The 112,202-nt window shown below is 39.3% G+C and overlaps 3 protein-coding genes, 1 long non-coding RNA gene and 1 other non-coding gene across 8 annotated transcripts; 3 read left to right on the top strand and 2 right to left on the bottom strand.

The window, feature by feature from the left end:
• Positions 1 to 1,205: 1,205 nt before the first annotated feature.
• On the bottom strand, positions 1,206 to 26,000 carry LOC119739698 (tetraspanin-33-like). Of its 2 annotated transcripts, XM_038214719.1 has the most exons (8): positions 25,895 to 26,000; positions 10,929 to 10,979; positions 8,130 to 8,369; positions 7,458 to 7,532; positions 6,418 to 6,513; positions 5,471 to 5,656; positions 3,890 to 4,015; positions 1,206 to 3,147 (listed from the first exon to the last, which is right to left on the bottom strand). In XM_038214719.1, exons 1-8 carry the CDS (start codon positions 25,925 to 25,927, stop codon positions 3,046 to 3,048), a joined length of 909 nt encoding a protein of 302 aa, XP_038070647.1. In that variant the 5' UTR covers positions 25,928 to 26,000; the 3' UTR covers positions 1,206 to 3,045. The 2 variants fall into 2 exon arrangements, with proteins under 2 accessions (XP_038070647.1, XP_038070648.1); XM_038214720.1 differs by lacking the exons at positions 1,206 to 3,147; positions 3,890 to 4,015; positions 5,471 to 5,656; ... (2 more) ...; positions 8,130 to 8,369; positions 10,929 to 10,979 and adding exons at positions 16,348 to 17,472; positions 18,287 to 18,406; positions 19,849 to 20,034; ... (1 more) ...; positions 22,832 to 22,906; positions 23,814 to 24,008 and having other exon boundaries at positions 25,844 to 25,994.
• LOC119739699 lies at positions 6,116 to 8,169 on the top strand. Its single transcript, XR_005272615.1, has 3 exons — positions 6,116 to 6,232; positions 6,384 to 6,507; positions 8,041 to 8,169. It is a non-coding gene; the product is annotated as an uncharacterized LOC119739699 (long non-coding RNA).
• A 3,850-nt stretch (positions 26,001 to 29,850) lies between the features above and the next one.
• On the bottom strand, positions 29,851 to 82,428 carry LOC119739623 (nicotinamide/nicotinic acid mononucleotide adenylyltransferase 3-like). The gene is made up of 10 exons (XM_038214613.1): positions 82,314 to 82,428; positions 73,056 to 73,213; positions 60,965 to 61,053; positions 56,060 to 56,176; positions 50,411 to 50,564; positions 39,540 to 39,605; positions 34,252 to 34,388; positions 33,144 to 33,245; positions 31,916 to 31,974; positions 29,851 to 30,920 (listed from the first exon to the last, which is right to left on the bottom strand). Exons 2-10 carry the CDS (start codon positions 73,162 to 73,164, stop codon positions 30,806 to 30,808), a joined length of 948 nt encoding a protein of 315 aa, XP_038070541.1. The 5' UTR covers positions 73,165 to 73,213; positions 82,314 to 82,428; the 3' UTR covers positions 29,851 to 30,805.
• On the top strand, positions 34,679 to 34,751 carry Trnat-ggu. The gene has a single exon. It is a non-coding gene; the product is annotated as a tRNA-Thr (tRNA).
• Positions 73,213 to 109,587, top strand: LOC119739622 (nitric oxide-associated protein 1-like). 3 transcript variants are annotated; one of them, XM_038214611.1, is made up of 10 exons: positions 73,213 to 75,276; positions 76,447 to 76,659; positions 77,744 to 77,876; positions 78,493 to 78,644; positions 79,410 to 79,645; positions 80,691 to 80,822; positions 81,705 to 81,821; positions 82,310 to 82,427; positions 83,662 to 83,850; positions 109,032 to 109,587. In XM_038214611.1, the coding sequence occupies exons 1-9, from the start codon at positions 73,554 to 73,556 to the stop codon at positions 83,847 to 83,849; spliced, it is 3,012 nt and encodes a 1,003-aa protein (XP_038070539.1). In that variant the 5' UTR covers positions 73,213 to 73,553; the 3' UTR covers position 83,850; positions 109,032 to 109,587. The 3 variants fall into 3 exon arrangements, with proteins under 3 accessions (XP_038070539.1, XP_038070538.1, XP_038070540.1); XM_038214610.1 differs by lacking the exon at positions 109,032 to 109,587 and adding an exon at positions 86,489 to 86,844; XM_038214612.1 differs by lacking the exon at positions 109,032 to 109,587 and adding an exon at positions 85,159 to 85,312.
• The last annotated feature ends 2,615 nt before the right edge of the window (positions 109,588 to 112,202 follow it).

A 112,202-nucleotide genomic window follows, 5' to 3' on the forward strand; every position in this document is an offset into this window, starting at 1 on the left:
TGATCATAATTGACCAAAAAAACAATGCCTTTACATTTTTAACCAAATTTGGCCAAAAATTGACTTTTCTCAAAACAACGCAGAAATACCTCTGGAGACGAGTGGAACATGAATCAATATTCAAACATCCACATTTTGGCAGATCTAGGCATAAATCATCCATTTTGGGGGGAGGAAATACATGTAAATGAAATCGAATTTTGACTGATTTTACCCCAAATTTTCGGCCAAATTTTCTTTTCAAAGGCACATCTGTTCCCAAATCGAATCGGAACGTGATCAGGGTTACTTTGACATCTTTCCTGCAAGTTTCAAGGAATTTCATTTTTTGGCCAAAATTGACAAAAAAAAAGGGGGTTAGCCTTACATTTTTAACCAAATTTGGCCAAAAATTGACTTTTCTCAAAACAACGCAGAAATACCTCTGGAGACGAGTGGAACATGAATCAATATTCAAACATCCACATTTTGGCAGATCTAGGTAAAAATCATCCATTTTGGGGGGAGGAAATACATGTAAATAAAACCGAATTTTGACTGTTTTTACCCAAAACTTTCGGCCAAATTTTCTTTCCAAAGGCACATCTGTTCCCAAATCGAATTGGAATGTGTTCAGGGCTACCTAAAGCATCTTTCCTGCAAGTTCAAGGAATTTCATTTTTTGATCATAATTGACCAAAAAACAAGGGGTTAGCCTTACATTTTTAACCAAATTTGGCCAAAAATTGACGTTTCTCAAAACAACGCAGAAATACCTCTGGAGACGAGTGGAACATGAATCAATATTCAAACATCCACATTTTGGCAGATCTAGGCAAAAATCATCCATTTTTGGGGAGGATTAAATATATGTAAATAAAACCAATTTGACTGTTTTTACCTCAATTTTTCGGCCAAATTTTCTTTTCAAAGGCAGATCTGTTCCCAAATCGAATTGGAATGTGTTCAGGGCTAAATTTTATCAAATTTTCTGTTAAACTTATATTTTAACAAAATATCTGTCAAAGTTAGCCGAAAATCGGCTAAAACGGTCACCATCGATGATAAGCACAGATTAATCGCAGTGATTTTCTGTTCACTGGGTGAAAGTGGGTGAACCGATTCTTGTATTGGGGGAGAGCGCGGGTTGAACCACTTTCCATAGAACACAATATGGCATAAGGACGTCAAACAAGTCGGAATATAAAAAACTCGACCCAGTAAAATGAAATTACGGGTAGATATAAGACAAAAGTTGCCATATATGTTTAATATGCCTCAGCAATGAACTCATACATGTATGCTCATTCACTTATTGTGGGGACCACACTCCTGTTGACATTAGTTATGAAGACCAAAGATGCCTTGGGGACACTCAAAAGCCACCAAAGTTTGGCCACAATTCTCGTAACAATAGAAAAGTTCCCCACAAAATGGTTCTGCTAACACGTACGTATGTACAATGTATATATCAAGATGAGCACAGCTACATGTGTATAAAATGCATTCTTAATTCCCGATATTACACCATATAAAACTCCAGGTTGGTGTTTCAGAGTCACGCCAAACCAAATTGTTCAAGTTTTAAATTAAATGCGACGTTTGAAAGTTGCAAGTGACTGCACAAGGAAGATATGGAAAATTGATAACCATCTCGCTGTCTGAAACTAAAATTCTATACGATTGCCTTTGGTGTCTCTAAATACATTTTGGATGGACGTGACTCCCGAACATCAGAGTGAGACATACCTTTAAAAATCTCAAAACTCTTACATTTTATATAAAATAGAAATTGCAAACTATTATAAAAACATACCAGATATATACACATAAGACCCTGCGCTTTAAACTGTAATTCTTCTGCATGTAGGTCAAAATCATCCATTTTGGGGGGAGGAAATACATAACTGACAGATGAAAAATACACATATATAGTGGTGTTGCGTTAATACAAACTCGTTCGGACCTAGCCAAATTGTTTGTTATATCAGAATTTTGTATTCAGAGAAACATCAGTCCCATTCATTGTGCACATACATGCACAGTCAGGACTAAGGCTTCATGTTTGTTATAACCAGAATTTTGTATTAACAGAGTTTGTACTAACGAGATTCAACTGTATATACATCTAATATCTGAACCCAAATTTTAAAAACCAACATTATCGTAACGGATAATATAAACATACTGAAAGCCCCAGTGTAAATGTAAAATGAACAAGCTAAAAAAAAAACTGCGTAAAACTAGTGAATTTCGTTTAACATTTCCGAATATAAACTTTGATACATGTAAGTACACAAATTGAGATAAGATAATAGAAATAAATCGTGTAAATTATTAGATTACAGAGGTTGAAAGACCAAAGGTAGCTTTAAGTACTGCAATACATTATCGTTAAGTACACAATACAGGAATTTGATAAGGCGATAAAATATTTTAAAAAAGTCAACGCTGGAATACTTACTCAGCCAGACTTAGCCAAAAGGTTTGTAATATCGGAATTTGGTATTAAGGAACATCAGTCCCATTCATTGTAGACATAAATGCACATTTGATCTACCAAAGTCACTTAAGGCCGATTCGTGCTCACACGGAAATGCGAATGCTTGTTTGTGACGTAATCACAACTATTTGCCCTAGTTCCAAATTATCAAAATTTGAATACATTTCGACTCTGCCAATTTTGGAGCCATTATTTTGTAAAATGAATACTGTCTTTCAATCTTGGAGTGCGATGACCTTTTAATATGTGACCAGTAAGAAAGAACATGTTGAAGAACGTTTGGGTTGCCATAGTTACCGGCAACTGAATACCTCGGCTACCGGAGGAGCTTTTTTACGCAAAATTGTTGACGCCGCGTTTGTGGTACTTACAAATTATCAAAATTTGAATACATCTCGACTCTGCCAATTTTTGGAGCCATTATTTTGTAAAATGAATACTGTCTTTCAATCTTGGAGTGTGATGACCTTTTAATATGTGACCAGTAAGAAAGAACATGTTGAAGAACGTTTGGGTTGCCATAGTTACGGCAACTGAATACCTCGGCTACCGGAGGAGCTTTTTTACGCAAAATTGTTGATGCCGCGTTTCTTGCACTTATGGTAGCGACTGCACTCTAGCTTAATCTGCTGGTGCAGACGTAAAGCTAACAGCATGACAAGCAACTGTAAAAAGAGAAGGGAAAACAATGGTAAGTTGAGTTAGCTTTTAAAAAAGGTTCTGAAAATGGGATGCGAGGTCTGAGATATGCACCTTTTTCTCTCAGATTAAAAAACAAGGTCCGACTCTGAAAAATCGCATGCCAGTGTCAACAGAGGGCGCCCTTTCAAAACCCCTTTGGAGTTTGAATAGAATAATGAACTAGCAACTTTGGGTTTTTTTGGAAGAAGTGAACTAAGGCCAAAAAAAATTAAGTCTCCGGTTTTTGGTATGCGCGCGCGTCGCCGTAGCCATGCGCGTCGGCAAAATGAAAAAGTTTTTTTTTTCAATAAAAGATGTCGGAAAACTGCCAAACTCACTGGTTTGACTGGAATCCTGCTGCTGCACAATTTTAACGTGTTTTAGATGGGGTTATGATAAAGAAAAAGCTTTATGTGGCCTCTCTGGACTCCCATATATTTGCACTAAGTTTAGTCGGGCACCAATTGCAGTCATCAGCTGACATTTGAAGCAAAAAAAAAAGCCGCGTCGCCGCACCACTTTTTGGGCAAGCTCCATACCAGAAACCGGAGACTTTTTTTTTTTGGCCTAAAGTGTGGGTTTGTACAGGTGTGGGGGTGTCTGGCAAGGAGCCAGGCCAGGGTTGGGTCAGTGGCCAGGGTCTGGGGATGGATGTGGGGGGGGGGGGGGTGGTGGGGAGGTGATGGGGAGGGAGCAGTTGATGGGGAGGGGGGGGGAGGGTCTTACCTGGACTGCAGCCACACTCAAGGCAGTCGGCCCAACAATGTAACTCTTCTGGCTGAGATAGACCAGGAACTTATCCACGCACCCTGCAGTGTGGATCTCGTTTGACACTTTGGCAGGCACCAGGTACTATTACAACAAATGTGTTACAACAAATGTGTTACAACAAATGTGTTACAAGTTCAGTTGTCAGGTGGTTAAGACATCTGCACTTGGGAAAGGAGGTTGTGGGTTCTAATCTCAACCAGGTAGCTTTTGATTTTGTTTTTAATCATAGGCTCTTAGGAAGCATGCGATTATCAGGGATGTATTAAGTGAACTTTGATATATTTACAGGGAAAATTGAGGTCTATAAGAAAAGTACACACATGTATGACACAAATACATTATCTGCCATTTTAAAGGGAATGTACATCATTGGCTTTTGCTGTAATTTTCAGAAATGAACTATTTTGAGGGGTTAGTATAACAGATCAAATATTGTCACACTGACTTGCCGTGTTTGAAGTTTTGTGCTCAAAAAAACTGGAAAAAACCAAGAAAAACAAAAATGTTCAAGTAGTCTGGTTCCCTGACTTCACTAAAGATGAAATGGACCAATTTATAGATGCTGGAAAATTGTAAGGTAATGGAACCAGTCTAACTGGCCTGCACCCGTTCATGAACATGTAACCAATAGCAAACAAAATTTGGACTGAAAAAAAAAATGGTAAATTTGGAGCAGTAGTTGAAAAATAGTTAGGTTTTTCCAACGGTGGTCGGCCGACCACCGTTGGAAATTTATACAAAATACCACTTTTCTTGAAAATGACTTCACACGTGGTGCCATAATTTTACAGGATGATTTAGACTGTAATTTACCAACATCCTAGTAAGGTATTTCGTAAAAAATTGGTAGTTTTGTTTTTCGATGTTTGCAAATGTTGTATATTCTCTTTAATTGGCGATATTCTTTTTGTATGGATTGAGCAAAAACACCCTGTAACACTCAATGCAGGGGCACCAAATACTAAATAGACACTTGAGGCAAGTCTAGTGAAAGTGGTCCCAGAGAGCAGGCGAATTGACTCACAATTGCTATTCACTGGACGTCTTTTCATGCACGTCAAGTAACCAGAGTTTTTTGTTTGCCCGTTAAAAAATAGAAATGTCTTCTTGCTTATAAATCCACAGATCGTCTGTGGAAAAAGGTAGACAGGATTTTGCCTGGCCATCCGCCCTCCACAAAGTTGAAAGGGGGGGGAGGGTTCCACCATCTTCAGACAGGCCCGGGGACATCGTTAGAAGCAGACAATAATGAACACTATCGAACAATAGGTGGTGCCCTTTGTCCCTGCCGACCAATTAAAACACAATGTTTTTTTTCGACAGGCAAATTTCGCCACCCTGATTTTGCTTCCTAATCTCTAGCCCATCGCAATCTGACACTCTGTACCCCCCTGGTACAGAGCATATACACTATAGCCCATACTGCCCTGCCCTCAGTAAACAAGTGATGGGGAGTCAGTCAGTCAGCAAACAGGACACTTTGCTTGCCCTTCCGGACCTGCAGAAAGACAAATTACCAAAAGCGATTCAAATCACCTGTTCCCTAGTGAAGAGCCCACACTGTGTATTGATGATATTTGGATCCCCGTTAGCATCCTCCGTTTTCATACAGCATGAGTACGGTACTCCACATTTCTCTCGGCTGGGGTTTTCTTCTGTGCAGTCGAAGTAGCGATTCAGAGACCAGTCTTTGTACCCTCCATCGCCACCACAACACTCCAACTGCAAGATTCACACAAACCAGACAAAATAAAAGCCTGTATTTTTTTTGTATTTTTTTTTTAAATACAACCTTCGAAGTTTACCTTTGTTTCCATTGATTTTATTTACATGTACAAGTTTGGAATTGCTATGTTAAGGGCCTTTTTGGGTTTTTAGGCTAATAAAATTGTCCATATTCCTGACCCAAACTGTGATGTCATCCTAGCAAGCCCGCGGGAACGGGGGGTGCTGTGGTGCTGCAGCACCCCAACTTTTTGGATTGGGGTGCTGGAATATATGCTTCAGCACCCCCTACTTCCGGGTAAAAGGTGTTCCAGCCAGCAGACTGTTCAACGACGATGAAATTGCACCACTACGCTATACATTATGCTTGCTCTACAAATATCTCCTTCGTTTTGTTCGTTTCTAGTTTTGCCGCGGCTAAGTGCGGCGCTTCTAACGTCTAGCACAAAAATATCTGTAAAATATCCAGAAGAGGTATTTTCTAAATCTTCAGGCAGTGCAGAATCTACTGTATCTAAAATCATGACGTCTATAATACTTCAGCAATGATGGAAGTCGAAAAATCAAACACATGTATGTTTTTTTTTCTTGTTTAAAAAAAAAAATAAATAAATAAATAAAAAAAAAAAAAAACCTGCTTTGGCCAGTATGGAATGGCTTACAAGCCCAACCATTTTGACCCAAAGCCTGACCAAAAAACTTTCTGTACATTTCTCTATTCTAGAAAAATCCACAATGTCCGTCTACAGTGGTCTTACCGTTCTTTGTGCAAAGTCGATGAAATTGGTCAAATCCAAGTCCGTCCTGTACTGAGCAATGGAGCGCTCCACGATCTCATCCACAGTTAGGTAAAACTGAAAATGGTGAAACATTAACATAAGGAGAATATGAAGAAATTTCCAACAAATGCAAAAAAACGCCATTTTGTTACTGTTTAGAATCGTTCTCTCTCCTGGTTGCCTGGTTTTATAAGGTTCAACACAATCTAATAAGCAGATAATAAAGTGAAAAATAACAGCATTGCTGTTGAAACCCCTCAGCCAGAGTCAAGTTATCATCCAGAAATCATTCACCTCTAACTCAGCATGGTGACCTTGACCTTTGACCTTTTGACCCCAAAACCAATCCCAACTTGCCTACTCCCAAGGGCAACCCCCTACCAAAGTTAGACACCAAAATCTCATTTCTATCTCAAGTTATCATCTGGGCACCATTTACCTTTAACTCACCATGGTGACCTTGACCTTTCACCTTTTGACCTCAAAACCAATCCCAACTTGCCTACTCCTAAGGGAAACCCCCTTCCGAAGTTACAATCCCAAACAACATTTCTAACTCAAGTTATCATCCGGAAACTAAGCTGCCCGGACAGACGGACGGACGGATGCCGTAGGCGATGACAATATACCCCTCGAGCCTCTCGGCTGAGGGGTAAAAATGAATGTTAGAAACAGCTGTTATATTGTTTTTATTCTTTAAACTATGATAAACATGCATTTTTTTTCTCACTTTTTTCCAATGGATTTACACTGTATTTCTTTTTTCTTTTTGGTGGGGGGGGGGTGCCTAACCATCCCTCCACCTGCAAAAAAAGGAAACTTATACAGGGTGAGTAAAGAAAAGCAGAACCAAATTCCCAAAAACTATATTTAAAAAAATATGTAGCACCAAAAATAATAATGACTGGAAAGCCAATTTCATAAGGTATATGAAATATATTTTCTGGGGTTTGGGTTCCGCTTTTTTTTACTCACCCTGTACAGTCAAGCATTAATGTGGAAAAGTAATGACAACTCACTGCGCGACTGTAGTCAAATGCCAGGGTTCCTGCCGATCCTTCCAGTATGATGATAAGGAACATGAACAAAAGGAACTACAAAATTATAACGAAAAACAAATACACAAATCATTAAAAAGCAGTATGAACAATTCAATGATGCCTTGTTAACCTTTTTACACTCTGATATCAATTTGTTTAAGTGGTGATGATGAAAATGATAAGCAGTAAATGGTATGATTTTCATGGATTTCAGGAAACTTTGCAGTCTAATACTAACTAAACATCATGTGCGACGGAGAAAATTATAACTGGTCAATTCTCCATCACATGGCAGGCAATATTTTGGGGCCGCTAGCACAAGGGAATGCACACACTCCAATTTTTTTGCACATTAACATTTGCTTAACTGGACAACCGTATTTCTACAAAGAAATGTAAAAATAAGAGGGGCGCCATGCAAATGGTCTTTTTAAGAACATAGGGCCTTTGAAAGTAGAGAAGTTGTTTGCTAAACTGATATAATAATACAATATATAATTTTGGCAACTTTTTTGTGCTTGATGTTCGTGAAAATACTGATTTTATGTCTTCACTATGCTAGGGGACTGGTACGACCGTCCAAAGTCGAAATGCGAATAAAAGCGGGAAGTGTAGTGCCCCAGTTGCTGGGTCTACTGTTACCCAACTTACAAACAACAGTAGACAGCAGTTCTCTCTGAGAGCTCCCAGGAAGCCAGTGAAACCCAGGATGAAGCTGACACTACCCGTGACGATGAGAACGATTGAAGACCCGGTGAAGATGTCCTGCTGGTTAGACTTGATGTGCGTGGAGTTCTGGCTCTCAATCACGGCCCAGATTTGGATGTGATTGGTGTTCTGTCTCTCAATCAAGGCCCAGACGCCGATGATAATGAGACCGATAGAAAACACCTGAAATGGGGGAGTAGATATGACATTCGGGCGATTCACAATGCAGTGCGCCACCAAGAGTTTGCCAATTGGAGAGTCAATTTTTCAAGTTTACGGTCGACAAAACATGGCCCCTTTGAATTAGTGTCTGCAGACAATTTGAGAATTTTTTATAGATTGGGGCATAGCATTCTGCCGCCTTACAAAAAACACCATTATTGATAAAGAGAAAAGAAAAGGGCAAACAGATACTCGAATCAAAACCTTACGAAACTACTGACTGGAAAAACTAACAATTTTAAATGTCCCGCGCTGCAAATTTGTCGACCATCTCCCACAATGCACTGGGAAACTGTTCAAAAATTACCAAAAAAGTGTCATTTTGTTGAGAGAAGTCTCCTTTAGGTTGACAGTGTCATTTTTTAGGAATAATACAAATTCTTGATTTTAATTTGATCGAATCAAAACAGGGGCCCTACACTACCTAGCCCCACATGTAAGGCCTCCGTATTGCTGCGCTATACGAAATACGGAGGCCACACAAGTGGGGCTATACACTACCAAAAAGTACCATGACTAGGCCTGATGAGTGCAATTTGAGTCCCCCGCGCAAGTTTAAACCTGCGCGCACGCAAGTTTAAACTTGCGCGTGCATTAATTTCCTTGCTACAAATTGCGCACGCAAGTTTAAACTTGCGCGCTACATAGTTTTTCCCCATGCACGCAAAGCCGCTAAACTAATTTTTTTTCCTGGTAAACTCAGGCAGATATGTAACATTATTTTTAAAGCAGATTTTTCTCCGATTAATAGCCCCACTGTGCTTCGTGAGACAATGCCTTTTTTGAAACATTTTATTAACAGTATTATGCTAATGAGGTTGACTGTGTAGAGGATCAGAGATAAGGGGTGGTAATACGATCAATTTATGTACTTAATTTGCATCACGAAGTGTATTATTGTTTATGGCTCATTAGGATTTTTGTTTAATAAACAACATATTTATTCATTAATTCAAATTAATTGATTAAATTAATAATTTAAATTAATTAATTAAATCTTTAATAAATTTATTTACTTTTTTATAATTACCATTTTGCATAGCGTTTTTAAGTTAAAGCATGTAAATATTAAGATAAATGATTGAGCCTGCAAATGAAATAATTGTTAAAGTAATAAATTACATTAATTAATTAAATTCGTAATGAGTTCATTAATTTTTTTTTCAAATTATGCATTTTTTAAGACTTACACAGCACTCGGAATCTTATGCAAAGTATTTTTAAAAACAAAATGAATTATTGTACCATCCAATTTATTAATTGCTAAATTAATTAAATTAGTATTTTTTTTAAAGAATAAGGCCGAATAAAAAAAATTGTTTCTCGTCAAGGGTTTTTGAAAAAAGGGAGGAAGCAGGGCTTTTTAGTTTTTATTTTTTTCAAGATGGCCGCCATTTAAAAATTTCCTGCAACCATTGGTGTTCCACTGTTCAAAGACACTTTTAAAAATGAAAGACAAGTTTGTCAGGAGAACTGAACATATTTACAGTGTCATTTAGAGTTGTATTGGTATTGGTATTTATTTTCCGATGAATTTGTGGACTTTTTCGGTGTTTTTTTACTACATTTTTCAAAAATAAATGGAATGATCTTATCCAAAGAACATCGCAATGATTCGTTGGACATTAGTGCATAAAGCAGTTGGGAACGGAAGAATTACTTCTTTCTTTAGAATTTTTTTTTATGCATCTAAATTTATTAAATTTATATAGGCCTATACACATACATATTTTCTTTATAACAAAAAAACCCTTATTTTATGCGTCTAAATTTATTAATTTTATATACATATACACGTTTGCGTATGAAATTTGATCCATGGCTTCTTTTTGAGTATTGTTTTAATTTTAAAATAAATCAACCCCTTTCTTTACTTCATTCATTCATTTTTATTTTGCCAATATACATGAAACGCACGTCGTACTCGCGTACGTTGGAGTTATTAAACAGCGAACAACCGAACGTTGTTAATCGTCCAATCACAACATGGCAACAAGGCTACGGCTATTGCGCAGTAATTTGCGTGCTTCGGGAGTCCCTCGCGCAAGTTTAAACTTGCGTGCACAGGTTTAAACTTGAGTGGGGGACTCAAATTGCGCTCGATAGGCCTAGGGCTAGGCCTACACGATCACCGAAAAAAAGGCCTGGCAATTAGTGGCATGTTGAAAAACAACACGAAAACATGCTTGAGCCTTGAGGAACATGCCAAATTTAGTTTAAAAAAAAGTTCAGTGACCTCCCACAACCACAGATTTTAATCATAACAATTTATAGCAATGTCCATCATGTTCATGTTCTTTTTTCCAAATTGTGACTAGGCCTACTCACGTTCACGGGTCTAACTCAATTCTACCTCAGTACTAGTACTATAACTATACTACTAAAGTACTAGTACTAGTACTAGAGATTGGCTGTCCGGAAAGTGGGCCACGGCACGGTTGGTAGAATATCAACTTTCACCGACTGTGGGCGATAAATTATATTCAATTCAATTAAGTGTTTCCAAAAAAAAATACTTACCCATAATAAGAAGTTGAGGACGAAAAGTGTATACTTAATACACGGATTGATGTGACTTTTGGCCAAACTTGCCATTTTGGAGCCGGAATCTAAAGATCTTGTCGACAGAAAAATGATACGCTATGGTTCCCGTTTTACTTAATAGCAACAGCTATAGCATGCACAAATTAATAAGCGGCGCTATTATATAGGATCTTTGATATTAACATTAAGGCATACCTAACATTAATCGCAGCGAACCCGGAACCGGACCCACGTCACCGGGTGAAAGTGGGTCAACCGATTCTTTCAATGGGGGAAAGCGTGGGTTGAACCACATTCCACATAACACAATGGCATAAGGACGTCAAATAAGTCGGATTAAAAACTCGACCCAGTAAAATTAAAAAACGGGTAAAAATAAGACAAAAGTTGCCATATATGTTTAACATGCCTCAGCAATACAGACATTTATTTGCTGGTTCCAGTGGCGGTTCTATGGGGGGCTAGGGAGGGTTTTAGCCCTCCCAAAGTTCTGTCTACCCCCCCCCCCCCAATTCCATTACAAAAAATGCACTAGCAAAATGTAAGAATTTGACGTACATTGGAACGGTCTCCCCCTAAAATGAGAAGGGTGCATTTTTTACACTTTTTGTTAATATAGCGTGCCTGATTGTAGGATTTTATCAGCGCTCCCCATTGAAAATATGGCACGAGCCCCCCCCCCCCTCCCCCTCCCCGTCCCTCCTCCTCCCCCACTAGAGGCCCTAAGTGTCCGGAGAAAATAAGCTGTCTACATTTCAGCACGCCTCCCTGAAAAAAAAATTCTGGATCCACCTTGCTTGCCCCCACCCCCCCCCCCCAAAAAAAAAATTGGCTCTAGAACCGCGCCTGGCTGTTTCATCATTGAACAATTTGTAATGGGTCGTTATTCATTTATTCAACTATATTGTGAAGTTTCCAGTATGTACGCAATGCATTAATTTCTATCAACAACGGTTGATGTGTAGCACCAAGCTATATTCCCCAAACATTTTGGAGGATTGATAAATTTTACTTTCAAATTTTCAATGACACATGACCAAAAAGCTACATTTGTATTAAAACTAAGCTTCAGATGTATATAGTGTAATGTAGATACGTTTGTACGATATTGTGTAGGGAATGATCATACCCGTATATATTTGTTAACGTTTGTTACAGTGCAACCGAGAAACCTATTTTAACGCGTTCCGTGTGTTTATTGTGCCGTGCGAGTTGCATGTTTTTTTTATGAGATACTGAAGGTATACGTTACCCCGCATCGAATGGATCCGTCTTAAAGTTTTTAACCAATAACGTATTCCCGCGTAGACTTTCCGCAGCCACTTACAACATTAAAACTAGGCGTAGTCGAGTCGCAAAAACCCCATCCCATACGTTTTGTACATAGGCCATGGTAATTGTTATATAAATCTTAATCGTTGAACAACAGATCGTATTGTATTGAACCAAATGCAGCGTTTAGGACTTTTTCCATGTTGTGAAGTGAGTGAATTTTGTTGAGAGAGGGAGAAGACATTTTAGACCTGATCGAGAGACGATCTAGAGTGAAGATGGGAGAGAGAGTGATCGTGTTTGCCAGACCGGTTTCAGCTTGCCTTGCACCTGAAATCTGATTACAGCAGATTTAGATTTTGGATCAGTTTGATCCTGCGGGAAAACGGAAAGTTCAGTTCCGTTTCCCCGAATTTGGCAAATCCAGGCCAAATTCTAGCGTCATAGTGTCCCGGTCATCTTGACATCACATAGCAACCGTTCACCTCCCCAGGTATTCGCACAGCTAAATTACCGTAAGTGTTGATCTATTGAGTTTTGTATAAATCTTTATTAACGGAGTGATCTTTAAGATTGATGAAGTTGATTTTGAAATGAAGATTGGATTGATCTTTAAAAGTTATTATTTACTAGCATGATTTTGAAACGACCAAAAGAAGTCAAAGATCGTAAAAATGTAGAATTTGGATCAGTAACAACAAATCTTGAATTTGACGTTAAGAATTAGTTTGAACATGAGAATTAGGATTGAAGAGTTTGATAACGGAAAAGTCAGCTATTATGATTGAGAATTTCGAAGTAAGGATTTTAGGAATCGGGATTTTAGTATACCTACATGAGATATTTCTTGAGGATTTGGAAAGCAAACCAGATCATGTCGAGATGGTAGGGATGTATGAATTTATGTATTACGAGAAAACTCGAAAGGTTTTGGATCTTATATTTATTTTAGATGGCCATATTGAGTGATCCGTCGGCAGTAACACCGACTGGAGAGGAGTCTACCATTGACTAGCAGCAGCCGTAGACATTGAAGCAAGATACTGATGTAGCGTGTATGCAGACCAGTCCTGGGCAACTTGTGGCTCAGCATCAGTTTGGAGAGTATCAAAAATAAGTTTTATTAAATCTGTGAATCACACGAAATAAGTACAACCGGTGCAGTTTGGAAAACTTAGCGTAACACAGAAAAACAAGTTCTTAATATAATTGAAATTAGTTTGTGAACGAATAAGAATACACCGGAGAGAAACCAAGCATTTAACCATTTGATAATTGTTGGAAATAATAATTTTGAGTTGAAGTGAACTGACGTGAAGATAAGAGTTTTATCGACTTCAATTGAAATTAGAGGAATTGAATTGTAAGATCTATTTGCTGTGTATATGTAAAGAAGTTGTGAAGTTTTTTTTTTTTTAAGTATAATTGAAGAAAGTAAGAAGTTGTTTTATTCCCGTCTTTCATTGTCTGTTGGTGTGTCCATAGGATCCGGGGTTACCATTCCTCTTATACATACAAAAGATATAATTTAGCCAAATTCTGGAGTGGTGACAACGTTAAAAGTCATTCTGCATTGTGATTTTCTTTTACATTATTTATTTAATACTTCATTTCTTCATTTATTTAAATAGTGTAGAAGATGCTGGATAAACTTATTAAAGAAAGAGACCGACACAAGTTGTCGTCTTGCAAAGTTCTTTATTTGCTACTCTGTCTACTGATTTCAGAAGTGCACTACATACATGTATACGCATTTTCTACTAGTGCACAGCCACAATCACGCATACATAAAAAAAAAACAATTTTGTGGACACATATGGAACCAGACCTTATTGATGATTTGAAAATTTAGTAATTACAAAACTGTTGAAATAAAGGACAACCGATCTGAAACAGACTTGCCGCATGACACCAATTTTTAATATTTGTCAAAGCAGTCAAATAAATTTTGTTCAGAATTTGAGGGTGTTAACGACTGACATTGTGTTTTGATAAAGAAAAAAAAAACTAAATCAACGTTTGAAATATCACCTTTCGGACTGATGCAATTAAGCCAAGACGATACATGATTGAGGGTGTGCAAATATAAAGCAGCATGAAAAAGTCCATGAATTAATATTCCCCCTTTATTATAAATGTAAGCAGTGCTTCTTGAGGCAAAGTATCACCATGTACATGTACACATGTATACTCATTCCTTCATTGTGGGGACCACACACCTGTTGAATGATAGTTACCGGTATGAGGACCAAAAATGCCTTGTGGACAGTTAAAAGTTCCCAAAACTCTGGCCACAATTTTCCTAACAATAGAAAAGTTCCCCACACAACGGTTCTGCTAACACGTACATGTACAATGTATATATCAAGCGAGCAAGGTACAGCAGAACTACATGTGTATAAAAATGCATTCTTAATTCCCGATATTACACCATATAAAACTCCAGGTTGGTGTTGCAGAGTCACGTCAAACCAAACTGTTCAAAGTTTTGAATTAAATTTGATGTTTGAAAGTTGCAAGTGACTGCACAAGAAAGATATGGAAAATTGATAACGTCTACGGATCAATTTGGGTGTCTCTAAATACATTTTGGATGGACATGACTACGGAACGTTAGAGTGAACATACCTTAAAAATATCACTACTCTTACATTTTATATAAAATAGAAATTGGAAACTATTATAAAAACATACCAGATATATACACATAAAACCCTGCACTTTAAACTTTAATTCTTAAAAGAGTACAAATCTACATGTAGATACATTGGCTGAACATAACTGAAAGATGAAAAATACATCCAAAATCTGAACCCAAATTAATAAAACCCCATTATTGTAATGAATAATATAAACATACTGAAAGCCCCAGTGGAAATGTAAAATGAACAAGCTAAAAAAAGAACTGCTTGAAACTAGTAAATTTCGTTTAACATTTCCGAATATAAACTTTGATACATGTAAGTACACAAATTGAGATAAGATAATAAAAATAAACCGTGTAAATTATTAGATTACAGAGGTTGAAAGACCAAAGGTAACTTTAAGTACTGCAATACATTATCATTAAGTACACAATATGGGAAATTGATAAGGCGATAAAATATGAAAAAGTCAATGCTGGAATACTAACTGCTGAAAGACATTACGGTAAAATACACGTACAGTCGACTCTTGTTAATACAAACTCAGCAAGACTTAGTCAAAATGTTTGTTATATCCAAATTTTGTACTAAGAGAAGCGTAAGTCCCATTCAGTGTGCACATAAATGCACAGTCGGGACCAAGGCTTCATGTTTGCTTTAACCAGAATTTGTATTAAAAGTGTTTGTATTAATGAGAGTCAACTGTGTTGCGATACACTGCGTATGATTTTGTAAAAGTACGACAAATGTCCAAGCTTGAATGTCCAAGCTTGAACCCACTACATGTACCTCCTGCTTTCAAGTTCGAATGTCTTAACCTTGAACAACTGAGCAAGCCAGTACTGGCCATCTGGTTTCAAAACCATAACTAATAGGTACATGTAGTTCAGATTAAAGCTATAGTCAATCATTTGTAATTAGTGCATTTTGTTCGTTTGAAGCAACAAAAGTGTTCAAAATCTAATGAAGGATACTGAACAACTTACTTGATGAAGTTTCAGCTCAGCTTCAGCTTCATATTCCGAGAAAAACAGTATTCTAGGATCTCAATTTAAAATCAAAAGTTGCTAAATCATGTTTCGAATTGTTTTGAATTGCAGCTTTACGCGATGTCGCGCACTGATCCGACGAATTATAGCAACCGCGCGCGCCTGTGCGTCGTTCCAATGCTTGTGCGCGCTGCGCCGAATAACAAAACGAACAACTAATTTAAATTTTCCTACGGTCCGTTGGAAATGCCTTCTTTCGTTGATTTCTTCAAAATGAGCGCTTGCCAGAAAGGACAATTTCACAGGGAGTTTAGTCCCCTTACTATCTTTCAACCAGTATGTTTTTCAACAATAATTACGCCATTTACTTTTTTTGATAGCTGCAAATGATGGACTCGGGCTTTAAGAAACATGTAAAGGTAAGCTAGAGGTCGCGACCTAGTCCAAGTCCGGACCTTGGGAGCTTGTTACAGTATTTTTTTTTTTTCTCTTCACAAGTAAAGAGATGTCAGTAACTGGAAAAAACTGATATAAATTTACATCACTTGATCCAAAACAGTTCACAGAGGTACTTGTAGCAACAAAATATTGAAAGACGGGAGGTTTAGAACTATGATACATAATGCATGCAGCCGATGAACGGCAAATGTTGAAAGACAGAAGATAATATAAATGTAAATATAAATGTAATAAATGTTGAAAGGCAGTTGGTGTACATACAAAATCAATTTGATATTTTAAAAAGTGAAAAAGTCTGGCATCATGAGGTATTAGAAGACCGAAGAACCCAACAAAGGAAGTATTTACTGAACGTCCACAAATACAGAAAACGACTTCAAACTCGCTGACAGATTTAGGCCAACTGTTGTGACTTTAAAGTAAGTTTGATCCCGAAATAATATCTCAATAAAATCCTAAACCTTCTAGGGTATTTTGGCCTGAAATAAGATCTTCCAAACAAGACACAATAGGTCAACTCACCCCCCCCCCCCCAGCAGCCTCCAAGGCTGCCCACCACAGAGTTGCCAGTTTATGCAATGGCATTGACTGTCCAACACAACAAGGTCCCACAGAATGTTATACCTGTTGCAGTGCAGGGTATGGCGGTCCAGAAATCTTTTCACAAAATAGTTTCTTTTGCGAAAAAAATGGAGATACACAAGAATTTATCTCTACATTGAATTGAAGTTATTTAGCATTTTTTTCAACATTTTAGGGGAGAGCACTTTTCAATATCTGATCTACCCAAGTCACTTAAGGCCGATTCGCGCTCATACGGAAATACGAATGCTTGTTTGTGACGTAATCACAACTATTTGCCCTAGTACCAAACTATCAAAATTTGAATACATCTCGACTCTGCCAATATTTGGAGCCATTATTTTGTAACATGAAAACTGTCTTTCAATCTTGCAATGCGACCAATAAGAATAAACATGTGCTGAAGAACGTTTGGGTTGCTATACATGTAGTTACCGGCAACTGAATACCTCGGCTACCAGAGGAGCATTTTTACGCAAAATTGTTGATGCCGCGTTTCTTGCACTCATGGTAGCGGCTGCACTCTTGCTCAATCTGCCTGCACAGAAGGAAAGCTAACAGCATGACAAGCAACTGTAAAAAAGAGAAGGAAAAACAATGGTTAGTTGAGTTAGCTTTTTAAAAAAGGTTCTGAAAAATGGGGTGAGAGGTCTGAGATATGCACCTTTTTCTCTCAGATTAAAAAACAAGGTCCGACTCTGAAAAATCTCATGCCAGTGTCAACAGATGGCGCTCTTTCAAAACCTCACTGGAGTTTAAATAGAAAAAATCTCCAAGTCCTGTAGATGGAGTTGGATAATGCTAGTCAAATGAACAGGAACAAACAAATCTGACATGTCACTCTTTTACCACAGAAACTGATCATCCCGGAATTCAGCAATTTCTTTGTAAATATAGAGAGCATGCATAATTTTCGCGGTCCTAAGAATGCCAAAAAATCCTGGGGCCAATGTTATGAAGCTGTAAGCACAGACAGTATTTGCTCAATCGAATCAGGGCAGGTTACCAGCTAAAAACTTATTAAATGTTTATGGCTTGTAAGTGGTTCTCCGCTACATTTTGCTTAGCACACAAGTTTGACGGGCAGTATTTTCTGCTTACTAAACCACGAAACTGGGCACTGGTCAAGTAGGTTTAAGCGAAAGTTCCATGCGTATTTTTTCCTCCAGCGATACAAGTCTTTTGGTTTTTTTTTTTTGAGAAATGAACTAAAGTGTGGGTTTTTGCTGGTGTGGGGGTGTCTGGCAAGGAGCCAGGCCAGGGTTGGGCCGGTGGCCAGGGTCTGGGGATGGATGTGGGGGGGGGGGGGGGGGGGGGGGGGGGAGGGTGGTGGGGAGGTTGATTGGGGAGGGAGCAGTGGATGGGGGGGGGGGGGGAAGGGTCTTACCTGGAATGCAGCCACACCGAAGACAGTCAGCCCAACAATGTAACTCTTCTGGTTGACATAGACCAGGAACTTATCCACGCACCCTGCAGTGTAGATCTGGCCTGACACATCGGCAGGCACCTGAAAAATTTTTACAACAAATGTGTTAAAACTGTGCTTCACTACATGTACGTCTCTTTTTTTTTTATCTGCAAGACACAGTTCAGTTGTCAGGTGGTTATCTGCACTTGGGAAAGGAGGTCGTGGGTTCTAATCTCACCCAAGTAGCTTTCAATTTTTTTTTATCATAGACTCCTAGGAAGCATGTGATTATAAGGGAGGCAAGTGAACTTTGATATATTTACAGGGAAAATTGAGGTCTACAAGAAAAGTACGCACATGTATGGCACAAATATATTATCTCCCATTGGGAAAGCCTGAAATCCTGTAACTGCAGGACTAATACCACTTTGTTATTAACCCTAACTCTCTAGGCCTTTTTGCTAGGATGTAGCCTCAATCCGGCAAAATACTCCAATTGGCCTCATGGAAAAATGGCATATAGCCTCAATCCTGCAAATTCCTTCATTATTTCTTGAATATGGTCCGTGGAGGGGTGACCACTGCCCGAATCCTGCAAAATCCTGTGGCAGTGACTGTCAATAGGCTGAGGCACAGGCAGTGACATCCTGGGGCAGTGCGGAGGATGTCAAGTATAATCAAGGACTAAATTTATGCACGGCTGAGCATAAACAACACAAGGTCCGGCCCAAGACCTTGACACAGTGCGTACTCCGAAATCAGCAACGCTTTTTGGCCATGTAACCTCAATCCTGCAAATTCCTCCAATTTTCAAAAAGGATTTTGGAGGATTCAGGGCGGTTAGGGTTAAAGTTTTGAGTTTTGAATACATAAAAATGAAAGATGCCAATTGTTTTTCCTTAACCCCCCCCCCAAAAAAAACACTTTTATTCCACAATTTGTATACTTTAAAAAAAAAAAATGTTTAGTAGACATAACAAAGATTGCAAATTTCAATAAATCTGAAAATCTGAAAATCACGTCCATTTGGGTTTTTGCCATAGAGCTATATTAAATTACTAGAGCGCTAACTTCGTGTACAAAGTAATGCCTGCTGGGCACATCCATGTTTGTGCACAAACCTATGGAGACCTAGAAATTTTGTACAGCTTTTGTAAGGCTATTTGCATATCTGCGTTTGTATTCCATACCGGTGCGTTATCGAAGCTGATAGGCCCAAAACCAAAACGCACGATCAGCAAATGAGCGTGTCATTTTGCTCTACGTAAACAGCGCAACGTGTGCGCGTATTCACTGCAGAATGCGGTTCAATGACGTTCAATGACGCGCTTAAGTTGTTTTCCGTATGTTCTACTTGCGCGTTGCATGTAGAGTACACTTTTAAAATTCAATCCATCCGAATTCATTATGTTCTACAAACACGCATATAAATTCAAAATGTCTGCGCCAAGAGCAGCTTCAAAGCGTCTCCGCGTGCAGAATGACAAGTTAGCGCTCTAGTAATTCAATATAGCTCTATGGTTTTTGCATTTTAACTCTACCATGTTCTGAGTGCCGAACCCGCACTGTGTGTTGATGATTTCTGAACCCCCGTTAGCATCCTTCGTTTCGACACAGCATGAGTACGGTACTCCACATCGCTCTGGGCTGGGGTTGGTCTCGTTGCAGTTGAAGTAGCGATTCAGAGACCAGTCATTGTACCCTTTGTCGCCACCGCAACACTCCAACTGCAAGATTCACACAAACCAGACAAAATAAAAGCCTGTATTATTATTATTTTTTTTTTTTTAATACAACCTTTCAAGTGTACCTTTGTTTCAATTGATTTTATTTACATGTACAATTTTTTTGAATTGCCATGTTAAGGGCCTTTTTGGTTTTTAATAAAAAATTTAAAAAATTTTGGCTAATAAAATTGTCCATATTCCTGAACCAAACTGTGGTGTCATCCTAGGCAGAGACTCCAGCGAACAGTTGCTTCAGCATCAAACCTTGCAAGAATTTGGGGGTTGTTTGCGTGGTAAAATTTCTGTTTTTAGGTATTTCAGTTCAGTTCAGTTTATTTTTTTTCCACTTATTCACTTCATTGGAAATAACAGTCCATGTACATGTCATTATGAAACTTTGATTAAAGGGAATATACAACATTTGCAAACATCGAAAAATAAAACTACCAAGTTTTTGCGAAATACCTTAATAGGATGTTGGTAAATGACAGTCTAAAGCATCCTGTAAAATTATGGCACCTGGTATACTGTCATTTTCAAGAAAAGTGGTATTTTTGTATCAATTTCCAATGCTGATCGGCCGATCAGCGTTGGAAACAACTGGCTTTTTTTCAAATACTGGCCCCAATTGACCATCGCACTTGTTTGCAATCGATTACAAACCTATGAACGGGTACGAGCCAGCTAGACTGGTTCCCTGACCTTACAATTCCCCAATGTATGTAAACTGCTCTGTTTCTTCTTATATGGAGTCAGGGAACCAGACTACAGGAAAATGATCGTTTTTCTTGGTTTTTATAGCATTTTCGAACCCAAAACCTCCAAAAAGTCAGTGTAACTATATTTGCTTTATATTTCCAACCCCCCAATCCCATCCATTTCTGAAAATTACAGCAAAAGCAAATGATGTATATTCCCTTTAAGCAACAAGTGGAGGAGGTTTCGAAGAAAGCAAAGCTTGTAACCGAAGATCCCCTTAAATTGTGTACTGACATACATTGAAAATGGCATATGAATTGTAATGAGCATACTGACCGGAACGTCGAGTTTATACCTCTGGTTCTTTTCAGAACCATTCTCTTAGTTGAGAAATTATTCGCACATGGTGTTTCCGCAAACCTTTCTTTTTTTAGTATATCCACCATGCAAAGCCTCAAATCTTACTCACATATACAAGAACAAATATACAAAGACAAGGGCAAATTTGTGGAGAAGACGGAATAGCAAACTAAATGTTGAAAATATTTTAAGTTGAAAATTTCCTCTTTTTTTTTAAAAAAATCTTGTTTAAACAAAAAAAAACAACTCAAAACCTGCTTGGGCCAGTAAGGAATGGTTTACAAGCCCAAGAGGCAAGTACAGAAAACCTTGCACCCTAAAGTCTGACCCAAAACTTTGTGTACATTTCTCTATTCTAGAAAAATCCACAATGTCTGTCTACAGTGGTCTTACCGTTCTTTGAGCAAAGTCGATGAAATTGGTCAAATCCAAGTCCGTCCTGTACTGAGCGATGGAGCGCTCCACGATCTCATCCACAGTTGTATAAAACTGAAAAAGGTAAAACATTAACATAAGGAGAATATGAAGCAATTTCCAACAAACGCGAAAAACGCCATTTTGTTACCGCTTAGAATTCTGCTGTCTCCTGGCTGCCTGGTTTGATAAAGTTCAACACAATTTAATAAGCAGATAACAAAGTGAAAAATGAATGTTAGACAGCTGCTATATTGTTTTTATTCTTTAAACTTTGATAAACGTGCAATTTTTTTCTCACTTTTTTCCCAATGGATATACACTGTATTTCTTTTTTTCTTTTCTTTTTTTGGTGGGGGGGGGGGGGGGTTTGGGGATGCCTAACCATCCATCCACCTGCAAAAAAGGAAACTAATACATGTACAGGATGAGTCAAAAATAGCGGAACCCAAACCCCAAAATTATGTTTCATATTTAAAAAAATATGTAGCACCAAAAATAATGACTGGAAAGCCATTTCATAAGGTACTTTTAGATGAAAAAAATGACTGAAATTAGTCAATCCGTTCCGAAAAAAAAAGCACTATTTAAACACAATGACCCAAAAACTTGTCTCGTCCAAAGAAATGCGATATTTCAAGAATCGTCGTCGCAATTGTCTCCAAACATCACCAGGGATAAAATCTCAGTTTAAACGTTAAAAATATTCAACAGAATCCCTTTGAAAGCCTGTCCTTTAAAGAGTAGATTTTATAAATCATATTGTTTGCCTAACCAGGGTTGTTAATAAAGATATTGTGTACTACAGTTGGTGACAGTTGTTGAAACAAATATTCTGTGTCATTTCCTTCATTGTTCCAAAACAGTAAAAACACACAATAAATTGTTTTTTTTGGATGAGACAGGTTTAGGGTCATTGTGTTTAAATGGTGATATTCTTTGAACGGTTTGTTCAATTTCAGTAATTTTTTTTGCATCAAAAAGTAGCTTATGAAAATAGCTTTCCATTCAATTATTATTTTTGGTGCTACACATTTTTTAACCCTAACTCCCTAGGCCTTTTTGCTAGGATGTAGCCTCAATCCTGCAAAATCCTCCAATTGGCCTCATGGAAAAATAGCATATAGTCTCAATCCTGCAAATTCCTCCATTATTTCTTGAATATGGTCCATGGAGGGGTGACCACTGCCTGAATCCTGCAAAATCCTCCGGCTATGACTGTCAATAGGCTGAGGCAGAGGCAGTGACATCCTAGAGCAGTGCGGAGGATTTTTACTCACCCGGTACAGTCAAGCATTAATGTGGAAAAGTAATGAAAACTCACACTGCCACTGTAGACAAATGCCAGGATTCCTGCCACTACTTCAAGTATGAAGATAAGGAACATGAACAAATAGAACTGCAAAATTAAACGAAAAATAAATATACAAATCATTAAAAAAGCAGTATGAACAATTCAATGATGATTTGAAACTCGGTATGCATAGAGCAACTCATCATGAACATACCCAAGAAATTTCATGACTATAGGTCAAAGGGTTATGGAATTATGGCTAATTAATTATTCATATGTACGAATGGTAATTCTGCTCTGTATACACAACGAATATGGGAACATTCAGCTTTCACGGCGCATAGCGCCGGAAAATCTTTCGCTGCGCGGCAACCCTCGGTCCGATTTTTATATTTTTGGTATCAAAAGATGCGCAAGGCTCGAGGCTAAATAGTCATAACAGCTCCGGTCGCAAATTTTTTTTTGTTTTTTGTACGGCTATCACGGGAAAAGTCGAGGGGCGCCCCCCCCCCCCTCGGCCCTTTTAGGGTTAAGTTGTGATGATGAAAATGATAAGCAGTAAATGGTATGATTTTCACGGATTTCAGGAAGCTTTGCAGTCTTATACTAAACATCACGTGTGGCAGAACATGTTATAACTGGACAACCGTATTTTTACAAACAAACGTAAAAATAATAGGGGCGCCATGCAAATGGTGTTTTTGAGAATAGGGCCTTTGAAAGTAAAGACGGTTGTTTGCTCAACTGATATAATAGCATCAATTCAGTGAGAATGATTAAAATCTTGACATGTTGAGAAGCCAGTATAGTAAGCGCTTTAAGGTATTTTTGTCAAGTCTTTGCCGTGATTTTGGCAACTTTTTTTAGCTTGATGTTTGTGAAAATACAGACAACCTACAGTGTATTTTATGTCTTCACTTCGCTGGGGCGCTTGTACGACCGACCAAAGTCAAAATTCGAATAAAAGGGGAGTTCTAGCGCCCCAGTTGCTGGGTCTAAAAACCCAACTTACAAACATCAGCAGACAGCAGTTTTCTCTGAGCGCTCCCAGGAAGCCAGTGAAACCCAGGATGAAGCAGACACTACCCACGACGATGAGAACGATTGAAGATTCGGTGAAGACGTCCAGGTAAGACTGGATGTGCACGGTGTTCTGTCTCTCAATCAAGGCCCAGATGCCGATGATGATGAGAACGATAGAAAACACCTGAAATGGGGGAGTAGATACATGTATGAAATTGAAAATGATTGGAAATAATAAAAGGACCGACTGAGCTTTCTTAAGTTAGGAGAGCCAGATTGTTGCCAAATTTCACCTTTTTATGAATACTAAAAAAAGATTTACTTAGTTGAAAGGCATTATACTAGGATCATGGTTTGCTTTTCCTTCATTTTGTTCATTTCCAATAATAACACCACTCAAAATCCAAAGAAGAATGGTAAAAACCTAACCTGTTGAAGCTTCAACTCAGTGGATATTGCCTTTTTTCGAAAAAACAGTGAAAAACTATGCACAACCTTTTGATCATGAAGCACATTTTTGTTATATTTCCAATGGTCTGTCAACTGACTGATCGTTGGAAATCACCCACACTTCTTGATTTCGTCTAAAGCCAGACGGAACAATTTCACAGGATGTTTAGTACCGGTACCAACAGTACGATCTCTAATCCAAATCAGTGTTTTGAAATTAATAATTGGCTAGGTTACTTTAGGGATAAATGCAAGTGCCTTTTAATAGTTTAATAAAAGTTTGGAAAAAATGTTGCAACCTGACGCCACTTTTTTCTTCATATATCATCTCAATGAAGGTCATTCATTGCAAAAATAAAAGACATGAATCTGGGACTGAGAAATATTTCCAATTTGGTTAGGAAATACTTAGAAAATTTTCCTGACTCTCCATAGACTTAATTTCTCCATTGTTTGTACACAACTGCTGAAGTGGCGTCAGGTTGCAACATTTTTTCCAAAAGGTTTCATCTTCAGACACAGCATTGCAATAAAAAACTAACATAACAATGACATTTTGTACAGGTGCTGTCAAGGATATATAAAAGTATGGCAGTGGATATTTTGCCGGAGACGGCAAACCTTTAGTAAACGTTAGTTTGCCGGATATGCACTGAACATGCGCAGTTACTGTTTTTTGGTACTTAAACATTTTCCGGTGACAAATTTTAGTCTGGCTCCATGCCAATATTATCGTTGTAACCTCGTATTCACAAGATGGGATTCAGACCATTTTATAATTTCGGACTTTATTTCCCCTTTTAAAAAAAATCCTCCAGAGCCACAAATCTGAAAAAGAAAATGTAATACTCTGCAATAAAATGTTTGAGACATGTTAAAATAATAAAAGAAGAATATTCTTATTTATTTGGGGATGGGAAAAAAAACTTTAAATGTGGCGGGGATCGGGATCGAACCCGAGTCATCCCGCTCACTAGAGCCTTTGCTTAACCATTACACCAAACATGCTACACAACTTTTGGTGGGAATTTAATACATCTTATAATTCAGCCCTATCTTAAAGAGTACAGCCCGTTAGTTTGCCGTCATTACCTCCGGCAAAATATCCACTATCTAAAAGTATACTGTTCATCCAGACCCATGTGTAATAATGTAGAGTTAAAATTACACGAGTTTCAGTTAAATAATGGACGTGCCAACTAGCTGGGGGAAAAAGGCCTGGCATGTTGAAAAATAAAACGAAAATATGCTAGAGGAACATTCCTAATTTAGTTTTAAAAAGTAGGTTCATGACCTCCCATAACCACAGATTTTAATAACAATTAGCAATGTTCATCATGTTCATGTTCTTTTTTTCCAAATTGTGACTACAGATTGGCTGTCCGGAAAGTGGGCCACAATTGGTACAATATTAGACCCGTGAACGTGGCGTAGTTTACAAGCCACATTCACGGTAGTAGGCCTACAGTCATCAGTGCAGTACATGTACAATATCATTATCAACTTTCACCGACTGTGGGCGATAAATTATATTCATTCAATTAAGTGTTTCTAAAAAAAAATACTTACCCATAATAAAAAGTTGAGGACGAAAAGTGTATACTTAATACACGGATTGATGTGAGTTTTGGCCAAGTCTCTGCCTTCGTTCATTTTGGAGCCGGAATCTAAGATCTTGTCGACAGAAAAAGGATACGCTACATGTACTCGTCGCTAGTTTTTTTTCCCGTTTTCTATTTTGACTCCACCCAACCTCGTCCCCAGTGCTTATTTTATTTCCAACCGCGTTTCCAATAGTAAGTATTGGTGGGCGCGTACTGCTCGACACCCTGAGGACGAGGTTGGACTCCACCTATGATGAATCACAGTGATTTTCTATAACTATTTCATGTATTTTCAGATTTCGATATGCAACAGTCGTCGGTTGGCATTCACCCGGTGAAAGTGGGTGAACCGATTCTTTCAATGGGGGAGAGCGTAGGTTGAACCACATTCCACAGAACACAATGGCATAAAAATGTCAAACAAGTCGGATTTAAAAACTCGACCCAGTAAATTGAAATTACGGGTAAAAAATAAGACAAACGTTGCCACGTTTAAATATGCCTCAGCAGTACAGACATTTATTTGCTGTTTCATCATATATTGAACAATTTGTTATGGGTCGTTATTCTTTTATTTTTACTGAGAACTTAAGTTGAAAACTAACATTCAAATAATTATGTTTAACAAGTTGATAAAATACATATTAAAAAGTCTTTGAAGAGAGAATCACTATAAAACTATAACTAATAAACAATACCAAAATAATAAACAAAACATACAGCATGAATGCAAGTAAACTTTATTTAACTTTTTATTTTGTAATTAGTATCTTTTTTGAAAAGTATGTCGGAAAAATAGTCTATTTTGATCAGAAAACATAAAGACAGCATGATCTTATTAATAATGATTGTGAATTTTAAGCCAATACTGACCGATGCAAACAAATTTTAAAGTCTGGATTCATTATTTTAAAAACACAACTTGACAATCCAATGTATAAAAATAAAAGTTCTCACTTTGACACATCTGCAAAGACATATCTTGCACATATCCGACTAATAAATCAAAATAATCACATTTTTTTTTAATTTCAAAATAATGCGTGAACTTTCTCCCATAAAGATTATTATACAGATTCATAATTTCATATTTTCAGAAACGAACGGGTATATTTTTTGTTTTGCGTGTAAACAAGAGAAGAAAAAAAAGTTGGACAAAATGTTATCTGGCTATCTTATTTTTTATCAAGTTTATCCAGAAACCTTATTGATGTTCATTTTACCGGCCCTTTTGTATTTCCTGCCACAGAATTCACAAATTTTAATTTGAAACCTCATTGAAATTACTTATTTAGTTGCTCTACACCTGAAAGCACAAACATATAATCGTCCATGTGACGAAATATAAGTATAAAACCAACCAGTTATTTCTGTCAAAATCGGAAGGGGGAAATAGTATACAAATATTGAGTGGCTCAGAGTGGAATGAGAGGAATATTATTATCTTAAGGTAAAATCTGGACTTTTCTATATCACAAGGCGAAAAATGGAAAAGTCCAGATTTTACAGAGCGATAATATTCCTCCCATTTCACAATATAAAGCCACTCAATTTTTGTTTTATATCCTTGTCATTGGATTTACAATTAAAATGAACTTCTATTTCAATACAAAATTGGTTGGAAATGTATTTCTCTCTTCCAAACCACCCCTTCACGAAAAGTTTGAACACAACTCTGTAGCTACTGGCTCTTGGGAACCAGCATACATTTGCACACAAATACCGCGCCATGGAGCAAGGATGATCCTAACTGTTGAATAGTAAATCCCACTCACCATGGGCGAATGGGACTTTTTGAGCCCCGGTGTGAATGGGAGCAATAATGAATGTCACATGATGTGAGTTCCACCAATCAAATGACAAGAATATGTATGTCAGTTATATAATACCTGATCACTTACACTGTCTGAAGTTATTCACTGTAGTTTGGAATCAAACGCTGAGTTCCCCTTTCTCCTTAAAAAAAAAATTGCATATTACTTTTTGACCTCACATTCGGTATAAGTTCAGTAACCATACACTTTTTTCTTTCATACTTACATATGTCATTCAATATTTAAAATTCTCTATTTACCAGTTTTCATTATTTCAGCTAAATACATGTAGACATATATATACTGTGTATTCCTCTTCCAAACAAACAGTGCGCAAATTAAATACTAACAATCACGTAAACTGCAGCAATAATCTTCAAACAAAACTACACATCAGGGGTAGGGGGTTACAGTTAGGATATGGCCCCAACCTCGTCCCCAATGCTTACTTTATTTCCAACCACGTTTCCAATAGTAAACCCTGGATAGGAAACTTTCTACCTGTATCCTGATTGGATACCGCAATTGGTTAGTAATGGATTTTTATCGTGTACTTGGTGCTATTATTCACAACGTGCAGTACGTGTTTTTGCGATCATTCGTCCACGCCTTCTCAAAAATACTAATTTCCTTTCCAATTTGCTCATATTAATATGAAATATGATACTGCATGTTGTCTCGATAAGATCGTAACAGTTTGATTTCAAAAATCGTGTTTTTGTAACTCACGCCGTGCTCGCGCTGCTACGAATTGACTGTTTTTACCCCAGACACCGCATACAAAAACAAACGCTAATGTGTTACGCATATCCAGGCACCAGACTGTTCCTCATTTGCATATGTGTTCAAAAATCTTGCACATGCAAATGATCCAATACCAGGGTGAGAGAGCAGGTAGTGGTGGGCGCGCACTGCTCGACACCCTGGGGACGAGGTTGGATATGGCCCCTATCCCCTCCCAGTTTCTACCCATCATCAAATGAAACATTCCAAACAGTTCAAACAAACTATCAAATAACCCATTACATAGGTTGCTAATGAGATAAGTATACATTAAAAGTAAATACAAAGGGATCGCTGAATAAATGTATACTCCAAAAACAATTACTGATCTTTGAAGAACTAATATTTTTAGTTTAACAGACTATGAGTATGTCTTCTTCAGTAGGCCAACAAAGCTGAGAAAATTGATGGTTATGTATCTAATGTCATGACCGGACTATAATTCTACAAATTAAATAGGTGTGCAGAGTGCACACAAAAGCTTTAAGAAGATCGATTACTTGTGCAGTATTAATGAAACCGATATTATTAATGAAATTGGAATACTCCTGGCAGGCTTCTGTTTTGAAGACATTGGGGTCGTCAGACCCATGGTGATCAGTTTCGTTTCCGTCATAGCTTGAATCTCCAGATTAAGATTAATGATAAATGTATATGCTTGCTTTAAATCCCACTTTTTCCTCTATATAAGTCATTAAATCTTGCAAATGCATATTAAAATTGTGAGGGGAAAAAAGATCTATTTCTCAAATATAAATTTAAATACCTAGAAAGATACATTCTTCAAATACTGCAAAATACGCCAACAGAAAGACTGTTAAAAAAAAAATCATTCTTCAAACTTTTTAAAGTAATACACATGTACATTGCATTGGTTCGCCTCTGATTGACGTTCTAAGCACTGTTAACACTGATGTTCTTTGGTACAGAGATCCTATGGTATTGTAGTCACATCAAATGAAAGATGCACAATCCGAACTATTTGTCAAAAATCGTTATATCATTTATCCCAAAACATTTCAAAACTTGTACAACGTTTCTCCTCAATTAAAGTTCATCTCTCAACATCTTCCCCCCAAAAAGTTAAGAACTAAACATACAGGGTGGTGCAAAATAAAGGAAATCCACTTTTTTGACAGCAATTTTCACCTACTTAGTTAACTTATTTCAATTGTTTCTTCACATAGTAGTAAAGTATAGCCCTTTAACCATGCATGGTGAAAAAAAAACTCAATAAAAGTCACAAGAATTGTGAATATTAGGCAACATGCAATTTGAATACAAGTCACCAAAATCAGTCTTGTCCACATACTAGTCTAAGTAAATTGGACATTTCTGTAGTTCACAAAAATTAGAAATCTTGCCAACAAAATTGTTTTGACCTGGGAACTTTTGTTGAGGCTGTCCGATTATTCATGCCAGTGTTAAGATCATCTACCCAAGGAGCTGTAGGCTTAAGTTCATTGTTGCATTACATTACATAACAATCAAACGTCACGGTTGTTACTAAGTAGAACTAACAATCCTTGTTTGAAGTGTGCTAATATTTTGTCTTAAAATCAAGCTCCGATAGCCGAGCTCATTCAAGTGGATGGAAAGTATACCTCCGTGGACAAACATGTTTCGCACATGAAATGTTCAAACTACAATAGCTCAGAGACAAAACATGCAATTGCAATGATTTTTTTGTCACCTATGCCTAAAGGCCAGTACTTTAATAGGTACTTATCAAAATTTAAAATAATTTTTAAAAATAGGTGAAAATTGTTCTCAAAAGTGAATTTTCTTTATTTTGAACCACCCTGTATAATATACATTACACAGGAACAAAAGTTGGAAGAGCTTTGCCAGTTGCCTATTTAACAATTCAAAAAAAATCGTAGGGGAAAAACAGAAAATGTATCTTATGAATAGTTAATTACTTGGAATGGGGTAAGGCTTGTATACTAAGACAACAGTACAGCTACATGTACCGGTACAAGGGTAGGAAGTGAAAGTTTTCACAGGGGATAAACTACAGTATGGACACACATTTTTTTTTTATGGAGTACATTTTTGTTAACATTTTCAGTTTACAGCTCTGCAATAACTGCTGATGAATGCAATATTTTGTGCACACAAAATATTGTATTACATTGTATTACATTGTATTACATTGTAATAATTCCCTGATGTATCCATAACACCATACAGTGCTGCGGCTGTTTCTGGCGATTTTGGGAGTAACAGACATGGCAGTTTGGGACATTTTTTTTAGATCAAGTAACATTTGCATCTTGTTAACATTTTTCTTAAATACTTTTTTGTTTGTATAGCTGATTTCTTTTTGGTTAGTTCTTCTCCGTGGTGGTTTCCTCCATCTCGTATAGCTTGTTGTCTCCGATGTACTTGATGACTGGGTCAGGAACGATGTATTTGATGCTCTCCTTCCGCCGCAGAGCTCGCCTGCACCAGAGATAATCAAAACCATAAAATTTGTCTCGTCAAATTTACCGACACAATCAATAGAATAAATAGCACTCTGCACTAATGACGTCACTTTTGCTCTGCGCCGTACACGCACATACCCCGGATGTCAGACAAACTTTCGAACAATCACGCGCGCACATGCATGCACATCTGGCCGCATACATTCGCATAGAAACGGTGTTGCAAGGGTGCGCGTAATCTTCAAACGAGAAGTTTGTACAGCATGCTTGTCCGAGATCCAGGTACTTGCTTCTATTTTTAACATTAGTGCAGAGTGCTATTAAAGAAATGTTGTAAGGCCATATCACTAGTAACTGATTAGTGGAAATGCCTCCGGGGCAAGGCCAACGGCCTGCCGTATTTAGGAACCTCCCTTGAAAAGTGTACTTCATTTTAAACAAAAGCCAGGAAAAAGGTTATTCTTAAGATGGAATTTGTGTCGGGGTGATGTTAATCGATATAAGGTTTTGCCCTTCACCGATGTATGAATGCTGTATACTCAGTGTGTAACCTCCCGAGTGAAAAGTTTGATTAAAAAAACCACTCGGGTGGGACTCGAACCCAGGACCTCCTACTTTATAGTGCAGACGTCTTACCACTCGACCACCGAGCTTGCGGGATCGGTTGGCTGGTTCGAATCTGATGTATAGTAGCAGCGGGTACTGCAATTTAACTATTCATAAGAAGGAATTTGCGTCGGGGTGATGCTAATCAATATAAGGTTTTGCCCTTCACCGATGTATAAGCAGAAAATGATTCCTGCAATCTGACCCCAAAATATGAGACTTATTTTCTAGTACTCATTTACTCATTTCCACTCCATGCGATACTTTCGAGTAGCACAAAGAATCCCACAAGCCTTGGGCCAAGGGCCTGACACAACCTTACTTTGGCCCTCAATGTCTCACAGTCATTAGAAAGGGTCATTTACAAAGGGCAGGTCTCTTGAGTATGTCAGAGAAAAGTTTTACCTGATTTTAGTCGAGCTAATGTCATTGAAAATCCACTCTGTCACAATGTCGATGTTGCTCTGCAAAAATAACGAGACAAAGAGAAACAATCGGTTTGAGAACTTTGTGAAAGCAAGGTAAGGTGTAATTGTGAGATTGAAGTGATCACAAGTGGACCTTGTGCATGAATGAGGTTGCCGGAAGCAGATGGTCAAATGAGCTGTCCACTTGTGCCCCTGATTGCTTTATGACGGAAGGTCAAATTAAGAAATAAAACTCTAACCTTCACTTATCTTCGATCAATACCAGGCTAAAATAAAACGGAGATAAAATCAGTCGTCTGTGGCTGGATTTTTGTGGCACATGGAACTTTACACGCATGAAGACTGGTTTGCTCTTTGCTGGGTAAGCTCGCATTCATTTGGGAATTTCCATCCATTTTCCCATTCTTTTTGGAGTCACCATCGGTACCCTGTCGTTCTTTGTCATTATCACCACTTTAGCCATCTGGCTCAGGGACAGCGAGCTGCGAATCCCTGACATTTTTGCCCAATTTCAAACTCTTTGACCAGGTTTTCAATAGTTCTCCTGATCTGCTCAAAAGCAATTGCAATCTGGTCTGCGCATGCGCCGTCGTCTCCCATTGAATTCCGTTATCACGACTCCAGGGGGCGCCATTTTACTGCCCTAATAAGTTGTAGTCCCAGCGAAAGCTTGGCAAGACTACTGGATTGAGCTTTTAGATAAGAGCTTTATTTCAACATTTTAAGATGCCAGCTATCCAGCCTCCATAAAAGAGCAATTTAGGTGTGCGATCTTCTGTTCAACTGTTTGAAAAAAAACAAGCTCAAAATGATCTTGGAAGATGATCTTGGAAGCTGCGGGCCAATGAGTTTGTGTTCGTACATGTGTACCTTCTGCCCAGTCTGTATGAAATAGATGGCGCTCTTACATGTACATGTCTCTGGCATTGAAATAAAGAATTTCCCATTCGTTGAACGTCACAAGGCAAACTTGACCTCGATAATGCAAGTCTGTCTGCCCTCCCCTGAGGGCCATAAAACTGACACAGTGCCTCAAGCAAGAGCTGGCTAAGGTGAGTTATAGTGCGCAGGTGCGCATTCCAATGTTTGTTACTAACTAACTAACCTACGAACTAACGGAGAGATGTGAGTACTTGTAGAGCTGCTATCTGCAGCTAGCGAGTCTGGCTCAGATATATATCTCATCTACTCATGATTTTGCTTACTTGGTGCTTGAATAGTAGATCCGATTCATAGATAAACTTGTGTGGGTTGGAGTCTGACCGGCTGATGACCACCAGGCCGTATTTCTTCACTATATCCAGCATCTTTGGGAAAAGGACAAGGAAAAAAAAGTTTGTTAAGTTTAAAATGTCAATAAAAAGGAAGATGTTTGCATGTCAAATATGTATCAGTTATAACTTACTCTTAATCTGCTCAGATGATGCTTAGCGTCCGTCAGAAAAACTGTGTAAACCTTGTAAAACCAGTTTTGGAAAATGTTGGCGATTCATTCAAATTCATTCAAATTGTGTTACATACACCAAATTAAATAAAATGAAGTAAAGGATTGTAAATGTGGAATAAAACAAATTTTCAAAATTTTATATCTGTGGTTTAAAAAAAGTTGTGATAGTTTGGGAAGAGTTTTGCTTCATTTTAACAAATTGTGAAAAAAGGGCAACAATTATTTTGTCAAAAAAACAAATTTGGTGTTCCTGCATGGCATTACGCCTGAGGACAGACAACAAAAGGAGCACAAAGGGGCCATTGATCCTCGAAGGAAGGTGCCTATTGTCCTCGAACGCAGGTTTGTGTGCTTAGTCTATGGGAGAGTGTTATATTACAGGGACAAAGGAAAACACAAAGCCAATCCTCGGAAGCATAGCAAAAAACGACTGGGTGTGTGTGTGTGTGGGTTTTTTTTAAACCCAATGTAGAACTGTACAAGCATTACGTTCACTATGTGGACTTCCTAACAAACGAGGTCCACATAAACAAGGTAGCAGTGACATTGTGTGGACTTGCCCACGTCCACACAGTGTTTCCCCCTCTCTGGAAAACAGGTTTAGAGGCATTTTTTTGGTTAGGTTTTTCCGTGGCAAAATGAAGAGAAACACTAAAGGGAATCAGAGGGAAAAAAAGGGTTGAAAAAGTTTTCACAGTGTGAGTAAAATGAGTTTTTTTCACAGGTTTTTCTTAACTACACGAAAACAAAGGAATGTCCACACTACCGGTACGTATGCAACGTAAACATGTCTGTGCACACCCAGGCCTAATCTGATCAATTAGGATCCCCAATTCCTAATATCATCTGTCAAAACCCTATCTCACATCTTCTTCTTTCCAAAGTCCTGGTACAGCGAAGGACTCAAGTAGGTCCGCACCACACAGCAGTTTGACCTGGATGGGCTGTAGGTTCATGTTGTTGCTGCAGTTGCAGTTAGTGTAGCGCAGCTCCTCATACTCATCTACACCAACACACAACCAAAATATTTTCAGTCAACTTACAAAACATATATAACAATTGAAAAGTTGAACAAAGAAATTGACTGGAGAAATTGAACCTGCGGCCTCCGGATAACCGTTCCGGTGCTTGTAATAAAAAGCCATATCCTCTCCGAGTGATCCCCGTTTGCTATTTTCCAGGTCTGTATCGTGACTTTGGGCGTGATCCCCGGCTGTATGTCAAACTGGTTTATGGCTTCTGACTAGCGCCCCTTGAACAAAGTTTTGACTAATTGGGGAACTGCCAACATAGGGCTGGATGGCTCAGTTGGTAGAGCACCGGAACGGTTATCCGGAGGTCGCAGGTTCAAGCCCTGCTCCAGTCAATTTCTTTGTTCAACTTTTCAATTTAAAAAAATGTTGAGACAAACATCAGGATGTATTTACTTATTGAGCATTTCTATGAATCTCCAAAGATGCTCAATTGGACTCCGCGCACACCTTCCCTCTCAACTGTCGACTCACACCCGCGAAGATGCCGCGGGTTTGTCGACGTTCAGAATAAAATTAAGTTACTGAGCATACTTCATGCCATAAACAGGGTGTTTCTCTCACACTGGGGCTTTTGAAATGATCACAAAAAGCATCATTTACTGTTTGTATCCAAAAGAGATGAAAATATGCATTATTCACGAGCAGGGATGGTGCAATGTTTTTGTTAAATATGATTTGGAAATGTATCAAGTCACATTCACATTCAACTAAGAAATATTATGCTTTGCTCAGTCATATCTTACTTGTTTCTGCCTGTTCACAGACTTCACCATATGGTTATACACTATATGTTTGTACATTTTAGACACAACTAATACACATGCAGAGATTGTTTTTCAAATAATGAGGTTGACAAGAATGACCAATGCAACTGATAGCAAGAACACAGTCCACAAAATTTCCTGTGAAACAAAAAGGTTTGAAAGAAAAAAACAAACAAACAAACGTCATGTTTGAAGGAGGATGTAAGACTAAATACATATGGGTTACTCCATGAAGTTGGAATAATAGCTGATAATGCCGAAATTACTCTCTTTGTTATCAATTTGTAAAAAATTTAATCTTTCAAATCCTTCAAAGTAACATTTTCCTCAAAGGATATGATGTTACTTTTAAAAATAAAATCAAACTAGGACTGTATCTGCCCCCAAATAATTTTTATTGGGCAAAATGTGTGCAAAAACCACTAAAAATGTCAGTAAAAAGTGTGACATTTAAATTAACAGAAACATGTGTTTTTATTGTTGTTGTTTTGTTGCAAAAATGCCCACTGATCAATCCTCTTAAGTAATTTACTATTAGATTACAGTCATATTCACCCATATCTATGCATAAAATTGTACAAAAGCTGCTCGTGTTGATATTACATGCATGTGAAAATTCTGTTACCTATGCTACATTTGGTGTCCGCACTTTTTGTGTCCTGTAGCATAGGTACTAAGGCATGCTATCTCCATACAGTACACTGTATCTGAAAGATTTTGATTTTATTATGTTCAACTCACTCCAAGTTGAGTTTTTAAAAAGTTGAATTCTCCAAACTTGCTGCTGTTTATAAGATGCAAGAAGAAAAAGTATCATTTTTTGAAATGGTGTCCATGTAGCATCGGTATTTTCAAACTAAAGAAACCCCTCAAGCTGAAATACCTCCACACATACTGACACATCTTAACCTTTGGTAAAAATAGTAATTGGATGGATATTCAAAATAAAACATGCTTTGCAAAATTGTTCTTCAGCAATGAAGATTTATGTTTCAAAATGTAGCGTGGTGTCCAGATGTAGCATAGGTAGAAAATGTAGCATAGGTAAGAGAGTATTCCTTTAGTTGTGAAGCTATGATTGTAGACAAATTATTTTTTTAATGTTAGAACCAAGAGAGTGGTTAATTACAATAAATTAATAACAATCAGATACAGATGAACTCTATTTTACATAAGGGTTTGCTCCTCTAAAGTGAAAATTGATAAATAGGACACGGTGTCCATGTAGCATAGGTATTGTTCCACACTCTATAATTCATACATACATCCAAATTATGTATCCAAAATTCAGCTTCTGTATTCGGTTTGCATGTCCACTGCCATAAAACATGATTTAGCCATTTTTTGCTTAATTTTCAGTTAATTACTGGATAAATTGTGCTGTTTTCTACCTATGCTACAGGACAAGGTGTCCATGTAGCATAGCTAAAATTGACACATTGTCAGCCATATTTCTCAGCACGACGAGCAAAGGCATACATTTTGAACATCATTTTAGAAAGGTGGTTCACTGACTGTGTCATTTAAGTCAAACTTTTACTCATAAATGCTATTTTAGATCTCTTCTAGCTGATTTGGTTACTTTTTCCAAACAAGCACAATTTTGTCAAAATTACACAAAAAGCCTCAATTTACAATGGGTTGTATCAACTTTTTTTGAGCATCTGCTGAACCATTTGTTTTTTCCTTTAATTATACCCTAAAAGTTAATCTTAAACAACAAGAAATCTGACAAATAACCTAACCCATTAAAAAATGTTCAGAGCAATTGTTTAGATTTGGTGTCCATGTAGCATAGGTGTTTTGAATTTCCCATCATGAATGTAAAGATCAACCACAAATTCAGTTTTATGTTTTGGGGAAAAAGCATACTATTTCCTAAAAATATAGTAGTTGAGCTATCAAAAACAATATTCAGATCAACATTTGGGAACTTTGACCCAATGTCACACTTTTTGCCCGAACTTCATGGAGTTACCCATATACTTTAACAACATTCAGGCAGCATACACATTAGCACATTTGTTTATGGTGTACATGTAAATCGAGGATTTCCTTTTGTTCTTCTTCCCTTTCCTTTGTTTGCACTCTAACTTTTTTGCAACAGCTCTCATTGGTTTGTACGAGTTTTCTAATCGAGGTCGTCCTCGATTTGGTTCCTGTCCTCAATTCATTGATGATGTTGCATGTGTGTGTCCTCAATTTACACCATTCACACGCACACAATACACAGATTGGCTAAAGGAACAGTGCATTCAATTTGGGCAATTCACAATGCAGTACGCCACCAAGAGTTTGCCACGGAGATTTCATTTTTCCCAGTGCGCTGTGGGAGATGGTAGACAAATTCGCAGAAATTGTTAGTTATTTTCGGTCAGTAGTTTCGTAAGCGTATGATTCGTGTATGTTTGCTCTTTTCTTTTCTTTTTTATTAATGGTGTTTTTTGTAAGGCGGCAGAACGCTTTGACCCTATTAGCTCAAGTTGTCTACTAACACTCATTCAAATGGGCCATGTTTTGTCGACCGTAGACTTGAAAAAGGGACTCTCCATGGTAAACTCTTGGTGGCGCACTGCATTGTAAATCGCCCGAATTCAACAACATTTCTCCATATTCTTTATTTTTAATATCTAAATATGTAAAGTGTGGATCTCATTCAGCCTTGACATTAATTTTCAATGTGAGTTACTTTGTGGGAAGGACAGAATAAGGTTTCTTGAGCTCTCCGATATTTCTTTTTTCCTACTCCCTAAAAGGCAGCTGGAAATGTAGAGCAGCAACTGACCCTCTGTGCTAATTTCCCCGTCTTTTATTCGTCTTGTAATGAACACTCAATGGTACACATCTAATCAACCTTCCCAGCCCAAGCCTGTTTCTTGAGAGCAAGCCACGGGTACTATTACAGATATATTCTGCATATAGGCTTGGTAAGTATGATCGATTTCTAACGTCGGCTCCGGAGTTCTTGGTGCCACATCAGCTATGGCATGTATAGAGTGAACATGGTTCACAATTATAAACTGTCTTTAGCTGGACAAGTACAGCTGCTCCACATAGCACCGAATATCCAGAATACAAGGATGTGTCTTGCAATTTGTTGTAATATTTTTGTAAATTTTGTGTACTTTCTAGAATTCTTTTTCTTTTGGAGTTCAGGGCACAGAGCACAGGAGAGCCCATATTTCACACAGATAGGTAAAAACAATTGAATTTGATTACTGATTATTGAGTTCAAAACTCATGAGGCATTTTTGTGACAGGAACTATTATTAATCTCTCATATGCATGTACCACATCGTGCAGGCGATGGCGCATATTGTTGTTCTTGGAACATCAAGATTTGAGGAAAGTGATGATTTCTACTATCCGATTCAATCCTTTAAAATCATCGGGAAAAGGTGTTGAATTTAGGAGCATTTGGGAGATTAGGGCTCCAAAATGCTTTTAAGGAACCAATGGATGCTTTAACCCTAACTCCCACATGTCTTTTACTAAGTGCTGGACCGAGTCCGCCAAAACCCATCACCGACCCTGCTTCACATAATGCTTTAGGATCAAATCCGCTGATTTCCACGACAAAACCACCTCTACTATAGGTGGATTTTGATGGATTTGGTACTCACGGCTTACCTACCAAATTCCCCAAAATGGGGAACTTTGATTTTGAAAGAGTTGGGATGGTTTAGGTTAAAAATAAAAACAAAAAAAATACTGTGGAAAAACAGAGGGGTCAGACAAATAAATATGCATTCATATTGAACTTCATGCAGATAAAAGTACACTGGTTACTACTAAAGTCACGTTTGCAAGCTGCAACAACCACATTAATCACACTGTGATAACAAGAAGTACCTGTGGTAAAATCTACCACCAAAAAACATGTAAAACAATTAAACTAGTCATAAATGCAGACTGATCAAGTTGGGCTAGATTGAGTACAAAAAAATGGATAACTGGGACAGAAAGTGTACAAAAGGAATGGCGTATCTAAAAAAGAATATATCTGGCATGAAATTAACAACTTTTCAAAACACAAGTAATTAATGTGAACAGATGAAATAAAAACAATCATCTAGGACAGACGTTCAATGAATGAGCTAAGATTACTACCACTGTAATCACACAGCATAATATTTATTATATCTATTTGCATTTCACATACATGTACAACATTTATTTTGCTTTGCTATTCCAGTCACAGACTTTTTATAAATCAAATAATTTTTAAATCAATTAATCTGGTAATGCAATGTCACAATTAATAAAATAATTTCAGCAAAAAGCAAAAATCTATCCTGACAAGGACAACATTTAAGCATTCACAACATGCTACGACCAGCTACAACATGCCCGTACCATTGTTACTAAGAGTGCCTCCAAAGCAGGACAGTGACGACACAGTTCGCAGAGTCACAAAGAAGTCTTTTTGAAAATGTAAGAAAACAATAATGTAATGTTAATGAAAAAAAATGTTATTCAATATTTCAAAAGCAGATACAAAAACCTCCAACTCTTTCAACGGGACTTTTGTCGGCAACTACAAAAAATGATGTGATGCTGATTCGTTAAAACTGAGATGTACTTGAACATACCTAAATTGTAACCAAAAATATTTACATATTGTGCGATTCATAACATCAAAAATGCATTTGAAATTTATCCAACTAGACCCTGCAACAAAATGAAATATTAGGTTCTACAACAATGACAGCATGTGTTTGAAGCAACGCTTCCGAAAATACAAATGTGTGACTGGAATCAAGTCAAGCACACACCAACGTCTCGTTGTTTGAGGACCAAAACAATTTGCAGCCCGAAATTCACGCAAACTGAAAACTTCTCAGGTGTAGTTGTGTGCACTTTGGTACTTTTTAATGATCTTTCGAACTACATGTATCACCAAATTCGCAATACCCTTCCCACTTTAAACCCCCCTGCTGTTTAAAAGGTCACAACCATGTCAAAGTTTCCTTCCACTTCCCCTGGTATACTTTTAACACACCAATGGTCACTTGACCAATTTGGACCTAAGTAACAGCATGGCTCAGAATGCATGTTTGCATTGGAGGGTTAATAAATGTCTTGAATTTCTTTAACGCCTTTCTAGTTTCTATGCCGCCTAGGCTCAGTTGAGAAAATACTGAAATGCCCGCAGCGCTCCAAGACATTCACCAGGAAGCATGTCATGGAGAAGCATTTCAGGGGAGCTCATCGAGGGTCTCTGGACATACTAGCTGGGTACTTGAAAACCTGAAAAAAGAACCCGAAGAGCTTGATCCTATGGATCCAGTAACTGTCAATCCCAAACGTAAGAGGCAAGCTGTCCATGGAACTGACCGTGGAAGAAATGCTGCACCCGAAAATCCAAATGCTTTCGATCCACACTCCCCTGCACTGCACTAACTGTCCAGTAACTGTCAATCCCAAACGTAAGAGGGTATCGTTTGTAAGAGGGTATCGTTTGCAGACAGTGTCCAACACCAACCATCTGAGTCTGACCAAGAGGGTTAATTCATCCATCGTGACGTCAGATGCGCTACCTGAGTTGTCAAGAGGTGGGAACTTCTGGGAGTGGGACTTGTGAGACTGAGGTTGTTGGGCAGCGCATCATTGAGTGTACCATCAAGGAACACCTTGATGAAGATGGTAATGTGGCTACACAGGCTTCCTTGTGGACTAGCACGTCAGTATTCATCAGTATGGAATTTCAACTCGACAAAGTGTATAGAATGTTAAGGCCAAAAAAAAATAGATAGTTCTGCTTCCGATTACATGGCATTTGAAAATAGGGTAGGTAGGTAGGGATTTTTTTTTTTTATTTTTGCAAATTGTTTGTGTGTATAATCATTAAGAGGCTTCTGCGTGTAGTCAAGGGTAAAAGGTAGAAATTGATGGTTTTTGGGTGTTATTTTCTCATTTTTCCAATAAAAAAAATAGGGTAGGGGCTGTCAGAATAGAGTAGGTAGGGAAACCGGAAGCAAATTTTTTTTTTCTCCTAATCTTAAAGGTTATTACATTGTACTATATGTGGCATGTCATAAAAAAAATGAGCATTATATTTTTCAGAACCAAGATTTTTTACTTCAGGACTCTGCTGGGCAAAAGCTTCTAAAATGGTATGTTACACAGATTTGGACAGGTATTTGGAGGCCTGAGGGTGACGAACGGAAGCACACCTTGAGGCTTTGGCTTATTTTGGTGGGGGGAATTGTAGTGGTCATGAGACAGGCAACGTATGAAATAGGTTAAAGAATACGGTTATTGTTTGACCAAACTTAAATGTGGGGAAAGGTAGAGGAGGATTAATTTGAAAAGACTACCTTCGACTTTTGGATTGGTCCCACTGTTCCACAAATGGCAGTTTGTGACTTTCGTGCTGATAGGTCGCTCATGGACTTCAGTAAGTCTGTATAAAAGCCCTTACTTGAAAACAAGTTTTTGTAGTGTGCCCAAACTTTGGTTTCTTCACCTCAATAGTCTAATACTATTAAGGCATGCAACTGGGAAATCACAAAAAAAGAGGAAATTCACATTTTTCCCAGACTTTGTACAGTGTTTTTCTATTTTCAATGGCACACATGGGAAGTAAAAAAAGAGGAAATCAGCTGATCCGAGGAAAAGTTGCATGCCTGACTATTATACCCTTATATGCATCAATACTGCAGCACACATTGTATATTTAATGAGATGCCAAGCATCATTGCCACTTGCATTAGTCACAATATTTTAATAATGAAGTGATTCTGATCGCCCATTTACGATCGCGTTTCCCTCCGTGATTAAGAAAATGCTTTTAGCCAAGGTAAAGTGATTGCAATATAATTTCCGCTCCTCCACAAGATAGCCTAATTGTTGCTTTCAGGAGAAGGTCATTCCATCAGGGGTCCATCAAGTCCAATCACGGAAATTATGGAACCAAAAACATAATTAAAGAGGCACTTAAGACTTCTTAGAAGCACATGATGTTCACTACAGGGTGAGTAAAAAAAAAAACGAAACCCAAATGTCGGGACCATTGTTTTAGTGAAGTTCTGCATGTAGCACTTTCAAAAACTAGGATATGAAAGCCGAATTCATAAGCTTTCTTTTTAGTACACGAATCATTCAAATCACTCAAGTACTCTTCAAGTTATGGAGTTTTAAACACAACAACCGTTTTAAAGTTCTGTCCACGGATCACAAAAAAGGTGTGCCTTCCTTCAGCAAAACGAAAACAATTCACACACATTCGTTTTTGCTGAAAGAACACTGCCTGCCATCATCCCTGTGTGGAACAATCTGCCAGAAGAAATAGTCGGCCATCCTCACCACAGTGGAAACAAGGAAGTTCTGTCAGAAAGCTCACCGCCACCTGACCCATCAGACTATGTAATTTACTTTGTAATTTATCTATTGAAGTTATACTATACATGTCCCTGTAGCACTACTTTAAGTATTTGGTATTATGTTAATTTTGCACTTTCTTTTTTCTCATTGTTGTATTTTCTGTGTCATGCTATTTATTACTCCTGTTCATGTGCGTAGGATGTGGCTCTGTGTGTCCAAAGTGGACATCGCTAATTTTGTGATGTTTATCCATTAAAAAAAAAAAAAAAAAAAAAGGGTCATAATGTGCGTAAATAGTTTATTCAGTAAAATAAGGGTTGCAGCAGTACCTTTGACCTGATAGGTTGTTGATGCCAATTTGCAGTATATTATTCGGTTTAAGATATTCAAATTGTTACCACTTTATTGCCAAAATGTTAACAGTTGACACTTGTTACTTAGCTAACTCTCGCATCTAACAAAGACAAATGAAGCATGTGAGTGTCGCTGCACCACACCTGTGTCCCATAATCCGACAGTTTCTGGTCGACAGGCCTGCTCCGGTTGTGATCAAGACACCATGGGGGTCAGTATCTCATTAGAATTAATCAAATCCTGTGAGGAACAACTCCTCTCACGGTGGGCCTCAGGTGGACGGGTAAATGGATGAATAAATAATTAATTTACCTGTGCCATAATTATGTCTGGTGCACAAGCTATGTGTATAGGAATTCCATATGAATCGTGTATGGTAAAAAGTGCAGAAAGATAAGCACTGACATGTGATGCGATCAAGCTAAATGAGTCGTTTCTCGGCCCCGGTCAAAATTTGGTTTATTACAGATTTGAAAAGAGCAAAATCTCAACATTACTGCTGTGAAAAATGCATCCTGATACCATCTTTAGTTAAAAAATTATGGAAGTCGGAACACCAAGAAATGTGATGAAGTGATGTGATGAAGTGGCCCTATTTTAGCCTGTATCTCCAAATGAAAATTCCCGACAAGCAACTCATGTAGCTTGATCACATCACATATTTCTTTAAAGTGCTTGAAAGTCTTGATTTCTTACGATCATTTATAGCAGATAAAAAATATTATTATTATTATGTTATTTCAGGTTATGAAAAGAAGGCTTCCTCAAAAGTGCCCTAGGCACTGTAGCTTGCAAATCTGAAGAAACCTGTAGTGAGACAGAAATGAGAAGAAATTACCGGGAAAAAAAGTGTTGCAACCTGACGCCACTTCAGCGGTTGTGTACAAAGTCTATGGAGAGTCAAGAAATGTTTGAAGTATTTCCTAACAAAATTGGAAATGTTTCTCAGTCCCAGATTCATGTTTTATCATCATTTTTGCAATGACTGACCTCCATTAAGATGATATGTATGAAGAAAAAAGTGGCGTCAGGTTGCAACATTTTCCCCAGAAGGATATTCTGGGGTAAACCCACGGTGTGAGGTAAATGTAGGGACTGAAAACCCAATCCACATCTGGACCAGGGCAGGAATCGAACTCGGGCTATGGAGGTGCAAGGCGAGGAAAGTGACCATGTACTGTGCCAACCTGACTCCCATGTGTCCATTACAACTGGATCATTCTTGAATACAGGACACCCAGCATGAGCGTACTGCAAGAGTTCACGTATTTTTTAATTCAGTAGCATGTGGACACCTAAACCAATGCGTGTGAAAACCCTGTGCGCACTTAACGCTACTGTTGTAGCCCAGTCCGTCACAAGGTCAACACAGGTCATCACAAGAACATGTACCATGGGATCAACAACAACAAAGGAATGCTCTTATCGTACATGTTGACCATTTGAATCGCTGGTTTCTCAACTTGAGACTGACGGACTTGTGATAATGTACTTGTGAAGACTTGTGAGGACATCTGACGGACTCGACTACAAAACTGCTCAATGGGTCCTTCACTGGCCAATCAGCAGCATCTACAGTTTCTTCACAGACTCTAGTAATCTAGCCGGCCTTGCTTGCCAAACCGTGAAGATCTTCCCACTTGTTTAGTAATCAACAGCTTGTCTTCGTATCAACGGCCTCTCATCCCATTGGGTGTAATCAAGCCTGCCGTCAGCCTGTCTGCGCTGGGTGTCTTAAGATGCTCGGTCTCACATGCACTTTCCATAATGTGGATCACTGTGTGGTATTCCTCATCTCATTAAAGGCATATAGGATAATTTGCATTTATCCCAAAAGTAACGTACCAAATTATTATCAAAAAGCTTACTTGGATTAAAGATCGTTCTGGTACTAAACACCCCGTTTGAAAATTATTCCATCTGGCTTGCCGTCGTGTAAAAGAAATCAAGAAATGTAGATGATTTCCAATGATCAGTCAGTTGACAAATTGTTGGAAATAGAGAGTGCTATGGACAAAATCGTGTTTCGTGATCAAAAGGTTCTGCATGTTTTTTTTCACTGGTTTCTCAAAAAGTATACCCACTGAGCTGAAATTTCAACAGCAGGATAGGTTTTGAATATTCTTCTTTGGATTTTGAGTGGTGTTATTATTGGAAATGAACAAAATGCATGAAAAGCAAATGATCCTACATTGTGTGCCTTTAAATGTTAGTAGTTGCTGTGAATCTTAGTGAGTTAAAGATCTTTTAACAGCAATGCCAACTTGCGTGCATAAATTAAATTGGGATTACAGGAGAAGTCAATGTTTGTGGCAAAATAATATTTTTGACATCAAATCTAGAAAGTCAAATTTGTGTTGCACTCAAAGGCCAGACACTGCACCAGCAAACTAATATCAGTCTTGAAACCTGGGTGTTACTTATTAATTTGGAGGAAGATTCACCACAACATTTGAAGGAAGAAGACGTTTGCACAGATACATGTTTTTCAGTTTTCAGAGTCTCCCATGATGGATTGAGAGATAGAGAATGATTTATAACATTTAATGACAATGACCAACAATATCGCACTTCCATTTTTGATAGATGGGGACAAGTGGGTTTATGATTTTCCTTGACTGCAAAATACTCCACGTCGACGTCACTTCACGAGAAACCGTCCCGGCCAAATAGGTCTTGTGCGCCCACTTCTAATCAGATTAATAGAATGCCTACCGGGGAACTACTGGTCTATAAAAGATGGGATGTACATGTCGGCACACTGGGGAATTATTAATGATGGTGGGCGCTGGGGATCAAAATGTCATCCCTCACCGCAGGGCAACGCTGCCTGGTCAACAACCATTCACTGCTTTTTCCGCTTGGGCATTTCTCTCGCTCTCTGTGTCGCTCGCCCGGTTTTATGCCTCGCAGCATTCTGACAAGTTCACACAATCCGTAGACCAGAGAATGTATGATCGTCACAGGCACAGAGCTTTTAAAGTGTACATGTCACGTAGGTCTTACGGGTAAAATCAAAGGTGCAAGTGGACACTATTCACGATCCCAATTCTGAACAGAATTTTTTAGAGACCCTTTGACTTGTAGGAATCAATTGGAGAGTTGCACATATGAAAAGCCAGAACGGTAAAAACGAACACATGTATGGTACATGTGTTATGTGTATTAGGAGCAAAAAACTTGGGTAACGGGGAAGTCACCAAGGGAAAGCTGTTTTGCTGTTTTTGTTTTCTTAAATACTGTAAGTACCATGTAAGAAGACCGAATACAAAGAAAACTCACATTCATTCACTGTTTAAGCACACAACACATTACAACACTGCACATGTGCAGCCGTCCTCTTTTGACTTAAAGCACGTTTGGTCGGCAAACAAAAATATTTTCAATCATTGCAATCAGTTGAAAGCTTTTTACATTTCAATAGTAATACTTGCAACATGGTCTCTGCTAAAAAAAAAGCTTTTAATGCCTTTCCCTTCTGCTGCAACTTGTTTGCACAGAATCACCAATGAGGCACGAATGTAAATGTACCAATGTTCAAAACAGCTGCTGAAGCGTTTTCCTCAAAAATAATCATCAAGATTTCACAATTTTCGCCTCGAGATAAATATTTCACCGTGTGTATGAAAAAGATGGGGGTATTTAAAAATTGAAAAGGTCTTCTCCACCTTGCTTTACTTTTGATTAACCCTAACTCCCTAGCATAATTTTCTAGGAACCATAACCATCCTGGCAAATTCCAACACCCACATATGGGAAATACATACACACACACTGTTGGACTTAGTTTCTGGAGGTATGCCAAACCCAATGTAAACGACCATCAGTTTAGGGGTACTGTACCCTACCTATCCCAACAGATTTCAACAAAACCTGCTGTTGGGCTTTGATGGGTTGAGTTCGGTTAGGGTTAAGATCTAACATATATGTGCCCACTGTATTTCCATGGTCTTCTTGAATACATGAAAAATTTCACATTTTTGATTTGGTTATTACTGTAATATGTGTAAACACACAGTTTAAATTCAGATCTGGAATATTTCTTTAAATAAATGTCGCATTGTCTTTTAGCCACTGGATACATTTGAGTTCTGAGTTTTACACAAACTGAACATCCTGTTCCTTTAACCGCTTCGAGCTGACGGAACTTCCCGGCCAATTCAGAATGAAATAAAACAACCGCGCTCCGTGGACTAGCTTGAGCGACAACACAAACACTTGGGACGTTTCTCTGGGGCTGCTGCATTAACAGCAGAAGGCACTTTGGGGTACGGGACAAGAAGGTGGAAATGCTGGTCTGCTCTTGACGAGTTCCGGGTGGTTCATGCATGTGATTCGAGAATGTCAAACGGGTGAAGCAAAGAATCACGACCGTTGAGGAAAGTTATTTAAAGACTTTGAAAAAGCATGGACACGTGTGTAAATGTACCGGTACCAAATGTCAATGAACATTTACATGTACCGTACATGTTGTATGTTTGCCTGCTCCTTATAAGTTATAGTAAGCAACGGCCGTACCGGCTGAATAGAATTCACCCCATGCACATGAACTATATGGGCAAGTACATGTACATTTATGTTAACCCTCCTAAGCCAACGTACATTCTGTGCCAAGTTGTCCTTTTAATCAAAATCAATCAAGTGACTGTTTTCAACAGTTTTAAAGAGCTCCCAGCCTACATAAAGCAGGATTGACTGGCTGTGACTGTTTATGTACCGGTAACTTGATACAGCTATGCTTTGACTCTAAGTGATTGATAAGCCAGCTGTGCCTAATTCTTGCCTGCTTTTGTCTGTTGACTGAATGTGACTAGTCACAGTGCTTGCTTGAAATGTGATCTGATTTTTGGTGACTAGCCTACAGTGTAAAAGGCATGACAGGGGAAGAGGATTGATTTCTGACTGTCTGTGACAGTTAAGATAGCAGGAGGGTTCATTTTATATACCGGTATATGCTGCTTGGAATGTGTGTGTGCCATGATTTTAAATCTGATGTTAAGCATCGTCAGTAGTGTCGTTAAATTTCCATCCTTTAAAAATAGCCTGCCTGCAAACAGTTCTTTCAAGTCACGAACAAATCTCAAGTTTCGTCTCAAGTGTATCAGAAGTCTGAGTCGCTTCGCAAGTCACAAAAATACTGCCACTCTAAAGCGTCTCGCGTCCCAGTCACTGACGTCATTGCCCAACTCTGGTTTTCAACAGAAATCTGTCAGAGGTGCATGTACTCTTCGAAAAGATTTATCACGGTATTAAACTTGAGCAAGCGTGCTTGACGCTGACCGCACACATGTACCCATGGTATCCATTGAGTAGCTACCGAGAAAGTAAAATCTACACCTCTTGTGGTGCTACAAAGAATGCCTCCAGGGAAACAAAAATTGGCTGGCTAAAAAAATCATACAATTTACTGTACATGTACACAGACCGGAGTCTGAGTACAAGATGGTGAGTGATGTTTAAAAAGAAAAAGAAACCCGCTGGTAACTTAACACCATTCCAATCAGCCCCACAGGATTTGTAATGGCACTTCAATCTGGTATAACAACACGCCATTGGTAATCTGGAAGCCATGTTTTGCCCACACAGGGATTTGGTGGCAATTGGTCATCTCCGGAAAGGCCTTAACCTGACAATCTGTACAATGACATGTTTTGAAACTTGTATACTGTGTGTCGCATGATTATTCTGAAGGAAGCTTGACACTTGCCCTTCAAATGAACAGAAAATGGCAAGAACCAGGGCCCAATCTCATAACGCTGCTAAGCACACAATTTTCTGCAGAAACAGAGCCTCTGTGTATTTCATGGAGACCGTAGCGGTAAGCACAGCAAAAGGCACGCTTACCTCAGAGGACAAATTTGCTTAACTGAGGCTCCCGCTCAGGTAGTACGCTTGCACTTCTGGCTTCTTAGACCAATAGGGTTAGCAAACTGTGATTGAAGAACGTGTGCCGCATGCCCGTGGATGTGGGTCCACCTCAAAAAAAGGCCTCTACTTTTATTCACCGAATAAGTTTATGCCAACATTTTTTGTACTCTGTTAGTTGCAATGCTGCAGCTGAGTTCATCACTAGTCATTCTGATGCAAGTTTAATCCTTCAAGGAAGTATATCACAAGTGAATTCACAAGGCTGGTCACAAGTAACAGGGGATGAACACTAACGATGGAATTCATTTGTAAACATTCCATTTGAATAGCTTGTGACTTGGACCGACTTGAGAGTGTATGACTTGTGACTATCACTAGTCAATTCCTAAATCAGTTCACAAGACTGGTCACAAGTAAGGCCTGCATGTGCTAGACGCCGTGCTGCTGCTGTACCAAACTTAATTGAAGTGAGTGTGGCAATAGCTCGTCTACAGCACGGCAGTTGCTCTTAACGCAGAACCTAATTGTCAAACCTTAATGCATCTGGAGTAACGGGCCAGGTTTAATGCAAGACAAGCAGTTCAATGAACTTCCAGCGCGATCAAACTATTCGCACCAATTTCGATCCCTGTGATGCGGACGCAAGAGAGGTTTAATGTCAGACGAGCAGTTCACTGAACTTTCAGCGCGATCAAACTATTCGCACCAATTTCGATCCCTGTGATGCTGACGCGAGAGAGGGTATTGTGAGCATGCTCTTTCCTAAAACGTTTGCCCCAACTTTGAATTGAATTGAGTTCAGCAGGGCAATGGAATGGCGTTGAGAACAGTGCTGCGACACTGCCGTGCCACTGCTGCTTGGAACAACGATAGCGCATCAGCCTTGATGCCCAAAGGGCATTGCCACGCCGAACTCAATTTGCCGAGCCAAATGGTTCTAAACGCCGTGCTTTCGCCATGCTGAATTTAAACAAGTCATATTAATTGAGTTTGGCACGGCAGTAGCACGGCGTCTCGAACATGCCTACCAGGGGATGAACAATAACAAAGGAATGCCCTTGTACACAGTTCCTTTGAATAGCTTGTGACTTGACTTGAGATTGGACAACTTGTGTGACTTAACTGTGATGGGCTTGTGAGGACTTGTAATGGACTGTGATGGGCTTGTGATGGACTTGTAATGGACTGTGATGGGCTTGTGAGGACTTGTAATGGACTGTGATGGGCTTGTGAGGACTTGTAATGGACTGTGATGGGCTTGTGAGGACTTGTAATGGACTGTGATGGGCTTGTGAGGACTTGTGATGGACTGTGATGGGCTTGTGAGGACTTGTGATGGACTGTGATGGGCTTGTGAGGACTTGAGATGGACTGTGATGGGCTTGTGAGGACTTGAGATGGACTGTGATGGGCTTGTGAGGACTTGAGATGGACTGTGATGGGCTTGTGAGGACTTGAGATGGACTGTGATGGGCTTGTGAGGACTTGTAATGGACTGTGATGGGCTTGTGAGGACTTGTGATGGACTGTGATGGGCTTGTGAGGACTTGTGATGGACTGTGATGGGCTTGTGAGGACTTGAGATGGACTGTGATGGGCTTGTGAGGACTTGAGATGGACTGTGATGGACTTGACGATGACCCTAGTCAGTAGCGCTTCTTTGTGCATCAATAACTTACCGCCGTTGACGTCCTGGTTTTTGTTGTTGTTCCGCCTCCTCTTTCGGGTCGTCCGTACTGGGACGGAGGTGTACCTAGAAACGGGAGGTTGGAGGGTGTCTTCCGCCTCTTTGGATGTCTCCAAGTTGACTGTATCAAGGTGGTGTCTCAATGACTGTATGAGATGGGGACAAAAGAGAGACAATGAGATTCCAGAAGCTGAAATTTGACACAACACTGATTGGGCAAAGTGCCCAATTCCTTCACTAAACCTTGGACAATTACTAAATTCGACTGAGCACATTTGTTGTTCAGGCAAATTTGGAAACTTGGTCCGAAAATGTTTCACGTTCACCCATACTTTGATTCCACGCTCTCAGATTCAAGACAAAGGAGGAAGATTGATGTCACCTCACTGGGTGCATGTGCTTGCCCAAAGTAGAAGAACTTTCATTTTCAAATTCAAAAAGTGAGGCAGTTTGGGGTTTCTTCTGGGAACAAATGGTCTAAACAAATCTTAATATCATCCTTTTGGAGGTGGAGGGTGGGTTCTATTTTAGGATTTCTGAACATATATTTTGATAAATCTGCATGACCTTATCATACTGTACATGCACAAAGCCAAGGATTTCAAGGACACAAAATAAGAGAAATTTCAGGATTTGAAGAGGAAACCATGTTTTCTCAAGTCAAGTTGACGCATACACAAAAGTCACCCGCTTACATATTATGACAGTCTTTTATGAACTGCTGAACCACTTTTATGGCCACTTCTGAATTTCGTAAATATTTTGAATTTTGAATTGGATGTATGGGAAATATGATCTAGATTTATATTTTATTCAGAAACATCTCTGAAAACCCGGAATGACCTGAAAACAATTACTAAGATTCAAACCTTTATGCAGTGCATGTTTGCGGAAACACATACGACACCAATTTGACAGCCTGAAATTTGCAGCGGTTGAAAGAAACTTTACACGACATATCACCAAATACTCTCAAGAAGAGAACCACAAGTGCAGGAAATTGCACTGCACACTGCACAGTACCCCTTGTCCCCCTCAGGCTACACACGTTCAGTATCTGATCAAGGCAAGTGCTTTGTTTGGCCCAAATAGTCCCCTCCCGCGAAAACTCCGCAATCGCAATTTCATCAGTCAGCCCCGTCGGCCCATCAAACAGCTGACGCGAGGCTAGAAAACAACTCTAAGGTTCGGATGTCACTCCAATATTGATTAGGCCAACCACAGAAATATATTGGGCCGCACGATCTGTGACGTGCCGAGATGCACTGCGCGGCCCTAAAAACCAAAACACCCGGGTCTGGAAGGGGTCAGTTTTAAATTAAAACGGCGTTTCTCCTGTCGCCTCGGACTCGATGCGGAGAGATCGTTAAGATGTATCGGTTTCTCTTCCCTCTGATTAAACGAAAACATTCACGTACATGTATGTTAACAGGTTTGTGAGTGTGATAGATTCTGATCGGCGGTTTGTTATGCCCAGATGGCGATGTAAATAATTGAACTTAATGTCTTTCGGAAGGAGGTTGATCAAAATCTCAAGACGAAGAAACCGGTTCTTAAAACTATAAGCCCCAAGAGATAACTAACAATCACATTACTGCAATCTTTTGATACATTGGTTTGTGATTTTCTGCCACGCCAAAATAGTGTATTCTGCAAACTTGAAAGTGTAAAAAGCTCATTAGCAAATCGCACTTGTATTACATTGTACTACACTATATTTACTTCTTGATGAAGCCATAAAACATATAGTGCTTTGGCCGTTTGGGGCAGTATTTGTAGGAGTAACAGGCAGGACATTTTGGGGCAGTACAGGGACTAAACGGTTAAAAGATAACTTTCATTATTGCCCAATACACTAATATAAGAATTCACTTAACATGACAAAAGCCTTATGACAAACTTTCATGCTCGACTTCTTTTAGGTAGTAAAGGACCATTACACGGCAACAGATTGCATTCCCTGGAATGGAAATTTGACAATAACAAATTTCGATACATGTATGACAAAGTGTGCCCTTGTCTTTAACTTTGTTAAATATTCGACAAATATGTAGGGGATTGGCCATCTGTTGATGAGTTGTTTTGTCTCTGAAGCGACTCAAGACTCTTGATGCAATTACCCAGATGAAGCCGAATGCCCCGTTCTGTGATTGCTTTATCTCTAATGAGCTTAATCCAACTCGACGGTGTGATTCCAAACGGGACGTCCAAATTGCAATGATCTTAATTCCAATTCTCATTCATTATTAGCTAATTGAATCTGACGCCGCTTGTTGTATACAGATGAATGCGATTAGCTCATTCTGGCGCCTGCGGCCTAATTTCTGCCCTTTTTAATACAATTACGCAATCAAAATCAGAAACAAATGACATTTTCAAACTCTATTTCTGCTTCGATCTCCACTTGTAGATGGGGTTTTCTATAAATTTGGGGTCTTCTTTTTTCCCCTGTCCCTGTTACATCCGACATCTTGGATTTTATATTGTAATTTGGACGTCCCATCTTGTATGATTTTATATTGTAATTTGGATGTCCCATCTCGTTATCAGTGATTCATGCCTTATACTTCAATGTTTGAAATGAACTTGTAAATACAGCTTTATTTGTGTAAATACATGTATGACTAGTACTTATACACATATATAAATTTTTGTAGTATATACATTTTTATATATTAATGTTTGTAGTCTGTTTCTGCACTTTCCTTGTGAGTTTTACTTTGCTGAAATTTATTTAATATTGCAGTGCATGCAGGGCCCCAATGGAAACCAGTTTTAAACTGTTTTGGATAAAAGAATGAGAAAAGGAATAAATAAATAAATAATTCTGGTGCACTCCTTAATGGAAGAGTGATTATGAATAGCAAACTAACTACCCAACAAAAATAGAATATTTTGAAGTCATTCTTAATGATACTTGAATTGCAAAATACAAAGTACCAAGGTAACAGGGACAGGAAAATTGTCACACTTTGGACAATAAGTTTATAGAACGACCCAGCAGCAAATTACATTTTAAGGCAGCTGTGTTTGCTCACCTTGGTTTGTCTGTAAGTGCCACGGACTTTATCAGAAATATCTACATTTGTTCTCAAGCACCTGTGGCTTGTACATGTACATGTACATGTATTTGAAGGTGAAATTGATGATTCACAAAATAATGTACATGTTTTTCCCCCTTTTTTTTTTCAATTCAGGCTGCATCTGAATCAATGTCTAGAGCTAGGTCTAGGTCTGCGCACATTAAAAATACGCGGGGACGCGCTGACAATAGACGTAGCCCTAGCTCTGGAAGCCTGTTTCGGACACAGCCTGAATTTTGTTATACATTTATTTAATTTTGAGTGCTGGAAGTTCAACAACTACTTTATTTACCAACTTCCAATAACTCAGGAGCTAATACCGAATATCCATGCCCTTCAAATCATGTTATATTTTTTTAAATAATATATTCCTTCAAAGTGCCTGGCTAACTCGATATACAATTATGCAAAGACACGGATGATTGAATTTCTGTAAAGAGATACGCATAACTTAATAATAGTGGTATGTGTAGCCCAGTCCACTTTGCAAGATGTTGCCTGGTTGTTATCTAGACATGAATATGTACTTTGAGGAGCCGTAGACACAATTTTAACGTATACATGCGTTTTACACATTAATGCCCTCTGGATTGAATTGTGTGGAATAACTGTGCAGCAACTGTGAAAATCGTACCGTACTTGATCGGAATGTCAAACGTGTTCAGTACTTTTAAAAAACCTTTCTGTTTGTAAAAACTGCAAAACTTTGGGTAAATTTGTATTGGGATTTCAAGTGCTGTTCAAAAGCTCCTTTGAACATTCAGTCATGTGAAAATTAGAAAATTACACAACAAATAATCGAGTTGGTTAGTTTTCATTTTTAAAGACTCTTTTGTTAATTCTGAAATTTGTTACATTCCAGAAATAAATTTTGAAAAAAATCGTCAAATTTATCATGGCTAATGTGAGCTAAATGTACATAAACAACATGCACACAACACTTTTTCATTGAAACAAGTTTTATTGCAACGAATACAGCCAATATAATTTAATTCCACGAATCAAAGAGGATTAAACTTAAGTTTTTTTTGGACAAATGAAGGTTCATGAAGTGCATGGCAGCAAAACAAACCACTCAGTTTTGTTCAAAGATGAGGGTAGGCTTTATGGCTGCTTGAGAAGGGTGCCAAACGATTGCACTGTGAAAGCAATTTTATCATTTTTTGTTTTGCAAGCTATCAGGGTCAGATCAGTCGTGAAGGACACTTAATCTTGCAGGCAGTATTAGTGACATACATGTATGTAGAAATGGCCGAGGTTGAGACCAATTAGTGTGTACTACATGCAAATTACGTATACCTAATCATGCCCTCAGGTGTATTTTAAGCATGCATGTATTATGCTGTTGTCCAACTTCTTTCTTGAAGATATGATATATGGAACTGTACATTTTTACAGTACAGGGTGAGTAAAAAAAAAAACGAAACCCAAATGTCAGGACCATTGTTTAAGTAAAGTTATGCATGTAGCACTTCCAAAATCTACGATATGAAAGCCCAATTCACAAGCTTTCTTTTAGTACAAGAATCATTCAAATCACTTGTGTACTTTTGAAGTTTCAGAATTTTAAACACAACCACCATTTTATAGTTCTGTCCACGGATCAACAGAAGGTAAGTGTTCTATCAGCAAAACGAAAAACAAATCACACAGGGATGCGTGTGAGTCGTTTCGTTTTGCTGAAAGAACGAACAACTTCTTTGTGATCCGTTAACAGAACTTTAAAACGGTGGTTGTGTTTAAAATTCCGTAACTTCAAAAGTACATGAGCGATTTGAATGATTCTTGTACTAAAAGAAAGCTCACGAATTGGGCTTTCATATCCTAGATTTTGGAAGTGCTACATGCAGAACTTCACTAAAACAGAAGTCCCGACATTTGGGTTTCGTTTTTTTTTACTCACCCTGTACAGTTGTATGTGTGGTGTCCGTACATGTATGAATACATTCAACTTAAAATTGTTTATTCATGGAGGCATGGCTAAGTACAAGCTTCGTCTTTCTGCCAGCCTCCGCCATTCATCACATTTGTTGTAAAGTGTAGTCACTTTTAAAATTATGTTGAATGGAAACAAAATCAAATCCAATCAAATCAAACCAAACTAAAGCCGTGCATACATTAATGATGAAATTATCCCGTCAACAGTGACAAAGAGAGATACAACAAGCACGCGAGACTTATTGCTGCCATGCCCCAGCGGCCCAGCCCCCACAAGTAAACACCAAAGCTAGGAGTAAACACCAAACCTAGGGTCTAGTGCGTACAGTGCGTCATATGCAAGTAAACCAATGCTTTCAAGAATAATAGACCTACATGTACATTGTAAAGTAATGTGATGCTTATAGCACTTTATACCAAAAACCCCAAAGTATTTCTCAATTATTACCCCTGTTCATGGTTTATCTGCAGCAGCTCGAGATCAGCGCACTCTGGGCTCGACCTTCACAGTACCCATTTATGGTTTGAGTGAAATTAAAGGATTATTTCAAATGAAAATTTGCATACGTTTTTGAAATGAATAGTCATTAGCTGAATCTGATTGGTTGTGGGATACCAACCTTGACCGTCTCCGTCCAACCGTCTTGCTCTATTTCCCACGTGTCTAACCTGATCCAATCAGACGACTTCATTGCCAGCTTGCACATCTCTGCCCGATGCTTGGCTGAAACAAGACCCTGTAATCAGATTTTTTTTTCAAAAAAGGCAAGGAACAAAGATAAAAACTTTGAGAAACTTCAGCCAACGACCAAATGTTAAACAACGCATTAAAAAAGTATCTTGCTCCTACTTCGGGAGTGGGGAGTGGGGGGGGGGGGGAGGGGAAGTCAGCTTGGCACAGTGGTTCTTCTCTCCCCTTCCACCTCTATGGCCCAGAATCCATTCCTGTCCTGGTCCACACCGGATTGGGTTTTCAGTCCCTACCTGATTCCGTGGCATTTTCCCCAGAATATTCTTCTGGGGTTTTCCTCCCACCCTCTAAAACTGTAATTTCTTCTCATTGTCTCCTCTCTACAGGTTTCTTCAGGCATGCAAGCTACAGGACCTAGGGCGCTTTTGAGGAATCTTTTGTTTCATTACCAGAAATAAATGATGATAATGATGATAATGAAAACTACATGTAGTACACACTAATACCAAAGTTGGAACGTCTGCTAATGAAAGTATATAGTCGATGTCATCACCAAACTTTTCTGGTCCAAGCAATATGTACAAATGTACGGTACCTGGTACAGTGCAATACGATCAGAAGGCCAGTCCCAATGGATCATATTAAAAATTAATCCCTCTTTGGCTGTTAACTTGTTGAATTTTAATGAAAGTTAATGCAAAAATAGCATCGATGAACTACTTTTTCAGTAGAACCAGTGGATACTTCATGCCATGGGCGTGACCGGGATTTTTCTAGGGGGGGGGGGCAAAGTTTTCAAAATCCTTGTACTTTCTTTAGCATATTCTCGTTTTATCATATATTTTTTTAGTTGGCGGGGGACATTTGCCAACCCCACCCCCATTGACACCCCTGTGGATGCCCATGTTGTTAAATGTGCAATAAATTAACAGCAAGACTTTGCACCTCATTTTCTTCCTTTATTTTCCTTGTTTTTTTCTCGGGTTTTTGTTTTTTTGTTTTTTGTTTTTTGCTTTTCTCGCGACGCCCATGCTTGATACTAATCCTGACTCCAAATTTGGTGCATAATTAAAGTGGCAGATACTCAATGAAATAGAATCCGTACTCAATGAAATAGATATACCGGTACACATGAACTCGCCCACCGGGTACATTGTACCAACTCCATAATGTCATTACTCTTTAAGTATACTTAGGATGATTCTTTCCATATTGCAAGAATTTAACAAAATCAAGTCAGAGGACCTACATGTACAGCACTATGTACAAACCGGTAACATGTACACATTCCTGTAGCTAATCAGCCCACGCACGGCGACGCAATTACAAAAATTTAATCAGGAATGCATTAAACAATATCACGCTGCGTCTCAATGCCAAACAGACTGTCCAACGAAAAATAGCTCGGCACTAGTCTCCAGTAATTCTTGAAGAAGATCATTAGACATGTTAGACGGATGTATTAGCAAATAGACAGCAAGGTCAAAACACAGTTTGAGATTCCGTCACAACTACAGAATATGTAACCTGATATAATAACATCTACTGCAAATAGATAATAGATACGGTAGTTGGTCCTGCACCTTGTTGTTTCAAACAAATTTACATTTGAACAACTTTCTTGTCCAATTTTTGTTATGTGTAGGGAAATCCCATGTCTACATACAATACATGTTGGTCTATCTGCTTGGCCCCGACCAACTGGCTTGCTTAAAGCTACAGTCCATCATTTGCAGCTATCAAAAAAGTGACTGACGTAATTATTGTCGAAAAACATACTTGGTTGAAAGATAGCAAGGGGACTAAACTCCCTGTGGAATTATTCTTTCTGGCGTGCTGTCATTTTGAAGAAATCAACGAAAGAAGGCCTTTCCAACGGTGTGTCTTAACCATTGAAAATTTCCGTTAGTAGTTCTTTTTTTTATGGCGAAGTGCGCAAGTGTTGACAAGACGCGCGCGCGCCCTCTATAATTTGTCGAATCAGTGCGCGACATCACGTAGCTGCTTTCGGCTCAGTAAAAACGTGTCTCGGACACTGAATTCAGGCCCAATTCAAAACATGATTCAGCAACTTTTGATTTGAAATCGAGATCCTAGAATGTTGTTTTTCTCGAAAAATACAGCTAAAGCTGAGCTGAAACTTCATAAGGTTAGTTGTTTATCACCCTTCTTTAGATTTTGAGAACGTTTGTTGCTTCAAACGAACAAAATGCACAATTACAAATGATGGACTATACATTTAAACTCAATAAAAATGTAAAATGAGAAATCCCTGGCAAACTATATACCGGTATGTGATTAGAAAGCAGAAAAGTAGGGCTACAACATGCAATGAACCCAAAGTCTTCAGGCCCAGTACGTTTGGTGAAAATTCAACATTTAGACCCCAAAGCTGATCGCTTATGTAAGTGCTGTTGGGTGTACATGTGGTATTTCTACCCAAGTATAACATTTGGCACATTGACTTAAAGGCATATTGGATCATTTGCATCATTTTCAAGTTATGATCAAAAAGCTTACTTGGATTAAAGATTGTTCTGGTACTAAACACCCTGTGAATTTATTCCGCCTGGCTTGCTGTCATTTAGAAGAAATACAAGAATGTAGGTGATTTCCAATGAAAATGTCGATCAGTCAAATGACTGATTTTTGGGGAAAAAGAAGGCTGTCAAGGAAATAGTGTTTCGTGATCAAAAGGTTGTGCAGGGTTTCTCACTATTTTCTCGAAAAAGCGTAATATCCACTGAGCCGAGACTTCAACAGATTATGTTTTAAACACTCTTCCTTGAATTTTGAGTGGTGTTATTAATTAGAATCAAACAGAATGCATAAAAAGCAAATGATCCTATATATGTCTTTAACATGTTGTCTGAGTTAACTTCATGTAGGATCGTTTCCACACATTTTAGGTTAAATGCACACATATACGATGCAGTCTGGTCTGCAACGCTTTAACAAGTGTGCACGATTTGACACGTTCCAGCACTTGTTTATCTTAGCACGTCTTCAATAATCCTTCCTGACCGTCTTCAATAATCCTTCCTGACCGCATCTCCACTTCCCCATTAATCTTTTCCCGGACCATACATTTGAGCAGGTCTGCTGTTCCATCTGCTCTGACCCCAAGGAATATTACTGTCCATGCCGTGTCCCATCTCTTGACCATCTATTGGCCATGCCAGCTGCACATGCTTACGGGTCAAGGGGGAAACATGAGGAACGTGTATGGATTTCAGCCCATGAGTTCTGGCCAAGAAGGAACTCGTGCGACCCTGAAACGCAAAACGCCGCAGTCTGAATGGCGTCACCGATTTAATTATTCATCTTCGCGCCGGAAGTTAAAATCGCACTCTTGGGTGCATTTCACGCAAGGATGAAGTGAATAATTATCACCGAGGATTTAAAATACCAGACAAGTTCAGAAGTTGCACACAAGCTGTTGTTAAAATTCTGACAATTTAATTTTAGCCGCTGAAAATCTTCTACAGAAGTCAGTTTGCAAAACTTTGGCCCACAAGTGGCCTGCTGTAGAAAGCAAGTGAGTCATTCTTCACTTCTAAACCTCAACTCCAATTCCTTCTCCTCATCTCAAAGATTTAGATCGAAGGAAATACAGAGTTCATTCTCATAATGAACAAGTACTTCCCCCTTTTCAGAATTCTTCCCTGTGAAATGTTATGTATGTTTAGAATACATGTGCAGTTTTGTACATCATGGCACCTGTACTTTTTGTTCATGTTAATTATTGGATGTGCAGTACCGGTAAATGTGGGTGGGACATCTGGGACCAGGAGCTTCCTTTACATTGCCTTGTCTAATTCCCAGACCTATTTACTTAAAACTCAATGGTTCTTGACTCATTGTATGGTAACTCATCACAATCAGTGGAAAGTGGTGAGCAAATGAATGGATAAATGAATACATACATGTCTAACGGTATGTTTTCACCCACACAGCACAGCATCTGCATGTACAATACAGGCAGTATGTTTTTCTGAAGATTGGCTTTTCTATTGAATTCTACTAAATTAGCCCTGACCCCCTAAGGGCTCTTTGGGGGTCAAGTGCCAAATTACTACATGTGTTGTGCACACTTATATGGAAAGAAATATATACTACAGGTTACTACTCGGTAGTATTTTGTAGCATTGGGGGCAGTTAGGGCTAATAAGCCATTTGCGAGTTAAATTTGAATAAAATCTGAAACGCTGACTTAATCCAATGCTTTGCACGTTTTAACTTTTCTTTCGCCCGACCAAAGAGACTGTTACTGTATCACGTGATTCGGGGCAAGCCTTATGCTAGCAACCCCCAGCTCCGGCATGGTCTCGTGTCTTTGTGCCATTCTCACCCATTGTGAACAATGTATTGGTGCTGAGCGTCTCTTACGTAACTATGCAAGAGCTTGCCCCGAATCATGTGATTAGCAACAGTGTCTTGGGTCTGGAGAATTCAAAGTTAAAATGTGCCAAGCATTCTGAGCAAGTCAGTGTACCAGACTTTTTCAAATTTAAATCCCAAAGGGTATAGGTCACTCCCAAATGGCTTACTGCCACAATATTCTTGGGGGGGGGGGGGGAGGGCAAAGGGCAGCGGGGGTTAACCCTTTCCATTTATGAATGTCAATTTTTTTCATACATTACAGCATACATACCACCGAGAGTAATTGATTAATATTATGGCTTCATATAATGAAATCTACTTTGTAAGTCTAGGGCCAGAGGGATTTAGTTACGTCAAATCAGTCAGCATAGGGCTAAGCAAACTTGTTTGAATAGCCAGGTTGAGTCCATTAATTAATTGCTTCGTCCCCCGTTGTCTTGTAAGATATTACCTTCTTGCTGTAGGCATCGTGTACCGGTGATATGATGCCGGATATGACTTGGTATTTGCCCGTCCGCTGTAGATAATCCTTGGCTATTTCTGTAATTAAAAGAACCAGAAGATAAAAGTTAACATCCTTGATTTTTACAGGAAGTATGAAAATCTAATGATGAACATTAGGCCAAAAAAAATATACTTCTGCTTCCGATTACATGGCAATTTTTTTTGTGTATGATCATATGGAGGCATCTGCGTGTAGTCAAGGGTAAAAGGTAGTAATTGATGGTTTTGGGTGGGTTTTTTTTCTCATTTTTCCCACCAAAAAATTAGGGTAGGGGCTGTCAGAATAGGGAAGGTAGGGAAACCGGAAGCAGAACTATTTTTTTATTTTTTTGGCCTTACAGACAAAAACACAAGCTTGTCTTTTAACTGTTTTTTTTTTAGTCAATGGCATGGACATTTCTTCAGAAATGGTAGGCATTTGACAACACTGTTTTAGTTTTCACTCCCCCTCGATTTTTTTTAAAACCAGATTTCCCAACTTAATCAAAATTAAGTAAAAGAGTAATTTATTTCTGAACTCTATTAACCACAAAAATTGAAGAAAAAAATCCCTTCAAATTCAAAAGATTGTCCTGTTCTTTACCAAACAAAGTTTCCAAAAAGAAAACATTTCAAAATCTTCCGAAAATCAGATCCTCAAAAATTCATTAGATTAAACATTTTCTGAGCTCCCCCAATTTTCCATCTTGAACTGAATCTGGTCAAAAGTAAACACAGGACCATATCACAGATATATATTTTCTAAGCGTCATGAGATTCCCCTGACCGAGTCGACCAAATGAAATCTTTCATTTCAATTGGATTTTGCCAGTTTACAGGCTTACACTTCATCCAGATTAATTTAAGACACAACAAGCATGACGGCACCGGGAATCTTTCACTACCCCCCTCCGGCCCAGAAATCCATTCTCCATTTCCCTACAAGACGAGAACCGATCGTTTCAAAACGACCGGTGCATCGTTTCCGGAACACCAGCCGAGAAAAGAACAAGTTGGCCCGAATCGATCCTCATTTATAGTGCCGGGGCTGAGGTTTTCTCATTTTGTGGCTAATGGTCCCTTGGGGTACAAGTTTGGACAAAATTCCGTTTGCCGATTTCGACGGAGTTATTGGGTTGCACGGTGAGAGGACAGATAAAAATCAATGCTAATTTGTTTGTTTTTTCCATTAGGAAAGGGATCAGTGGGTCGTTCCTCTTTTGCACAATGTATGATTGCGATACATGTAATTCTCATTTGATATTTGCTGAATTTCCTTCTTGTTCTGTAATTATAGGGGCCTAAAAACAAATGAACATCAATACTAGTTTGTTTGTTTGTCTCTATTAGGATTTTCCATTAGGATTCTCTACTGGGACATTCGGTCGTTCCTCTTTTTTATGCAATGTACAATTGCACAAGTATGCTTTTATCCTACTTTGCTTGTTTTGTCAACGTAATGTAAATTATGGGAACCTATGCTTACGTGTAAAAAAGTAGATGAAAATCCATACTAATTTATTTGGTTTTTCCATTAGTATTTTAGGAAACGGATCTTATATTCATTCCACTTTATTTTTTATTAACATAATTTGTTATTTAATGACTAATATCCTTGGTTTTTTTAGTGTAATGCAAACGTTATTACATCGATATAAAAAAATGGCTAAACATACTACTGCATGGCAGTAGTACATTTCAAATCATTTCAACTTTCCCCATCATTTAAACAAATTCCACTCTCCTTATGTTGACCAAAGCTTTGAAATTTTCACTTCTCTGTGAAGGGGCAGACCCAGTATAAGCCTCAGCATATATTATCTCATCTCCCCATACTATTATTCTAAGCTCTATTATGTTTACTTACAAGTATAATGTATCAAGTGGCTTTATAAACTTGAAACTTCAAAATTCTAGTGAGACCAATACCCATCCTTCATTTTTTTTCTGAATCTCATTCCCATAAGGAAATTAAAACTTGAAAGCTCCAGAAATGCCATTTCAAAACCACTGGGTACGTGTACGAAGTCAGCCCTAGTTAACATTCAGCGCGCGATCCGCTACCACGGCTAGTGGAATCCAATTTGTCGGAATTAATGGGGGGAGCCTTCCGCATGGTTCACGACAATCAGATAGTGGATTACTCCACTGATTTGATGGGACCGATCCCAGACCTGTTTTTAGTGTCTTAACGCTGCGTGGGGCCTGCGCGGGGCCGGCCCGGGGTTGTAGGCTAAGGAAACTTGTTAGGCTGGCCGGTAATGCGCGGAAGGAGACGGGAGGGTTGGAAGTGAAATGTTTCATTCATGAAGAGATGGGTGAAACGATGCACTCACGTGGAGACCCAATTGCACACACTTTAATTTATATGCCCATTTATAATGTTTTAGTACAAGTTATACTGTGTTGGTATGTTGAAGTGTGTAATCTGAACTGGTTGAGAAATGTAGGCATTTCAGAACAAAAACGAGCACAGATGTACATGTATAAGTATACATATTTAAGTACAAAGTGTATTGGACAAATCAAATTTTGTCAAAACAAGACGTTCTGTCTTTCCAAACTGATCAATTTGATTGTGACTCAACTTTTTTTTATTTCACATAAAATAGTATTTTTTATTGCAAATTTTTTTTTTTTCACAAGATAATCATTGAGTTTTGTATTCTTAAAATGGATGTACCGATATGGCACCCTCAATTTGTGTCAAGTACAAATCATGTGTACGTTGTACGCGAACTTTGAATTTGCAAAAACCATAGACCAGCTCACTCCAAATATTATTACTATTTGTCTATATGTACATTTTACATCAATGCAAGTGGCAAACACCACATGAGCACTATTAGTAACACTGAGATCGCATCTGCTTGTTTTAAAGGTCAAGATGATAAAAAAAATTCCTTGAACATATTTTTTTCTCGGTGCCGCTGTAAATATGAACATGATACAAGCAATGTAACATGATACAAGCACAGCAATTTAATGCTGGAATTTTCGCTTTGTCTATCTTCAAATGGCCTTTCAGGGAAGATTTGAATGTACAAATATACACAATATGAAACTTAGTGGACTACTCTTTATTTAGTTCTCTAGAGCTATTTGCTGAATGTGATGGTTTTCATTTTCTTTACCTTTCAGAGTCAAGACTTACAATTGAAGTGCTGTTATTCCATTTTATTTTTTACCTTACTCCCTGGGCATACCTGTGTTGATGAACATCACCAAAGAAAATTTTAAGAACATCACCAAAGAAAAAAGTGTCTAGAAGTTTTATGCATTTTTCAGCTAAAAATAAAACCTTTTTTTATGTAAGCCACTTTAAAAAGTACACAACCTCAAAAATGCCTTTTGGGAAAATCTTAAACTGGTAAATCCATGTGACAAAATAACAGCTTTGCATATAATCACAACAACCTACCGGTATCCAAAATTCATTACAACAACAAATTTCGTATTTTATGATTTTTTATTTTTTTTGGCTTTTTTCCCCCTCTTTTTTTTTCTCCTCTTCTTTTTTTTTTCTAATTAAAACCCAGAAAAAAACCGTAAATCACTTTGCAAATACCACAGGGACACGACTTATCGGAAAAAGAAGGGAAAAAACGCTTCGTGCTTCAAGATAATTTCCAGTTGATGAGCCTACTGGCTCCCGGTCAAATTGCAAACCATATTTGTCTCCACCTTATACTCTGAAAAACACTTCGGGTGACGTCATTCACTTCGGATGAAGCAGTCTGTCGCTCTTGGTCCTTAGAACGCACTGCCCACAATCCTGTGTGGGCAGAACTGTGTGGTTTTACGGTATCCGGGGCTGTTTGAAGATGAGAATCAGGTGACAAATAAAGCGAAGACAAAATGTTCTTCCCGAGCGGCTGGGTACTTGTAGAGATGGGCTGCTGATTGATGTGTTTGTGAATAAAAGCAACGCCTTGTCCTTTCAGCAAATGTTGGAGCCAGAGCTGCCCACGGCCAGAATCTGACAGTTGTTTTTCTTTTTTCAAATGAAATGTCCAGATTTGTCCATAACTACAACTATGTCATTTACCTGTTTTGTATTTAATTACAGGGTTTAGAAATTATAGCCTGCAACAGCAATAGTTGAGAAAAAATCACAATAAACTTTGCTCTATGCTTTACATTTTTTCCACTTGTTGGCATATAACTGCCTCACACTTCGATGTAATTTACATTTAACATACATGTATACATGTCTTACAATTGTTAAATACTAGACAACATTTATGGTACACATATCATGTAGATTAAGCAGGGCATACATTTTTATGTACAAGAAGCTCACACGGAAATATCTCGGAAGCTGCGGACCAACGAATTCGTGTACATGCATGAGTCACGTGATTGTGCCATGTACCGGTAATTTCTGGAAGGAGTAGTGTTTTGAGTTTAAAAAAATCAGGTTTTTGACCCCAGTGACCCCATGATGACATTTGACCCCAGTTTGGTCATGTGACACATTGGGGCTGGGCTAGTGATACTTTTGACAAAGTTGGTTGAAATCGGTCAAAATATGTACATGTAGGAGCAATAGACAATGTCAGCGTTTGTTACTACAACGGACTAACGGAAAGACACGATGATTTGTTGAGCTGCTACATATCCCGCAGCTAAAAAAATATTTGTGCAACAAGTTAACCAATAGACTACATGTTTTTCGCAAACTTAAACATTCAGAATGTATTTCATGTACATGTATCATGTGTATTTCAGATGCTGACTTTCAATATACCGGACCTTGGGTACTCTGACTGTGAGCGAAATAATGATGAAAAAGAAGATTATTGAAAATATGAAGATGATAAAAAAAATTTGAGATGGTTGGAAATTAAAGGGAAATGTGGGTGAAAGCCCGACACAAGCGGCACTTGTCTGATAAAATCTTCCTCACTTTAGTACGGAGAGGCACGGATAATGAAAAGGAAATGATGACAGATTATCATCTTCCAAGACTCCCAAGAGCTGGATTAATAAAGTCTTCTGTCTTCGCACAGGAGCATGCTGATGTCATCAACATCCATGCGTGAGAACGTACATGTACACCCATGTACGTGTACAACTTGTGGCATATGGGCACACAGCAATTTTGACGACACAGATGAACGAGCAATTCGCTGATCGAATTCTAGCGCACTAGTCATGCGATCAAAGGAACTGGTTAAGAAAATAACACTCGCTGTATTTGGAATGAACTAGAATGTATGGGAATAAAAGACATGCTAATGATAAGAATGCAGGTATGCAAATGTCAACTGTGTCTACCAGGACCACAACTTACTAAATATACGTGTACATGCACACCCTACATGTACATGTGATTGTGGAAATCTATGAAAATTGCAAAAAAATACCTTTTTTTTTAAATAAAAAATTATTATGGAAATTACTTAAGTCCCTGAACCATCCTGTTAATGCGCTGTAAAATAACAGTAAATGTGTGCAAAACATTTGAATAACTGAATTCTAAGATATATTACAACTAACAGAAGACACACACAAAAATATTCTCAATTTACAATTTTTTTTTTTAAATTCTAGAAAACTTTCCCCTGAGGACAGTGTCCTGAGGACCATAGATATACATGTAAGGGTACCAATACCATATTTACAAATTTGTTACATTCTAGAAAACTTTGTGACAAATTTGTTAGGCTTACATTTTCTCCCAAAAAAAGTGTGTGTGTGTGTGTTTTTGTTTTGGTTTTTTTTAAATACATTGGTCACAATGCTATCACAAATTTGTTGAACTCTCTGATGGATTTGGTGCAAGTACCAGTACCAAGGGCCCTTGGGGGCCGCATATGCAATACAATAAACCCATAATGAAAAACATCTGGAATGCATTCATTTCTAAGCTCCATGCTTGAATGGCACTCTAAAGGAATCTACAAAATAGGATTACCAGTTGCAAGGCAGCACAACAACAAACGTCCCTGAATAGAGTTCAGGAAACTTTGCTTAATTTCCCTGTAATGATGCCTCCTACGCACACTGGTATTTACAGTGTACCTTGAGTACAAAACTAACATGTCGACTTGGGTACAACTGGGTACAAGTGGGTTCCACAGGGGTTAAGGTATAGGATGAAACGGGCGTTACTGGGCTCTAAATCACACCTGTGCTTCGGATACTGATACATACAATGGAGAGAAATGCATTCCACCATCGGCTTAATAATTTTAATGACTTAAAATACACAGTAACTTTATTTGATCCCACAGAAATGTAACACCATAAGACACTGACAGCAGGCCCGTACCAAAGGGGGATGCGGCGCTTGTGTATGCACCTCTCCCTCCCCCCCCCCATCAATCAACCTTACCCCAACCACCTCCCCCCTCCCTAAAAAAAAGAACAAGAACAACAACGGCAACAGAAATTACACACACACGATCCACATTTTTGAAGTGTTAATTGTTCTCGCCACTGAGTCACAATACTTCACTCATATTCATGAGATCTTTTCCCAACTGTCTATTAAATGGTGTTGTTATGTTTCTTGTCAACAAAAACAAAATTATATCTACAATATCTCCAGAAACTAAACATCCAGGTATGTACAGATGGGGTGGGGCAGCGGGCAGAGGCACCTTCATTAAATTTCCAGTGCTCCTGTTGGGAGTTGTGCCCCACCCCCTCCACTGCCAAAAATATTCTCCTGACAATAAAACAGATGTAAATTGTATGGTCTATGACCAAGCAGTAAACACATGTACTGGTAAGCCTCAAGATGATGCTATGGTACATGTACACGGTGTCCACATTGGGACCCCACTGAAGAAAAAAAAATCCTGGCTAAATTAAAGTTATGGTAAGCTATGCAGCATTCATCTTCTGTAGGAGTGAGAAAATCAACAGCTTGGAACAACACGACGGCATTATAGCCTCGTCGGCCAAAAGTTATCATTTTTTAATGATTTCTGCCCATCACGATCAATGAGCCGTTCAGGAATGATCAGACAAGTTTTATTACAGGCCACAGACCGATGATGATTGATAACCAAATCGGAAGGCCCAAATTGGAGTGCGCATCTGTGCAATTCGAACAGTAACAAGATTGTGTACATGTACATGTGCAGGCCTACATGGTACACCACTTTATGGGGAAGTTTTTCATTGTAAGGCAAATCAGGACTGAGTTATGGGGACTTTCTGCTGTCCCCACAGCGTTTTCAGTCCCCACAAATACCTACATGTAGTACAGACGAGTGTACATGTACATGTATGTCCCCACAACTACGGAACAAGTACCGCGGTATGTGTACATGTACATGTATGAACATTACTATTCTACAAAATGCATGCACATGTAGGTATTGTGCGTTGTTGTTTTGCCTTCTTGCTTGTCAGGCATGCAACTGGGAATTTAGAAAAAAACAAGGGAATTCCAAACCACACAAGACTTTGTACAGTGTTTTTGCGAAGTAAAAAATGAGGAAATCAGCGGATCCGAGGAAAAGTTTCAATTCATGCCTGGCTTGTTTCAGAGATGGCGAGTGTGTGCTCTTCAACAAATTCTCCTTTTTTCTCCAAATCAATTAAACTTCAATTTGGATTTTACATTATAATGTCTTACTAATAATAAAAAATCTACTTTTTTCTGTTTGTAGTGTCTGCCTCCCTCTGAAAAGGGCTTTTATTTTAGTGGTTCTTTTGCACACAAACAGTCCAGCTTTCAAACCTGATCTACAATGTACATGTAGATGTACAATCATGACAATGTACAGGGTGAGTAAAAAAAAAACGAAACCCAAATGTCGGGACTATTGTTTTATTGAAGTTCTGCATGTAGCACTTTCATAATCTAGGATATGAAAGCCCAATTCATAAGCTTTCTTTTAGTATAAGAATCATTCAAATCACTCATGTACGTTTTAAGGTTCTGTCCACGGATCACCAAAAAGGTGTGCGTTCTTTCAGCAAAACAAAAACTATTTACACACATCCCTACATGTATGTGATTTGTTTTCGTTTGCTGAAAGAACACTGAACTTTTTTGCGATCCATGGACAGAACCTTAAAACAGTGGTTGTGTTTAAAATTCCGTAACTTGAAAAGTACATGAGTGATTTGAATGATTCTTGTACTAAAAGAAAGCTTATGAATTGGGCTTTCATGTCCTATATTTTGAAAATGCTACATGCAGAACTTTCCTAAAACAATGGTCCCAACATTTGGGTTTCGTTGTTTTTTTTAATCACCCTGCACAATTACACTGTAAATGGAAGTTCTGCGACACCCAAGCCCCAAGGTTATTGTACCAGTACCGGTACCAGTACATGTACTTCCTTCCTTCCATTCTCCAGGATGTCAGTCAAATCTGATGTTCCTACCGGTACATGTACATGTACATGTAGGCCCTACTAACGTTTCTCATCAAATGACAGAATCAACTATTTTACTATTCACATAGAGTGCTTAAATACAAATACATTTATGGTTGTATAACATATCATATGTGAGGCATTCATGCAAAATGAGATGGAACTGGGCACAGGGCATAGTGGAGAAAAATTTTTAAAAACCGAACGGGGTGACTTTTTTGCTGATTTTCAGATTTATTGATATCTTTGTATGTTTACTACACATATATTGTATTTTAAAGAAAAAGTATAAATATTGTAGAATGAAAGTATTTTTTAATCAGCTTTTTATCTCTCATTAAATGACCCATGTTTTCGTCGTATCGGAAATGCGATGGTGGTGATTAAAAACTCAGATTTCTACAATTAAATTCGGTCCTTTAGTCCAAAAACCATTGCTCAGAAAAATTTAAAGAGTTACGATCAACCTGGGCAATTTTTTGGGTGGATTTGTGTTTCCGAAAGTGGAGTTCCAGATAGAAGTAATTGGTCTGTCAAAGGCCCTCTTGAAATCCCATAGCTCCGGGGGTGTGAAATCTTAGCTTTAAAGTTGATTTCAGCTTTTTTGTTTTGGATTTCAGCTTTTTTTCCTCACTTGCTGTGTACAAAAGTATAGGAGATTTCCAAAAATCAGTTTTTTACACTTTTTCAGATGTTTTCAGCTATTTTTATCAGTGGTCACTCACACCCCTGAGCTCATAGCTATCCAACAAACGATAGTGCTAGAAGGCACAAAGGGTGCCTCCCAATTCTAGACGTAACCCATAACCAACCACATTGAGTACATGTCTCCATGCAGTGGGTTGTACATGTGGTTACCATACCAGTTTCAGATGCGCGCTGTAAATTTTGCCACAACACGGCTGAGATGTGACGGTTCAATCTGAAAAGCCACTGAAATCATCAAGTTTTTTTCATGTTTTAGTTGATGTAGTTCTGTTTCAAGTTGAACCGTTGCTTCGTGATGACTGCTGCATGGTATTACATGTAAATGTGTACATGTATGTAGGCGAGTTAAAATTAGTCTCAATTGGGTTAGGACAATGGGGGAAAAGGACCATTTTAGTTGAGACCATTTTTCACGGACCCCACTGCTGGAAAAAACTTAGGACACCTCTAATGTTTTACAAGTTCCATTCATAAATCAAAACCCTGCCCTCTTTCCACAAAATTAAGCTACCGGTATTCAACAACTCAACTCATTTGCCCTCAGGCAAATGAGTTGAGTTGTTGAATACCGGTGGTTTTCCCAAGTAATTCTGTCCTGCATGAAGGCAGCCAGTTCGTCTGTCAATTCTACACCGGTGTCCTTTCGCAGCACCCCTGCTGTCTTCCTCACCTTCTTTGTCCGTGGGTTGGTTTTCTGCTCCGGATGCCGGCAACAGTGGCCTGCTAACTGCATTCGCCAGGCTTGCCTTCAATTTAGTCTCCGACCCTAGGAAGATCGCCATATAGGACGTCATTGGTTACGTGGTCCTCCCAGGATACATTGAGCACCACTCGGAGGCTCGGAGCATGCGTGTGTACTGTGCAGCATCCATTGAACGACTTTTCCATCGTAGGAGTTACCGTACATTGTAAGGGGGGACGAACTTGTGTTCGGAACGGAGTGCCCATCTCTCTTTCATTAGCGATTGGACCAGACTCATATGCTGCTGTGGGGGGATCGCCACACCTCCTCCACAGCGAGTCTGTTACCTTCCCAGCATTGAATAATGCCGGTACCCATTTAACACCTGGGTTGAGGGGAGTAACTGAGGTAAAGCGCCTTATTCAAGGGCACAACACGCATTAGCCCGACTGCGTCTGGCCGTACAGTACTATCGCAAGCTCTGTAGTACGGCCAGACGCTGAATGCTTCCAAAAAGACTGAATTTTTTTGGCCGCTGATGTAGCGATTTTGCTACATCTTTTGATCGAGATTATCTTTTCATCCAGGACAAAAATTTCCACAGTTAAGGTTCTTAGTCGTAGAGCAACTCATACCTTTTCGAAAAAAACGTTCTTTGGTCACAATATTTTCATCCATCTGGCCAAAAGACGACTTTCAGTCATCATCTTCCACAAATATCGTCCCGAAAATGCTCCCCCATGCGATTTCAAAATGGCGGCCGCGCTGTAACTCATGAATATGCATGAAAAGTCTGTGACGTATGACCTCGTGTTTTTGGACGTGCGTGCGGCGGCGCCGTACGTACATGTACGTACATGTACATTACTTGTAGACAACAGCCCAGTACGTGCATGCACACGTACATCCGCGCGGCGATATGTACGTACGGCGCCGCCGCACGCACGTCCAAAAACACGAGGTCATACGTCACAGACTTTTCATGCATATTCATGAGTTACAGCGCGGCCGCCATTTTGAAATCGCATGGGGGAGCATTTTCGGGACGATATTTGTGGAAGATGATGACTGAAAGTCGTCTTTTGGCCAGATGGATGAAAATATTGAGACCAAAGAACGTTTTTTCGAAAAGGTATGAGTTGCTCTACGACTAAGAACCTTAACTGTGGAAATTTTAGTCCTGGATGAAAAGATAATCTCGATCAAAAGATGTAGCAAAATCGCTACATCTTTCAGTCTTTTTGGAAGCATTCAGCGTCTGGCCGTACTACAGAGCTTGCGATAGTACTGTACGGCCAGACGCAGTCGGGCTAAACACGCATGTCCACGATGGGGCTTGAACCCACAACCTCACGATCATGAATCCTGTGCTGCACCGCTAGACCACACGTGCCTACCAAACTAGTTGGCGACATTCTCAATAAACAGGTATGTCATAAATAGAGGGCAGGGTTTTGATTTTTTTGTGGGAAATTTGGGGGTAACATGATGATGACAGTGCGGCGACAACACGCAACCCGAAAATAAAGATGGCAATCACCGCGCAATGTTCCGTGAGCACGCATGGTACGCTGAATCGCAAGGCACAAACCGCGCAGGAAAATCGTGATTGACTAAACCAAGAATCTGTTTAAAATTGCAAAAAGGGTGTCATTAAAATTGAAACAAGTCTGCTTTTGATTGTAAAGGTGATTTCTGAGCAATAAAAAACATTTTTGACTCTTATTTGATCAAAACAAAACAGGGGCCCTATACACTTCAAGATCGCCGAATTTTATCCAGTAATCACTGTAAAAAAAATAGTCACACTCACAAGGCCAAAAGGCAATGGGGTCAGGCCCAGGGAACCGGACTAGCGCTTTAATCCAAAGTTGACGCACGCTCAGTGGATGATTAAAGCGCTAGTGTGGTTCCCTGACCCCACTGGCATGATTGGCCTTGTGACTATTTTAGCATGTTTAGGGGGGCCGGGAAACTGTCTGGTAAATATCAGAGACGCCATGCATTTTCAAAACCGTCGGAATTCGACGTCAATTTACAATGATTACTGGATATAAACTATTCCGAACGAGAAACGTGATAAGTACCGCGATAGTATAGTACTACTCACTACTAGGGCTTCCCATCCTACATGTCCTACGCGCACGTCATTCATGCCTGGTCATGCAAATTGCACGTCCATCAAAATCAACATGCATTATTTACCAGCTCAAGGAAATGTAACGAAAAAAGTACATTTTCCGCCATCGCTCTGCCTAGATCACAACACAAATTTAACAAATCAAACAAGTAGATATTCTATAAACGGTAATCTATGTTTTACTTACCAAACATCCGTAGATGCATGTTTGTGATGGGGTTGAAGGACCCGCATGCCAGCAAAACAACCCGTGTGGGCGCGGCCATCTTTTTCTCGCACGTACACAGAGTGCTCATGGGTAATGGATCCTTGGCCGCCGAATCCGAAGTTTTATTAAATCGCCGACTACAGATTGAGATAAATTTGAACTTGGTTGGCATCCTAAAATATAATCCACTGGATTTGTACACTAAGAATAATATTTTGGATTAAAATAACTTATTTTGAAGGAATGGAAGACTAATATAAAATTTGATTCTTCTGGAAAATCGAACGAGGTAGTGCAAGTGGTACAGCACGTGCGATTTTGTTGTGGAAATTAAATCGCGCTCAAGAAGACTGAGTGATCGGGAAGAATCGGTGAAAAGAAAACATCGTTGCATTCGAGAATAACAAGTCCTATTATTGGAAGACTGTGTCCGTAATCCAGATCAATGAATGGTGATCAGTCCTGAGCAGTTTCAGAATGATCCGTTGTCGCGTTCAGTCACAGTGGCTTCGGAAATCACGTGGAGACATGTTCGCGAGTGTCCGGCGTAGTGTGTGCTGTGCCTATGCGGGTACTTTCTTGTGCGCCCGGTGCGTTCACTTGCGGACTTTTCAACCGTGGGTGACTGTCAAGTCTCCGCCCACGCGCGGTGGTAATTGGTGCCAAGGCCGGATGGAATCATCCAAGCGGTCAGTGGCGAACGGCAATCGGGCCACAAATTTACACGCCTGTCAACTTCTCCTGCCCTTCCATCCTGTGAATTATCGAGCGGTTGATTTTGTTAGCGATGCCCGATTTTCCGGAGATGCTAAAAACAAATTCAGGATTAGGAGAACGAAAGTGGGTCGGCTGTTGGAAGAAAATCCTGTCGTCCGAGTTGGGCAGAGGAAAATTAAACAGAGACGGGTACTTGGGTCGGCGTCTCCTCGTCAAATGGAAAATATTTGCAACGACTCTGAACTTGAACATGATCAAATTGACATCCACAGCCCAGAGGGAGCCCTTCAGGAATCTCTACCCACAGACGAAGAATTAGGTGAAGTTCTTTCAGCTACACATTCACGCCTCGGATCTGAATCCAAAGGAACCGAAACCTCAAATCATAGTACAGGTATTGGTAATGACTCCGAGAGCCTAAATGAATTTGACAGGCAGTACTTTCTGGATGCAGCACACAAAGAATACCAGTCAAAACCATCAATGAAGAGTGAAAAGGCGAATTCAGATGAAGCATCCGACGAGGTCGCAGATGTTGACGACAGACATGAATTTGATCGGCAGTATTTTGGAAATTTGCAAGAAGCTGATGTCCATTCCCAAGAGCATGATGGTAAAAAACGGAGGAGACCTAGCCTTTGGAGCCAGTCCAGAAAGAAAGGCACAGAACCTGTTTACATGGACTCCAGCTTACCAGAAGATTACTTTGACAACCTGTCTTACGGGACAAGGACAAAGACGGCCTTGGAAGATTTTGATAAAAAATTGGGAAGACTGTTTGAAGATGCAGCTGAAGACAAAGATGTCAGCATCCAGTCTCTGCTTGACTTTGAGCCCCACGAGACAGCGACTGCATTCCAGAGAGTAGACGACATGGGAGACCACCAGGAGTTGACTTTCATCAATGAGACAAGACTTGGAGGAAATGTGGCTGAGAGGATACAAGATAAATCCTTGAAGGCAAAGTTGGAGGCGGAGCGCATCATTGCGGAGAGGAAACAGGAGCTAAGCATCGGTGACCGCAACCTCTCTGATCTTGAGCCGGAGATCATTAGAGCGATGAAGGCAGTCCATCTGGCAACCAGTGCCAGCTCTACCAGAACCAAAGCACAGAAAGTTCAAAAGGTCTTTGGCACGGCTGACCCAAACCTGCCATGCACAGACATTTCCTGTTCAGGATGTGGAGCTCGATTCCAGGCCCACGACCCTAAGCACCCGGGCTTCCTGCCCAGCGAGAAGTACCGGGAGCTCCTAGAAGGTGGTGGACTGGAGAGGGCGGTCTGCCAGCGCTGCTGGTACCTGACCCACCACAAGATGGCGCTAGACGTCAGCGTTGGAGAGAACGATTACAAAGACATCATCACTTCGATCCGGAGGACCAAAGCTTTGGTGGTGGTCCTGGTAGACTTGCTGGACTTTCCTTGTAGTCTGATTCCAAATTTGAAGGGGATGGTAGGGGACAAGAAACCCATGGTTATAGTGGGTAAGAATAAGGGAATTTGGGGAATCAGACTGAGGTGCAGTCTGGCTATTTCTACAGTAATCCAGTACATGTTTATATATTGTGTTGTGTTAATTTGCAGATTGCAAATATCGGCCAATATTGGCAAGTGCTGAAGGTACTATGTAATTTTAACCATCGCTAATATCCAATCAAAATCTTAAAGACCATCTCGGCTCCTTTGAGAATATACAGTTTTTAGGGTATACAACTGCTTAAAAATTTCAGAACTGATTCAGAGCTAAATGTGAACACAAAACACATCTCTGACCTCAAGGATATCTAAATACTTCTTGGAATAGCATAGTGTTAACTTATTTAATTTGTCGGGACCATCATTATAACATTTGCAGAATGTGATTTTTTTTTGGGGGGGGGGAGGGGGAGGTTGCATCCCTTACGGCAAATGACACTTAGCTTTTCCATGGGTACCATTGAACCCCCTTAGGCATTCAAAATACACTGGACTTCATCACAACAAACAACTGTACCATGGATCCAGAGAGAAATACAATGTATGTGGAGTGCCATGGCCTCATGGTCAGGAACATTGAATTTGTGGTCTGCGGGTAATTCTGCAGGTTGTGGGTTCGAGTCCATCCAGGGGTTACAGTGCATGTGCCCTTGGGCAAGGTACTTTGTCACTCATTGCTTCTCTCCACCCAGGAGTAAATGGGCACCTGTGAGGGCAAAGATGGTTAATGTAGCTGATTTTAGCTGCTTTGCGCCGAAATGGCAGCACAGCACTGTATACTCTTCCAGGTAGCTGAGATGGTATTTGGAATGTTTCATTGGCCCTATGAGCAGGATAAAAAATGATGTAGCGCCTTGAGCACCAATACTGGTGGATACGTGCACTTTATAAATACACATCATCATCATCAAATAATTTGCAAATTAGCTTGAATATTTGCGTGAGGTAAGCTCATTTTGTTGACTGAGCCCAATACTGCCACCACGGCTTGACCAAGCTTTGTAGGAATCGTGACCGGCTGCATTAGTGGAACAACATCCAGATCCGGTCTTCGACCAGTCTAGATTGAGTAGATTCATTGTGGTAATACTTTGATTTAAGTAGAAAAGGCATACAAAGTACAAAGTACATGTATCTCTTTGTTTATTTCGTTTTGGTGTTTCTAAATCCCATTTAAGGAAACAAAGCCGATCTTCTGCCCAAGGACTCCCCCGACTGGGACCGACGCATCACAAACCAGCTGTTGCAGGCGTGCGTGGAGGCGGGCGTCTGCAACGAAGATAGCGTGAAGCACGTCTGCATCGTCAGCGCCAAGTCGGGGTTTGGCATCGAAGACCTGATCACTGCTCTGCAGAAGAAGTTGGGGACAACACGCGATGTGTATTTGCTCGGTATGTCTAAACTCAAGTTTATTCACGATAACAGTGTGACACTTGACTGTGATTGCAATTTGACGGAAATAAAAGGTAATATACAACATTTGCAAACATCAAAAAACAAAACAACCAAATTATTATGAAGTACATTACTGGACTGTTAGTGAATGACAGTCCAAAGCATCCTGTTAAACCATGGCACCTGGTGTGTTGTCATTTTCAAGAAAAGTGGAATTTTTGTTATCAATTTCCAACAATGGTTGGCCAACAAGCGTTGGAAAAAAAAAAAAACTTTTTCAAATACTGCCCCCAATTTACCAAATTTAGTTACTCCACATTTTATTTGGGTGCAAGCTAGCTAGACTGGTTCCCTGGTCTGACGATTCCCTGATGTCTATAAATTCTTCTGTTTCATCTGAAGGAGGTTCAGGGAACCAGACTACAAGAACAACATTTTTTTCTTGGTTTTTTTAGCATTTATGGGCAAAAAATTTAAAGAGGTCAGTGTCACAATATTTGCTATAAAATACTAACCCCCAAATCCATCCATTTCTGAAAATTACAGCAAAAGCAAATGTTGTATAATACCTTTAAATCACAAGTCAATCTCAAGTTGGGTCACAAGTAACACCAAAAATCTTAGGAGTGCTTTTCCACAGTTCACTTGAGTAGCTTTCGCTTGGCTTGAAACTTTATGACTTGTGACTTACTTGTGACTGACTTGTGATGACTTGTAGTCTCTTGATTACAACTCTATTTTTCTGCCACTGTCTGAGTGCTACACTCAAGTGTTGTCTACGGCCGGCCTCAGGTCGACCTGCAATTTACTTGCCCTGCGACTGAACTAGCCTTGGTCAAGGTGTTAATCGATAGTGCTTCATACAGAACCTAGCGTGTGGCTTGTTTTTATGTTTTTAGCGGCCAGATACCATCACGGACATTATCAAGGAATGCCTTGACCAAGGTTAGTTCTGTAGCAGCGCAGGCAAATCGCAGATCGACCTGAGGCCGGCCTTATGCTGCTGCATGATTGGCAAGTTCCAAGCATTGGTATGTGACCAAACATGTTTAATTGAGTGTGTATTTGTTGCTCTGACAGGTACTGCCAACGTTGGTAAATCCACCTTGTTCAATCGGCTTCTTCAGTCCGACTACTGCAAGGCGAAGGCATCATGGCTGATAAGCAAGGCAACTATCTCACGCTGGCCTGGTACCACACTCAACTTACTCAGGTACATAAAAAATGGAAGCACACTTCTCCAAAGTCGTGGGCTGAGACCGGATTTTACTTGGTTCCCGTTACGCTGCCAGTCCCAGACCAGCCCGAGGTGGTACAGGGTGCTTTCAGCAAAATGAAACAAGTCCAGTTTTGGAACTTTGGCAGTGAGACCCATGTACGAGAATTTCTTTTCCATTTAAATTTGTGTGGACCGGTTAACTTCAGGTTTTGAAGAGTATGCCCTTAACTGCCTCCTGAACATGGACAGACCATACTGCTCAAAACACTGAGACCCTTTTCGGGACACAAAAATTTTGTTTAGGACCACACAAACTCCTAAAAAAAGATATCCTGGCTTAAAGGACGGGTTTATTGTTCACAAGAATGCAAATGCGAAGCGATTTTGAAGTCATGAAGCATTCGAGGTAAAATTTGCTGGAGTTGAAATGCGTTCAACTTTAGCGAATTTGCAGTGAGAAAACTTGATGTGATGTCAAAAATTTGTTTTTGCACTTGCTTTCGCACCAATTATATTACCTTTACATGACAAACACATTCAGGAAAACAAGGTGAAAGAAATTGCAGATTAGTTTAGAAGATTAGTTTTCTTTTTCTGTTGTATGTTACAGGTTTCCTATTGTGAAGCCGACGCCAGAAAAGCTGGCTCTGAGAATGGACAGACTTACGGAGGAAAAGAAGCAGGCCAAAGCTGAACAGAAGAGCAAGGCAACGGAAAATAAACCAGATGAAAAGAGATTGAATGAACGGGCGTACGTTAGAGGTGAGTGGTGTCTTACGTGTAAAAAGGGTAAAAGGGTGATAAAGCCGGCGTGTACTTCAGGCAACTTTTAGTGCAGGGCAAATTTGCAAGGCCGGGTTATGGCAAACATCGCAAAGAGACTTCAATGATTGATGTATTGAAATTTGCTTTACTTTTTTTGCGTATTGCAGTGTATAGCATGCAGCCTGGAACTGGAGATTTTGTGGTGAATTTTAACTACATTTGTATACTTCTTTATCATGCTTCCACCATTTTAGTCATGGTCCTTGTATCCAATAACAGTACTGAATGATAATGTTTTTGTGCAAAAAGGAACCAGACTATTTTTCCTTCCAGTCTTGCTTTGGTTACATTGATCTGAATGGGGAAAAATCAAATGGCTGCAACATGATAATGGTTTTTCCATTTTCTGATCACACACTCTTGGCAAGAAGGGAGTACTGGTATTCTTGTTGGATGGAATGCCATTGATTGCAGGTTACTTCCCAGCTAACACCAACAGAAATGGGGCGAAGTGTCTTTCCTAAGGCCATACCACAAGGCCAGCAGCTAGATTCGAACCCTTGACCCTCCAATCACGTGTCACAACCCCTACTCTTCCCACCCACGCTCCCCTGCAATCCGTAACAGAGGCTAAGGCTACATAACATGCCTATGGAAGCAACCAAAATCCATTTCCCATAGATGTGTGTGTTACTGCTGGCTGCTACCCTGACAAATTAGCTTCGCACTGAAATTCGCGTGAAATATTTTTTTTATTTGCAGGGACTGTTGGAAGGTCATATGACATCGTCATCAAGGAAGACCCCCCTGAGGAAAAGGAATTAGACGACAGTCGTGATCCGTTTGCCCTGTCGGTGGGTAAGGTGGGGCCTTCCCCACTCCCGTCCCCCAAGCCTAAGAAGTCGGGGAAGGAGGAGCTACCGTTTCCCTTCAGACCGGAAGAGTTTGATCGAGGACGCTGGTTTTATGACACACCAGGAATGATTCACGACCAACAGGTAAAGTACATATGTATTTACATTATAAGTCATTCTACAGGGCTCCCAGCCGCTCTGGAAATTATGGAAAAAAACTTGAAATTGAGTTTCCATTTTTCCAGTTGGGGAAAACCCAGGGAATTCAGGAAAAAAAAAACCCAACAATAGGGGGAAAAATGGGAATTTGACAATGACCCAGAAGGGAAAAGTTTTTTGCGAGTTTGGCATATGTACATCTTGTGCTGTGTATCTAAGTTGTGTTCATCGACTGACTGGCTATGGTGGCCTTTTTTAGTGTTTATGCAGTGTGAATATTACACACCTCTCCAGACTATGACAATAAGCCTCTGTACTGATGACGTCACGCTTTGTTTACGTGTGTGCTTTCCTATGGTGCTCAGTGGACCGTGGGCCCCCACTGGCTCCATAGGAAAGTGCACATGTAAACAAAGTGTGACGTCATCAGTACAGAGGCATACTGGCTGAGCTGCAACCACCTCTTGACTTTCCAGCAACCTTGTTAAAGTGAAAATAGTTCTCATGAAATTTTTGGAAATTTCTCAGGAAGATTTCTGATAGTTTACTACATTGTTCCTAATAGTGGATATGCTCAGCCACAGCTTGTACTGTAAGTGCATCCTGACTTCGTGAAGGAATATACCCGAGACAAAATGATGTCACGCTTTGTTTACATGTGACCTTTCCTAGGGTAGCTTGGTGGCTCTTGTCCCCACATTGCGTCCATAGGAAAGGGCCCATGTAAACAATGCTTGACAAACTGATGTTGCTAATTCCTTTATCTGCGTCTCATTTCGGCCTCGACAGTAACAGTATTGCTGTCCAGGATTTAGGACGTTCGTCGCCACAGGCATGCAACTTTTCCTTGGATCTGCTGATTTCCTCGTTTTTACTTCTCATGAATGCCATTACAAATTGAAAAACACTGTACAACGTCTGGTGTGGTTTAATGATTTTGAATTTCCTTGTTTTTTCTAAAGTTCCAGTGGCATGCCTGTTAACAACGGAAATCGTTGGAGATCACCTGTTTAATTCTTTGCAATCACAGATTTTGACCAAGTTGACGTCGGAGGAGTTGAAGCTTGTGGTGCCCAAGACGGTCATTCTTCCCAGGACCGTCGTTCTCAAGCCGGGGAACACCATTTTCCTGGGTGGCATGGGCAGATTGGATTATTTGGAGGTGAGATTGCTTTTTCACATTTGTGCATAATGCTGCCCTCTAGCGATGATAAGAGAAGGACGATTGTTCTTTATGGACTTACTTGTTTTCCTGATTTTCCTGTGCATTTTGATTTACATTTTTCATGTTAATCTTCAGCAAATATTGGCAGACTGTCCAATAAAAAGGTCTATTAAGACAACGGTTGGTTCAAACTCGGCGTGACTGCAGACACGAACACACATTTTTGTGACACATGAATTTGTGCCGCAGGAACTTGTGCTGCCAAATCACAAAAATTGAATCTTTTGTGGCATTGAATTCTCTTTGCAATTGGCTTTGCGTGGAGTATGGCGTTAACCCTAACCCTCCAGGGTATGTTTGCTAGAACCCTGCCAAATGTAGCAACATGCAACACTTTACTAAGTGACAAGCCTGCCAAATGTAGCAAGATTCATCAGGGGAAAAGTCTCAAGGCCACACTGCCTCAGAGGCTGTGGTCAGCGCACACAGCAGGATACAACTGTGGCATTGTTCAATGGGACTTAGCTCTCATTGCTTCAGAGCTGGCCATTCATGCACTGGTATTGGTAGCTGAATGCATCAAAGTGCACCAGTTCTTTTCCACCTGATGCACTGTGTTGCGTCTAGCAGGGTTAGGGTTTTAACAAGCAGCAAAGATGCAATATAGGTTATGCAGTGTGGGATAATATCACAGTGTTTATGCAATTGCTGGCCAAAACAAATTCCATGTTTGGTGGAAGATGAGTGATGAATAATCTCAGTGGTTATATGAGTTTGTAGCTTTCTTCATTTGTCCTTCACTCCTGCTCGTTTTGAAATCAATGTCTTGTTGAATTGAATTAATTGAATTTCCATGCGTATTCCTTTTTTTCTTAATAGGGCCGAATGGCTGCCTTCTTCACAATCTTCGCATCCAAAGACCTACCGATGAAACTGGCCAAGACAGTCGAAGCGGATGAATATTATCAAAACTTGGTCAACAAGAATCGACTGATGGTAAATAACTTCGCCATTGATTGTCTAGTTCCCTGACTGTATATATTTGTGTTGAATTCTCTGACTACACGGCAGGGACTACAGTGGAATTAATAAGTGTTTTTTAATGGAATTTTGGCATCAAGTTGTTATAGATTTTAAATATTGGGTTTGGCACTTCACAAGCTCAGTGCTGTGATAGTCGGAACGTAGCCTCAAAATTTCTCTCAGCAGATAGTCCAATTGACCTGTAACGAATGGGTCAACTTCATGTGAATATTGGCGCAAAAGTGAGCACTGCTTTCCACGTGAGGTGAAGCATGCTCGAGCAGAATGTTTGAGTTGATTTTCACAGTTTTGGACTGCCATGGACTGCAAGTCCTATTGCTTAAGACTCGGAGGGGAACTTCACCACAACACAAGTCCATCGCCCATAGTCCACCGCCCAATTTCTCAATTCCTCAATTCAGTATTCCTACTCAATGTTACAAAATTCCTTGTGAATCTAGGTACCTCTCTGTGAGCCAGAGCGCATGAAGACCTTCCCTGCCTTGCAGCCAGTAGAGATGATGGTGACTGGACAAGGCTGGCAATGCAGCAGCGCTGATGTGCTCTTCTCTTCGGCAGGTTAGTGATAGACTTAGACAAATTACTTGCATCTAGAAGTACACTTTCAAGTTTCTTTAAAATTTTGGAACGATGGTATTTGGACCCTTGGACCAGCAATGTTTTGAAAAATCAGAGTTTTTACTCACCAACATCGGATTTCCGTCCCAAAGAAAACACACTATAAACTTTTGAACGCCCATATGCTATGTCTTGATAGATGAATTACTTGCATCTAGAAGTCCACTTTCAAGTCTATTTAAAATTTTGGAACGATGGTTTTTGGACCCTTGGACTAGCAAGTTTTTGAAAAATCAGCGTTTTTACTCACCAACATCGGGTTTCCATCCCAAAGAAAACACAGCGTATACTGCATGTACATGTAGACCCTGCATCGGGCTACTGGCTTTTAGTCACATCACTTTGAGATCGGACTGCCATTTTCGGATGAGGGGGGAATTATCCTAGCCACGGTCGCCTGACTTTGCAACAATTGCCTTTCTCCACCTAGGAGTATGAATGGGTACCTGGGAAGGCAGAGACCAGATTGCGCTGATCTTGACCTGCTGCAGAAAAAAATTGTCTTTTGGGCCTGGTGAACAGGGGTAATATTGTGTAACCCTTTGAGACCTTTGGTATAAAGCGCTATACAGGGTGAGTAAAAGAAAACAAAACCCAAATGTCGGGACCATTGTTTTATTGAAGTTCTGCGTGTAGCACTTTAAAAATCTAAGATATGAAAGCTCAATTCATAAGCTTTCTTTTAGTACAAGAATCATTCAAATCACTCATGTAATTTTCAAGTTACGAAGTTTTTAACACAACCGCCATTTTAGGGTTCTGTCCATGAATCACAAAAAGTTCAGTGTTCATTCAACAAAACGAAAAATCACATAAGGATGTGTGTGAATTGTTTTTGCTTTGTTGAAAGAACGCACACATTTTTTGTGATCAGTGGACAGAACCTTAAAACGGTGATTGTGTTTAAAACTCTGTAACTTAAAAAGTACATGAGTGATTTGAATGATTCTTGTACTAAAAGAAAGCTTATGAATTGGGCTTTCATATCCTAGATTTTGAAAGTGCTACATGTAGAACTTCACTAAAACAATGGTCCCGACATTTGGGTTTCGGGTTTTTTTTTTTACTCACCCTGTATAAGCACCACATTACCATGATTATTATTATTCTGAAATTAAGTACAGTCTCTGTCAGTAGTTAAGTTTTCCCTTTCTGAATCTTAAAACCCCTCAAGGTTGGGCTGCGGTTACAGCAGCCAACGGTGTGGAGGTCTGCCTCAGAGCCTACACCCCGGGGGGTCACGGGTGCCTCCTCAGACGCCCCGCCCTGCTCCCCCACGTGGTCAACCTCAGGGGCGACCGGATATCGAAGAAGAGTCCCTACTTCAAGCTGGACAAGAAGAAACTGCTGCGCTACTTATGAGGTAAATATAATGCATTTGTGTACTGTTGCAACTGAGTACATTTGTTAATGGATGTTGCTAGACGGTTGGGGGGGGGGGGGCTGGTCACACCCCAATTATTCGTTTTTGTTGGCAGCATCGTGTCTGTCAGCTTTGGGCAACTTTGGGCGCGACCTGTTGTTCCCATAGTTCTACTAACTTTTCATGAAAGAAGGTTGGGTGGACTTCTCTAGTCGACTATTTGGAAACTGCTGGACTCCAATAGCAGCGCGCATAATTAAGACCCAGAATACACATATTGAATTCTCCGCCCATAGCAGTGCTATTGGTGGACATTATTATGCGCACTGCTATTGGTGGACAGTGCTCCATCCACCAATAGCAGTGCGCATAATACACAGATTGAATTCTCCGCCCACGCCCAATCCAATCAGCACAAAATAATTTTACAAAATAAAAAGATTTTCCAACCAACTGACCCTATTTTTGAAAGGCATGTAATTGGAAGCAATTGTTTGGCCTTACTGAAATTAAATAAATAACAAAATACCGCGAAGATGGTTCTTAAAAGGAAAGGGTCTGTACCTTTTCTTTTTTTTAAATTACTCTCAAACACCATTTTGAATCTTCAAGACAGTGAGAAGAAAATCAACCCAAACTAACCCAAACTTCCCAGCAGAAACCAGTAATAGAAAGCATGTGAATAGCGCCCTCAAGTGGTCAAAAGAAGTCAGTTAAGCTGAACCTCCTTTGCATAGATGCACGTAACTCTGTCGCCATGCATGCATATGCATGTCGCCAGGGAAGTGCAAAGAGGATTTTTTTTTTTTTCGTCCCAAAGATCTCGTTATTCATTAAGCTGTTTCTTCTCAGCTGTCGGGTTTCTGCTGCCAGCATCCGACATGAAGAAAAAACAGAGCCATCAATTAAACATATGGATCACGCTGTACTCTGGGGGATATTGCATTACGCACTCTCTCTGCTAAACTGCCGGCACATATTGTGAGCTGTGAAAAAAAAAGTAGTTTTGGTCGTTCCATATGGAAAAGGAAGAGAGAGCAGTTTATCTGACATTCTTTTTTCTCTTTTTTTTTTTGTTCGTGCCATCTCTTTTCTCTCCAAACACCTTAGATTTCTTTGAATTGTCCCGCTGTTACACTAAAGATTTTTTTTTTTTTCTGAAATTTTTGGATACTTTTAAAACTGAATCTTCGTGAATGCCATGAACAGTGTTGTAATGTATTTAGAGTTTTTGTAGCAGCTTATGTTGATGGGTACATGTTTGTGAGGGAATAAGAATTTGTATTCTTTTGCCGTTATTTTCCTTAGAAATCCCAGATAACGAAGCTTAAATCTACTCAAGAAAAAAAGGCCATCAATAAGGAACCTTTGGGGGAATTGTTAGATTGGATCTGAGCAATTTTTTTCAATCCATCATATATGTGTAATCAATTGCAAACATAATTCAGACTAACTAAATATTGTAAATTTGAAAAAAGCCAGCTTTTTTCCAACGCTGGTCGGCCGACCAGCATTGGAAATTGCTACAAAAATACCAATTTTCCTGAAAATGTCAGCACACCAGGTGCCATGATTTTACAGGATGCTTTAGACTGTCATTCACTCACAGTCCAGTAAGGAATTTCATATCAATTTGGTAGTTTTGTTTTTTGATGTTTGCAAATGATGTATATATTCCCTTTAAATCATAGTATTTTCAATAAAAATGTAAGGCCCACCAATATTGTTTTACAATCACACCTCATTTTTTAGGTAGTCTGCCAAAAAAAACCCCTGCATATTAGCCGGTTCCATAAATGGTAATTTCACACACAGACTACTCTCCATTTCAACCAATCAATTTTTAATAATGCGCTTTCTGCAATTACCGAGTCCACACACGGTCGGAGCAGAATTGATTTTATCGAAATTCCGCCGTCCTCTAAAAAAAAAAATAGCGACACAGACAGTTAAATCTGCGACAGTTTCTTTAAAAGGGTTTTTACAAGATGCCTAATACAAATGTGTGAACAGCTAATTGCCCAAACGCCGCATGTGTCAAGACCCTTGATAGGATTGTATGTGCGAAAATTTCCCCATTGTTCAAACATCCCACAGCGTTTATGGGGGGGGGGGGGAGAACTGTCAAGTTAATTTCAATCTGCCAAGGAGAATTTGCCATGCTGCGTACAGTGCACGTCAGAACAGAACTGTTTATAGCAGTATATCCTCCCTCCCCCCTCCCCCCCCCCCAAAAAAAACCCCCGCCTCTGATGCAGATATTAATCAACAGCTATTTTTAGCCTTTGCTTTGTTATATTTTTCTTTCAATTTTTTGTGTCTATTTCAATGATTAATCCCCCCAATTGTTTTCACCGGATGAAATCATTAACGAAAAACGATCGTTCTCCAGATTAATTGCTTCCTGCATGTGTTTACTTTATTTCGTAGGGAGGGGGCAGTATCCCATACAGGGGGGCATTAACAACTAATTCTTGTATTCAGAACAATTACTTCAAATTAATGAAAAAAATAATGAATTTTCTAATCGATCTCATGCAGTATAAACCAGGGTTTATATTTCATCGAAATTGACAACTGTTATTTTTTGAATGATTTCACGTACACCTCCTTTATATACCCCCCCCCCCTTTGCCAGTGGTATCATCCAGCATCAGTAGCCAATGAACTTAATCTTGTCCAGACAGTCTATAAATAGCACACCGGAGTGAGGGAAGGCATACTGTTTGTGTGTACGGAGTACCGGGAGGCAGCGGATCGCAGCCAATTACATGCTGTCATTAATGAACCAGCTGATGCGGTTACCATGCCATTCTTGATGAACGATTTCTTAACGTTTTTTTCTTTTGTGTCCCCGGATATCCTTGGCACATTGATAATGTCATAAATATTGCCACATTGTGTGTACATGCATGTATACGGACCTTTATTTTGTTTGTTAACATTGAGCGCCATTTTGTGCAGGCTGTCATGGGGGTATAAATTTAAGCCGTGATTGGCAACAGATTTTGCCAAGAATTGCATATATGTATTAGCATCCTCATTAAAAGGCAATTTTTAATTAAGCCGTTTGTTATTTATTTTGTACAATCGAATGACATGTTTGGAAACATTAATAGCTATTCTTTATTTTTGCGATGTTGACCTTCCATAGTGTGCCAACATATGGGTGGCAAACAGAGCCGACCACAGGTTGGCATAGAAAGGTCTATATTCTATTATTTTGAGCAATCCTAATGTACAGTCATTTGACAACAAGAGCACCAACTTATTACAGTTGTTGACTGCTGTGATATGGGATATGACGTTTTTAACACCCGAGGGACGCATAGCACCCGAGGTGAAGCCGAGGGTGCTATGCACCCCAGAGGGGGTTTAAAACGATCCATGGAAACAAAAGTGTGATATTTAAAAAGTGTTTACTGCTGTGACGTGGAATAATGACTTTTTTCAACACTTGAGGACCTCATAGCTTAGCATAACATTGTTATATCGTGCCAATAACTCAAAAAGAAAAATGGTTGTAAGTTACTGTCTGAGAAATGAATTAAATCTCTGCGATGTAACCTTTGATAAGTGAAGGTTTTGATGTCCTGCCGGACATGAGACTGAGCGTTTGACGTTGCAGTTCTCATTGCGCAAAGCTAGCGCGCCGGCAGGTTCCACACGCGCGCAATGAACGCAGTGCGATATCACCCTTAGGCCAATAAAAAAAGGTCTCCGGTTTCTGGTATGTAGCTTGCCCAAAAAGTGGCGCGGCGACGCGGCTTTTTTTTTTTTTTTACCTGACTTTTTTGCTTCAAATGTCGGCTGATGACTGCAAATGGTGCCCTACTGAACTTAGTGCAAATATATGGGAGTCCAGAGAGGCCACATAAAGCTTATTCTCGATCATAACCCCATCTAAAAACACGTTAAAATTGTGCAGCAGCAGGATTCCAGTCAAACCAGTGAGTTTGGCGGTTTTGAGACATCATCTTTCATTGAAAAAAACTTTTTCATTTTGCCGACGCGCATGGCTACGGCGACGCGCGCGCATACCAGAAACCGGAGACTTTTTTGGGGGGCCCTTAGTGTGTGACATGCATTTTTATTGTCCAGACACATGGCCTTCCTAGACCAATGAAATTACAGTATCCAAGCACATGATATTAAAAACTAATACTATGTTCATGTATGTAATCATTCACGTATCATAACAAATATCACATTAATGTTATCATTTCGCAAAGGTTGTCAACACATTTCAGTTCAGTTTAAGAGATATTTACATTTTACAAGTTGAGGTGCATGTAAGTGAAGTCAAATATCAGTAACAGTAAGAATGATACAAGTATATGGAGGCAATCAAGCTTTTCACAACATTCAAATCCTTGTTTGGAAAGCATCAAGAAAATTCTAATTAAAAAAATACCAATAGGTAGTACTATGTAATGAAATATTGACGGAAATGTTAGGTTTTTTTTTTTTTTTTTGGCACATTACTTTGTCTTATCAGCAAATGTTTTACATGTAAAGCATTTGGATAAAGGTGCTGGTACCTTATTCACATGTATAGAAATAAACGAGCTAAGAGTATAATTACAAACTTGACCTGGTTTTGCTAAAGAAGATATTCTGATATAAAGTTGATACCGAACAAGCCGCTGTTCAAATCAGCGGATAAGTTAAACAAATTCATCTATGAATAATATCGATTTAAGGCCAGACTAAGATGTTAAACTAGTGGATTTTGATAGTGGAAGTATTAATGCAAGACGTGTGAGTTTTATGTGTCCTTTTAGAGCTCCATATTCCACAACTTATTCCCCTAAACCAAATAGGTCTTTGAGTGATGGGAAGGGGGAATTTAGTTCACTCTCAGTCGATGAACAGTAGAAACATGAAGTGTAGGCTAAACTCCGGCCCTAGTTATATGATATATTTGTATGATTTTTATGAATTTTTCATAAGCAAGGGCAAGTCTAGCCCCCAGACTCTTGCGCATATGTGGCCATGTTGAATAATGGATGAAGTCAGAAGGGGCACTAGGCCATCAGAGCTGGTTAATAGGGCATAATAGCAGTCCTCATTGTATCTATACATGTATTTTGAGCTCTGCGGCTTATAGAAGTGACAACGTTTTCCATGATCCATATGCAGGGGCATAATTATTGGGGAGGGGGGAGGGGCTACGGGGGCATGTGCGCCCAGCAGAGGTTCGTGCCCCCGGGTGCCCCACCCCCATTGAAAATCTGGAACTGCACAAAAACAAAATATCAGTTGCCTTTAGTGCCCCCAACCCCCCTGAAAAAATGGTGCACCCCCAATTTTTAAACTACATGTAGTTACGGTAAGCCACTGTCCACATGTCGAGATTAAAGAGTATTTGTTTTATTGCAACTGTATAGAGTTTTTCCTGTGTCTTTGTTAATGGGGCATAATAGCAGTCCTCATTGTATCTATACATGTATTTTGAGCTCTGCGGCTTATCATAGTGACAACGTTTGTCATGATCCATATGCAGGGGCGTAATTATGGGGGGAGGGGGGGTTACAGGGGCATGTGCGCCCAGCAGAGGTTCGTGGCCCCGGGTGCCCCACCCCCATTTAAAATCTGGAACTACACAAAAGCAATATATCAGTTGCCTTTAGTGCCCCCAACCCCCCTGAAAAATTGGTGCACCCCCAAGTTTTAAACCAGTTACGGTAAGCCACTGTCCATATGTCGAGATTAAAGAGTATTTGTTTTATTGCAACTGTATAGAGTTTTTCCTGTGTCTTTGTTAATGGGGCATAAATAGCAGTCCTCACTGTATCTATACATGTATTTTGAGCTCTGCAGCTTATCGTGACAACGTTTGTCATGATCCATATGCAGGGGCGTAATTATTGGGGGGGATGGGGGCATGTGCCCTCAGCAGAGGATCGTGCCCACCGGTGCCCCTCCCCTATTTGAAATCTTAAATTGCACCAAAACAATATATCAGTTGTCTTTAGTGCCCCCAACCCCCCCTGAATAATTGGTACACCCCCAAGTTTTAAACTAGAAGGAGACCAGAAACACACAAAAATATAATATCTTTAATAAATAGCTTTGTATAGAAAAACCTGTTTGGTCGAGCCTGTGTGGTCTGTTTGCATCCATGTGTTGAAATAATTATTCTGAACTTGTTAAAATTATTGAACAGACATTCCGCTTTCCGCTACCACGAACAGCTGGCAAGGCTGTAGCTGACATGCATAGTGCAAACACAAGTGCACGCTTTAATTACACATCCCTTAGTAGATTATAATTACGTTTCGTATTCTCAATGAGAAATGCAAGCAGCCACACATTCCTGTGAACTCATAAGGTTTTTATTTTCCCAGTACATTCTGAAGCGTACAATCTGAAATTGGTAAACCAAACCAAGAGTTCCGTGTGTGTGTGTATGCATGCAGGGATGCGTACACTTTGAAACAACTGGTGTGCATGCTGTCATGGCCATCTCAGAGTCTCCCTTTCCCTTAATCGCGCGAGTCGGAGTTGTCATTGGTAATTCATTCGCAAGATATGCGGGCAGTTAACACATTAGCGCCGTGCAATTAGTTGAGGCAGTGTCCGTATCGAGGGGGGGGGGGGCTTAATGTCTGTGGGGAGTGAGCAAATGAGGTAATTGTGGCTGCATGAATTTGGCCTCTGGATGCAGTGATTATGAGAAGCATCAAGGAGCCATAATGAGAAATATCACCAGTTGTATCATTGTGGCATATTTCATACAATCCCCATCACCCCCCCCCCCCCCCCCCCTCCGGGGAGACAGTCAGTCAGAGAGTCAGTAGTCAGTCAGTCGGGGAGTCAGTTAGTCAATCATAGGACAACAAAGCTAGCCCTTTTGGTCTGGAACACAAACCTTTGACATTCATGACCAAGTTATTAACACAGTTATTTCATTATAGTTTGGTCATCTTGATTTTTCCCTTTATTGTCCTTAAAGCTATAGTCCATCATTTGCAGCCATCCGAAAAAGTAACTGGCGTATTATTGTTGAAAAACATACTTGGTTGAAAGATAGTAAGTGGACTAAACTCCCTGTGAAATTAATCTTTCTGGCAAGCTATCATTTTGAAGTAATCAACGAAAGAAGGCCTTTCCAACGGTGCGTCTTGAGACGCACCGTAGGAAAATTTAAATTAGTAGTTTTGTTATTCGGCGCAGTGCGTGCAAGCATTGTCACGACGCACAGGCGCGCGCGGTTGCTATAATTCGTCGGATCAGTGCTCGACATCGCGTATAGCTGCAATTCAAAACAATTCAAAACATGATTCAGCAACTTTTGATTTGAAATTGAGATCCTAGAATGCTGTTTTTCTCGGAATGTACAGCTGAAGCTGAGCTGAAAATTCATATTGTTCAGTATCCTTCATTTTGACCACTTTTGTTGCTTCAAATGAACAAAATGCACAAATTACAAATGATGGACTATATCTTTAAAGCCCGAGTCCATCATTTGCAGCTATCCAAAAAAGTAACTGGCGTAATTATTGTTGAAAAACATACTGGTTGAAAGATAGTAAGGGGACTAAACTCCCTGTGAAATTAGTCTTTCTGGCAAGCTCTCATTTTGAAGAAATCAACGAAAGAAGGCATTTCCAACGGTGCGTCTTAAGATGCACCGTAGGAAAATTTAAATTAGTAATTCGTTTTGTTACTCGGCGCAGCACGCGCAAGCATTGGCACGACGCACAGGCGCGCGCGGTTGCTATAATTCGTCGGATCAGTGCGCGACATCGCGTATAGCTGCAATTCAAAACAATTCAAAACATGATTCAGCAACTTTTGATTTGAAATTGAGATCCTAGAATGCTGTTTTTCTCGGAATGTACAGCTGAAGCTGAGCTGAAAATTCATATTGTTCAGTATCCTTCATTTTGACCACTTTTGTTGCTTCAAACGAACAAAATGCACAAATTACAAATGATGGACTATATCTTTAAAGCCCAAGTCCATCATTTGCAGCTATCCAAAAAAGTAACTGGCGTAATTATTGTTGAAAAACATACTGGTTGAAAGATAGTAAGGGGACTAAACTCCCTGTGAAATTAGTCTTTCTGGCAAGCTCTCATTTTGAAGAAATCAACGAAAGAAGGCATTTCCAACGGTGCGTCTTAAGATGCACCGTAGGAAAATTTAAATTAGTAATTCGTTTTGTTACTCGGCGCAGAGCGCACAAGCATTGGAACGACGCACAGGCGCGCGCTATAATTCGTCGGATCAGTGCGCGACATCGCGTAAAGCTGCAATTCAAAACAATTTGAAACATGATTTAGCAACTTTTGATTTGAAATTGAGATCCTAGAATGCTGTTTTTCTCAGAATATAAAGCTGAAGCTGAGCTGAAACTTCATCAAGTAAGTTGTTCAGTATCCTTCATTAGATTTTGAACACTTTTGTTGCTTCAAATGAACAAAATGCACAAATTACAAATGATGGACTATATCTTTAAACCATTCTGCAGATGCATCCATCTCGTACCTGCAGCCAGCTTTTCTGTTATCCCAAATGTCAGTTGCTTGTTTGCCCATAACCAAACAGCAGCCAGCCAATTTTGAAAATGTCAATGAGATTACCATCACACTGGCATGATTTACATTCAGAACTTGGCAATTAGAACTAGCTGGGAGATATTTGCGCTGCAACGTACAGCCCTCTACCCCCAACTCAGGTGCCCCCCCCCCCCCAGAAAAAAATGCGCCACCAGGGGATATTGTCATTTAGAAGCACACTTATGCATCTTGCGATTGTATAACAGTGGACAGCTCCATTAGATCGAGGTCACACATTTTATGAAATAGAACATAGCGATAAAGTACCATTAATTTTAAGCTGGCAAAGCAGCGCTCTATAACCATACTCCACCGTATGTGGAGTAGTGGGCATGTCGTTTTGCCTTATTACCGAAATGAAAGACACGACTGGCCTATTTCTCAAGTATTCCTGCAAGCAGCAGAACACATTCGCATGTACAGTCGAGTCTCGTTAATACAAACTCGTTCGGACCTAGCCAAATTGTTTGTTATAACCAGAATTTTGTATTAACAGAGTTTGTACTAACGAGATTCGACTGTAAATATAAAATTAGTTGACCCTGCTTTGGAGGTCATATGAACACTGATGCAGTCAGTGTTCTCTGACTCTATATTTGACCACAACAAAATGAATTTACAGTCAGACTTTTTAAAAATTGAGAAAATTTAGATTTTGCAAAACAAGAGAACTTTCCAATAGTGTAATATACATTTTGAGTTCAGTAATTCGGAATGCAGACCACCAACGTTATTAAACGCACGTAGGAACATTGTTAAAATTACGGAAATTGACAATGAGAAAAGTCTTTCTCAAAGTGAAGATAGGGATGGTACCAAATGTGAAATTATTCTGTCTGTGAAATTATTCTGTTGGGATTTGTATCGTTCGGAAGAACACAATTCTTGAAATGCACTTTTAAAAATTGTGTCCGCAGGCAACTAGAACCAAAAAAGTGCAAATGTTTTCCACATTTTCTCGACATGTATAGTTACTACAGCATGTTGAGGAAATACATTGTTTCAAACTAACAAAATGCACGAAAGCAAACGATCCTTTGTAAAATGTAACTTTGAGACTAATGTAGGAAATCTGAAGGCAAAATCTGTGTTGTTGACTGGCAAAATATTAATGAAAAGAGTTGACTCATTTTGACAGATGTTTGATAGAACTATTAAAAAAATTGGGAAAGGTTGTGAAGGACTTACAGCTATGGTGTAAATCGCCATTTTTGGCTTCGTCTCGTTGTACTGCAAATAGCAGTGTCTGTGTGCCATTTTAGGCTCATTATGTGGTGTCATGTCACATGTCTCTGAACTTCAGTGCCTGCACCTTTCTGCACTTTCAACTTATATAGACTTTTATTCCGTTTGACTTTGTGTAATATGCAAAGTAGGAGGAAGCTGAAGTCACATTTTGCTGGTACATGTGGTCGTCTATTTCCTGTTCCAGAAGATTTATCTCGAAAAAGTGATCTAAAAATAGAGTGTGGTGATTAAAATCATAATTCAGGATTCAGAGAATTCCCCTCTGAAGTTGAATTCTCCTCCTGTGCCAAATGTAATTGATTTGCTTAATGGTTCGGTTCCTGCCAATTTTGCAGTTACATGATTTCTCAGAAAAGTTTGTGACGCCATTTTTAGCAGACATCAAGCACATTGCACAGTGAAGGTGCACCCTTCACATTCTAAGAATTTTTATGCAGGAAACAGACCAATATAATGTTGTGGCCATTTGGATTTTTCCCATTCAAATCAACGTAACCAAAGCGAGGCTGGAAGGAAAAATAGTCTGGGTCCTTTTTGCACAAAAACATTATCATTTAGTGCTGCTATTGGATACAGGGACCATGACTGAAATGGTGGCAGCATGATAAAGGTTCTATTGTCACAGATTGACAGCAAATGCCTTACTGCCCTCGGAATCCCTTTAATGGAAAGACAAAACCCATCATGGACACAGCATCTGAAACCAGAAATTTGCTAGTTACCAGAAACTTGCTCTGAGGGAAAGGGGACACTTGAGCGCTCATGAAACCAGTTTAACCCACCAAAGTCTGGTCCGAAGTCCAGAGACCTTGGAGCATTACGCCTCTTAGACATGAGATATTCTTGAAGCAGGTGTATCTTCTTCCCAAAGTCATCTTCACAGAGATTACATCGGGATGGCTTATCTTAAAAGGGTGAAAGGGGGGGGGGGGGATCCGGGGTGGTCGAGCGACCCAAATAGGCTGCAGGTACACTTTTCCTCATGATTGTGTATTTCCAAGCATAATCAACTGTTTATCACACATTAAAAGGTCCATTTTATGGTGAAAACATCCCTCCCACCAGGTTGGCTATGGCTCTGGGGACCGGACATTCGAAAGTGTTGCCGTCCGCGCCTGACGCTCACACCCAAAGACGCAATGGCTTTGTGCACATTTAGTTGTGCGTACCTTGAGCCAAGCACGCGAACCATAGTGCGCGCATGCGATGTGTCCCTCCCACTGGAGCATTCAAAAGCGCAGAAAAAAAAAACGTCATCTACCGGTACGTGCATGGAGTCGATACCCTGTTGTTTCATTAGGGGAAAGTCGGTGGGAAAGTACCACTGATCGAAACTTGTGTCTGGTTTGAAAAATTTCGATTACAGGATTATCGGCTGATCATACAACTACACATAATTATGCTGGTACCTATGATTTTAGTATAGGACTCATACTGGTAGGTTTGTGTAGCAAAATTAAAATTAATTGTCTGTGTCAGGCATTAAAAAAAAGGGGGGGGGGAATATACAGAGATTGAAAAGACGCCCATCAGACTAAACTTGTCACCTGCTTTGCAAAAATACTGTAACTCCCTTGCCTGCCCATGTGTGTAGCTTTTGGTAGAGTAGTTAAGTCTTGTCCGAGGGTTTGTTAGAAAGAAAACTGTCTGACATGTACTGTGCGGAAAGTGAGCAAAGAAACATCCTTACTTACATGAGTTAAAACTTAATTCATACAAAAGTCAATATTTTGGTGAATTTGTTGGTGTTTTTTTGTTGAGCACTTCACATCTGTCATTGTCGTGGCAGGCAATCCCGTCCACATCGAATCCTGAAGTGGCCAATTGAGCACAAGAAATTTGAGTTTTTGAGTCACGGACAAGCATCCAAACATGATAGTCACTCTATCCTCGTTGACCTTTTGGTCTGAAGGTCGTCGCTTGGTTTTAATCACAGGTCCAAAGATAGTGTCATCCGATACATCCAAGATTTCCTTCCATTAAAAAACAGCATCTTAATGAGGCTTTCTCATCCAAGACAGCGTCCGGTCGGGATCTTGAGTTGCTGCCGTGTTTATCCTGGAGATGACGATCAGATTCTGTGGCTGCCTTTCGGAGTTTATGATCCGTGTAATTACTTTCCTTATCCGGCATCATCTAGGACACACTTGTACGAGGGAGCCAAGACTCTAAGGACATTAAAATATCCTTCAAAGCCCCCCCCCAAAAAAAACAACCTGCATTTTTGTTTCCTCATTAATAGGGGGACATTTTAAAAGGTGTTAAAGATGCTCACGTTTTCCCTATAGATTTACCATTTTTATTCTTTTTAAAATTATTTTCAAATACTATGTAAAAATCAGGTCTTACTTAAGGATGTTTCTTTACTCACTTTATGCACAGAACATGTCAAGACGTTTATTCTTTTTAAAATTATGTTCAAATACTATGTATAAATCAGGTCTTTCTGCTCCCCCCCCCCCCTAAAAAACCCAAACATTTTTTTGGGTCTAGAACCACCCTTATATCATCCAAAGTATTGAAAGATAAAATTGAGACTGTTGATGAAGTGTGTTCACATGATCAGGCATGCTAATTTTCCTAATTTAATGGGATTTAAATTTTCTTTTCCTCTCTTTCAGTTCCTATTATTTCCTCCTTTTTCAGCATTCTGTACTTTAGACATTACACTTTTGGGGGTCTGCAGGCCATTTTGTTTTCTTCTTTTTTACTGGGATTCAAATATGATGTCTGACAGTATGGTTGTGTTTGAAAATATGCCAAAAGTGCACTTGAGAAAATTCAGTGCATGTTGAGTTTTAAACACAACATACGCCCAGCCTGCTCTTTTTTTTCTACATCACATTTAGAACCATGTTTGCTGAGTGCTCCCCAGAACTCGCTAAGAAAAACTTTACAGACTTCTTCAGTTTGGACACGATCCATATCTCCCCTAGTCTTCGCCGAGGCTTTTTAGCTGGCTACGAGCCATCCCTATCGCTCCGTGGCATTCCCAGTCCCTCTCATGACGTCATACGTACATGCACGAGTCGTTACAGTTGCGATAACTTTCCTTAATTGAGCCGCCAAATATTTTAAATTGTTCAAGTGACGGTCGGGTGGAGGGAATGGTTGCGGGGCTTGTGAGCGTTTGGATTGTGTCATTGTCGAAGAGGTCATAGAGCGCATGTTATCACCTTTACTCAAAGGAACGTGGTTCAGTTCTGCTTCATTTGAGATGCCAGTGTCCCCCCCCCCCCTCCCCCCCCCCCCCCCCCCCTCCTCCCCCTCTATATCTGATCACCCAGATAGATATTTTTGCTTTCACTTCGGGGTATCTGTTTTTGTCCAGGAATGGTAGACATCGCTGTTTACACTCATTTGTACCACTTGGAATGGTTGGACCGTGATCTTTCTCAAGGAGCAGAGAGATAAATCACAGGCGATAGCGGCATCTTGACAATATTTCACTGGGGAGGCGAGTTGACTTGACTGAAATTTATAGCTAGAAATAATTGTTTGTGGATTTTTTCCCCCTCTATTGGTGGTGCCGTGAAAGTATACAAAATGTATCTAATAATAATTTTATGTTTTTAGCAATACACGTACACGTAAAAACAACGTTTAGTTATGTTGGAAACTTTACTTACAGTGAGTCAAAACAGTTAGAAACTTGTTTTGTCTCAGTACAGTACAGTTACTACAGTTAAATGGGTTCAAGATGGAGAGCAAAACTTTACTTATTTTTTTAATCAAGTAAATACTGCTGGCAATAGCCCTGCCAATTCTGTCACATACTGTACAATTTTGTACACACATGTACTGGGTGGACTTGCATGGAGGGTCACGTGCTGGAGGAAAGATACAAATAATGCGCGAAAACGTGACGAACGCAACGCCGTTTACGCGCAAAGAACACCATGTGCATCGCTAATAATTATGTGTGCGCATCGCATAAATACTCGGTGCGCATTTCTTGCTTCGCGTGTGTTGAGCTAGGTCACGTGCTGGAGGAAAGATACATTAACTCCATTACTTTACGTTAATTTGTTGCGCGTCTATGAGAGACAACCAAAATGGCGGAGATTTATCGCACAGTGACTGGGCGCGTGAGGACGCGCTGCCGATCTAGTCTTTTCATTCTATATCTATGGTTTACGGGCTGAAACATGCGCTAATGTCTTTCACACAAATTTTGTGCGCGAGACGTATTCACTTCGGTACTGATCCATGCTGGGGTCGCCATGCATTGGTGTATTTTGATGGATCCTATGCAACAACACACATCACAATTTTCATGTGAGCATGAAAAACATGCTGTATTTTTTTTTATGTCACCATGGTATCCTGAATCCGCCAGAATCCATCAAGACTTTTGCTGGTGGATTCTGGCGGATTCAGGATACCTCCAGAATTTACACTGGGGGATTCTGATGGATTCAGGATACCAGCATTTTTTGCATGACAAAATTGGTGGATTTTGGCGGATTCAGGACACTTTGTAGTAAAAGAGCCCCAGGAGTTAGGGTTAATCCAAGTAATTTTTTTTGGTAATAATTCAGAAGGTAACTTTTGGGATGAAAGCAAATGATCATTTATACCTTTAAAACGTTTGGAAACAAATGATTGGGTTGATAAATTTATGTCAAACCACATCTTACTTCTTGCAGAAATCATTTTCACATGTACATGTACAAGTACACCCATGTTTGTTTTACATACGCTATGTGGACATTCCTTTGTTTTCGTGTAGTTAAGAAAACTCCGACGGTACAAAAAATAATTTTACTTAAACTGTGAAAACTCTTTCAACCCACCAATTTTTTATTTTTTTGATTTCCTTGAATGTTTCTCTTCATCCTGCCACAGATAACCCTCACCCGAAAATGCCTCTAAACCTGTTTTCCAGAGAAGGCGAAATGTTAAGAAGACACGGCTTAGTCCACATAACGTCAACACAACCTGCATTATGTGGACATCTTTTGTTCACATGTCCACATAGTGACTGTAAGACGATCTCACACATACTTGTTCTGTAGATGTGGGGACCAAAGACTTTGTGGGTACCATAGAAAATTCCCACAACTTGGTCACTACGTACCGGTACATTGTAATTTCTCTAACAATATAATACTTCCCCTCAATTAACCTGGCTACAGCTGACGCACTTGCCGATAGTCTGGAAATTCAGCGGAAATGCAGTGATGTTATCCCCACTTGTTTTTTTTTTTTCCCCGTTCGTGTGATTGATTTGAATCTAGAGTTGGCCCACGCACTCAGGTACGTGCCTCTAATAAAACGCTGTCGTGTGTGCGCAGTTCCGGGGCAAAAGAAGAAGAAAAAAAATCCATTTGCAAGATTGACAGTTTCATTTGTTTTTCTGTCATTTTTGCCATCCTTGGGCTCTTCCCACCTCCCATTTTGACAGCCCGCTGATCCCACGAAAGAATTTCTCACTCCTCTGCACCCCACACTATAAATTTAATCAGAATTTGGCCCAAATTTGTTATGCGAAGACTCCCCTCATTGAAGTGTATATTGACTGTATGTCTGAGGTCTACATGTATAGTAGAATTGGAGTGTTGCTTATTACGGTACCGGCGCGACAGATGAAATGACAAATGTGGACCTGCCGCATTGCAAGGGTGTAAACGAAGTGCCTTTCGTCTGTAAATGCATTACAAGCCTCTCAGGAGTGCATTGCAGTTAGTTCCTTTTACTGCAGTACAAAAAAAAAATGTTTTGCCAAACATCATTACAAAAGTAATACTCAAGAATTCATGTCTGACGCAAAAGAGAAACAAACAATATAGCCTGATGCTATTTTGACCATCTCGGGGGGGGGGGGGGGGGGATTCGGATCTCAGCCATCGAGTACCGAAAGTCTTCATAAACATACCCAAGAAATTTCATGACTATAGGTCAAAGGGTTTTGGAATTATGGTTAATTAATTATTCATACCGGTATGTACAAATGGCAATTCTGCTCTGTGTACACGACGTATATTGGAAAATTCAGTTTTCACGGGAAAATTTTTCGCTATGCGGCAACCCGTGGTCCGATTTTTATGTTTTTGATACCAAAAGATGCGCAAGGCTCGAGGCTAAAAAAGTCATAACAGCTCGGGTCGCGAAAAAAAAAGTCGAGGGGGCGGATTCTGGCCCCCCCCCCCCCCCCCCCCCCCCCCCCGGGCCCTTTTAGGGTTAATGGGCAGAAACAAACTAGTCAGACAACTCTTCTGAAAGCTTAACAGGTAGCTTGACAAGCGAACAAGTTAAAGACTTTTATTATTTGATCACAGTTTGTACTAGGGGCAATTCCAGTATTGTGGAAGACAATGTAATGTCCATAACAGAGCCAGTTTATCCATGATATAAATCCTCCTATTTAAACAGTCACAGACAGTCAAAACTCACTTCCCCTGCTGTACTTTTAACAAAGGCTAGTCACCAGCAGTCAGATCATACATGTCAAGCAAGCACTGTGACTAGTCAAACAGGGTCAACAGACAAAGCAGGCAAGTTGTGGTCACAGATGTTTTATCACTCACCTGGAGTCAAAGCATACATGTAGCTGTATCAATTTAAACAGCCCCAGCCAGTCAATCCTGCTTTATGTAGGCTGGGAATTCTTAACTGTTGAAAACAGTCACTTGTTTGATTTTGACTGACAGGACTACTTGGCACAGAGTGTATGTTTGCATAGGAGGGTTAATGATTCAGAAAAAAATATGATCCCAAACTCCTAGTCTGTAATCTCCAGGACCATTACTAGATGATGGATGTATAAGATTTGAACAATACATTATCAGGTTTATTCACTGAGCTCTTAAAGTAATGTACCAAAAATGTCTGATTTGTAATGTCCGTGACACTAGAATTTACCAGGAAAATATTGTTTTAATATTCAATGGATTGTCATCACATCATCCTCCTAACAAATTTCAACCTCTACACTCATTCAAAGTTCATAACCTTACTGTACGGGAATAGTATTCACAAGGAAGTTTAAATATGTTTTTCATCACCGCATAATCATTTCATGTGATGATCATTCCTTCTCACTTGAACGAGTTCTGGTTATTTTGATATTCAGCAAACCTGATCTGTTTTTTCCCCTGGATTTTTTTTTCACTATTATAAATATGGCAGCGCGTCGCTAACTTGGGGGGGAAAAAAAAGAGGAAACGGCAGTGCTTGGCTCGATCTCGAGGGGAACGTGAACATCCATCTGTCATCAGACGGAATTGCCTTTTACGTGGGACGAGCGAGCGCGGAACCGTACGTGGCTCCGAGCACGAACGAAAATGAGTTTGCATTTCCTATCCGTGCAATACGAATGCGTGCAGACTGGGACTAGTTTGCTGGGGTCAGGATAAGATGATATTTGTTGGGGGGGAGGGAGGGAGAGAGGGGGTGGAGGTTATTGGGGGAGGCAGGGGAAGGATTTCTGCCGCACCTGCTGATGACATCCCACTACTTGTGCGACATCGATCGGCGACCGTTCCCTCACCGGGGTGCGGAGCTGTGTTTACATCTTGTTATTGTTAACGTCTAGTTTTCCTGTCTGTGTCTCGTGATGTGTTGGCTTGTCAGCGTCAGTGTTTGTGTGATCACCAAACTGTTAGAATTTCATCTTCTTTTTTTATCAAGTATTAGCTGGATACATCATTCTTTCTTACACATCCTAGCATTATGGCAAGCGTGGATCAAAGAAGTTGATTAGGGTGGCCAACCAAAGTGAGACATTTTTCCTGTTGTCTCGGTACTCTGTAATTTGCCATACAAGTATCATTAAGAATGACTTCAAACAATTGTTTATTTGTTGCGTAGGTAGTTTGATATCCACGCTTGGAGGAATACTGTATTAACCCTCCTGCTATTTAAGAGGTCACAAACGGTCAACAATTTCCTTCCACTCCCCCTGGCATACTGTTAACAAACCAATGGGGGTCTTGACCAATATTGACCCAAGTAATAACATGGCTCAGAATGCATGTTTTCATAGGAGGAGTGCATCATAAATATAAAATCACAGATCTCAGATTGTAATAGGGACTGGGGGAAAAATGAGTGGACCCCAAATTTATAGAATGACCAATGTACATGTACAAGGTGAAAGTATATGAACTTGGACAATTCTCTTGGTTTGTATTGTGATTGTAATAGTAACAACACGACCAACGATGGCCCGTGCATAACTTTGCATTTTGTGTCTGTTCATTCGTTTCCAGCTGTCAGTTGCTATTCGCTGCCCTCTCAAATTTAAAAAAAACGTTCTCCTCTTTCGTCTTTGGTTTCCCTCCCTTTTCCCTATTTTAAACACTTCCAGAACTCAGGACTGTTGTTCACCCAGGCAGCCTTTCAGACCGACAGTAAATTCTCCCATAAGCCTAACTTTCATTAATTTTTGTATTTATATGAATATTGCATACCATTCCATCTGTTCCTCATCACTCCCTCTATCTGTGTGTCGACTGACATTTCTTTCATCCTCAATTCAGTTTTTTTTTTCCATTTTTTTTTTAAATCCTTGTTACGGCTTCCAGAAAGAAAAAAAGGTGAAGCATTCAATATGCGCATTTCCAAATCAATATGCTTCTTTTTTTGTTCGCAGACAGCTGTCGCAGGTATCGCGTTGACCTATAATTATGATTACCGCGAGGCCCACATTATGAGGGGTGATGCCGCCAATCAGGGGTATTACCTGCCATGCTAGAGACCTGGATTTACCGAGGAAGATCTTAATTTGACATTGGATCACCCTCATCCAGGACTTCTCGGATTAAATTGAGAGAAGATTCACATTTTAGAAAAGCGATCTTTTAACTGTTGTTATCTTGAGTGGAACCTCCTCTCCTGCTGTGCTAAAATAAATTTACTAAAAAATAAAATCTGCTTGATTGATTTCTCATATTTACGTGCTGATGGCTGTTGATGGAATTTCCTGCAGTGTTTCTGATAAACTGTGGGATTCAAAAGAAAATGGAATGGATATGGACATTTAGTAGATTTGTTTTTGATTTTTTGGGGGGTGTTTTTTATTGGCTAGAAACATCATATAAGTTTAAAAATATTTAAATCAAAATTAGTTGGCCTAACGTTCCGGTCTTCATTAGCAAGACCTTTTATCAAAGGCAAAAAAATATTAAGTTGTATTTAGTATTTAATTAGAATTGCTGGAGACAAACTTAACTTTGATTTGGAAAAAGGTTCGTCTGCCAATTTTATTTTTTATTTTTTTTGTTTAGAAGCAACATGCTAATAATGACTACATGTGCCGTTATGCTTTACCTTTGATTTCCTTTTGAAGAATAATAGCAGCTGCTACTTCGATCACGTCATATATCCCAATATTCACATTTTTTTCCCAGATTTTATAGTTGTGCTTGATGTACTACCATTACCTCGATCCTCATGCGTTTTCTCAAAGGTGGAGGCATTATCAAAGATCCAGGCAATATCGTCGTGTTATTTCGCTCCCCAGCACACCTCCCCCCATCACACTTAACGCATTCCTATGAAGTTGACCATAACGTCATGAATGTTAATGGGGTACCTCTTGTCCCGGCCCATTACGTCAATCGAGGGGCGTCTGAACCCCTTGACAAGCGTCCCCTGAGGCCCGCTAGCATCCTAGCATCCTCACTGTCCAAGCAGGGATGGCCGACGGTCTACAATGTTTGCAGATCAGCAGGCCCCCACTTGGAGGAACACTTGCCAGACATGTTGACGATCTTTTTTTTTTCTTTTTTTTTTTTGGTCTCATCCAACTGGGAATCTTCTGAGCAAGATACAGGTTTTTTAATCTCTGTGCAGCTTTTGAAGAATGCAAAATAAAACCTTCCTCCATGATAAAACTTTCTGCTCCTTTTTTTGGGGGGGGGGGTTGTTTGGATAGATGGACAATGGTACAACTTTTCTTTTTCGTAAAACATTTAAGTACAGTTGAAAGTGGATCTGAATGTACACAAAGCGGCTCTCAAGCAAAGTTCTGCGTGTCTAATGACAGGCAAAATGGGAAAATAAGGCAGTTTGGAGGACCTAGCTTTCAAAATTTTGGGAGACTTTTATTTTCTAATATTTGGATGTTAAAATTATAAGCTTGGTGGAATTTTATGCTAATTTTTTCTGAGAAAAGATGAGAAAATATCTTTCAATTTAAAATGGGCAAAAGTTCATGACTGGATGGAATATGTTGTGCTTGGTTGATGTAGGACTTTTAAACCTTAAATAAATATCAGGTTGATATTTAACTTAACTTCTTCTTTTTTCGTTTTTAATGTCATGTCTTCTTTTTGATCTGATATACATATACTTATGATTCTTTTTTCCATTAATGTAAATGTGGAAAGAATAGGAAAAAAATACACATTTCAGGCTTTGGCAGCCTAGAGCTCAATTTAACTGACCATATTAAATTAATAAATGCTGATAACAATGATAGAAAAGTTGTAAGTTTAAGAGATATTCGTTGGAGAACACCTTGAATAATTTGAATTGTTACATGTACATGGTTCAGTAATATTAAACTGATCCGGATGCAATGTAAGAAGGCCCGCCATATGGCGTGCCTCGCGGGCAAAAAGCCGGAAGCACACAGATTAGCTGCATTGTGATACATGAGGAGATTATCGTACTAATCGCTTTTTTAATATAAAGATGGATGGCATGCACAATAAGAATGTAAGCGTATGGAACTCTAAAAATAGAATTGAGGTATTGACGCACACGCGTGAGCTAGGGCCAATACAAATTGCCGTAACAACACTCACTGGTCCCAACTGTTGTGAGGGGACCAGTCAATTTTCTGTTGAAGCCTTTGGGTTCTGTATGAATGTCACATTTGCCACACAAAAAAATTGATTGTTTTTCTAATTTTTTTTTGGGGGGGGGGGTTGGTGGGTGGTGGTTTTTTTTTTGGGCCTCTTTTTATAAATCATCACCAATGTGGTTTTACCACTACTGTCAAAGGGCTATTTTGAACTACACGCTATCCAATCAGACGTCAGAGACTAGCCATCATCTGCTGTTTAAAAAAAAAAATCACACAGAAACATCCATACATGTCAAAAGTTGTTCAAAATTTACCCTTGTAACAGGAAATCGAAATTTTCTTTACAGGTTTGTAACGTGTTTATTATTGTCAACTTCCTAGTAAACATTGACATGGCAACATGGGAATGCAAACATATATTGCTTAATTTACGTAGCTATCGACTGTACTGAGCCCAGCTTTGTTTGCAGTCTATTTTTATACATGTAAATAATGGCAAAATTACGTTCTAGGTCATATGTTAAAGGGGCACTACAGCCTGAAATCACAGTCCATTTCAAAAAGCTGTGTTTTAACTTGTAAAAAAAAATTATTGAAATAAGGGAATAAATGTGTCCTGGGCCGGTTTTTAACACAATGTTTAAGATCGGTTGGAGTATCAGCATCCAGACTCCAACCAGTCTTAAATCACGACATCACTGAAACCAACCCTAAATGTCTACTTTTTTTTTTTTTTTTTTGGCCATGGCATTCTATTTCAAAGTTTCTGTTGAGTTCATATTTAGATGTACGTAGCTGCTTTTATAGATTGTAATGTAAATCTTTGCGGCAAATGTGACTTAAATGTAGGTGAATGGCAAAACCTAATTTGAATGTAAATCTTATAATATACGGCATGAACACCCATTTTATGCATACTACATACATGCAAGTACCATCTGCTTCGTTATTGTATTAATCAGTATCACACTGAAGTCTGACGTCACTCGGTGCCGGAAGTGAAGTTGGAACACACATGTTGCATCCGGCATATGCAAATATTGACTGCTACGAGTGGTACAGAAACAAAGGCCTCCAGAGGTGTTATAGTGGAATGTTTTATATTTTCACTGTGGTCAAGGGAAAAAAGTATTTTCTACGGATCAGGAGGCTAGTTTGTCTATGTAAATTTGTGTACCTTTGTGTACTTTTTAGCAAGGATGATTTAAGGACACTCAAAGTGCCCTTTTTTACATCTCCCCCCCCCCCCCCCCCCCCGATCAAAATTACCTTGCTACATTTGTACATGCCTACAGAGACTTTTTGAACAGTAAACTGTTCAAAAAGTCAGTACATGTATGCCAAAAGAAACTATTTGAACAGCTTGGAATTTCACCTTTTTGTCACTTTCAAGTTGCGTGACTGAAAAAGCAGTAAATATTTGTTTGTATAGATTCTTCATTGATTGAGTGCATTTAACCAAAATTATAGGAATTTTCTTCTATTTCAGCTTGAAGTTTATTGAAAATCCACTTGCACTACTGCAACACAAAACAAAAATCCCCTCAAAAGTTTACTTTCACAAGTACACAGTGTTCACAACATAGCTGTACACTCATTTCCAATTTTTTGTTTTTGTTAGGGGGGGGGGGGGTAGGGGAGTAGGGCAAGAGTCTGTACTTTGTATTGAATTCAGAAATGTCGAGTTATTTTTATACCTGGCATGGACCCGAGACTTCGTCGAGCACAGCTGTTGTAAACCCATTAGCGATTAATTATGGATATCAGATTGATATTTTATTGATAAGATCATGTACAGTAACTGTAATTATTGATACCGGAGTGCTTCGGTTTGTTGTCAATACTTTTCCTTGGATATTAAAAATTAATATTAAGTGAATATATATTTTGATCCCAGCCTTATCTGTGCATAGTTCTTTCTGGCTGAAAGCAGCTGCTTATAGTGTTAGCCCTTTCCATTTTTTATAGTTCTCACTGGGAAATTTTTCATGTTTGAATTCCTGTCTTTAGACCAGGAAATATTCCTGTTGTTTGTGTGGACTTTATTTTAATTTGTGAATCGGCACAATGTACATTTGCAATTATTCATGTACACTGCCACTGTCAGAATGCAAAAAAATAATCAAGGAACATTTTTTTAAAAATCAGAAATATTTTTGTACTCTTCTTAAAACCATTCATCAGTTTGAAAGAAGAGACTAGAATGAAAACGTCAGTTTTGTGGTTTGGCAGAACACCTCAGGAATCAATTTAACAGGGGAAAAACCCTGGCATTAAGGTGAGAGGAAACTCCATCTATTGGTCCTGGTTGGAATCGAACCGGGGTACAAGTCACCGGTGACTGCTCTATGTTCCAACACTCCTATGTTCCGACAACCGGCACATAAGATTATGTTAGGGTTAGGGTTAGGAATAGGAATATGTGCACTTGGAACAGAGGTCACCAGCGATGGTAGCAAGGACATTAGTAACTTACTGCAGCAAGACAATCAGTTCCAATCACATTGAATCATCCTTGACTTTCCCACTTAAAAGGCAATAACAACATTTGTAAACACCACAAAACAAAACCACCAAATTATTATGAAACACCTTACTTTACACAGTCTCAAGCATCCTGTGAAAATCATGCACATGGTGTGCTGTCATTTTCACGAAAAGGTGAATTTTGGTATCCATTTCCAACGATGGTTGGCCGACTATCGTTGGAAAAAAAAAGACTTTCATTTCAAATGCTGTCCCCAGTTTACCAAATTTACTTAGTCCGCATTTTGTTAACAATCGGTTCCACATCTGTGAACGGGTGCAAGCCAGCTAGTCTGTATCCCTAACATTACAATTCCCCAATGTCTATAGATTGTTTCGTTTCGTCTGAAGTATGGTCAGGGAACCAAACTACAAGAAAAGCATTTTTTCTTGATTTTTGCAGCATCCATGAACACAAAACTCTAAACAGAACAGTGCAACAACATCTGCTAATGCTATAAAACACCTAACCCCTAAATCTATCGATTTCTGAAAATTACAGCAAAAGCAAATGTTGAAAATTACCTTTTTAAACATTGCTTGAAATTAATCTCAATAGCACAAGTTGGGTTCTGTTGCTTTGGGTAAACTTTCCCCATCCCCTGCCGATGTTAAGAAGTCGATGTACAGTCCGAAACCTTTTTACATTTGGTCCCCAAGGGATTTTCAATTATCGCAGCGTAGAAATGTCAACTGTGGTGCATTGTGAGGCCTGATTTGATTGTCACAGGGCATTGAGGTTAATTTGACCCGTCGTCCATCAAGACTGGTGACTTTTTGTTGTTGTAAAGTCTGCGATCTGAGTGATATTCCAATTTAATTTGTTTCATCTGTATAAGAGTTGGTGTTTGAAGAAAAAGAAGCGAATAGCATTCTTGCTTGAAATAATAGATTGTTTCTAGGTCTGGGCAAAAATAAGTCAAATTATCTGAAATGGAGAAAAAGTTGGGGGGAAAAGCAGAAAACTTTATACACGATTAATGCTGTGAATCATCAATATGTACTAAATCTACTAATCATATTCTCTTGCCTTTTATATGAATTATTCCATACTTTCTTTTTCAAAATATCAACTCGTAAATTTTAAGGAAAATTTTGGTGAGGGCATTGACATTTTAAATACTTAAGAACTTTCCATTGTCACAAATGAATTCTGTTTCAAATTTCAGATTTTTTTTTCTGATTTGAATTATGGACACTTTGACCTCTCCATGAAGAAGCTTGAAAAAAAAAAGACAATTCTTGTAAATTTGTCCTTTTCTTCATGCAAGACATTTTAAATTGCCTTTTTAAATGTCAATCAAACTCAGAAGCTAGTTTTCATTGAACTTGCGCTGAATATATTTCACGAGCTGTGCACTTTGAAGTGCAAAACTCATTGCCAACAATTGTGAAACTTAACTCAAGTAAAGAAGCGTGGGCAGCAAAATAAATGCATCCTCCCACACTGAGAGCCCCTTTTAATAAGGTCGCAAAATTGCTAGCGGCCATGTGGTTTTGCATCACTGAGTGCACATTTACACATTTAACGGCACGTTACCTCCATTACGTTGTCATTAACTTCAGTGACTGACACCCCCTCCTATCAAATTGGTGCTGGGCCTTTGCAAAGGTCATACATCAGTCTCCAGCCTGATACCATGGGCTGGGGGGGGAGGGGGGGGGGGGGGAGGGGGTTCAAGAGGTTAATGTGCCTTTGTTCCCCACCCCCTAATCAAATTTTACCCATATATTTATTAAATTTCTATTGGAAAATGACAGTGCCTGGAACTTGGCCCCCGTTTGGAAAGATTCCCATATATCTGGCCATCACTTGTAACCCTGTGCACAAACCCTATGAGACTGGTCTGAAACTTTCTAAGTGTTTTGACAGTAAATGCTTCAACATTTTCCCGGCTAAATTCGACTTTTTAGGACATATTATCACTTTCTGATGGCTGATACGCCTCTGAAGGGAAAAATTTGTGATGGCCAGATATGGGTATCTTCCCCCCCCCCCCTCCCACCAGACCAAAAACAATCATTGACTTTAATCAGTTTTCTGATATACTAATGAGATGTTTTTGTTATTTTTCTTTTTTCAGAATCACAGCTTCCAACCTGTACTACAAATAATGAAGCCCAACATCCCCCTCCTCCTGAGGATTGATCCAAATATGACGCGTTCTCTGCCATAAATAGAGTCCTACAAGCAACATGAAGCCTTGCAAAATAGGCCAGTCTTAATAACAAGCCAAAAAGGTTTAATGGCTTACTGGGGCAGACCCCGAACGGTCGGCAAACATATGGTGCCGAGTTGTCACTGTAACGGTGGATTTTGTGGGTGTGCGAAATGTAGAGACCTCTCGACTCGGCAGACGGAAACATGCGACCGAAAATTTCTGAGAATTTAGACCGTAAATTAAATTGCTGAATGTAATCATGAAAATGTCAGGGGGTTAGACTTCTTGCCCGCCTCCTTCGAAAAAGGGTAAGAATTATGTGCAGGGCGCCTCCGGACCTAACCGTGGGTGTAAATCATGTATGTAGGCAACCGTAGCGACTTGGAAATTAAGGAGGAAAGATTTCAGTTTTTCCGACAAGGGTTCCAAATAGAAAGGCTTTAAAAATGGGTTAAGAATAAATTCTTGGTTTTTTTAACCATTTGTTTTTCTTATTTGTTGTATGGGCCTTATTCACGAGTCGGCCATATTGAATTGAAAGTTGGGTAAAGTCTTAATTTTTGTTAACTTGCGAAGAGAAATGAAAGCAACTTAATTTATAATCAATTCCAGTCTGCCTCAATAAATAATTACCCGAATGTTTAAAGCCATATTCCGCCCCCCCCCCAAAAAAAAATGACAGTAAAATAAGGCTGCATTGTGCCTGCATAAATAGTCTGGCGCCATCCCATTCAGCAGTTCACAATTAATGAAATGCATTCAGGGAACTCGACAAAAATGGCCAACTCGCGAATAAGTCCCATGTACTCACATCAGGACATCAGGATGCATTCCATATGTGTCCGACATTTGCAGGTTTTGAATGACATACATGTACCTTTGAACATGCAAAACACGTCAAAAATGAGTATCTATAGAAACCCTGCACGTGTATGTCGTCTAAAGGTTATGTGGGTGCCATTTGTGCCACATAGGAATATCGGTGAAACACGATACACAGGAAAACCCACATGAAATTGAACTAGATGAAGATATAACTTTCTCTTTCTGTAGCCCTTCCTCCATTTCTGTGTTTATATGGTGCAGTGGTTTACATTGGTTTACAGTGGTAAAAAATGACATTTCCACAAAGGTTGGTCAAATAGGGGCTCGTCGTGAAAAACGTTACGAGAAAAATTTTACAAGCGATTCCAAAGACACCCTTGATGTTATCCAATGTGGAAATTAAGTGGCAATAAGCATTTGAGATTTTAAAGGTTATTCTTTACGGCTGTCTTATTTGAAAGTGTGAATTTTCTTGAATTAACCACCCACCCCCATTAGTTGACAAAAACATCAAATGTTTCCCTCTATATTCAGTAAGGATTTTGATAATGTCATCAATATATCAACATGTTTATTATTTTTTTAAACTCAATTTTCAATTGTGAGTGGAACATATAAAATCAATTTTAATGACTTTTTTTCACTTATGGTTTTTATGCAGTTGAGAGAGTATACTTAACTTTTTGTTTTGGATATATCAGTCATTTGGAGTTATTAATATGCAGATATTATGCGAAGACAAATTTTGCTTGTTTATAGATTCCCATCGTGCAAGATTTAAAAATTTAGCTACAGTGTAGCTTCCAACTCATTTTGATGGCCAGCTTGGGTCCCTATTGAATGTATATATTATTTTTTAAATTTATTTCATTTGCAGCAATTCAATTCCACCAGATTTGGCATTTAAGTAAACTTTAATGACTGCAGTATACGCCCGACTGTGTACACGAACGTCTGCCCACTTATATTTTGAATGCGTATTTGAATCTCTGACAAACCGTGCAGAAATCCGTCATATTGCGTTTCACAATTGATGTGGCCAAGGACGAAGATATATTATCCCTACTCTGGTGCGGATGTAATTATAATGCTATATTGGGTATTTGTCATTGTTCAAGAGGATTGCCATAAAATCTAAGAAAAAACACACAGAGCTTTATTTTTCTGTTATAAAGATTGATTGATGCAAAGGTCAGTTTTCTTTAATATTTTTATACACACGTTTATGTACATGTACATAAATTACTGGTTTTTTTAAGTCAATTTTTTTTTCTTTGAATAAATTTTGCAACATCTACACACACTGCAATTTAGAAAAATGGTATTGGATTGGGATCCAAGGAAAGTTCTTGGTTTCTTAAATAATTTAAAACAATTGTTAAGTCACAATAGAGTTCACACAAGATGAACAGTGTGATATGCAGTGCCATTATTAAAAAATATATATTTGTCCATATTTTCCTCATAATTTTATGCAAGTTTTGCACCATCAAATGTCAAATACACTTGTGCATTGTACAAGAAAATTGTTGTCAATGTGACTTCACCAGTCGTTATTATCTTGTCTTGTTGAGACTCCCAAATGTTAGGCATTCTGGCAAAATGAGACAGAACTGGGCAGAGGTCGAAGTGAGGGTTTGTGGGTATTAGGAAAGAGACTAAAATTCTTCTTACAATACTGTTTTTGAAATTCATTTGGGCATTTCGTTGACAAGTTATGGCTGTTTAAAGTTCCGATTATAGACTTGTCACATAAAGTAAAATACTGAAAAATGACCTTTAAAGTTGCGAATGGTTTGTAGTCATGAAACTGAAAGGTGCTAGTTGTGTTTCCTGAAACACTTTTATTCCACGATATTTATACTGTTTCTCATAAAATATTTGTAAAAGACATATTAAAGATTACAAATAGATGTATCAAATCTGAAAATCGAAAAGAATCTCCCCCATTCTGTGTTTTCTGTGGTTTTTTTTTTTGGCATTTTTCTCCACTGAGGCCTGTGCCCAGTTCTGTCTCATTTCGCCGGAACACTTAAAAAATATTACAGAACTGCAGTGACGTAGACCTATGTTGCACATAGGTTATTTTTGGTGCACGTGCAAAAACGGATCATTAATGAGCTAAACATATGTTCTCCCTCTCATGTGAAGTTGACCTTTTTGTTCAGAAACCTTAAAGGGTCGACTTATTTTAGCATTCCCTTCCCATGGAAAATACTCATTTTTGCTGTAAATTGTGAAAGTTATTTAAAATATCTTGTGTAGGCC

The sequence above is a fragment of the Patiria miniata genome, unplaced genomic scaffold (genome assembly GCF_015706575.1).
Source record: "Patiria miniata isolate m_02_andy unplaced genomic scaffold, ASM1570657v1 HiC_scaffold_4, whole genome shotgun sequence".
In the NCBI taxonomy this organism is placed as follows: Eukaryota; Metazoa; Echinodermata; class Asteroidea; order Valvatida; family Asterinidae; genus Patiria; species Patiria miniata.

Excerpts from the sequence above, each read along its gene's own strand:
- LOC119739622 (XM_038214611.1), top strand. The coding sequence starts at position 73,554 with ATGATCCGTTGTCGCGTTCAGTCACAGTGGCTTCGGAAATCACGTGGA. Across the intron at positions 77,877-78,492 it reads ACCACACTCAACTTACTCAG|GTTTCCTATTGTGAAGCCGA; the intron begins GTACATAAAAAA and ends TGTATGTTACAG. Across the intron at positions 81,822-82,309 it reads TCAACAAGAATCGACTGATG|GTACCTCTCTGTGAGCCAGA; the intron begins GTAAATAACTTC and ends TTGTGAATCTAG.
- LOC119739623 (XM_038214613.1), bottom strand. The coding sequence starts at position 73,164 with ATGAGCACTCTGTGTACGTGCGAGAAAAAGATGGCCGCGCCCACACGG. Across the intron at positions 34,389-39,539 it reads AGGCACTCTTAGTAACAATG|ATGAGTATGAGGAGCTGCGC; the intron begins GTACGGGCATGT and ends GTGTTGGTGTAG. Across the intron at positions 31,975-33,143 it reads ATCTACTATTCAAGCACCAA|AGCAACATCGACATTGTGAC; the intron begins GTAAGCAAAATC and ends TTATTTTTGCAG.
- LOC119739698 (XM_038214719.1), bottom strand. The coding sequence starts at position 25,927 with ATGAACGAAGGCAGAGACTTGGCCAAAACTCAC. Across the intron at positions 10,980-25,894 it reads GAGACTTGGCCAAAACTCAC|ATCAATCCGTGTATTAAGTA; the intron begins ATCAATCCGTGT and ends GCCAAAAGTCAC. Across the intron at positions 6,514-7,457 it reads CATTTGACTACAGTCGCGCA|TTTTACCTAACTGTGGATGA; the intron begins GTGAGTTGTCAT and ends CACCATTTTCAG.